Source organism: Sorex araneus, chromosome 5 (assembly GCF_027595985.1).
Source record: "Sorex araneus isolate mSorAra2 chromosome 5, mSorAra2.pri, whole genome shotgun sequence".
Lineage (NCBI taxonomy): Eukaryota > Metazoa > Chordata > Mammalia > Eulipotyphla > Soricidae > Sorex > Sorex araneus.
This window is the reverse complement of record NC_073306.1, coordinates 195,975,074-196,103,735: the sequence shown is the minus strand read 5'-3', so window position 1 is coordinate 196,103,735 and position 128,662 is coordinate 195,975,074. Positions and strand designations below refer to the sequence as shown.

Below are 128,662 nucleotides of genomic sequence, written 5' to 3'. Positions count from 1 at the left end.
TTAAATAGTTTGTGGTTAAATGGTTAATCAATTCTTGATTTCTCTTCATCAGACCCTTGTGACTCAGCAGATAATTATTTTAATACAAAATTTTACAGCTAGAGATGTCATTAGTGCTTTGTGTTAAAGAGATTTTTGCTGTCCTTACACACAAACATGTGAATATATATTTATGTGTAAATGTTATGTTTAAATATATTAATAAATGAATTTTAAAATATTTATGACATAAAATATGTTGTATTAATTCTAGGTTATTTGCTCTTGCTAGATTTTCCTTGAAGATGACTCTTATTTATTCTTTTTTGAATTTATATTAGACTTTTACAGTCTATATAAAGCCTAGTAATGTGTATTGCTGGTGTTCAGTAATGAGCTAATATTATCTGTGATCGCAATCACAGAGGAGGAAAGATTTGCTTTATTAAAAAGCTGTTAAATAGCTACATGCACTTTTACCTTGAGCACTATAATGTGTTGTTCAATTTAGCTAGTCCCATGGTTCCCGGCATTCTTTTATATTTGGCTGCTTGCCCAAATTATGTGAAATTTCTTAGAAAGCAGAGTCAATGCAACAGAAATCAACTCCAGTATTTTAAAAACTATTCTCTCTGTAGAAGGAATGTGTGTGAGTGTGTGAGTGTGTAAAGATTTTAAATCATAGACATCAAGTTCAACATCTAAACTTATATTACAAAAATAGAGTTGGGAAAAGCACTCAACTTATGGTAAGTGAATTCTAACATGGTCATATAAAGTTTTAGTGAAATGCTTACATTGCTTAAGTTCATATAACCAAAGTTTCAAATTATAAATAAAGGGTTGAAAATACTATAGACATTGGGAAAATGTCCCTTTTTATATTATTATCATTATTATTATTATTATTATTATTATTATTGGGCTGATGCAGAGGAAATTCTCTGGGGGAGATAAATTCAGGACTGGGGCAATAGAACAGCAAGTAGGGCATTTGCCGTGCACATGGCCGACCTGGGTTTGATTCCTCCTTTTGTCTTGGAGAGCTTGGCAAGCTACTGAGAGCACCCAGCCCGCATTGCAGAACTTGGTAAGCTACCCATGGTATATTCGATATGTCAAAAGCAGTAACAAGTCTCACAATGGAGACTTTACTGTGCCTGCTCCAGCAAAGTAATGAACAATGGGACGGCAGTATTATTATTATTAATATTATGCCCCATCCACAGGCTTTCATGGGTCATTCCTGGCCATGCACTCAGGGATAATTCCTGGTGGGCAGGGGAAACCATATGGGATGCTGAGATCAAAACCAGGTCGTCCCTATATAAGATAGGTGCCTGACCTTCTGTACCATCTCTCTGGTCCCCAAATATCTTATTTGTAAGAGTGGAAGGAACATAAAAGCATTTAGGGAAATATGTTAAAACTGAAAAAAGCAGTTCTTAGCATTTCTAGAACTTTAATATCCCCAGAATTTAATTAAATGTATGGGGTTACCTCTTCAGTTTTTGCTGGTTTTTTTTGGGGGGCAGGGGTTTTATTGAATCACTGTGAGATACAGTTACAAAGCTTTCATAATTGAGTTTCAGTCACATGATGATTCAACACCTATCCCTCCAACCAGTATGCATTTTCTACCACAAATGTCCCCAGTATCCCTCCCATCACCCTCATCCCTTCCCACCCCCTGCCTCCACAGCAAACAATTTCCTTCTTACTCTCTCTCTACTTTGGGGCCTATGATTTGAAATACAGATACTGAGAGGCCATCATGTTTGGTCCTCCATCTACCTTCAGCACACATCTCCCATCCTGAGTGATCCCTCCAACTGTCATTGACTTAGTGATCTCTTCTCTATCCCATGTGCTTCTTCTCCAGCTGATGAGGCAGGCTTCCAAACATGGAGCAATCCTCCTAGCCCTTGTTTCTACTATCTTTGTGTATCAGTCTCATATTATGTTATTTTATATTCCACAAATGAATGCAGTCATTCTATGTCTCTTTCTGACTCATTTTTCTTAGCATGATACTCTCCATGTCCATTCATTTGTAAGCAAATTTCATGGCTTCATTTTTCCCAGGAGTATGTTCTTTCCAGATAAACATATTCCTGGACTGCACGGCCACAAAGCAGCCATGTGACATATCATCATGCAGGGAAATATATATATGCCTCTTGGAGAGCCTGGCAAGCTACCGAGAGTATCCCGCCTGCACGTCAGATCCTGGCAAGCTCCCTGTGGCATATTCGATATGTCAAATACAATAACAATAACAGGTCTCATTCCCTTGACCCTGAAATAGCCTCCAATTGTTGGGACAGACGAGCAAGGAGAGGCTGCTAAAATCTCAAGGCTGGGGCCAATGGAGACATTACTGGCACTTGCTCAAGTAAATCGATAAACAATGGGATGACAGTGATACAGTGATATAGTGATACATCTTTCCTAATAGCTGCATAGCATTCCATTGTGTAGCTATACTATGGCTTCTTTAACCAGTAATCTGTTCTTGGGCAAAAATATAGGTTTTTAAAGTTCTATTAGAAAGTGATATATTTTTCCAAAAAATTTTATCAAAAATTTTTGCAGAATTTTTATGTGGCACAAAGTTTTTATTTTATTTATTTTTCCCCTTCCTCCTTTTCTTTCCCTTTCCCTTTTACTCATCTACAAACAGAAGTATGGTTAACTAGCACTGATTTTTGTCACTTTGATGGATCATCTAAGGATAGATCCAAGTTTTTGAAGTTAGGTTAAAATATTACCCATTAATTTAAGCTGAAGACATGGCAATAATGTTTGCATTTTTCAGTTGCCCTAATAATATATAGTATAAAAAGAACAAAGCAATTTAGGATTATTTACTTTTTCTCCATATGTGTTAAAAGCACTATCTAGTAATCGTCTCTTTTATCGCCTGCTTTATTCTTCAGATAAATCACATAACTTTGTCTTTTCCTCTTTGTTTTCCACTTGATTTATAGATGGGTCAAATGAATTTATTAAATGGAGAGATTAGAGAAACATCCAAATTACTATGATTTTTTTTTGTGTGAGAGATTATCCGTGTGGCACACTAGTAGCCCTCTAGCGCTGACTCTTGGTCCAACCTTCGATTATTCTTTATCTGCCAGTTGCTTTCAAATAAACCCATCCTCATCACTTCTTTAGACTGAAATGTCCCACAGAGGTAGATACCTCAGTATGGATGGTTTCTCATCACTGAAGTCTATTTCACTGTTTGCTGTGGGTCTTGTTAATGAAAAATGAAGCATCAATGTCTTCTTTTCCTGACTTCAGATTATTCAGGACAAAGGACTTTTAGTATAAATCCATTCTCTTCACTTCCAGAATCCTATTTGTGGAAAAATTCTATTTGCTAATAGTCGACACTTTTTCTAATGGAAACTAAAGGAGCTCTGAGAAAATTTTGGTTGATAATGCATCCTTATAGTGGACTTACAGATCTGGTGAACTGCTCTATGGAGAGTATGAATCAGCAAGGCCATGCTGTTTTATTCCCTCTAGGCTAATTTATGAAAATTTTGACAAAGGCACAAAATAAAAATATAGTATTTCCCTTGGTCTTATGGTTACATTATAACAAAATTCTTTTTTTGCTTGCCATTTTTATGCTCTACTAGAAAAATAGCCTCTATTTAACATAGCCTCTATGTTAAAAATGAGAAAGGAGAACTGATCTTGGAGTCCATCATGATCAATCACCTTATATAAAGAAGGAAGCAGGGTATTTCTGGAGAGTACGAGTGACTGAACAGGATTCTATAAGTGGAGGACCACCATATTACTCTGCTCCTCCTAAAAATGATCTGGAATGAGTAGTTTGAGTCTTAAATCTCTACCAGATAGTTCAAGATGTCGACACTAGGATAACATTCTTACCATAAAGAAAAGAGTGTACTTTTTCGTGGCTGCAGGAGCATGATCCCAGAGGCAGCTAAATTACTTTGGGCAACAGTAGCTTCTTGCAGAAATGTCTCTAGACTGTGAACTGAGCCACTGCCCCATGCTGCACCAGGAGGGGAAGGGTTTTTCCCTCTTGGCTCTTCCTTTCTGGGCACAGCATGGCGACCACCATTTTATGAACACAAAAAGGAGGTAAAAGCCTGCAGCAATGGGACGTGCGGGAGATCCTGGGATGGGGGTGGTACCGGCCCCACCCTCCCCCGATATTTAAGCACAGCAGACACACATGTGCAGCCTTTCTGTGGCTGTACGAGCATGATCCCAGAGGCCAGCTAAACTACTTTGGGCAACAACAGCTTCTTGCAGGAATGTCTCTAGACTGTGAACTGAGCCACTGCCCCATGATGCACAAGGAGGGGAAAGGTTTTTCTTTCTCGGCATTTCCATTTTATGAGTACCACAAAAAGGAAGTAAAAGCTTGCAGAGATGCAATTTCTGGCAGAAATTTCCCTGGACTTAGTTACTAAAATACAGAAATCCAAAACTGCGTGGCCACAATTGCAGCCGCGCGACCTCATATCTCTTCATTGTCAGCAATGGAAAACATTATCAAATGGTTCCTTTTCAACAGGTCTGACTTTGAGGGGGAAACTCCAAACAACAATAGTGATTTTTTGTTGAAATATTGAATGTAATCAAAGTAAAGTGAAATCTATCAGCTACACAGCTGGGTTGGGTGGGGGTGGGAGAGGGGTATACTGGGGCTCCTGATGGTGGAATATGTGCACTGCTGAAGGGATGGGTATTGAGCATTGTATAACTGAGACTTAAGCCTGAAAGCTCTGTAACTTTCCACGTGGTGATTCAATTGAAAAAAAAAAGAAAAATAAAAAGTGTATATAATCACTAATTTTTTGTTGTTAGAAAATTCAGGAACTGTACTGAAAAACAATACTGACTGTGTTTCTTATTGTTTTATTTTTAGAAATCTTTTGTTGTTTGATCTGAAAATAAAAAATATTCACAGTAATTGGTAAAATAAAACCTTCAGGTCATTTCTCAAAACTGTTTTTTCCCTCCTCTCTATAAGAATATGGTAAGTTTTGTCATAATTGTCCTTATTCTCTCAAGCAACAAATTTCACTTCTTAATAAGAATGAGGTTGTTCCCATTCTAATATGTCTAATGATTTTTGTCTTCTGACAGAATTGCCTCAGAATTTGCATTTGCTGGGAATTTATATTTTTAGCGTTAGTAACCCAAGCTACCTCTAAGCCAAAGGCTTTTCTCTTTGTTTCCATCATCCTATGAGATCTGATGTACAGCATAGAGAGATCTTTGTTGGACGATTGGGACTCCTGAACACTTCTACTTGTTTTGAAATGTACTGCACCCCCCTGATTTATAAAAGAACAATAAGGGCTGTAGTCGGCATAACTAAATGCAAAGAAATCCTGTTAGATTCATGTGACCCAATTTGAAAATAAGTAGATTGACAAATCGATTCTAAGTATAAACATTGTTATAGATTTTACAAAGCACTGTTTTTTACTCAGACATCTATAATCAGCATTATTATCTGTTCCCTCCACTCTACAGCTGTATTTTAAACTAAATTGTGGCATATTGACTGATCCTTTGTAGCTGTCATATTTCACAAAGAACTATGAAAATGAATAAGAACCTATATACTTAAATAATGTGACCATACTGAGAACAAGATGTGTGTTGCCAGAGTTTATGTTGTATTTAAAATTATTTTCTAAATGGCTCTTAAACTTGAATGTCCTATCGAACTCTAAATTAGCTTGAAGTGCTAAAATACATTTGAGAGGATCTTGGTGCTTCAGGGACCCTGAGATCCTTCAGAAATAACTGTGGCAGTCCCCAATATAGCCCAAGAATCCCTGCATTATAGGAACCGAGAACAGATTTCACACTGCCAGTTGAAGTATCACTGGCCCCCTAATCCTCAAGCACTATTAGGGCAGGTCTTCTAACAATCAAAGAATGTAATAAAAGAGAAATGTTAGCAGCAAAATGGACGAAGCATTAGAATCGAATTGAATACAGTGCAATTTTATGTCTTTATAATCCTTAAAAACCTTAAATATAAAAATCACATTTGGTTATTTTGAAACCTTAAATATTTAAAAAACCTTAAGTATGAAAATTCAATAGGCCTCTTATTATTGAGCGCCAATTATCAGTCATTGTTCTGGATACTGAAAAAAGTCTAGCATAATTTGGCAGCTGGAAAATTGAAAAGATCTTTCTTATTTTCAAATTTCTTTAGATAATGTATTGAAATAGCATTTAAAAGATAAATAAGAAAGATATGAAAAGTGTGATTTCTTATGGTCAGATTTACTATGAATGACGGATTGAATTTTAAGAAATTCAAATTAATAATAAAAAATTATAACATAGAAAATAAAGCCCTTTCTCTCTTACTCCCGTTCAGAGAAAAGCATTAGTAAGAACCAGGGCTAATATTATCAGACAGGGAGAATCCATCCAATACTCATCGTCACTGAAAATATTTGCAGTGATAAGTGAATTCAATGTAAAATTTTGCCTGAAGTCCAATAGAAAAAGGTCACTAAGTCAGGCATCTTCACACCCTCATTCTCCAGAAGAACTCAAATCTGTAGTAGGAGCCCAGGAAACCAAGGAGCTTGGACCAGTATGAGTGCTCAGGCAAGCAGATAAAAGGTTTATGGGATTGAATTTTAAAAAAGTGGGGGGGGGGGAACAGCATTCACATCGGAGGAATTTAGAAAAAGAGGAGAAAAAGCAAAAGAATTGTTGCCGCAAGAAATAGCCAAGAATTTTCCCATTCTGAGAGTTATATACTCTCAGATCCAATAAACTCAAAGATTTCCAAATAAAACTAAAAAGGACAGAAAGATTCTTAAAAGAAATAAGAGAATGGACTGATATAAAGAAACCTTATAGGAGGTCCCAGTGCAGCAGGTCAGGTGCTTATCTTGCACATATTTCATTCCTGGCATCCCATATGGTCCCCTGAGCACCACCAGAAGTGATCCTTGAGGGCAGAACCTTGAGTGCAGAACCAGGAGTAATCACTGACCATTTTTTGTTGTTGTTCAGGCAAAACCAAAAAAAAACTTTATAGGACTCACAGTAGATTGCTTAATAGAAAAATCAAAAGGCCAGAAAGGAATGGTATGTTATACATAGTGTCTTAAATTAAGAGAACTCCAAATAAAAATTCTGTTTCGGGGAAGGTTATCAAACAGATTTAAAGTACTGATAAAATGTTTTTGACAATAGTAAAACAATTCATTGACTTTAAGTCAGCTCTATGAAATGTTAGTTTAAATATTTTTAATATTAAATAATTTTCTATAAAAGGCAAGCAATCCTCACTGGGAAAGTAAGCTACCTGAAAAAGTAGGAAAGTATAACAAGAATTCTGAGAATGAACTCAGAACATATATTTTTTTTAATTTACATGAAATATGAGCTGGAGAGATAGCACAGTGGGTAGGGCATTTGCCTTGCATGCGGCTGACCAGCGTTCCATTCCTCCGTCCCTCTCAGAGAGTCCTGCAAGCTACCCAGAGTATCCCGCCACACATCAGAGCCCGGCAAGCTACCTGTGGCATATTTGATATGCCAAAAACAGTAACAAGTCTCACAGTGGAGATATTACTGGTGCCCACTCGAGTAAATCGATGAACAACGGGGACAGTGCTACAGTGCTACATAAAATATTTAGATCTTTAGTTGCAAACAGCATGGAACTTCAAAGTCTTACCCGCTGTGCTATCGCTCCAGCCTTCTAATGTTATACAATAAAAAATATTGACCTTAATTTAGTATACTTGTCAAAATTATTCAGACATCTATTAATGAAGTGTTTTCAGACCAACCCAGAATGAAAACACATTTTATAAGAGAATTGACATGGGTATTCTAAAATGCTCAATCTTATGTAAACCAAACCAAACCTAAACTTTAACTCTGACGTTTTTATTCTTAGTGACTATGTGATATATCACAAGGATTCTTAAACCTTTTCCACTCATAACCACCCCACCTTTATTTGCCTGAGAAATATAGCCAAGCAAACAGTGCGACAAGCACCTTGGATTCATTGCATGGTAGTTTTGAATCAAATTTTTGACTCCTGTGTGCTTAGAATTATTTTACTGTTGCCAAAATATTTTTTACCCGACCCTTGATGCCAAAGTTTATGTCATTCCCACATTGCGTTCTGCAACTCCATAAGGCTCAGGATCCACAGTTTAAGCAACTAAGATATAGGATACCCAACAGTTGGCAGGAACTTTGGAGTTTTATGGATCTTACAATTTATAGCATGGAAGTAAACATAGGAATAAATGACCACATAACTACTAAAATATATATCTTGTACATTTGAGAAATTTAAAATATGATAATGTGTCATATTTTATATTAATTTTCTTGGCTTAATTTAGAATTTTTATACTTTTGCTTAATGAATGTTGAAGAGGAAGCATGACAATATTAGAAGGTTCAAGCACAAGTTTTATCTGCATATGCTTATGTAGAAAAGATAAGAATGTGTCAAGAATTGATCATCTATGAGTTAGTTTTTGGAAGAACATGTAGGTTTTCTTTGTGTTTTTAAATTTTTCTTTATATTGTAAAATTAGCAATACAGTAGTGCAACAATTATCTATTCCTTAAAAGAGCATTACATTAATCTTTAATTCATCCACATGCTATGCAACATTTTTTCTTTCCTTTAAAAATCACCTTGAACTTTTATGTTTCACAGAAAGAAAAATAGTCTTATGGTTATTCAATTCATGACAGTATAACTATGAAATTTGTATTTCTGATTGTGTCTAAAATTGAAAAAGTACCAAAAGAATTTCAAAATAATATGCCTTGGGTGTCTAAGATTATTCATTTGTACTACTACTTAACAAGAAAAAGTGAACTATTAGAAATGTCACTGTTCCTATTAGATCTAATTTGAAAGCATGACTGATGCTATTTAAAAAAAAACATAATCACTGTGAGACACACAGTTACAAAACTGTTAATGATCAGGTTTCAGTCACACTATCTTCAAGCACTCATATTTCCACCTGTGTACATATCCCACCACCAATGTCCCCAGTTTTCTCCCACGCTCTCCTACTACCGACTGTCTCTATGATGGCCACTTTACTTTCTCTCTCTCTCTCTTACATATACATGTATACACATATGTATATATGTATACACACATATACATACATTATGTATACTATATATGATGGAATGTTTTATTTTTTATTTTTTTTAATTTATTCTTTTATTGAACCACCATGTGGAAAGTTACAAAGCTTTCAGGTTTAATTCTCAGTTATACAATGCTCGAACACCCATCCCTTCACCAGTGCACATATTCCACCACCAAGAATCACAGTATACCTCCCCCCACCCCCCAATGGTGGAATGTTAGTCTCACAGTTCTTATAAAACCAAATCAAGTAACTGGCAAGAGTCCCAGCTACAGGTCTCATATACTGCTAGCATAGTCTTAAGAAATCTTGAGAAAATAGAGACAATGTAAGGGCTGTCATAAACTGGTTAAGAGGAATCAAAAGTCTCAGACATGTGAACATACATTACAGGAGGCTACTCAGTGAATATGGCTGCTGATGACCTTAATGGAACCTTCTCATTCATCTCACTGAATGGGATAAGCTGGATCCAAACCCTGTCCGACAAACTCACTGTCAGTGTATAATTTATAATTCAAACTCCCTGAACGTCACTTAAATGAGAATGGCAATAAACTAAATTGATAAACATTATCAGGTCGTGTTTAAGATTATATTCTTACTATAGCTGAAAGCTAACAATTGTGTGACTGTTAACCAATTATTGGTTTGGAATTAAGTATCTCCTTATCTAGCAATTTCTGGCTCTTTTTGAATCTTGTCTCTTAATCATTCGTTTATAAATTTTAAAAAGTATTTATCCAGTATTTATTGTGCACTAAACATAGGAATTTGCACTGAGGACAGAGACAACTTCTGAATATCAAATAGCTCGTAAAGCTGACTTTCAAGAAAATATTTGAAAACCAACAACCTTGCTTTTATGGATCACAGAGCAAAACTATCCTGGAGGGCAATGTGCTTATCTGTTGAATGATAAAATGCTTATCTACTTATGCTAAGGAATGTTTATCAAGGAGGGCAGCTGGCTCTTCAGTCAGGCATCAGAGATTACCTTGGTAAATTTGCAACAGTTTATGTGACAGGTTTCAACTTCATAAACTGATAAAGACAAAACAGTGCACTAAGCCTTAATTCATCTCAAGGATACCAAGTCTATGGACTGAAACCTAAACTTTAATCACAGCAATAAGTTTTTAGGAATAGACAGAACACTTTTGACAGCTGACACATACTTTGGAAAGTTTCATTCTCATAAGGATGAGTTGATAAGCAGTCAGTTGACATCTCTTTATAAATCATTGAAAACATTGTACTCCTATCTTACCATTTTCTAGTACTTTTGCCACTGAACAGCACTCCTTCTTTTTTTTTCTTTTGGGGGGGAATCTCACAGCCAGCAATGCTCAGGGCTTACTCCTGGGTAAGCCAGCAATGCTCAGGGCTTACTCAGAAATTACTTTTGGCGGGAGACCATATGGGATGCTGGTGATCTAATCCAGGTCAGCTGCATACAAGGCAAATGCCCTACTTGCTGTACTACCACTTCAGCCACAGCATTTCTTATTTTCAGACTTTTATCCAGAAATATTGACACTATCAGTGAGGTTATATTCCAGTCCAAACTGGCCAGAAATCTTTGAAGAGAGTAAATACATCTCATAATCCTGAGAATGATTTAGTTCCTTGTTTCTCTGACTTTCTTCTCAGTATTTTGTCTATCAAGAAAATCCTAGTAATCACTATTTTAGAAACACTTAGGACATAATAAAAAGGAAGAAATACATATCATCCACTTGAATTAAGATTGATTAAAATTTCACATAAATATTATACAAAAAACAAAAGGTCAATGAAGCCAAGAACTGGCTTGGAAAAAGCATAATCAATTATGCTTTTTTTAATAATTGAGGAACCTCTTGCTAGGCACAATAAGAAAAAGAGAAAACTCAAATATAAATAAAAGAGGTGCTATTGCAACTAACTCTCTTGAAATACAAAGGATCACAGAAGCTATTTAGAACATAAATATATTTGGTAAACAAACTGAACAACTTAGAAGAAATGGATTCTTTTTTTGGAATCACACAAACTTTCAAGACTGAACCAGAATCACAAACAAAATTACAAGTACAGAAATAGTAATCACAGGGACTGGAGCGATAGCACAGCGGGTAGGGCATTTGCCTTGCACGAGGCTGACCGGGGTTCTATTCCCAGCATCCCCTATGGTCCTCTGAGCACCGCCAGGGGTGATTCCTGAGTGCAGAGCCAGGAGTAACCCTTGAGCATTGCCAGGTGTAACTCAAAAATAAAGCAAAAAAAAAACCAAAAATAATAATTGCAAATGAAAAGTCTCCCCAAGAACAAAAGTCCAGAGCTAAATGGTTTTGTAATTTTTTTTTAAATGGTCAATGAGGAAATAACAGCATTGTTCAAATTAATCCAAATAATCGAACACCTTTATCACCATAATTCCCAATCCATAATCTGATATCTACAATGAATATACACAAAAATTCCCAACACATAAAGAGAATTGCTCATTAGTGGGATTCATCCCATGTATACAATAATGGTTCAACATAAGCAAATAAAATTGATATCTCAATAGAGATAAAAATCATATGATCATATTAATGGATGCTAGACAAGCATTTCAGAATAGTCTATATATAAATGATTATATATAGATGATCAAATGCTCAATAGATTCAGAGTAGAAGATGTCTTAACATAACAAAGGGTATGTATGATAAACCACAGTAAACATCGTATTCAAATGGAAAGTTTTTCTCTTAAGAACTGGAAGTAGACAAGATAATCTATTCTGTTGGTAAAATAAGCAAGTGTGCTACCATAAGCAAAATCTTTAAGATTTTTCAGAGCTGGAGCTGGAGTGGTGGTACAGTGGTTAGTTACTTGTCTTGCATGTGGTTGACCTAAGTTGGATCCCTAGTACCCTATAAGGTTCCCTGAGCACTGGCAGGAGTGATCCCTGAAAGCAGAGCCAGAAGCAAGCCTGAGCATTTTGATGTGGTGCAAAATATAAGGAAACAAAGATTTCCAGAGCTAACAGATATTTTCACCCTAAGTAAACTCTCAAGATAAAAAGAACTGGATGAAAAGATCCTCCCCTGATATGAGAACTCAAAGACAACCTCCAGATAAATATCTCTAGATATTTTACTCTTCTTTTTTTTAATCAAATGCAGTTTGCTTATTGTAGTTTGGGTCCCATGCTTACAGAAGTCTTTGGTCTGTGGTTTAGATATATAAATATGCCACAGCTCTATATAAGCTAACACCAGTGTGCCCAAGGTCCTTGACACCTACCCCTCTTACCTCTCAGCTACCTCTTCTTACTTCCTCTATAAATTTCTTTCCTGTTCTGTCCTAATTTCTCTAATCTGGGGTCAAGACCTTGCCCCAGTAGTTCCACCTATAGGAGGTCAGTTGATTTTGTCAACTAACAAACAATAAAAGATGAATTTCCCCATTTCTTCATTTCCTTATAAAAAGTTACAGTGACATTTTACAAAGCTTTAGCTTGAACTGTCTTGCTCTGGTGTTTTTTAAACCATGGTTTTCTTTTATTATCAAGAGAAAAAGAAAATTAAATTAAAATATCAGGGGAAGAAATAAAATATTTATTTAAACTAAATCTTGGTGAACAGATTAGAGTGATGGCAATAAGATTGTGGAATATCAGACTAGAGCTCATAGGCAAATATAACAGAGAATAAAATAATACATTAAGAGAAATTATCTTCATAAAGCTTTTATGTAAGGAATATATTTCCTCCGATTACTAGATCAGTAATGAACTTAAAAACCAAAGAAATCTAACAGAGTAACACAAGCAAATCTCTGAGAATAGCATATTTAACATAGCAGCTTCTAGAATATCCAAGCAGCATCCAGAATCAAAATTAAAATAAAAAGTACCTTCTAAAAGTAACAAATGGAGCCCATAGCAATAGTTCTAAGTGTATCATTCTATGAAGTGTAAGAAAGTTTTATAAAACAGTCATCTTGCTAAAGGGAGAACAAAGAATGTTAGTAGAATAAATTCAAGGTAATATTACATTAATTATTTTAGTCATGAAATAAATATGAATAGAATTTATGTCTTATCTATGTATCATTCTTAAATTCAAGATTTATATCAAATTGACTACTTACATTTTCCCTTTAATATCAAACTTGGCACCCCAATTTAACCTGTTCTAAGAAGAAATAGATCACATCTAAACCTACAATCTCATCATGGCTTCATCATTGTTAATTTGTCGGTCAGCAAAACTAATCATATTGAGCCTTAGCTCTCTCACTTAATACCCTTGTATTTAGTTCACTAGTAAGACCTATTGACTATGTCTTTATTATGTGTCCAGAATCTAGCCACTCCTTCCCTCTCCATGGTTGCCATCCTGATAAACATCTGAATTTCTGCAACTGTTAGCTAACTTCTCTTCCTACTTCCACCTTTGCATCCACCAAAATATTCATTCCCAAGAAAATAGCCAGACTGAAACTCTGAAAGCGAGTGATATTCCTCTGTCTCAAATCCTCCAATTACTATGGCAGTTCTCACACAAATTCAGTAGGAAGCATAAGATTTTGAAATAATTTTAATGATTTTTTAGTAATATCTACAAGAGATAAAAAATAATCTGCACATTTTGGGGGCCAGAGAGGCAGCAGAGAGCTAAAAGTGTATGTCTTACACTATACCCATTTCTATACCCAGCACCACCTGATCCCCTGAGTGATGATCACCCTATGGAGGGCACTGAAGATTGTCCCTTGCCGCCTCTGGCACTGAAGTGCTCAAGCAACACTGCATTTTTCACCTTAGCATTTAAACGTTTGACCTACTGGACAGACATAGAAAGATTGCACTCATCTGTGGAATATAGAATAACAGAGTAGGAGACTAATACCCAAGAATAGTAAAAATAAGTACCAGGAGGTTGACTCCATGGCTTGGAAGCTGGCCTCACATGCTGGGGAGAGGGCAGCTCAGATAGAGAAGGGAACACCAAGTAAAATGTGGTTGGAGGCCATGCGGGGGAAGGGTGATGAGTGCTGAATGTAGACTAGAGACTGAACACAATGGCCACTCAACACCTTTATTGCAAACCACAACACCTTATTAGAGAGAGAGAACAAAAGGGAATACCCTGCCACAGTGGCAGGGTGGGGTGGGGGGAGATGGGATTGGGGAGGGTAGGAGGGATGCTGGGTTTATTTGTGGTGGAGAATGGGCACTGGTGAAGGGATGGGCTCTCGAACTTTGTATGAGGGAAACATGAGCATAGAAATGTATAAATCTGTAACTGTACTCTCAAAAAAAATTAAATAAAAAAATTAAAAAAAAACACATTTGACTTAAAATTATCATCAGGTGTTTTGGATCTCCTGAGCACAAACTGTGAGCCACACTACCCAAGAAAAATTGCTAAAATGGAAAATAAAACCAATGGCTATACTCACAGCTGCTCTCCACACACTCTGACTGAGCCTCACCCATGAGTGAATCCCCCAAGGTAGAAGGTAGAAGAGGTATGAAGGACTTTGTGACTGAGAACTCTGGATTCAATGGGATATGGAACAGAGATCCTAGCCCATATGTCCCCCCCCTTCCCCACTTCTCCCCCCTTTCTTGTCTCCTGCAACTCAGCAGTCAGACCCATAAGCCACCTCTGGCTGGCACCAGATAATCTCATCATCGGCCACCATCCAGCTCACATGTCCTTCTCTCCCAGAAGGGAGCATAACATGGCGCTCACCATAACCATGCCACTGGATACCACGCCAGGCTGTTTTACTCTGGGTGCCACAGAGGGAGATGGGTGAGAGCCCTCCCTGCCCCAAGGGACCTAGCCCCAGCAGCTGAAAACCTCCAGAACTCAACTGCTGCCATGCTCACAGCTGCTCTCCACACACTCGGGCTGAGTGTCACCCACGAGTGAACCTATTTCTGGACAACACTTCATACCACACACCCTACCCATACTCCAGGAGTACCGCACCACAGTTGATGGGGTTCAAAGTAGGAGGCAGTCAATCTTCGAGGAAAATATTTATACATATATATATATATATATATGTGTATATGTAAAAGCTCAACCTTTAACAACATGTTAGTGATCTCTTATAGAAGATCTTAATGGTCCCTTGGTGAAATACAACAATCATTACACTCTTTCCTCTAAGGATACTTTTTTGTAGCACCTTCAGCAGTTTTTCAAAACAAACAGTACAAAATATATTATTTCAATTCTGCTTTGGGACACTGGGGTTCGGGATGGAAATACCCGAAATATGGTGGGGAGAAGGTGTAATGGTGGTGGGATTGGTGTTTGACTATTAAATGTAACCAAATATTGTGAACTATTTTATAAAATAAAAAGTTTAAAAAGATATACAAATATAGAGTGAATATATAAGAATATACATATATGTACATATGTGTATATATGCATACAATATATAAGAATATCATATATGTATGTGTATATAAGCACATATAAAATATATAGTATATACAAGAATATACATATATACATGTATATATGCATTAATAGAATAGGAGATGTATATATGTGTAGCACTGTAGCACTGTAGCACTGTTGTCCCATTGTTCATCGATTTGCTTGAGCGGGCACCAGTAGCGTCTCCATTGTAAGACTTGTTGTTACTGTTTTTGGCATATCAAATATACTTGATATGTATATTTCAAGTAGCTTGCCAGGCTCTGCCTTGTGGGCGGGATTCTCGGTAGCTCGTCAGGCTCTCTGAGAGGGATGGAAGAATCGAATCCGGGTTGGCTGCGTGAAGGCAAATGCCCTACCCGCTGTGCTATCACTCCAGTCCATATATATGTATATATACATTTTTATATATGCATATTCTACATATATTCTATACATGTATTCTACATTTATAAAGCATATATATACATATACTATATATGTATATTCTTATAATTTCTTTGAAGGTGTTTGAGGAAAATAAGAACTTGAGAAGCAAATCCAAATATTAAAAACTCAACTAGACCTTTTCAGAACAATGAGGGAATACCAAAAGAAAACAAATAAACTAAAAAAAACATGGACTAAACTAGTGCAGAAAATGGACATCAGATAGAATGGAAGCCCAAGACCTGGCATATAAGAATATGGTAGAGTTATCAGTGCTTAGCAGGCATGAAGGATTCAGACTCCTCAATGGAGCTATAGCTCAGGGTTCTGGGAAGTTTAACATCTACAGCTGAGAAGAATATGGGAGCAGGAGAAATTTCAGAGGAGCAGACTTCCCAAGTCTAAGTAAGTACAAGTACAAGAGGACTCAATTATACTACCATATGGGAGGGCACAAGATATCCAGAAAACTATGGCACTTTTAGCACTTAGTGGAGACCATTAGAATAGGTTGGTACTTAGTGTGAAATGAGTAAAAATGGGGTGGAGTGGGGTGGGGAAGAGATTCCAATAAGATCTGGTTACCAAGGAGGCCACCACTGAACTGGTGGTGTTTAAATGTTTAAATGTCAATAAAGAAGGCAATGTTTTCTAAGAGAAGAGTTTTCACATGACCTTTCCCTCTACATCTGTTAAGTTTTTGATAAAAAAAAAAAACCGACAACATCACCTCCTCTGAGTTATTTACTAAGGAGTACAAATTCACTCCAGAAATTGGCCAAGAATGAAGAGATTTTCTAATTTATTTTTATGTTCATCTTACTAGTACATAAGTAAAATCATCAGCCATAAATATAAAATTGATCCTGTGATGGTGCCAAGGAACAGGCTACTTGTATATTTCAGGTGAAAACACTAAGATACCACTAAATCATAACTTGCACTGCTATACCAGAAATAAAGGAAGATGAATAAACAATGCAGTAGCTTAGGAATCATTATATGCTCCTCATCTGCCATGAAGAATAAACATCTGCCTTTTAGGAACTAAACACATGCTAAAGTGAGACTGTGACAAACCCAATACTCTGTTGTCATAGTGATATCATACAGAAATTGTCACATGAGTGTAGCTTCCTTTTATGCTTTATTTTTATACACGCAATTAGTTTTTCCATTTTCAGAACTAGATTACTATACAAATGAATATGTAAATTTTAGTGGATCATTTGAATATTTATTTGGAATTTAATGGTAAAATAAATGAATTGTACAATCAGCAAACTAATTTTTACTATATATCCTGAAAATGAGTAAAACTTATCATAATGTTTTACTACTAAAAAATTATGAACATTTATTTTCTTATTCAAACGTTAATTTGCACATAGATCCTTGTTACCAATTTGTTTCGCATATACAAATTCATATTAATTTCAGGAATGAACCTCTAAGAGACTGATCTTCACATCCAAAGTAAACTTGTATTTATTTAATATATACCAATAAAACAGACATATCTATTTTAAGCTTACTGATAAGTTTCTATTATTTCTATTATTATTATTCTATTATTATTTTTATTCTATTATTACTATTGTTCTATTATTATTATCTATTATTTCTATTATTATTATTTCTGTTATAACAAGGAATAATTTGATGATATAACATTATATGAATTTATAACTCTGCCTTAAAGCTTACAGGGACGAAATACTTGCTAATTTCTCCACACTGATAACAGCATTTTAATACGATTCTTATAATGAGAAAATTCCTTACTTAGAAATTATTTCTGAAAAACATCACTGTATCACTGTCATCCCATTGCTCATCGATTTGCTCCAGTGGGCATCAGTAACATCTCTATTGTAGAATTGTTACTGTTTTTGGCATATCAAATATGCCACGAGTAGCTTGCCAGGCTTTGCCCTGAGGTCGAGATACTCTCGGTAGCTTGCCGGGCTCTCCAAGAAGGATGGAGGAATCGAACCCAGGTTGGCTATGTGCAAAGCAAACACCCTAGCCGCTAGGCTATCGCTCCAGCCCTTCTGAAAAACATACATCTATATTCTGTTCCTATCATCTGGAGTAAGAGATATTAGACCTGCTTCATCCATTACAAATACTTTGCATTTCTACAAAAGCAAATACCTTAATCCTGGAATTATGAGACAAAGTTAAATTTGCTAATCCCTTTTAAAGTGCAACCGTCATGGGAGGTAAGTTTTCATATGCAGACTGACCAGTGAAGAGTTCAATAGACCTATTCTTTAATTCCCTGAACCAAAATAATAACTTTTAAAAACTGACAATTGCACCAATAAATTAATTTAGCCAAACTCAGGATGTAAAATCAACTATGAGACACTGGTGAGTGCCTAAATTGATCCGCCAAAGGGAACAATAACAACAAACACTCAAAACTCTTGTTCTGTTTTTTTGTTATTATTGTTATGTTTGGGGGCCCACTCAGCTGTGTTCAAGCTTTACTCCAGGCTCTGAACTTAGGAATCACTCTTGGTGGGTTCCAGAGACCATATGGGGGTGTCTAAGATGAAATGGAGGTGTGTCAGATGTAAGGTAAGCCGCTTACCCACTGTACTACCTGGCCCTGTTCTGTTGATCTTTTAGCAGAAGTAAAACAAAAAATTCTACTATGAGCAATATATAAAAGTTTCTCTAAAGACAAAATCAGTAAAATGCCTTACCAAGTCATTTACAGCTTTGAGGCAAAGGAAAATTTGGTTAATTTTGCTCCAGGGTTATCATTTTTCCCCTCTTGGAGAGCCCCGCAAGCTACCAAGAGTATCCCGCCCGCACGGCAGAACCTGGCAAGCTACTCATGGCGTATTTGATATGCCAAAAACAGTAACAACAAGTCTTAAAATGGACTTTTTAAAAATCTACTAAAGCTTTCCCAGTTTACCTTAACAACTGTGCTTGCAACTACAACCTGCCCGCCCGCTCAAGCAAATCGACGAACAATGGGACGACAGTGCTACAGTGCAAAGTTGTTCACAATAATTTATTACATTCAACATTTCAACACCAATACCACCACCATTATTTCAAATTTTTCCACCACCACCCAAGCCTGCTCCAAAAACATCCCTAAGTAATTTATTTTGTATTGCTCGTCATCATCCACTAAAAATTATCCCAAAAATTTTCCTTAGAGGAAAGTGTGTGAAGATTGTTATACAACCTGGAGTCATGAAGCCCTTGTATAAGATATGACTAACATGTTGTTACAGGTTGAGTCTTGTGTGCTAATATATAGTTTTTTTTTCCTAGTGCCATATAAACTCAGTAACAGCCATGATCTAGAGATTCAGAAATAAATCTCGGAAGAGAAAGACAAGCTACAGAGATGCCTCTGGACCCCAAAGTCACTATCCAGTTAAAAATTTAGCTCCAATTCTATTACCCCATTTAAAATTTTAGAACTCCTGAAGTGGCCTCGTGAGGTCTCAAACTCTACAGCACTGATATACTGGGAGTAGCACACATTAGATGAGGTATAAAGTAGAAAGCAACTCATCTAGACAATATATATACATATATATGTATATATATATATACATATACATACAAGGCTCAACAAATAACAATTTCAGCCAGTCATGCCTTTGCTGCTGCAGTTTAATTTTGGAAATTTCCCTTCTTTTTTCTTTTTTGAGCCACACTCAGCAGTGCACAAGGGTTACTCCTGGCTTATGCACTCAGGAATTACTCTTGGTGGTGCTCAGGGGACCATATGGGATGCTGGGAATTGAACCCAGGTATGCAAAGCAAAGGCCCTACCCGTCATGCTATTGCTCCAGCCCTGAAATCTCCCTTTGGTCTACACACACAAATATATTAACCAGTTTCCCATATCTAATCACTTCTTCCATGAAATCTTCCAGCGACAAATAAAGTGAGAAGTAATCTAGCTACTTTTCTATAAATACGGACTATTCCAGTCATGTGTGATTGAAACACTTGATTTTGATTATTATTCCCAACAAGGATTATTTATAAATGTTTATAATATTTTATTAGTTTAAGCATTTAAGCCCCCAGAAACCAAGGTTTATTATTTACTTTCAAAAAGAGGAACAATGTTGAAACTGTGTGTGTGTGTGTGTGTGTGTGTGTGTGTGTGTGTGTGTGTGTTTAGGCAAACAATCACTCTGAATCTCCTTATCTGGTAATTCCACCACATTATAGATTGTATCACACTAGTCACTTAAATGTTGTTGGGCCTGAGGAAAAAACAGAACGAAGTTCGTGAAACTTCACATCTAAAATGTGTCCCTTGGGAACTGAACATTTTTTATTTGCTTACAAGTTAGAAAGCTGAAATGTTTTAAAACGTTCAACATGTTCCCAGCCCAAGGGAAGCACAAGAGTGCAGCCAATACATTAACACTGCCACCTTCAAATCTAGTGCATATTTTTTTAAGCTTAGTCTGACAATTATCTCAAATTGCTTCTAAGGAAACTAGAACATTTCTACATTAGTCAAACTCAATGGTAATCAACTAAAATTATTTATAAAGGCTATTAACAGAGAATATACATATTTATATCTATGCAAAACAAAAAATACTTTCATATTCCATGGTGATACATGGGAATATGGAAGCTGAGAAAGTAACTTTTTAATTTCCCCAATATTCCGGGAAAGAAAATACCAATATAAGACATCCAGAATTCTTGAAGCAGTATAATTAAACGGTAAGTTATTTGACAAGCATTTGTTGAGTACTTCTTCCTGAGCACGTTGCCAGCTTTGAAAGGCATGTACAGTGAGAAATAATTCCACCTATTTTCAAGAGACTGTTTTAGATGAGCCAAAACATTATCAAGTTTACTAAACAAAACTGTAAGATAAAGCATAATCTTGTGCTGAAACAATTTATTCAGAATGTAACTTTCCTTAGCAATCAAATGAAGATGAAACTTACATAGGGTTGTGGTAGTTAGGAAGGTCTTCACAGCAGGGATTCAAAGAAAAAAGAGTATCATTCATAAATAATTTCACCCAACTGGACAAGTCTAGAAAAAGAAGGGCAGTAACAGCAGAAGTGGGTGCTTGAGTCGAGCAGCATTATCCTGGAAAACTAATACTGACCGTCTGAGCCTTCACTGACTTCTTGAAAACTGATGTAACTGGCAATTTTTAAAATAAAACCATGAAATTTTTCCATTCCAATTGATTCTGCATTTCATACATACCAAGTGTCTTTGTAGCATGCAATAATGTTTTATAGCATTTGACTCTCAGTAGAACTTAATACAAAGTTGGAGGATGAAAAATAACTTTTTCTAAACTCTTGTCAATGATCATATTTTGCCTTCTTTATGACTAGCAAATGTATTTATAATGACATCTAGAAGAGCAAATGTCTCCCTGAATGTTTTCATGTGAGTTTGCTATTCTTCCTTTTTTCGGTTTTGTTTTGCGGGGGCCATCCTCAGCAGTGCTTAGGGGCTATACTCGGAGCTCAGGTCACTGCTGATGATACTCTGGAGACTATCTGATGCTGAGGATTGAACACAGGTCTCATGTATGCAAGCCATATACACCAATCCATTAACTCTCTTCTATCTACTATGTATTGAATGTTAAAACAACTCCTTGATCCATCAGCTACAAAATATGTATTGTATTGGCAGGCAGGAAACAATATGAATTTCTTTTATTTCTGCACCATAGCCTTAAGTGATCTGGTGCATTGTTGATGAGAAGTAATACTTGGAAGAGAATCTTTTTTTCTTTTGAGCAAATATTCTCAATAGTGGGCTTAAATATTCAGTAAACGATCATTGAGATTGTTTTCTGTCACCCAGATATTTTTTTGATACACTTAAGAAACACAAAGTAGATTGAGCATTGTGATATGTAAAGGTTAAATTGCAGTTTTTGCTTCACTCTCCCTGTACCCTATGAATTAGAAAATGCCTTCTTACCTTGATGTATTGTTATAGTGATGGAAAAGTTAGGCACATGAGCAGAGTATGGGTATTCAGGAAGACAGTCATTGGCAGAGGCTCTGTGTGACCCATTCTGGAGACTGAGAAAAGTTCCGTTGTGGTCAGCCCCTCCTGCCTCGGTGTACCTGGGTGTTTGTGCTTGTGAAGTTACTAATTGAAAAACTCCATTCTTGTGCCCTTGTCCTCTTTGTCCCACAGAGGTTACATTGCCAGAAAAAAGAAAATCCATTAAGAAGTCCTCAAAACCCCTGCTCTGGGCAATAATCAAGTGATTTAGTCTAATTGGAGTCTGTCTTGACATTAAATAATTAAATATCCTTACTTTCTCACCTAAATAAGTTGTTATGATTCATTAATCAAATTTTGTTATGGCAGCATGATTATTAAGAATTGCAATATTTTTAGAACATTAGCTTTAATGTTAACATTAGCTTTAATGTTTAGAGCATTAGCTTCCACTTTAAAATTCCAGTTGCATTCCTTTAGGTAATAAAACCTCTTTGAAGATTTGATGTAGGACATAGACTTTGCCTCTCTAGCTATGAAAGCCCTAGTCATAGGTGCCCAAATGTTCTACTATTCCTATTTAATGAAAAAAATATACTCAGTTCTCCCACCACCAGGAAATGAATTTATCCTTTTTATGAAAAAACAAAAAATACTCTGATAGCACCGAAGACTTTTACCTCCCTCCACTGGTTGTCCACCATACCCCCAAGTTGGGAAACACTGTGGACCTCAAAAATACCTCCTTCCTCCAATAGGAGTTTGATTCAGCTACACTCAGAATATGCTATATAAGTATAGCCACTTTCATCAATAATCTTAGCAATATCTGAATAACTTGCTTGAAGCTTCTACATTAGCTATTGTTATTTCATCTTGGCACTTTTATGTTCTAGAGAACTGGCTTCCTTCCTTATACCTCATAAGCCAACCTCTGCTACCTTCCAACTTTTCTTTTAAAACCTCCACACACCACTCAGCCTTCAAAAAATTTACTATAGATTAGGCTTCCGTTTAAGGGGAAGGTGTGGCTAATTAGAACTCTCTAGACCACTAAAGTAGTCAATGTATCAGCAATAAATCTGTTTCACCTTATCATGGGTGTACTTACTGGAATATTACTTTCCATTTTCTTAAATTCCTTTTTCATTTGGCACAAGTGGTCTGGTTTTATCCATGTAAGCTTTGCCATGCCTTTCTTATTAAATTTAATCATGCAAGCTTTTTATTAAAAAGTAAGAGACCACTCTTTTTTTCACTTAACCTGTGAGGCCATTGTAAGGTTATTATTTGGCCTATTTTCAAAATTATGTATCTCAGAAAACAGAAATGATTGAGAAGAGGAAGAAACAAAGCAATACTCAGAACAGTTACAGGATATAGACAACTGGGGCCAGAAGATAGTACTGTGGGTAAGGCTTGCCTTGCATGTGGCCAACCTGGGTTGGATTCCCAGCATCCTATAAGGTCCCCAATCACTGCCAGGAGTGGTTCCTGAGTGCAGAGCCAGGAGTAGCCCCTGAGTGTTGCCATATGTGACCCCCCGCCAAAAAACAGCAAAAACAAATATATACACAACTTTTATTTATTAAATTTGCTCTCTTTTATGGACGTGGCTCTTGGCATGCCTCAATTATAGTAGTAGCATCAATGATCACTGATGACAGATTATATAAACATAATAATAATAATAATAATAATAATAATAATAATGAAAATCTGAAGCATTGAAAAACTAACAAAATATTAATACTGAGACTGGAAGTGAACACTGGTTGACAAATAGTGCCAATGTGCTCATGGCAGGATTGGTAGAAAACTTCAGTTTGTAGGGGAAAAAGCAACGCAGTACCTGCCAATGAGGCATCTGCAATAAAGCAAAGTGCAATAAACCTGTAAATAAAATCTCAAAGCAGTTTCAAATTTTCTTAATTCTTTTCGTAATTTGCAAATCTCGTCAGCAACCTAACCCACATAAAAGCTTTAATCCACTGTTTAGCACTTTCTCCTCAATTATTCGAGTGCTCAAAACAAAACAGTCAGAATCAAATATAACAAAACTTTTCCTTCCTTCTATAGTACCAATGTGATAAGGCAATGTGTTTCTCATGCTTTTTTCAAAGTACATATTATCTCAGCTGAAGTGGTAAACCATTAAACTTGTCTTTTCCCTTGCAACTGAGTGCTATCTCCAGAGATAAAATTTGCTGTTACAGAACTATAGTTGAATTCTAAGAAAACAGCACAAAAGTTAAAATAAAGATAAACCTACATTGAAGTACTGCCAAGGGAAATTATAGATATTGCGTATATTCAAAACACCTATACTGGTGAAGGGATGGGTGTTAGAGCATTATGTAACTGAGACTTAAGCCTGAAAGCTTTGTAACTTTCCACATGGTGATTCAATAGAAAAAAAAAAAGAATCAAAATATAAAGCATGCAATCAAAGACAGAATTTACACAAATAGTGATATTGCTATTTAAAAAAGACATTATGACATTATGACATGACACTGCACAAAAGTAAAATTCATTTTGAATTTAAGTTGCTATTCAATAAATCTTACATTTAACTGTGCCTGCAATTATTAATGAAAATAGTCTTTGTGCTTCCTTTATTTACTTCATTTCTTTCCAGTACTGTTGAAAGTGTTCTTGAATAATTTAGATTAAAAATTGGCTAGCAACTGATCTAGAGATGATGTGATCGTTTTTTTTAAGTAGAGTTTATAAAGTCAAAGTTTACAGCCAAGAAATGCTTTTTAAGTTTGATATTTTTTATATTTATCAATACTTGTGATTATTTTTACTTAATTATTGCACAGACAAATAATGTGACATTATATTTTAATAGATTCTTTGAACGAAAGAATTTTTTAAAGGCACTATGTAAACAGATTTATACTACTTCAATATTCCCAAAGAAACTCACAATTTCTTATAAAGTAAATCTATTCATTTAAGTATTGTTTCAAAAATGCATTTCTTTACAAAGATCAACTTTCAAATACAAAATCTGAAAACAATGTTTTACATAACATTGAGTTTGCTTTAAATCATTGGTTTGACAAACTATCATGTTTGCATTTAATAATTTTTCTCATTTTTAGAGGAAATTTATAGTGAACATAGAAAACACAGATAAGGTGAGAACTTGATTCAATTACAACATATTAATAATTTAACTGCTTTAGAAATTGGGATAGGGGGCTGGTGCAATGAAACAGTAGATGGCCGACCTGGATTTGGTCCCTGGCACTCATGATCCCCTGAGTTCTGCCTGGAGTGACCCCTAAGTACAGACGAGGAGTAAGCCCTGAGCACTAGGTATGGCCCAAACAACAACAGTGAACAAAACAAAACAAGAAGATTTTGGAATTTTGAGTAGTACTTACTCCATGTGTTCTGGTTAAGTTTACATGGCAATTTTATAAGACCTCAATATTTGACCCAGCTTTATTCTGGGTGTGTCTATATAAGTTTAGATTATTATTTTTTTCTGTAGGATTAACATGTGAATCAATAATTGAGTGAGTAAGGCAGAATGCCCTCAGTTTCATAGGTGGACCTCATTCAACCTCATTTGGTTTTATCTTTATTTTATTTTATTTTTATTTTATCTTCCATAAAGATAAAATGGAAGATAAAATAAACAAAATTCTTGTTTATCTTTATGGAAGATAAAATAAAACAAAAACTTGAAGTCAGACAGTGCTACTGCCTGACAGTTTGAATGAGAACCTCAATCTCTGTAAGCCATTAATCCACATATAAAACATTGACCCTTTGGGTGACTCTAGTCGGCCCAGGGTCACACTGGAACAAGACAGTATGATTTTTTTTGATGCTCAAGCCATGAATCTCATACTGGAACTACACCTTGTATCTCCCATGTCTCCTGGATCTTGCCAAGTACAAATCTTGGAACTTTTCAACCTACATAACTAATAAGTCAGTTCTTTATTGTAAATGTGCATTACTTTTGATTCTATGTATTTTTTTTTCCTCTGAAGAACCTAGATTAATTGATTACATAATAAAAGAAGTATATATTTCAAATGTGAGGACTGGACCGATAGCACAGCAGGTAGGGCGTTTGCCTTGCACGCTGCTGACCTCGGTTTGATTCTTCCATCCCTCTCAGAGAGCCTGGCAAGCTACCAAGAGTATCCTGCCCACACGGCAGAGCCTGGCAAGCTACCTGTGGTGTATTCAATATGCCAAAAACAGTAACAACCAGTCTCATAATGAAACGTTACTGGTGCCCACTCGAGCAAATCGATGAGCAACGGGATGACAACAACAGTGGCCTAAACTATAACAAACATAATTTATAGGGTATGTGTTGGGAGGAGGGATTAAAGGTAGATTTCCAAAGAGTTCTGAGTGATATTTTTCGGAAAGTGTATGGCAAGTGAAAGTCTGGGAACCTCTGCAATAAAATGTGAATATTATTTTCCTGAGAAATATGTTCTATAAATCTATATTGTCTAATATGGTAGCCACAATTCGCTTGTGGTTATTAATCACTTGAATTAGTGTTAATGCAGATTAATTTTAAATTTTAATTTATTCTTAACTGGGCATATGCATTATTGGCCACTCGATTGGAAACTCCTTTCCAGATCATCCCATTTTTTTGTAAGAATCTTAATGCTGGAGAGATAGTGCAGTGGATAAGGCAGTTGCCTGGCATATGTCGACTGAGGCTGGATCTCCAATAGTCCATGTTATCCCCCAAGCACAGCCAGGAGAGATCCCTATGCACAGAACCAGAAATAGGCCCTGAATACTGCCAAGGGTGGTCCAAAAACAAAAAAAAAATGTTAATTACTAAACTAAAGTTACTTTCTATTGAAGAAATTAGCAGCAGTTTTCATTATTTGCAATTGGAAACTGCCTAATATGTGAAAACTGCTAATTTTTTACGATTTTCACATATTCACCACAGCTTTGCTCGTTATTTATTCTTATTTTTCAAATAAAACTATGGGACCATCCATTTCTGAGCAATACTGAGCATTTATTTTGGACACAATGTTGTAGGCAGATAGATGGAGACCTCCTTGACAATGTGTTTTTCCATCTAAGGAAACCAAAATGTGATTAAAAGAAGTGACCAGGTAACTGCTCTGAAATAGCCTTAAGATCACATTTCTTTGAGATGCAAATACTGAGCTCCTCCAAAAGGGAGAAACCAGAGAAGGGTGGATCCCTTCAGGAATTGAGGAGTTTCAAGGGAAACTAAAAGTTCATGATAATATCCAGGATCCAAGTTGTTGTTTTTTTTTTATCTTGATAAGAAGCTCATAACCTGCTCTTCTCTGTTCCGTATCTTAACTTTAAACTCAATGAAAAATGCTCACATACACACTGGAGTGGTAGCATAGCCGGTAGGACGTTTGCCTTGCACGAGGCCGACTCAGGTTCTGTTTCTCCATCCCCCTCGGAGAGCCCAGCAAGCTACCGAGAGTATCCCACCTGCCGCACGGCAGAGCCTGGCAAGCTCCCCATGGCATATTTGATATGCCAAAAACAGTAACAACAAGTCTCCCAAAGGAGACGTTGCTGGTGCCCGCTGGAGCATTGATGAACAACAGGATGACAGTGACAGTGCTACAGTGCTACACACCTCTGGTTAAAGGATATAAAAGCAGATAGATAGGGGGTTCTGGTAATAAGATTTAGGAAATAATGAAACAAAAGAACTTTCCTAGATCTGATGGAGTCTATAAGGGAGGAGGAATACATTCTTAGAGATACAAATCCTGAGCTCTTTAGAAATGAAACGGAGACCCATCCAGAGAAGGATGAACTCCTCAGAAAAGGAAAGTAACAGGAGAATTTAAGGTCATGATAAGAATATAAAGAGAATATAAAGACAAGAGTCCTAGTCTTTCCCTGTGACAACATCCAAATGGTGCAGAGAATTCCAGGTCAAGTCAATTTGGAGAAATTATATAGGACCTTCTCCCAAAAGCCATATTCTGCCTTTTCCACTCTAGAGAAGCTTCTATGATCATGTATCACTTGCCTACCTCTCCCCTTACACTTCTCAAAATACATTTCTATCAATAAAATTGTTTTATTACACACATACGCACAGACTGGGTTACACCTGCCCCTGCGATCCTAAACTTGAAAATCCCTAACTCAACTGGTAGCTTCCCTGTCTATTCTTCCCCTTCTTTTCCCTTCTCTTAAATAAAATCTCTGAATTTAGCCATCCTGTCTCCTGGCCTTTGCTTTCAATTTTCACTTCTTGAGAACAAGACTCTGTGAGCCTGAGCCCTTCTCTACAGTAAGTGCCCACCTGTGTCTGCTCTTACAGAGACTGCAAAAGCTTTGCCTAAAAGTTACTCATGGCATCACAGAGTCCAATGGACAGAATGGGAAAATGATCATAAAATTTGTTTTTGTGGGGAAAGGGGAGGCACACCCAGCTGTGCTCAGGGCTTAATCCTGACTCTGCCCTCAAGGATCACTCCTGGTAGTGTTTGGGGCACCTTATGGGGTGCCAGGGATCCAACCCACAGGTTGGCCACATGCAAGGCACATGCTCTACTCACTGCGCATGTCTCCTGCCCTAAAGAATTTTCTTGGATGTCAACCATATTATGGGCATCTAAATAATCTAAATTTTCCTCTTGAATACCAGCAGGTTTTTTTTTTTAATGAAGGAAGAAGCTGGTCGTAGAAATTATAAAGGAGTGGAAATTCACATATGCTAAAAACTCTTTCAAATACAATTTTTTGGTTAATATGGCAATACTGCAATACAGAGTTGATTCTTATCAAATACATAATGAAGTTAAGACTCAGAGAATTAGTGCTCTGCCCAAGATTTTTACTTTAGTGAATGTTTCAGCGAGAATTTGAACTGGAACAATGAAAAGAAGCTAGAAATTGGCTCTAAAATTGAGTATGGGTAAAACTGTGAAGTCTCACTTCCATGATCCACTTACCAGCCAATCAGAAGAGGAACACGGTGGTATCCAGACGGAGCTTTCTTGGCAATACTCTGGCAGGTTCCTGTCCTCGAAGAACCATCTTTTCTGCAGAGACATGAGAAGGAAGTTTTATAGAGAAGAAAACAGGAAAGCCTATATTTTAGGAAGGCGGGTGACAGGCTAGTGACTGCTGGAGTGATGAATAAATTGGGGCTGGTATCTTGAGATACACTTGCAATGTGGTGTAAATAACAATGCTTGATTAAGCTTTCTGCCCTCTTATCATATAGGGAAAGGTAAGGGGCACATTCTTGACTTCTCCACCCCTAACTGCTAGGAGCTGCCTGCCCATGCAGGGTCCTTAAGTGGACATAGATAGTCCTGGGAGCTGCCTCAAACGAGGGCCAGGAATACTTGGCATAGCTCTCTGTCCCGCCACCCCTTACCCCTCATATGTGGAGTGGCCATTGTGTCACCAAACTAAGCCTGTAGTTCTCTTTAAGAGTTCACCATTCCTAGTCTGCAAGAAAGTTAATAAGAAATAGATGTATTTTGATTCTGAGGAAATTACACCTCTTGCAATTATGGGAAAGTACAGGAATAATTAGATTGTTTTTCTATGTATTATTGACTTAGGAACAAGTCATTTTCCACTCTACTATGTTCCTCACCTTTGTTATAATCAAAAACATGTGCTTTTTGTAATGATTATGAATAACTATGAATGATTTTACCTGCCAAGTTCCTGATAGAGATGTATCAAAGGCTGCCTGAAATAAAGATCAATGCTGCTGTCCCATGAGAACTCAGCCCTCTCAACCACTTGTGTTGTCTCTTTAAGATCCTCACCTTCCCTCTCCGCCAGTTCAGACCAGTTCAGACTGTAGACTGTAGGCTGGCTGGCCCCCGAACACAGGGCTTGAGGTACCAAAGTGTGTGAGTCACCTGGAGAAGATAAGGCAACCGTGGATTAAGGTAGAGAAGTCCGAAGCAGGACGGATTTTGTGGAGAGTAAGCGGAATCTATGGGTCAACATTCAAGTAAGCAAATTTTTGTCCAGAGGTTGAAAACTATCTTGAGAGATAGAGGAATAAAAATTAGTACTAAGCAATTACATATATTTTAAAATTTTATTAACGAAATATATCCCGCCTTCCCTGCGGATGGAACTATTAATGGTGAAACTTGGAAACAGGTAGGGAACAGGCCCCAGGAATATTTGGATACCCTGGGACCTGGAAAAATGCCTATTTTTGCTGTCTCACTTTGGTCAGTCATAAAGGATAATCTGGGTCCGCCTCAGGAGGAACTTGGTAGGGAGTCGCTGCCACTAATAGCGACTGCTCCAGAGAATCCTTACCACTCATTATGTATAGAATCGGCAGCCTTGAAGGAAGAAAGTGAGGAATCGGATAATGAGGTGTTAGATCCTTTAGATCAAGAAGAATTAGAACAGGAGGCTGCGCGATATCATAATTCTAATAATTCTAATGCACGGTCCTAGAAAGTTTTCATGAATTCGGCAGTGAAAGAAGGAAGGTACTCAAAAGTCAGACAGTACTCAAAAGTCAGAGACTGATATGCAGGATACAGAGATGTTTCTAAAAGAGGGCTTAGCTAATCTAGAAAAAACTTTTTGTAAATTATTAAATACTGTTGAACAGCCTGTTGTTTTAAAATCTAATTTTTCTCCTCCTTACGTAGAGGAACCTGGCAAGAATCTTTTGCCACCGCCACCGTCTCCCTCAGTTGTAGCAGGCTTGGATCCAATTATTGATCCCCTGGAACCAACACTAATTAATTTCGCCCAGCCAGCTTCTGAACAGCAATTGAGCCCTATGCAGAGAGGGACATTAAAAGCGAAAGAACAAGGAGAGAATGTTCAGGAAGTTCACAACTTTCCCATCTTCACTCCTCAGGCCACGGGTCAAAGATATCATGATATGATTCCTTTCAAGCAACTCAAGGAATTCAAGCAGGCTCGCGCTCAGTAGGGGCCCACTACCCCACTCACAGTCCCAATGCTGGAAGGAATCCTGTCTCAGGCTTTCATGTCAAATGACTGCAAGCAGCTGGCGAAGGCATGTTTGTCTGGGGGAGATTATTTGTTATGGAAATCGGATTACATTGAGATTTGTGCAGGATATGCTCAGCAAAATAGAGTTCAAAATATAGGGGTTTCTTATGATATGTTGATTGGCGAAGGGCAATATATTGATAATCGAGCGCCGTTAAATTATCCTCCAGCGGCTTATCCTCAAATCGCGGAGGCAGCGTGCAGAGCGTGGAAGAAATTGCCCTGCCCTAACAGGAAATCAGAAGGATTATCTAAAGTCAGACAGGGTCCTGATGAGCCTCCTTCTCGACGCGGCAGGTAGGTTATTCCTGATGAGCATGCAGCTACAGTGTCAGTTAAACAATTGGCTTAGGAGAATGCTAACAGCGCGTGCAGAGCAGCATTGGGTCCTTATAGGAAAAAAAGGAAATTTGGCCGACTATATACGCAGATGTGCAGATATTGGACCTGCTTATGTCCAGGGTCTGGGCATGACTGCTGCTGTGCAAGGAAAAAACAGTTAAATAAGTACTATTTCAGCAGCAAAGGGGACGTGGAAAGGATATGGGCCGCAGACGAGTGTCAGGTGCACCAGGTTCCTGCTTTACTTGCTGGGAAAGCGTGTCACACTGCTGCCTGATGTCCTCAAAGATATCCTGAGGACCCCGGAGGCAAACAGATAAACAAGGACCAGGACTTTGCCCTCGATGCCTTAGAGGCCACTACTGGGCGAGAGGCTGTATCTACTACAGATATCCATAGCAACCCGCTGCCGCCTCCGGGAAACCCTGGAAGGAGGGGCCAGCCCCAGGCCCTGCAGGCTGGGACCTCAGTGTCCGTCCCTACACAGTTTTAACTCCCGAAATGGGACCCCAGGCTCTGCCTACGGGAGTGGACGGACCTTTGCCTCCTGGTACAGTCGGTCTTTTGATTGGATGTGGTAGCTCTGCTTTCAAAGGTCTTTCTATTATTCCTGGAATTATTGATTCAGATTACCAAAGGGAAATAACAATTTTGACGAATTCTCCCTCATCTGTCCATGTAATTAATGCAGGCCAGAGAATTGCACCGTTGGGACTGCTACCCTGTCTCACGGGAGGAGGAGTCGTGTCTACTCAAGACAGAGGGAGAGCTGGCGTTGGGTCTTCGGCCGTATATTGGATTCAGAATGTTCGAGAAGAGCGCCCCGAGCTTCATTTGAACATTCAAGGCAAACGTTTTAAGGGACTCTTAGACGCGGGTGCTGATATTTCAGTAATAGCCCTCGAGCCTTTGCTTGACTCCTGGCCTAAACAAGTTGCCTTTTCAAGCTCACAGGGCCTAGGCTGGCATCCTTCCCTGAACAGAGCTCTGGTCTTTTCCCTTGGGAAGATGATGAGGGATGTAAGGGCTATTTTCAACCTTATGTACTTCCCAACCTTCCCGTCAACCTATGGGGCCGAGACATTATGAAAGATATGGACTTGTTCTTATATGTTCCCCAAGCACCCTGACCTAAAAAAATTGCCTTTTTAGGGGGGACCTTGGATCGTCCTGCAATCATGCTGCTGCTATTAAGTGGAAGGCTGATGTGCCCGTGTGGGTTGCTCAGTGGCCCCTCTCACAAGAAAAGATTATTGCTGCCCAACAGCTGGTGTACTAACAGCTGCAATTAGGACATATTGAACCTTCTAACTCACCTTGGAATTCTCCTATATTTGTTATTAAGGGAAAACGGAAATTGCTGCAAGATTTGAGAAAAGTTAATGAAACTATGGAGCAGATGGGCGCTTTACAGCCTGGTTTACCTGTGCCTTCTGCTATTCCAGCTAATACTTATAAAATTATTATAGATTTAAAAGATCGTTTCTATACTATTCCTTTATTTCCCAAGGATTGTCCTCGCTTTGCTTTTAGTGTCCCTGCAACACATTTTAAATAGTCTATGAAAAATATCATGGAAAAGTCTTGCCTCAGGGAATGACTAATTGTTTCACCTTGTGTCAAAAGTTTGTAGCATAAGTTATTCAGTTAGAAAGCAACATCCAGCTGGCTATATTATTCATTATACGGATGATATACTAATTGCTCATACTGATGAAAATCAATTATTAGCTATTTTTGGAAAATTAACAGTTTGTTTAACTCAAGCTGGACTTTCTGTTGCTCCCGAGAAAGTACAACGCAAGGAGTGTTATTCTTATTTAGGTTATCAGCTATTTACAGATAGGGTTAAAATGCAAAAATTAAGTCTTAGAAAAGATAATTTATGTACTTTGAATGATTTTCAAAAGCTTCTCGGAGATATGAACTGGATTAGGCCTTCTTTGTGTTTAATTACTGGCTTGCTTAAGCCACTGTTTGATATTCTTAAAGGAAATTCGGATCCTAATTCTTCTCAGACATAACTCCTAAAGGCTGAGAGGCATTAAAATTAGTTGAACAAGCAATTGTGACTCAATCCATTGGATGTTGTGATTACACTCGATTACACTCGTCCATGGACCTTATATGTCCTACCGACTTCCCATACTCCTACAGCAGTACTATATCAGGATAAGCTTTTTTGTGTGGATTCATTTACAAGCCTCTCCTCAGAAAGTTTTAACTCCTTACTATGAAATGGTTATTGCTTTAATTGCTTTGGGTAAAAAACAATCTCGTTTATATTTTGGAAAAGACCCAGGAACAATTGGAATTCCCTTTAATGAAGACAAGGAATATTGGTTGAATCAGTTTTTAGATTCATGGGCCATTGCCTTAGCAAATTATCTAGGTATTATTACTAATCATTTGCCACAGGACAAAATTTTACATTTTATGGTGACTCATTCCCTTATATTTCCTCATGATACAGTTCAACAGCCTATTATTAATGCTTGCTTAATTTTCACTGATGGGTCTTCTAATGGCGGTGCCATGGCTTGAACAAACCCTGGCACTAAAGTTTGGCAGATAGATTGCACTTCTGCCCAAGAAACTGAACTTTATGCTGTACTTCAGGCTCCTAAATTATTTAATAAAGTGCCCTTTAATCTTTATTCTGATAGTCAGTATGTGGTGCAAGCCTTACTTGTTATTGCAACTGTTCCATATATTGGAAGTTCTAGTCATCTTGTACAGGATTTCTTTAAATTCAGACTGTCATTAGTCAGCGATCTTATCCGTGTTATTTTGGATATTTTCACGCACATACTGGCCTTCCTGAACCTCTTTTGGAAGGAAATGCTTTGGCTGATAAGGCAACTCAAATATTCTTTTCTCAAGCTCAAGCTGCTTTGTGCTCCCATAAACTTCACCATCAAAATAGCAGGAGCCTTTGTCAGCAGTTTCATACTCCTAGAGAAGTTGCCAGACAAATTGTTAAACAATGTTCAGAATGTCCTTTACTACCTTTATTGCCTCATTATGGGATTAATCCTAGAGGTATTTTACCCAATGTATTGTGGCAAATGGATGTCACTCATATTCATACTTTTGGCAATCTTTGCAATGTTCATATCACCATAAGTACTTATTCAGGATTTTTACATGCTACTTTAAAAACAGGTGAAGCTGGTAAACATTGAATAGCACATTGTTTGGCTTGTTTTGCAGTTATGAATACTCCAAGACAAATAAAAACAGATAATGGCCCTGGTTATACCAGAAAAAGTTGTCAATCTTTTTGTGCACATGAATGTTGCCCATAAAACGGGTATTCTGTGCAATCCTCAAGGACAAGGTATTGTTGAGAGTGCACATCAAACTCTTACAAATCAGTTGCAAAGAATAGAAAAGGGGGAGTGATATCCCCAACAACCTAGGAATTTACTAAATCATTCACCTTTTGTTTTACATTTTTTGACTTTTGATAAATATAGATATACCCCAGCACAGAAGCTGTGGGCAAAAAAACATAGAAAATAAAAAAAAAGCCATCCTCTTGTAAAATGGAAAGATCCATTGGATGGGAATTGGCATGGGCCAGATCCAGCACTAATGTGGGAACAAGGGCATGTTTATGTTTTTCCACAGGATGCTGAAGTGCCGTGCTGGCTGCTGGAATGGTTGGTGCCCCAGACAGAAGAAGAACTTGATCAACCAGCTTGCACAGATGGCGTTGACGGATCTGGGCATCCCTGCCGAGACTCCAGTGACCATGGAGCAGATACAACAAGCATACTTTCAAGTTAAGAGAAATCAATCATCTGTGGCCACGACTGCCCTCCTACACAGCTGATGTTTCTTTGCTCAGCAAGGGCAGGTGCATTTCGGACTTACATTCCAGATCCTCCAGTGTTGCAGTTAGCTATTTGGAGAGGAGAGCAGGTTCAGTTTTATAATCATGCTACTCAGTATGCTGGGGGAATGAGAGCTACACATATTGCTTGGCACCAATCAAATATTTCTTTCTCTGGAATATCTTGAGGAATTTCTATCTGTTTAGAGAGGAATTCTTCTGCTAGTGGAAGTGTGGGATGTTTAAGTTTACAGGATCATGTAACATATTGAAAGAATTTAACTACTATTGTTACTCTTAGTGGAACAGGATTTTCTAGGTGGTCTCGCTCTCAGGATGAACTTCCCCCATCTTTAGATTTGGAAATATGTTCCTCAACAGTTGTACCATATTTGTTCGCTTTATGGTCCCCTTGCAGAAGTTTAAAGGGCAACTATTGGACAATGCACAATCTTACATGGGTTTGTTAGCATCCCCACGTGCCAGATAACAATATTTACAGAGAATGGAAGATCTCAGATGTGCCGTGGGTTTGCTGAATGAAGGACATCAAATGGGAATCTGAAGAATGGCTTTGGCCATGGGCAAGAACAATGAATAATGTGGAACAATTCAGGTCATCTGCTAGTGGCCAGGACAAACAAAATGTGGACTTTCCTTTAGGCTATGGTGCCACTCAAACTGAAGGATCCATTCAGGTGTGCGTGCCACTTCCTTGGGCATTTATGTTTGGGCACACTAATATTACCTTACAACAAGGAATTTGGAATGTGACTTGTGATAATTGTGCAATTATTAATTGTATAATGGGTAATAGTGCTGGGAAATAGGTCTTTATTGTTAAACAACTTCCCTTTTTGTTGGTCCCCACTAATATTACTGATAATTGGGCTGAAGAAGAATCCTTAGTTATATTACAAAGTGTATATGAGTTAATTAGGCCTAAAAGAGTAGTGGGATGGCTGATAGCAGAATTATTGGCTTTGATTAGTATTATTGCCATTGCAGCTACTGCAGGCATTGCTTTATCGCATTCTATTCAGACCGCTCGTGTAGTTAATGCATTATCTCAAAATGTTAGTGTTGCCTTAAATTTGCAATAATCTATAGATCAGAAAATGGATGAAAAATTAAATGCTTTGTGGGATGTAGATAAAATCATTGGAAATGAAGTACAAAGCTCAATCCAAGTTGCGATGTCATTATAATTTTACCTGGATTTGTGTGACTAATATGAAATATAATGAGACTAAACATCCATGGGAATGGGTGAAGAAATGTGTTACAGGGCTTTGGCATGATGCCAATGAAAGTTTGAATCTTTTGATCCTACATCAGGAAATTGTTAATATACAACAGGCATCTAAGATTACTGACTTAAGCATTGATCCTATTAAATTTTTGAAACATCTTTCTTCCTATTTTACACCTGGAAATTTGTTTAAATTACTTTGTGGTGTTATTGGATTTGTGATATTACTGTTTTTTGTGATTTTTCTTCTACTTGTATTACTGCCTTGCTTATTCAAAAGACTAATGAAGAGCATTTTGCAGATGAAGGCTCTTTGGCATCATAATGAGCTGCAAAAATTACACCAACATTATTAAAATTAAAAAGAAGGAGAGGCGGGGAGCTGCCTGCCTAAATGGACATAGTCCTGGGAGCTGCCTCAAACGAGGTCAAGAATACTTGGCATAGCTCTCTGTCCCGCCACCCCTCGTATGTGGAGTGGCCATTGTGTCGCCAAACTAAGCCTGTAGAGAAATTAATAGTTCACCATTCCTAGTCTGCAAGGAAGTTAATAAGAAATAGATGTATTTTGATTCTGCAGAAATTACATATTTTGCAATTATGGGAAAGTACAGGAATAATTAGATTATTTTTCTATGTATTATTGACTTAGGAACAAGTTGTTTTTCACTCTACTATGTTCCTCACCTTGTTATAATAAAAAACATGTGCTTTTTGTAATAATCATGAATAACTATGAATAATGATTTTACCTGCCAAGTTCCTAATAGAGATGTATAAAAGGCTGCCTGAAATAAAGATCAATGCTGCTGTCCCATGAGAACTCAGCCCTCTCAACCACTTGTGCTATATCTTTAAGATTGTCACCTTCCCTCTCGACCAGTTCGACTGTCGGCTGGCCCATCACCTCACCAGACAAGTTTTCTGGTTCCTTACATTGAATTAAACTCCTAATTTCTTGGGGACAGTGAGAGGAAGAGTAGGAATAAGTGACATAGTAGTTTAAAGCAAATAGTCCTTTCAGTCTCCTAATCTAGATAACTAAATTGTAATTTTCTCATTTTTTCTTTGTTAGATAATGAGATAATTAAGAAAAAAGTCAAGAGGACCAGAAAACTACTATAGTAAGCTGGGCTTTTGCCTTGTACTTGATGACCTGGGTTCGATCTCCTGTACCCATTATGCTACCCAAAGGCTGTCAGGAGTGATCTCTGATACAGAGACAGCAATAAGCCCTAAGTACCACCAGTTATGACCAAAATGTAAACAAAAAACAAGATCATAATAATTTTTATATTTTTATTTGACTCAATTCTGCTTAGTTAATAGGAAGGATAATGTTTACAATAGTTAACCATTCATAAACTCTTTCAAAGCAACCACTTGAAAGAGATAATATTTCTGAAGGCCAATCTTCAGACACAATTCTATTCTATAATAGTATAGTATTTATATGCATAATTGAGATGCAGCATCATGCTTTCAAGACCCCCGTATATAAGAAATTCACATATATTGCCCAAAGATAACAAGGTTTATTGTTTAACTTTATATTTACTATATAGAGTAGTCACATTTTATGCATAGAATTTATCCAATGATTCACTTTTTAGAAATCGCTGATGGTAAAATTCTAAATTTTTTTACCAAGATAAAAATGGTGTATTTTTCTCAGTTTCAATTCTCCACATGACACAAAAATTATAAAAGTCATCACATTTTGTATTACAAAAAGAATTATATCCACATCTCTAAGAGCTTCTTATACCCAGGGTTTTAATACACCTAAGCCATAGTAGTCAAGAAGATGTATCTAATATTCCCTGTAATTCTGCATTTTCTAGTAGAAGTCCCAGAGGTATTTTGAATTGCTTCATGTACTAGTGAATATTTTATTGAACTATTTGTGCAAATGAATCAAGAATAAACAAAAAAATACCCTTGCCATAAATAAGTTCACAGCATGGCTATAGCTGTTGGCACAATTCAAAATGAGGTGCAATATAGTAAAATTACTGTAAGCTATGTGAATAAAAGAGAGGAAGAGAGAAAAGAGAGCTACAAACCTGATAGAAAATTTAAGAGCTTCCAAATGGGGAAAAAAATCAAACTAAGTCTTAAGGGAGAAATTAAATGACAGACATAATACATGATATAAAAATATTCCAATCAATCAAAATATGATCAGAATACCAAAAGGCAGAAAGACATGGTGAGGAAGACCATTAAAGTAGGTCTTATCTACTTGTCACATAAGATATTCATCTCATTTTGAGCCTCCATTAAATACACATATACGCAAAGCCATAGAGGTGAAGATATCAGGGCCATCCTATACCCACTATAATGCATAGAGACAAAATAGAAATGACATCGGCAAATAGGTATGTTTGATGAATTAGAGGTTACTGGAAACTGCACTGCTTATGCATGACCTACTTCTCTCCTATGGGTCTGTCCCTTCCACGACAAAGTAGTACAAATAATCCAACATGAGTTTATCAATGAGAAAAGACATTTCTGATGAGGTCAAAATTGCACAGTACATCCTGATGTGCATAGACCTTCAATTCATTTAATATACTAGTATGTTTCAGAAACTGTGTGCAGCTCAAGAGACCTGGACTTTGGAAGTATGGATAGGACATTAGGAGGTACAGATAACAAAAAGAAAACTTCACAGATCAAAATAAGTCAAGTACTAGAGGAATTATGAGAAGTCAGAAGTACTCTCATAGAAAGTTCAACATAAAATGGGACCTGGGAAACACAGTGATAGATCAGCTAGACAAAATTATTTGTAGAGGGAAAACGGACATGAAATAATGCAATCACACCAACTAGAAAATTTTCAAACCATTTATTTCACATTCAAAAAAACAAGTTGTCCAACTACTGCTTGTTTTAGTTTGTATTTTTTTTTTTCTTTTTGGGTCACACCTGGCGATGCACAAGGGTCACTCCTGGCTCTGCACTCAGGAATTACCCCTGGCGGTGCTCAGGGGACCATATGGGATGCTGGGAATCGAACCCGGGTCGGCCGCGTGCAAGGCAAACGCCCTACCCGCTGTGCTATCACTCCAGCCCCATTGTTTTAGTTTGTAAATAGACAACTTTCAGTTTGCAACAAATAAAGAACTAGTGGAGGACACCGACTCTCAAAAGAACTTGCACTATATTAAAAAATTAAATGCAGATTGTGGAGTAACAGCACCAAGAAATGTATGTAACAGTATCTTCAGATGCAAGTTAACTTACCTATTGAATATAATTAAAACTTTTTCTTATTTATTTGTGTGTGGGTTCTTGGGTTGCATAAAACTCTTTGTTTCGGTTTTGGTTTTTGGACCACAATAAGCTGTGGGCTTTCTCCTGGCCCTGCTCAGTGGATAATATATGGTGACAAGAATTAATCAGGGTCAACTACATGCAAGGCAAATACCTTAACCCCTGCAATATCTGCCTGGACTTTTGTTTGTGTTTTTTATATATCCTATAAGAGAGAAAAAAAGAGCACTAATGTGTACACATACTGTTTTGTCAGTAAATGGTGTTCAGAAATATAAATTGGTATTTTGAAAGTTGCATTTTTAGCGGAATTCTGAATTATTCCCTATGTAACAGAGAAGTAGGATGATAACATAATTTGTCACCTAAACTATCACGATGCTGTGAGTTCTCAGTTAATAAATGGGGCTATAAAAATGGGAAGACAATGGAAAAATCCCACACAAATCAGGCCACAAGGAGCTCTATACAAAATTTATTTTCAATATATAATTAGCAAAGACATTAGATTCCACTGATAATGTTAAACTAGAATATTTTATGCAATTATATACTTTAAAACTTTTTCTAAACTATATTAATTACTTCCCCTAGACAATATCTAAGTTTCACCGCAAATATATCAATGTCAAAAGTCCAATGAAGTGTACCAATGTACTTCAGTTCCCTATCTTGTCAGCGAAAAACGGTTATTATCACTTATCTTCAATCAAAGTAAAATTACTGTGTTCAAATAAATCTTGCAAGTCATTGGCAATTAATTATATTTCTCAATTCTTGGGCTGGAGCGATAGCACAGTGGTTGGGTGTTTGCCTTTCACACGGCCGACCTGAGTTCGATTCCTCCGCCCCTCTCAGAGAGCCCGGCAAGCTACTGAGAGTATCTAGCCCGCGCGGCAGAGCCTGGCAAGCTACCCGTGTGTATTGGATATGCCAAAAACAGTAACAATAAGTCTCTCAATGAGAGACGTTACTGGTGCCCGCTCAATTCTTACTGATGCTCCTCTGTATAAAATCAGATCCCATATTTTAACTCATAATATTTCATTTATTCACATGGTTTATATGTATAAAATATAATCAAAAGTAATATGTATGCTTACAAATTAATAAAATCTTTAAAACATCATATTCAACTTGTTTCTATGCAACATTGTAAACTATTGTAGGTTAAAATTCCACTTGTGTTTTTAATTCTGGCTTACAGAAAACAAAGCTAAACAGGTCTCTGTTTTAGCAGAACTCATGTTTTAAGTATGTTTGTTATTTAGTTTCATTTCTATCAACATATTGGATAAGCCAAAAACAGTAACAAGTCTCTCAATGAGAGACGTTACTGGTGCCCACTTGAACAAATTGATGAGCAATGGGATGACAGTAACAGTGACAGTGATTACTATCAACTGCTTAGGATTTTTCCCACAGATTTTAAAAATTTTATTTAATTTTTTCCTTAATCAATAAGCAAATGCAGACTGTATTTAGAGACATGAAAGCATTTCTTGGCTTATAAAGATAACTCTAGGTAATATCCCATACCTTTCCATTTTCCAGTCCTTTAGCTGAAAGAAGATATGGTAGGCATCATTCTGCAATTAGCATTGTATTTTTATAAGGTTCAAGATATTTTTCCATTTCAACTTGATTATTATTTATTGACCTGCATCAAAAGGAAATTCCTTCTTCGATGTTACCACTAGCATGCTTACATTTGTTTTATTCTCATTCCTCCAATCCCAATAAGCTTAATTATAGTCAGATTGAACATGAGGTCTAGCATATGGACTATGGAAATATGGTTTCTCAGAAATGCAGCAAGTTTACTATAATTGCATTTTTTTGTTGTTGGAATTTTTTTCCTACCCAGCTAATAATATGTTTTGCTGTATTTTAGTTTTTCTATTAATCTATTATCTTTCTTCCTAATACTCCAGCCAAAGTCTAAAATGTCTCTCCAAATAAAGTCAAATATCTTTCCTAGTTTTGAGAAATATTGCTTGAACTTTTCATATCTGTGTATATAAGACACCTCACACCCTATTTTAATCAGGACTAATTACTCTCTAGAGCTACAGCACAGATATTATCCTGAGATTTCTCCATACCAATATGTTGGTGATTATCATAATCTCCCCTTGAGATTTTTAGTTTTCATGTGCCTAGCCTTCATTTCCTGCACCTTCATTTCAGTAGAGCATATGCTACAGTGGCTTTTTTGGAAAAAAAAATTCAGCATTTTCTTTCGTTTTGGGGGCCAAGTCTAGCAGTGCTCAGGTTTTGCTCCTGGCCCTGTGCTGAGAAATCACTCATGGTGGGATTTGGGAAACTATATGAAGTACTGGGGATAGAACTAGGGCCTGTTCTATGCGAGAAAAGTGCCCTACTTACTAGATAATCATCACTCTAGCCCCAGGATGCATAGGCTTTTTTAAATTGCACATATAGAAATATAAACATTTTACCTATATACTATATTGAGTTTGTTTATAATTCATAGGTAGAACTCATTCCCCTCAACACTTACTCTTTAAAATTTTTTGTTGTTGAATCACTGTGAGACAGCCCCTTACAAAGCTGTTCATGATTAGGTTTCAGTCATACAGTGTTTCAAAACCCGTCCCTCCACCAGTGCACATTTCCCAGCATCAGTGCCAGTGTCCCCACTGTTCACTGTTTCCCTCATCACCTCCACACCCCAGCCTGCTTCTACAGTAGGTACTTTGCTTCTCTCTCTCTCTCTCTCTCTCTCTCTCTCTCTCTCTCTCTCTCTCTCTCTCTCTCCTCTCTCTCCCTCTCTTTCTCACTTTCTCTCTCTTTCTCCCTCTCTCCCCTCTTTCTGTATTGTGGTTCCCAATACAGGTACTGAAAGATTATCAGAAATATTATCTACTTTTAACACTCAGTTGTTGTCCAATGTGATCATTCCCAGCTAAGATTATCATACTGTTCTCTTCTCTATCTTACCTACCCTCTGCCCCACACGTACTTGTGGTTGATTCCAATCATTGGCCAGTCCTCCTAGTCCTTGTTTTCCCTGGGCTGTGGACATTAGTCTCTTAATACATATATATAGATATAGATAGATATAGATATAGATAGATATTTATATACCACAAATATATGCAGCCATTCTGTATTTATTCCTTTCCTTCTGACTTATTTCACTCAGTATGATACTCTCCATGTCCATACATTTATAGGCAAATTTCCCAAAAGTTGCATAGTATTCCATTATTTAGATGTGCCATAGTTTCTTTATCCAGTCATTTGTTCTTGAGTACTCAGGTTGTTTCCAGATTCTGGCTATGGTGAATAGTGCTGCAATGAACATACGAGTGCTGATGGAGTCTCTGCTGTGTGTTTTTGGGGCCCCAGTATATATTCCCAGAAGTGGCATTGATGGTTCAAATGGGAATTTAATTTCTACTTCTTTGAGGAATGTCCACATTGTTTTACAAAAAGGCTGGACCAGTCAGCATTCCCACCAGCAATGAATGAGTGTCCCTTTATCCCCACATCTGTGCCAGTACTGGTTCCTCTTATTCTTTTGGATGTGTGCCAGTCCATGTGGTATGAGATGATATCTCATTGTTGTTTTGATCTCCATCTCCCTGATGATTAGTGAGAAAGAGCATTTTTTTCATTCGCCTTTTGGCCATTCTAATTTCTTTTTTGAGAAAGTCTCTGTTCATTTCACCACCCCATTTTCTAATGGGGTTGGATGTTTTTTCCTTGTAGAGTTGAACCAGCCTCAGCACTTACTCTTGTAAGGGGCAGCATGCCCCTTCGTACCTCTCCAAGAAAATTAATTTAAGTCTTGCTCTACTTCCTGTAGAACCATAGACCTTGCGATGTAACCAAATGTTCTAGCTCCATTATGATTCATTTTTAAGTTAAAGATCTTTGTGATAACTTTTCTTTTTAAAAAAGTGTTTTTAACTTAAAAAATTATTAAAGATCCATGATCTACAAAGTTACTGATAGTTGTGTTTTAGGCCTACAATAATTCAGCACCATTCCCCCAACCGGTGTCAACTTCCCTCTGCCAATGTTCCCAGATTCCCGACCCATCCCAATCTTCATGTATAATTAATACTTAATGATAGCTTTTTATTAATACTAAAATGAAGCTCTAAGAATCTCAGTTCAAAAGTGTAATGTTTAGAGCTTATCAACTCTAGTGTGTCTGGAGTCAAGTTGACTGTTTTGTTAAAAGCCTCTTTCTTAAATGCCAGTATTTTGGGGTCCTTTTCTTGGGACAAATACAATCTTTCAGAAGAAAGTGTACTTCTGTATGGGTGACATGTTTCCTGCAATACAGAAGCCAAACCACGAACATTTTCATAGGACAGTTGAGCAGGGAAACTAGGATCCATAAAGAGTACAGAGAGATAGTGCAGTGGATAAGGTTCAATCCCTGATTCAATCCCTGGAACCACAAGTGGTCCCCTGAGCCCTATCAGGGAGTGATCTCTGAGCACTGAACTAGGAGGAACATAGTCAGGTGTGGCCCCCAAACCAAAAATAAACAAATAAATAAAAACTATAAATATCAGTACTATAACCATGTTACCTAAATTATGTTAATTTTTTAAAGAAATCATTACAATAGGAGCTCAGGACATGACTCAAAGATGTGGAGCATATACCTGCCATGTGCAGGGACCTAAGTTTGATCCCAGAACTGCATGGCTCCAGAGCACTGCTGGGTACAGCCCCAGTGGCTCTGAGAACTAACTAACAGTGCTCCACACTGTCAGCTGGGCCTATAGTCAGTAAGAAGTCATTGTCTCTGGTCATAAAGTCTTATCCCAATTCTGTCTTCAATATTTTTCTTCCATTTTTGTCTTTTGTTAAAATCATTGCTTTTCAGTTTTGTCCTACTTCAGATTGAACCAAAATTCTGTCTCCTATTTGTTATTGTTTGTCTTTATTTCATAGTTTCACACTGAAAATATAAGACCACATCTCATGGAGTGGACTAAATAAAAATTCAAAGAAGAATTTTACTTGTAAAAGTACAGAATCAATAAAACTCTGTGTAAGAGAAAAATATTATGTTTCATAAATAATACAAAAGATTTCTTTTCTTCAGTAGTTAACACCAACATTACAAAGACTATCAGTAAAAAATCTTATTGATGAAAAGATATTCAAAAGGTTGTGTTGTTATGGAACATTTTCTACATGAGTAGAAAGTATAATGCTCATGAATTTCATTCTCAGTCTGCAGATGTAGAAAAATATGCCACCTTTATGACCAGCCTCAAGGAGATTAAAATGCCAGATATACAATATTCTTGCAATTTATTCCTTCTCAGAGATTACAGCAAGGAGGTAGAGAGAAATGTTGAGGAAAGTAAGAGATTTTAAACTACAGATACCCCACATGTTTTAAGTCACAGTAATCTATGGAATGAGATTTCCCAATTCAAAACTACCCTGTGTAACCCTAAAGGTATCACCAAGGAATATGTGTTACATTTCCAATGGCAGGGAAAAAAACATTGCATCTCTATAGTGTTACATTTTTCAATGTGTAATTTTATTTGAAAAAAGCAAGCATAGACACTATAAAGGTGACATATATGATAAGTCTCTTAATCACTACCACAATCACAAGTTAAATAATACCCCTGCCTTTACTAGATAGTGATCTCTTTTTTTTTAAAACAAAAAGTCTCTACCAGAGCAATATCATAGTAGTTAGAGCCTTTGCCTTGCTCTCAACTGGCCAGTATCACAAATGCCTCTTTGACCCCCCTCCCACTACCACCACCACCAGGCCTAGCATGAGTAAATCCTGAGTACCATTGGGTAGGGTCCAAAAAATCCAGATTGTGGTTCTTTCTTTGGAGGTAGGTGCTTTGAGCATTTTTATTAAGAGATGCTTTAGTCTGGTTTTCTAACAAGGAGAAGTGTGGTTGAATCCATTCCCCATTCTTGTGCTATATCTGCTGGTTGGACAATGGGGAAAGGAAGTTTGATCGCTGAAAATGACTTGGGAAACCCGACTAGCACCGAGGCAGGGAACCACAAGGCCTCAACCTGCAACTAAACCAATCCCACTTTCAGCCTAAGCGGTGGTCTAAGGAGATCCTGGCAGGAGGCCCCCCACAAACAGCCCTGCTCCTCCTGCCTCATTCACGGAGCTCTTCATGATCTCTGCTCCCGTGCCTCACCTGGGCTTTTTTTCAGGGTTAATTGTATTGAACTCTTAGCTCCCATACTGGTGTCTGAGGGGAAAGCAATAACAAATTCTTTCAATCTCTCTAAGAAGGTTGTAATTATGATTGGGATCCAATGAAATGAAGAATGCAGTTGTAGGGGGGAAAAAAGCAAATGAGGGCACTGATTAAGAAGAGGAGAAAGAAATAGGAAGTATTGTGGCAGTAGCTGCTTATTTAACAGTCACAGCTTTGTGGAAAACAAACTGCTTACCTTACAGCAATGTCTAAATTGTATCACTTGGTGAAAGACATAAGGCCGCTTTATTTGAGACAGAGTAAGTAGAAGTAGAAATTGCTTTTCGGATTGCACCTAATAATAATTTTTTAAATTACCAATGCCAATTTGTTTGTTCATTTCTTTCACTTACAAACAATTCACTTTGTAATTAGTTATAGTAATCTTGAAATAGTTACTCTATTTTTTCTCTATTGTTTCTTCATTTATAAAAATAAGAATTACAGTGACATCTACTTTTCTAAGAGATAAAATATGTGGTATACATAAAGCACATGTTCTTAGTACATTTATATGTTGCATAAAGTCACCAATTGATTATCCACTAAACTTCCAGGGATAGAAAAGCAAAAAAAAGAGCAAGCTGTTAAAATCAAAGTTTGAACATTTCCTGGAAAAACACTATCAGTTGAATCACACAAGCAAACTCAATTTAGTTTCTTTGGATAGGCTAACTTATATTAGGTAATTTCTTATTTATGCCTCTGGATGTCAGACCCAAAACCAAAATGCATCCCTGGGTTGAGGTAAGGTAACTACTGACCAATTCCCTATGGTTTCAAAAATTATAATCAATTGCTTTTTAAAAGCATCACTTCTTTCTTATATAAGATGCTTCTAGCAATATATCCAAGAGCTTCATTCAGTGTTTTAGTTTGAGTAGTTCTGGTTTGGAAATTGTATTTTTGCTATATGCATCATAAATACATTAATTTTGTTGATGCTTCTGAAAAAAAACTATTCTTAAGATATGGAATTGAGTTTCCATATAACCAAATGATTTTGCTTCATGGTAACTATAACAAGGGCTCAAAAACTCTATTCCAAAAAGACATTTGTGCTCTATGTTCATTGGAACATTATTCACAGTACCAAAGCATCTGGAAACAACCCAACTGTCCAAGAACGGATGACTGGGTAAAAAAATGATGGTATACATACACAGAATATCACTTAGCTATAGTAAATGTCTAAATTATGCAATTCATTGCTATAAGGATGGTACTAAATATTGTGCCTAATTGTTAGTCAGAAGGAAAGAAACAGTACAGAATTATCTCTTTCTCATATGTGGGCTATAAAGAAACATGGTAAGGGAGTAACAAATGACCAAAGGCAACAGAAATTGAGTTTACTACAAGGTTTGGATGGATAGAGAAAGGTGGAATGCGTTGAATTGAGTGGTTGAGAGGAAGAATACTGAGACGATGGTAGAGAAGTGACACTGGTGAGGCGTAAGGCGTTGGAATGTTGTATGCATGAAACCTTATCATTAACAGTCTTGTAAATCATGGTACCTAAATATCCTCTTTTTAACTTAAGAATGATAATAGTAAAATTCAGTGAGGACATGGTGACATGATAGAGCAAGTGTTTGGGTCGTAAATATTGATCATGGCCAGAGCAGTGATCACGGTTAAACACAGGCTAAGCTGTATGCTTATGATATATGTACTATACTGTAGCACTGTCGCACTATCATACCATTGTTCATCGATTTGCTCTAGCGGGCACCAGTAATGTCTCCATTGTGAGACTTGTTGTTACTGTTTTTGGCATATCGAGTACTCCATGGGTAGTTTGCCAGGGTCCGCCATGCGGGCGGGATACTCTCGGTAGCTTGCTGGGCTCTCCGAGAGGGACAGAGGAATTGAACCCAGGTCGGCCACATGCAAGGCAAACACCCCACTTGCTGTGCTATTGCTCTAGTTTGTGTACTATACTATGTGGAAGTTACCTTAATGAACTGAATTCTAATTTAGAAATATAAATAAGACAAGCAAAAGGCTATATCAATAAAACTACATCCAGTGAAGATGAGCAAGTTATTGGAGTAAATACACATAAAAGCATCATTAAAAATGAAAGAAATTAGAATTCAGTATCATATTATAGAAATAAAATTTAAATATTGGCTAAATTTTTCAATGTAATGTTAAAAGTTACTTTTTTCTCAGATACAATATCAGGAAAAATAGATATATTCTACCATAGTAGATTGCTATGGCCTGTTCCTATGCTCTTTAGTCTTTCACTGGGTCTCCGAAGCTGCCTGCCAAGACCAGGAGCCCGGGTGCCTTTCAGAACTCGGCTTTCCTTCGTCCTCAGACCCTGTAGGTTGGAACTGCTGCTGTCGGCTCTTTCCAGCCATCTGGGCGAGGTCAAAGGTCAAAGAGAGGCTATAGTCCATCCAGACTGAAGTGTTGGAGCAAAAAGAGATTTTGTCTGCCTTGTGTTCTTTTAAGAGGAATTAATATTCCCATCCCCTAGTTGTTTCCATTACCTATTTGACTGTTTCTCATGTTGGCAAGTTTTAAAACCACCGACTGTTTTTTACTAAATTACCTGGTGCCCTTCCCCTCACACCTTCACCTCCACTATAACAAAAATACCATTGAGTCTTTTCCATCTGCAGTTTTATAGGTTTTCATATGTCATCTGGAACAAACAATTGGAACCAGCCAGTAAAACTCAGAAAAAATAAAAAGATAGAGACAAACCCTATCAAACACCAAAACCTTTCTTATAAAATAATGCCTTGAAACATAAATAGGCTAATAAAATGAAACAAAAACTTTAGAAATAGATTTAGTGCCAATCACATCTGTTTTTGTTTTTATTTTTGTTTTGGTTTTGGTTCTCTGTCTCCAGCTTTGCTAATGGAAGAACCTAATTTGAGTCTAGCTGTTCTCCTAGGCACAATTGTGTTTGATTTTAACATACTTGCTTGAATTCTCTGATATACATTCTCCGTCCCTCTTGAAGAGCCTGGCAAGCTTCCAGTGTCGTATTCAATATGCCTAATGCAGTAACAATAACAGGTCTTATTCCCTTGACCCTGGAAGAGCCTCCAATCACTGGGAAAGACGAGTAAGGAGAGGCTGCTAAAATCTCAGGGCTGGGATGAATGAAGACGTTACTGGTGCCTGCTCAAGCAAATCGATGAAGAACAGGATGACAGTTATACAGTGATACAGATTTTTAATAGAAAATAGAGGCAATATCTCACATCAGAGATAAGAAAGACTGGACTTTGCAATAGTGTTACATGATCTGATGGCCACAGGAGAAAAAAAACCAGATCAATTCTTTAGAGTACACAGTCCAAATTTCAAACAACTCAAAGAATACAGTGTAAATGTTTAGCTACAGCAAATAATTTCTTGAATTACTAACCTTATAAATAAAGTAAAGCAAACTCGCCTAATTTTGGTTCAAAAAAACCCCAAGAAATTTGAGGAAAAAGTAACCCATCTTTGTGCACAAAAGCTATGACTTTGCAACACAACATAAACTAAGCAAATTGTCAGGTTTGGGAAAAATTATGTATATTTCTGGAAGTAAAACTGTTCCTAGGTGTATGATTAAATGTCAAAAATGTAGAGAGAAAAAAAAACAGTGAGAAGTGGGGAAATTCATAAAACAGAAGTGCAGAAAGCACGTTAAAGGACAAGGGAGTTTAGGGGCCAGGGGAACGCTCTGCCGTTGGGAGACATAGGTTCCATCCTCAGCTCCACACAGTCCCTCCAGCATCTCCGGGAGTGACTCCCCCACCCAGACCACACTAGAAGTAGACCCTGAACACTGCTAGATGTGACTGCAAAAACAAGCCAAACCAAAAGACTGCATAAAGAAATACGCGAACGTACTCACAAAGACAAACTGCAAATTAAAACTACACCCCGCTCTCAGTTCGGCAATAAGTCTCAAGGTGGGTAATGCACTCTTAATAGGAGGACTTGGACGAAACTGAGTGGTGATGAAAAATGACATCGTTGACAGTACATTTCTAAAGACGTTTTTGTTTGATCTAACAGTCTTACTTGTTGGGAACTAACTTTTCCCAAGTTATACCTGTAAAATGTGAAGAATCATAGTTGGAAAGCTATTCTCTGCAACCCTATTATTCTGAGAACAAAGATTCAAATAGAGTAATTTGTAGTTGTCAGGGGAAACGAGAATCACCTCTATATTGGTAAGCGTTATTTCTAGGGTACAATGTTATGCCAAAATAATCAAAGAGAGAGAGAGAAAGGAGAAAGGGGAGTAAAACAAGTCAGACCAAAAAGAAAGAGAGCAGATTTGTAGAACATGCTTGGCTCTTTATTCAAACAAAACTATTTTTCAGTAATGAAATATTTGATAATTTTTGTGATATAAAAGAATCATATTTATGTATGAAAATAATATTGAAGCTATAGTGCTTTTTTAAAATGGCACCCGTGGTGGGTAAAGTTATAGTACAGGGGTTAAGATATTTGTCTTGCACGCAGAGAGCCATTGTTCCATTTTGGCATTGCATATGGTCCGCTGAGTACTACCGGGAGTGATCCTAAGGCACAGAATAATTCCTAAGTGTGACCCAGACCTTAGTGGACCATATCTTTTTTTTTGGGGGGGTCACACCTGGCAATGCACAGGGATTAATCCTGGCTTTGCACTCAGTAATTACCCCTGGCAGTGCTCAGGGAACCCTATGGGATGTTGGGAATTGAACCCTGATCGCCCATGTGCAAGGCAAACGCCCTACCGCTGTACTATGCTGTACTATTGCCCCAGCCCCTGGACCATATTTTTTATTTGGGGTAGCTACCCCCATCCCAAAGTCCTTAACTTTTTTTTTCTTTTTGGGTCACACCCAGATAGGAGTAACAGGGGTTACTCCTAGCTCTGCACTTAGCTCTGCACTCCTGGCAGTGCAGGGGGACCATATGGGATGCTGGGAACTGAACCTGGGTCGACTGTGTGCAAGGCAAACGCCCTACCCGCTGTGCTGTTGCTCCAGCCCCAGCCTTTAACTTTTTAAGATGTTTAGTGGAACACTTATAGATGAAATAAATGCATGTAAATATATGATTGACATCACTAAAGTTTCCGGTATGGCTTTTTTAAAAAAATAACACAGATTATTTATCATTTTGAACAAGGAGGCTTAAAAACCACTTTTTTCAGAGTTTTTAGATTTGTGTACATAATCTTCCATATTGTCAAAAGACAAAAAAAAATGTTGTTCCTTCTTTTTCAGCCAATGCCATATGTTTTGTTCTGACTCTTTGGACACTTGGAATGCTTTCTATAATTTATAATAATTTCACTTGATTATTCATTCAACCATAGCACTCTATTTTTGAGCTTTACTCAAAGATTATATATAACATTTAGGCCCTCATTTATTTATTTATGATGTATTTAGGGGGTCACTACTACTTTCCAGGCATTCTTCTGCACACTGGGAATAGAGCAGCAGTCACAGAAGACACCAACACCTTTTGTAAAATATATTTTGATGAGAGTGAGAAATCCCATAAACAAAATAAAATGTAAAATCATACAGTAACCAACAGGAAAAAAACAAATAAATGCTAATGATTTTTACATCATAAAATTTTAAAGGTTGTAGTCACAAAATTCCTCATTAAAAAGGTTACAGTTGAAAATTAAGACCTGAAATCATGAAGGAATGTTACATGAATATTTGGTGGAATTGTTTAATGGTAGGTAGAAATATGCTCCTCTGTCATTTGGAGAATAAAGACCATCAGTCTAGAGATTAAAAATGAAGAAATAAAAGAGAGTGAGGAGTGGCCCGAGCAACAGTTCAGCAGATAGGGCGTTTGCCTTGCACACGGCCGACCGGAGTTTAATCCCCGGCATCTCATATGGTCCCCCAAGCACCGCCAGGAGTAATTCCTGAGTGCAGAGCCAGAAACAACCACTGAACATCGCTGGATGTGACCAAAAAAAAAGAAGAAGAAGAAGATGGTGAGGATAGAAATTAACTTTGAGCCATGTGGAGTCTATTAGTGATTATTAGAATTTTTTGCTTTTACGCTACTAAAAAGGGAGCATCATTGAAGGTATATGAGCAAATAATGATATGACCTCACTGACACTGGAGAAAAAAATGTTCTGTGTGCTTTGCTAAAAATAGATTTGGGCATGTTTATGACTACTGCCTTTACTACTAAATAAATTAGGTTGCCAGTGCTTCAAGGGGAATAAATGTGGAAAAAGAGCGGAAAAATTCTGAACTTATCTTGGGACATATTAAGTATAAGGCACTTATTAGTTTGAGTATAGAATTTGTAGACATATGCAGACTGCAGTTTGGGAGTTATCAGTATTGAGAAAGCATTAAGTGGTTTTTTTTTTTTTTTTTGGCTTTTTGGGTCACACCTGGCTCTGCACAGGGGTTACTCCTGGCTCTGCACTCAGGAATTACCCCTGGCGGTGCTCAGGGGACCATATGAGATGCTGGGATTTGAACCTGGGTCCACCACGTGCAAGGCAAACGCCCTACCCGCTGTGCTATCTCTCCAGCCCCAAAGTGTTTTGGTACTACTTTGAGTTCATCAAGAAAGAACATAGAAAATGTTCAAGGACTAAACACTGAGCTAATAGAACACAAAGGTAAATTTATGCTACCTTTAATAAGTAAATAACATAAAAACAAATCATCCAAGGAGACTGAAAAGGAATAGATAATGAAGTAGAAACTTGATAAGAACAGTATACTGGGATATAAGTGGAAAAAAGTTCTAAGGAAGAGAGCTACTGATGGACAAGCAAAATGTTCAAGAAAAATTAAAATCCATACTATCTGCTAACTAGAGAAGTACAAAATCACTAATACCACTGGAAAGAGTAGTCTGAAATAGAAGCACTGTAGCACTGTCACTGTCATTTTCTTGCTCATTGATTTGCTCAAGCGGGGACCAGTAACGTCTCCATTGTGAAACTTGTAGTTACTGTTTTTGGCATATCAAATATGCCACAGGGGGCTTGCCAGGCTCTGCCATGCAAGCAGGATACTCTCGGTAGCTTGCCAAGCTCTCTGAGAGAGATGAAGGAATCAATCGAACTAGGGTCGGTCGAGGGAAAGGCAAATGCCCTACCCACTGGACTATCGCTCCAGTCCTGGAATGAAAGCAAAGTTTAAACTTCATCCAAAGTCCTACCCTTCTGCAGAACTCTCTTATAATGGACGGAAGAGGGATAATAACAGGAGAATAATGTAAGTAAGCTTATTTTTTTCTTAAATTTTTTTCTTTGTTTTTTGGGCCACACCCAGGGTTATGTAACTCTGGGCTCTGCACTCAGGGATCATTCCTGGTGGGCTCAGAGGGACGTATGGGATGCTGAGGATTAAACCTGAGTTTCATGCACAGCAAGAGCTCTACTCACTGTACTAACCTCAGGCACCTGTGAGTAAACTAATATGTAAATGTTTTTGAAGAAAAGGTAATATGCATATCAACTAATCAATGGAAAATTTTCAGGAAGTAAAATAAATAATGAAATAAGAGACAAGAGAAATTACTGTAGCTTTGTCCAAGTGGATAAGAGATGGAATAAGTAGGTGAGAAAAAATAGTCCATTCTTAGTAACAAATAGACTAATATAACAAAGGTAGCACTGTCCTCCCATTGTTCATCGATTTGCTCCAGCGGGCACTAGTAATGTCTCCTTTGTAAAACTTGTTGTTACTATTTTTGGCGTATTGAATATCATGGGTAGCTCGCCAGGCTCTGCTGTGTGGATGAGATACTCTTGATAGCTCGCTGGGTTTTCCGAGAGGGATGGAGGAATCGAACCCGGGTCTGCCACGTGCAAGGCAAATGCCCTACCCACTGTGCTATTGCTCCAGTCCAATATAACAAAGGTAGATAAAGAAAATGTGGGTGTATAACTTGTGGAAATTGTTATTTGCCTTTTCTTTTATATTCTTAATGAAAGAAGTTTCAGTTTCATCAACCGAAATGAAACAAGAATATTAGTGATATAAATAAAACAGAAATAGAAACATTTGGTGTGTACATAATTTCATACATAGAAACAGGCATATTATAATAATTACATAGAATATAAAACATAGAAACTATTCCATACCAGAAATGTATTCATAAAGATATATACAAGGTGAATATAAGAAAATTGTAATTTATATTAATAGCATTTAGACAACTAAAAATAGTAAAGAAAGCATAATCATATTACCAGGAAGCATTAAGCTAATTTGCAATTAATGACCATTAACTTAAATGTATGATAGCCTAGCTGGGTAGAGTATTCTTGCCAAGGTGTTGGCTTCATTGAGTTGTTTTTTGCTTTTATTATATTCCACCAACCTCTTCTTGTTCAGAGAGTCTAATGCGGTAGATCTGTTCATTGGAAGGGTCTTAACTGACTCGAGTGAAATCAATGAAAAGAAAGGCATTTAGTTTAGAAGAATAAGGGCTTAACTACTTGAAGAAGTTTAGGAAATCCACTTTAAAAGACAGTGCAAGATAAGTAAATAAACAATTTTCTGGAAAAGGTAGGAGTAGATAATCTCAGAGAGAAAAATTGGCCTTTAAAAATGCCTCCTCTCTATAGAAAACAACTAAGAAATGACTGGGGAAGTTATGGGTGTGTTTTGTTTTCTCAGTATTTGTAGATAAAGTGATATGAGGAGTTGAAAGGAAGTTGACTGGAATTGGAAAAGACTGTTCTCAGTAGTTCTGAGCTCTTGACCAAAACTGGGGGGTTGGGGGTTTTAAAAAATGTTTTAATAATGCAATTAGATAATTTATGTGATGTATTTATCAGAAGTAGCTGGGGAAATGAAAAAGAAAACTAATCCCTCTCTTTGGCCAAGAGATCTAAGCACTATCTTAAGAAGAAAAAGGTCGGGCTATCTTTAAAGATAAGGTATTAATAAAGGTCTATGAGGTTAGAGCATTTTATGGTGGATAAGGCACTTGCAAACCTCAATGTGGTTAACACAGGCTCAATCCCTGGTACTCAGTATGGTTCCCTGAGCACTACCAAAAGTGATTCCTGAGCACAAAGTCAGGAGTAAGCCCAGAGCACAGCCAGGCATGATCCCAGACAAACAAACAAAAAGCAATAAAAAAAACTATGAGTATTTTTCTCACTAATAGTGCTTCTTAATATGCTGATCACTTAATGTGGTGGATAGGTTATAGGTGATAAGCATGCGATATAACTAATCAAATCCTCTAGTATTAGTTTAATGTCCACTAAGATTCTTTTCTTTTTTTTTCTTTTTGGGTCACTCCCGGCGATGCACAGGGGTTACTCCTTGCTCTGCACTCGGGAACTATACCTGGCAGTGCTCAGGGGACCATATGGGATGCTGGGAATGGAACCTGGGTCAGCCGCATGCAAGGCAAACGCCCTACCCGCTGTGCTATTGCTCCAACCCCAAGATTCTTTTCTAATAAATGCTCAAATAAAAGTCTTTTTAAAATAAAATTCTTATAATTAAAGACCTGTTATCTCTATTTGTGTTTTGCTTTTCTCATTAGCCTGATAAATACACAGAATACTGTAGACACATAATACTGTAGACACATAATCACTTATGATATCAGTAGAGATCACTGTCACTGTCACTTCACTGTCATCCCATTGCTCATCGATTTGCTTCTAGACACTAGTAACGTCTCCATTGTGAGATTTGTTGTTACTGTTTTTGGCATATCGAATACGCCAGAGGTAGCTTGCCAGGCTCTGCTGTGGGGGCGAGATACTCTCGGTAGCTTGTCGGGCTCTCTGAGAGGGACAGAGGAATTGAAGAAGGGTTGGCCCGTGCAAGACAAATGCCCTACCCACTGTGCTATCACTCCAGCCCATTTATGATATGTCAATTCTAAATAGCTGACTAGTAATATTCATATACTCTGCTTTTAAAGTAATTTACAAGCTCAAATATTACATGAGATGATTTTACATAATTTCCTTGGGTTAACAAGGTACCCAGGGCTTTTAAGACAAACTTTGTGTTTTGTGCTTCTCCCTCCAAAATCTGATTGAGCTATTGTACCTTGCTATTGTACCTTTTTCATGGTATGGTAGAAGAAGGACTTGAGAACTTCACAGAATACAGAATCAATCCAGAAATTAAAAATAATTTCCTGGGGCTGGAGCGATAGCACAGCGGGTAGTGTTTGCCTTGCACACAGCTGACACGGGTTTGACTCCCAGCATCCCATAATCCCATATGGTCTCCCGAGCACCACCAGGAGTAATTCCTGAGTGCATGATCCAAGATTAACCCCTGTGCATCGCTGGGTGTGACCAAAAACCAGATAATAATAATAATAATAACAATAATTTTCTTAGACATTTACTTTCATTTTATTTTTATTTTGCCACTTATTTGTGACATGTTTTGGTTTTTCTATGAGACTCAGGATAGATCAATGTAATCACCATTATTGACTTTGAAATGAAATGAAGAAGAGTTGAAAAAAGATACCATGTATGAGAACCAAAAAGAAAAAGTGGCAGCAAATATTCAGAACAGTTATTATTCTTCTATAAGTGTATAAAAACTTTACAGATGTTCTTTTGTGGTATTTTCCGAGTAGTGAGCACCTAAATTTGAGCACATTTAAAGACATATACAGAGAGAGAGAAAGAGAAAGAGAGGGAGAGAGAGAGAGAGAGAGAGAGACAGAGTGAAATAAAAGAAATCCACAAAGTAAAAAAGGAGGAATTTGTACTCTGAAAGTCTTAGTGATCATATAGCAAAAGAAAAAATACATGGAAGAATGTTTTAAAAGGCAACTAAGAAAGTAATGGTTATATATATATACATATGTATATATATGTATATATGTCTTTTTATACATATATATACATATGTATATAAATATGTATATATATATATATGTCTTTTTTTAGTTTCACACTTGACAATGCTAAGGGATTACTTCTAGCTCTACACTCAGAAATCACTCCTGGCAGTGCTTCAAGGACCACTTGGGATGCTGGGGATCAAACCAGCAAGCTGCATGCAAGGCAAGTGTCCTACCCACTTTACTATGTCTCTCACCCCAGGAAGCAATATTTATGACAGAAATATTAAAGTCATAGTAAAATCTAAATTGTTTTAAGAACTGAAGATAATTTATTGGAATAAAATTCTATATAAGCAGCCAGAAATATTTTAAAACCTTGTACCAAGCAGTACACACATTACTATAGTAATACACATCAAGGAATATAAAAATAAGTGAAAAAAGCAAATAAGTACTTAATAAAAGCAAGTAAATGCTTAATAAATGAATAAAAAATTGTCCAAAGCAAAATATGGTCCAAAGCAAGCTTACAATGGCATAAAGGCTGGTGGAGAAACTGGGGTGGGAACAACTTGGAAAGGGGTTCCTAGTGGGATCCCCCGAGACAATAGTGGAGATAAATGGGCGCTCTAGTGGGGAATGTGGTGTTGGAAGATTGTGCGTATGAAACCCTATAATTAATATTGCAATATGACTAAAAAAATTTCTAAAAAAGAAATACTAGGACAGTAAATAATTAAAGTATAACACCGTAGCACTGTCATTGCATTGTCGTCCCGTTGTTCATCGATTTGCTCTAGCAGGCACCAGTAACATCTCCATTGTGAGACTTGTTGTTACTATTTTTGGCATATCCAATACGCCACAGGGAGCTTGCCAGGCCCTGCCATGTGGGTGCGATACCCTCGGTAGCTTTCCAGGCTCTTCGAGAGGGATGCAGGAATCGAACCCAGGTCAGCTGCATGCAAGGCAAGCGCCCTACCCACTTTGCTTGCACATTGGCCCTGGCATCATTGAACTCAGAAATTATTCATTAAAGTGCATCCCGCCTTGTAAAGCTGTTGTGACAGAGTTTGCTTTCATAGTCACTGGAAAACAGACCCTCACTCAGCTTCATCAGAAAGATGAAGTTTCAATCCTTGGTACCACCAGTGGTCCCTGGGGTAGCATCAGGAGTGATTCCTGAGCACAGATACAGGAGAAAGACTTGAGCACAGCTGGACATAACTCCTTGTCCTCCATTCCCTACCAAAAAGCTCAAATCTTTATCTCTTAGAGAAGCTTCAAAATAATTATGCTAAATCAGGTACACAGAACTTGATTCTCAGAAGTGTGAGGCACTATTCTGAGATCTTCTGCAATGATTTTTTAATGCTGCTGGAAATATTTCTAAAATATTCTTTGTGTTTTAATAATACAATACCATTTTTCATTGGTTAATTTACATAAATGCATAGGTTCTAGGAATATAATTTCCAATTTCTTCAAATATATGTTATTATATCACAGCCACCACCAAGCAAGTACCAATATTTCTCTATTACAGTCAATTGCATTTTCGCAAACCTACAAATTTTCGTGATTACGTTTCAATCAATGTTCGAGTACCTATCCCTCCATCAGTGCCCTTTTTCCACCAATGTTCCCAGTGTCCCTCCCGCCACCCCCACCCCTTCTCTCCCCCTGCCTCTGTGACAGACACATCCCCTCTTACTCTCTCTCTCTCCATTTGGGTGTTATGGTTTGCAATACAGTCAATTGTAAAATATCACTTAAATAGAGACAAGCTTTTTCACTTGTGCAAGCTCTTTCTCTCTACAACTACACACACACACACACACACACACACACACACTATGTATCATGTGCTAAAAACAGGAGTTTTGGAGGCAAACAAGTACTGAATGAATTTATCGCCTAGGAAGGTTAGGGCTTTTCTTTCAGTAATCATGAACTTGCAAAAAGAAAGAATATACACACATGCAAAAAAGACAATGCTTTGATTATCATAGGGTGAGAATAAAACTAGGAGGTTCATGTAATAGGGAATCTTCAAAGTGTTACAGCCTCAGTCAAAAAAGTGGTACAGGGGGCTGGAGTGATAGCACAGCGGGTAAGGCGTTTTCCTTGCACGCGGCCGACCCGGGTTCGAATCCCAGCATTCCATATGGTCCCCTGAGCACCGCCAGGGGTAATTCCTGAGTGCAGAGCCAGGAGTAACCCCTGTGCAGAGCCAGGTGTGACCCAAAAAGCAAAAAAAAAAAAAAAGTGGTACAGTAAAACACAGAGAGGATTTAAAAAAATTTGTGTCTATCTTGACCATGTCTTTGAAAAAAAAAAGGTGCTATATTTCTCTTGAGAATATGACTCATGGCCAAGTACATACAACTTTGAAAACTAAATAAATCATGTACTTTGCATGGTTTTAAAATATGCAAGTTGAATATTTTAATTCAAAGTAGAATTCTACGGCATTCAACCTGAATACTGGCAGAAGCAAATACAAATTCAGTCTGGAAGAATAATATTAACTTAAACCTTTAAGAATTTTTCTATTATAGTCCCAAGAATAATAGCTCACAAACCCAAACTATGCCACACAAAAAACTTCTAAAGGCAAGAAGAGACAGAAGGCAATTGCGAAGAAAACCCAAAACCAAGTTGATAAAATATTATTTAAACTATGGTTTAAGGCAACACTATTGCCAAATATGCATAAATTTTGGTGGACTAATAAAGTATTATTGATTGGAAATTTTAATAGTTAAGATACATGAACACCTTTAAATAATTTAGGTAAAACACAGTTGGAAAAGAGGTATGATAAATGATATCTACTTATTTCAAATTTACAATCATGTAATAGCAACTCTCATAATTCACACTTAAACCTCAAAAATTATAAATATTTGTCTTTGTTAATGAATAGGAAATCATAGACTGAGCATGGGAAGCCACAAAGTGGGTGTGTGCTGCCATGCCATAGTTTACTTTTTTAGTTTTTGCAATAAATTTAGCAAATTTATTAAATTTCTTTCACCATCTTACCATTAGGAACATTTTAAAAAAACAGTTTTTAGACTTGTGGCATTTTCTCTTTGAATCTAAGAGATCTGACATGAACAACAGCATCATCAACACCAATAATATAGGAGCTAGAGAGATAGTGCAGTAGGTAGGATGTTTGCCTTGCATATACCAACTCAAGTTACCCAGTACCCCATATGATCCCCTGAGCCCCACTAGGAGTGATTCCTGGGTGAAGAGCCAGAAGGAAGTCCTGAACACAGCTAAGAAGCTCCTCCAGCTGCGCGCGCGTGCAAACGCCCTACCCATAGCCGACCCGGGTTTGAATCCCAGCATCCCATATGGTCCCCTGAGCACCTCCAGGAGTAATTCCTGAATGTAGAACCAGAAGTAATCCCTGTGCTTCACCGGATGTGACGAAGCTCAAAGCTCCCGGAAGAGAGCAATTCAATTAATTCAATTAATTAATTAATTAATTCAATTAATCAATTCAATTTTTCCTGGAGTGCTCAATCGCATTTGCAGCTACACAACCACTTCATTTTTATTTATTTATTTATCTATCTATCTATCTATTTATTTATTTATTTATGTATTTATTTATTTATGTATTTTCCTGGCAGAGCCTGGCAAGCTACCGTAATGTGTTTGATATGCCAAAAACAGTAACAACGTGCTCTTTGTGTTCCTGGAGCGAGCAGATGCCACTGGGCTCCACTAGCACATGACAGGGACAAATGAAGACATTACTGGTGCCCACTTGAGCAAATCTATGAACAACAGAATGACAGTGATACAGTGATATAAACTACTTTATTACATTCTCAGGGAGCCCCTTAATAATTATTAGTATAACAGTCATTCTATCTAAACCCATATACTAGTAAGTGGAACAGAAAACCTTTGAATTTGGGACTATTTTACTCGAACTTAGTACATTTCACCAACTGATATGCCACCTTGCAGTAACATCATGAAGAGATAAAATTATCTGAAAACACAAACAAACCTCTCTGGAAGCAATGGACACCTTTAACATTAATTTAGAATCTATATAGACCTACTAGGTGAATTTGAGACCTAAATTGAAATTGACCTCATCATTTTATAAATAAGAGAACATATCTGGATTTCCTCCTTTAGGCACTGAAATCTATGACAACCCAATTATTAATTTATTTTCCAAGGAGAGCATAAGCTTGACATATAATGAAAACATATCTTAAATTGACATTAAACCTTGACATGTAAGTTTGTGTATCAACATTATAAATCAACATTATACTCTTGTAAATATGCCCTAGAGCTTATGCAGCTTACCATCTTTTTGCATATGTGTGCTGTTTTATAAAATGTCTGAAAAGATGCATGATAACACAGCATGAAATTTCAAATAAGGCAAATGGGCAAACTTTGCATTCACCAGATGCGCTCTTCAAATACCAGAGAATTGCTCATTAGCTCGTTCACCGAGCATATAAAACATTGGAGCTGGTATAAATGTTTTCCATAGAACTTTCTTATCTTACACTACTTAAAATCAGAGCTTAACTCATTACATTTTAATTTAAGATGAGGTTTGGCACAGATAATCTACAGTATTATGCAGATATCTTAGTGATTCTGAGCTTTTTTGCATGGTAGGGCTTTGGATATTGTTAAGTGATAAATGCCTGCTTATGGAAGGCTTAGAAAGGAGGAACCTAATTGCTCAAATTCAAAGAATTTATGAATTGTTCGTATCATTGATGAAAACTACTAAGTTATATTACTCATCAGAACTTTATGTAGGTAACCTTGTCTGTGAACAGATCTGATGTGCAGAGACAGTACAGATGAATATTTTTCAAAATGATGGTTTCCCCAGTCACCCCAAAGTCTAGTGCTCTATTTGGTTTGCCTTGGTAGGTTATTTTATGTGTTTAGTAACATTATTGCATTAATTTGGGGGGAAAAGTTTAATTACTCTCAGATACAGATAGCAGAGAGCAAGAATTTATAACTGCCAAAGTGTTCGCAGTTTTGTTAAGGGTATAATAAAAAGCAGGTGTATTCACTGGTGGGTTATTATGTTTCTGCACTCAAAATTGAGCCATAAGTATACAACTCTCATCAGTTTTGCATATTAGTTTTCAGTTTAGATGCGCCCAACAAAAACTTCAAAGCCACAACTCTCAATAATAAATACCATGTAATTAGGACATGTCAAAGGAATCCTTAGATTTGCTTCAAGTTGTCAAGTAAAGTTAGAAGTTAGGGAAGACAAGCATGGAATATTTCCTCAAAATATTTTTATATAAGATAAATATGAAAAATATTTAACTTAGAACTAATGATACTTAGCATCTATTTGTTAATTTTTCAAAATAAGTTGGGGTTATAAAAATAAAACAGTAACTATTCTTTGAGGATAAGTTGTGAGTGCTCCTCATCAATTGACAGACTCTTGGGCCACTCTATTTTACTATTTTCTTAATAGAGTGTGATAATTAGTGCCCATTTAACCTAAAAGTTTTGTGAAGAGTGTGGACATTCTAAATTCCTACCAAGAAAAACAAGTACCCTGGATGATTTAATCTGTCATTCATTTTTCTCCATGGAAAGATAAAAAACTTTCATATTATATATTTCATCTCGCAAGAAATCTAATATCTTAAAATAAAATATGCCTTGAAGAAAATAGATAATCACATTACATTTAATTTGCTTCTGTTTTTATATTTGCAGTAGTATAATATACTACTACTTTAATTTCCCAAGGCCGATAAGAAAAGAACAAAGGAAATTAACAGAGAAAATGTACGTGCTCCTCACCCACCATTGAAAGCAAAGTGGCCTTTACAGCTTAAATCCTAAACAAGTGGTAGAACTGAGACATCTCAAAGCACATATCAGAGCAGACATTGATGAACTCAAAGATGTGACAGCAAGCAGAGATTTACTTTCAGCAAAATAATATCATTGATTTCATCATATTGTAATCAATTTGCCATTTGTGCTTTTATAGATTTTTTATATTTAACTTCAAAATTTATTTTGATTCCAAATCAAATTTATGAATAATGTAATTTTAGTTTGTACAATATTGATGATTTTTTAAACAAATTATTTATGCTTTTTTTTTCTTTTTGGGTCTCTCCTGGTGATGCACAGGGGTCACTCCTGGCTCATGCACTCAGGAATACTCCTGGTGATGCTCAGGGGACTGTATGGGATGCTGGGAATCAAACCCAGGTCAGCCGCAAGGCAAATGCCCTACCCACTATGCTATCACTTCAGCCCCTCAACAAATTATTTTTTAAAAGCTCTATTTCTTTATAGGCCTAAATACCTCTAAATAAATGAATTAAATCTGAATTGAATTAAATTCAGAAAGACATTTTTTACAAAGAGGTTAAGTCACTGGTGAAGTTCTGAGAAACAGCTCTACAGAACTGAGCTTACTTAAGAGTGAGGTGAGAAGGAGAGAAGAGACATTGAAGTCCTTGGTAAACAAAAGCAGATACACTAGTGGGGGGCAGTGTTGCATGCTATATGCATGAAACTATCATTAACAGCACTGTGAATCGTAATACCTCAATAAAAATGAAGGGGGACTGGAAAAAAAAATATATATATATATTCTTTTTGGGTCACACCTGGCGATGCATAGGGGTTACTCCTGGCTCTGTACTCAGGAATCACTCCTGGCGGTATTCAGGGGACCATATGGGATGCTGGGAATCGAATCCAGGTTGGCCGAGTGCAAGGCAAACGCCCTACCTGCTGTGCTATTACTCCAGTCCCATGGAAAAAATATTTTATAGAGACATAAATACCATCACAGGTAGATATCTTCTCCTACAGATTAAAATGAGTCATTTTTTCTATAAATATAAGCTGAGTTTTATTCTCTAAATTCCATAATGTATAAAAATGAATGATCACATTAAACTATAAATTAGCAATTAATATATAACTGAATTGTTGGTGCATAAAAATGGTATAGAAAGCCTTGTCTTGTTATTTATTAAGTTAATAACGATTTACAAGAGTATAGATGTCTGTCTGGGGATGGTATGAAGTACCAGAATGTAACAATCACTGCCTGCAGGACCCTTTGAACTCACCCCCCACCCCTCACTTCTGTCACCTTTGACTTGCTTCAGTAATGTTAGAATCTAAGAGTTGTTTTCGTTGTTTTGTTTCTCTAGATTTGTCTATCCATGAGATCATTAGGTACTTCTCTTTTTCTTGAGACATTTTACTTAACCTAACACTACAGGAGTCAGAGATACTACAAAGACATAATACAGCTCAAGATTGACCTGAGCTCAATCTCCTTGGCACCGCGTATGGTCACTGGAGTACCCCCAGACATGAGCCCCAGAGCAGAGCTAGGAGTAGTTATGAGCACAGCAGGGTGTGACCCATTTCCTACCCCACCCCATAATTACCCTAATTCCATCTATACTCTAGAGAAATGCAAGATTCCAACTTATTAGAATTGAGTACTATTTCTGGGGGGGAGGGGGAGGCGGTTCAGAGAGATATGTGTGAGTGTGTGTATGTGTACTATATATAAAATATACAGTACATATAGCTACATATATTTATGTATAGATATATAAACTTCATAAAATAATAAAGCTACCATATGTTCCAGAAATACTTCGTAATGCTTATTTTGAGATTTTTGTGTAATGATGCTGTTCTTCATAGTAGCAACATGTTATGGACAATTTTGTTCTGTTAAAAAATAATTATTGAATACTTGTTGTGTTAGTAGAAATTCAACAATAAAAAAAGATCTAAATAAGGCTGGCATAATAGTGTGGAGGGGAGGGCTCTCGCTTGCATGTGGCTGACCAAGGTTTGATCCCCAGCATCCCACATGGTCCCAGGAGCACTGTTATGAGTGATCCCTGAGTGTAAACCCAGGAATTACTCCTGAGCACCATTAGGTGTGTCCCCTGTGCCCATAAATATCTAAATACTTTATTTTGGTTTTTTCCCGCCCCCAAGTAATTCTGTAAAGACCCAGGGGCCCCTCTGGGCATGCAGTTTAACACTAGAGCCCTGAGATGTGGCAACGCGACCCAAGCCCTGTACTTCTGCTGACCACAACAGCCACCCAAGTAGTGCTCAGGGCCTCTACTGTAATCAGGGGGTGTATCAGCTGTACTTAGGGGTCCTGCAATGCTGGGTATTAAACTCAAGGCCTTGCACAAGCAACATATGTGCCCCTGACCGCTGGTTCCCTCCCCAGACCTTAAACATATCAGAGAACAATAGCAGAATATTATAACCAGAGTAACCCGAAATACTATGCTGAGGGCATGTAAGACAAGAGTAATCACAAAGCTCAAGGTCTCCTGTCCAAAAATAATGAATCCATCAAGACGTCCCATAAAAGGGGACATCTTAATTGATTCTGAAACAAAAATGTAAAAATCAGCCAATCAAAGGAAATATCTTAATCAAACTCTTAAGAGAGGAAGAGGAAGTAGTCTGTGTACATGCTTAATACATAGCTAATAGATATGTTTTTTTTCTTTTTGGGTCACACCTAGCGATGCACAGGGGTTACTCCTGGCTTTGGACTCAGGAATTACCTGTGGCAGTGCTTAGGGGACCATATGGGATGCTGGGAATCGAACCCGGGTTGGCCACATGCAAGGCAAATGCCCTACCCACTGTGCTATCACTCCAGCCTCTAATATATATTTTTAATTATGATGAATTAATAATTTTAATTAAGATATATTTCAATAATTATCTGTTTAAAAATTGTGTCTTTATACAATTCCTATTTTTTCCAATTGTGGTTTTTATTTAATTTTTACTTTATTTTCTCATTCTGTCTTCTCAATTACAACCTTTCTTTTGTTTTGCCCACTACTGCTTAAATTTGCATCACTTTATTTTTGTTTTTGAGTCATACCCACAGGTGCACAGGTCTTACTCCTGGCTCGGTGCTCAGGAATCATTCCTGGAGGTGTTCTGAGACCATATGCAATGTTGGATATAGGACGACATTTGGCCCTTGCAAGGAAAGTGCCTTACCTCCTGGACGAGCTCTGACCAAATGACACTGTGTGTGATTTTCTTAGACCTATATCCCAACACACTCTTTCTTTCTTTAATTGTGCTTAATTTACTATATTCTCTGCCCACCATATATAAATGCCTTTTGAATTGTTAGCAAAATTGTTTATGCCTAAGTGTAGACATAGGTATTTAGGGGGACATCAAAGGGGAGGGGAGGGTTCGCCATACTCTGCAGTGCTCATGGCTGACTCCTGGCTCTGTTCAGGGGATCCCTCCTGGCTCCGAGGACGTATGGGGTGCCAGGAATCAAATCTGGGTGGGTCAGCCACATGCAAGGAAAATGCCCTCTCTGCTGTACTATGGCTCCAGCACCTAGATTTAGATTTTTATCAAGTAAATTTTTTCCAGAACTTAATATCCTTTACTTATTTTTATTTATTTATTTATTTAGTTAGTTAGTTAGTTAGTTAATTTTGCTCTTTTGGTCACACCTGGTAATGCACAGGGCTTACTCCTGGCTCTGCACTCAAAAATTACTCCTGGGGGTGCTCAGGGGACCATATGTGATGCTGGGAATCGAATCCGGGTCAGCCGCGTGTAAGGCAAACGTCCTACCCGCTGTGCTATCGCTCCAGCCCCTATCTTTTATTACAGCTTTCCGACTCACTATTACTATTTCAATAAATTTAAACATAATTATTGCATCATCACCACATACAAATGAGAAAAATAAAAGTATGCAAAGACCAGTTTGAACATTCTGAAAAATTATGTTTCAAGAAGACTCACATAAAACTATACTAAAAGGAAAATGTTTAAGCTATAAAAACTCACGGCATGATGGGGCTGGAGAGATAGTACATTTGACATTTACTTTGCATGTGGCAGCTTTGGTTAGATAACCAGCATCCCATATGGTCCCCTGAAAACGGCCAGGAGTAATTTCTGAGTGCAGAGCCAGGAAAGTAATCCCTGAGCACCACTGAGTGTGCTCCACCTCAAAGAAAAAGAAGAAAGAAAGAAAAGAAAGAAAGAAAGAAAGAAAGAAAGAAAGAAAGAAAGAAAGAAAGAAAGAAAGAAAGAAAGAAAGAAAGAAAGAAAGAAAGAAAGAAAGAAAGAAAGAAAGAAAGAAAGAAAGAAAGAAAGAAAGAGGGAGAAGGGAGGAAGGAAGGAAGGAAGGAAGGAAGGAAGGAAGGAAGGAAGGAAGGAAGGAAGGAAGGAAGGAAGGAAGGAAGGAAGGAAGAAGAAAAAGGAAGGAAGAAATTGTAGCATGAAAGCAGGAATTTTCCATTTAAATAAACACCTATTAGGCAGAATAAGATTTTTCAGTGTTTATAGAAGACCATATCCAAAATAGGTCAAAAATTCAATGAATTCCAAGAAAGTCCCCAAGCAAAAGGGTGAATACACTTTAAGTAACAGTTGCATTAGTAAAGATGGATGGCATTACTGATACAGGGAAGGAAGCCTATGTTCCCTGTCAGCAAGAGAAAAAGCCAGTTTAGAAATGTCAAGGGAAATAATTGAATGAAGATAAAGTCTAAGGGAAAGAAAATTTTTAGAAGTTATTTTAGAGACTTACACAAGAGAGGATAATAGGCTGAAGTAAGAGATTGCATATATGAGGGCTGGCGCGATAGCACAGTGGGTAGGGCCTTGCACGTGGCTGGCCCGGGTTTGATTTCCAGCATTTCATATGGTCCCCTGAGCACCTCCAGGAGTAATTCCTGAGTGCATGAGCCAGGAGTAACCCCTATGCATCGCCGGGTATGACCCAAAAAAGCAATAAATAAATAAATAAATAAAGAGATTGCATATATGCAGAGAAAATCCAAAATTCATTAAAGAGTTCACATCCATGGATCCTGATGACTAAATGCAGCAGAGGTGAATGCAAAACAGAAAAAAAATAACAAAGTTTAGGTTTATTTCAAAGTTTCTGTTTCAAACAGTGGAAGATAATAGTCACATTTACTGCAACAAAGAGTCTGAAAAGAAAATATTTGAGGGAGAAAATACAAATTTGGCATTTGATGGCACATTTATGGTCTTTAGAGCCAACCATGATAAGCACTTTTTAATGCTTCTGTCATTCCTCATTCAGGCCAAAACAATAGCAATCTGTAAAATGTATCAAGGAAGTAGGACTAGAAAAGTCATATGTACCTGAGATTTCAAGTGAGGAATCAACATTATTTTCTTATTCCATTTTTATTCTCAATAGACATTATCAGTTTTTGGTTTTTGTTCTTTTGGGGTGCTCAGAAGATACTCCAGATTTGCTTTCAAAGGTTTTTGCTTGAAGGTCACTCTTGAGTTATTCAGAGGACCTTATAGGGTGCAGAGGATTAAACCTGGGCCTCCTGCATGCAAAGTATACATTCTAACATGCTGAACTATTTCTCTGATCCTAGATTTTATCTTTGTCATTAAATGATCTTAAATGAGCCACCTAAAACCATAGTTTTACCACCACAAATAAATTTTTGAAAACTTATTTAGGAGAAATCTAATATTTTGGACTTGCTTTGTCAATCGTTTAACATTTGTGTGATAAAGTTTAACTTCAATATGACTTAAGACTAATTTTTCTAGTTGACTTTCATAGTGACTTAAAATTAAAATAAAACACCATCAAACACATTCTAAGCAACTGAATAAGTATAAAAGCATAAAAGAGTTCATGATGAGGCTATGATATTTATGGAATCTATTTATGTGTATGTGCAGTATTTATGAAGGCTTATACTTAACTGTAAAATAAAATGATGTCTGCAAGACCAAAGCACCTAATATATGTTATTTTTTTCATGTTTAGGTGTGTGAGTGTAATATTCTTAACAAGTTTGTTCATCTTTAGTAAACTATGCAGCAGAATTTTTGAGTCGAAATAAAACAAAAAACTGAATTCTTACTGTGGTTCTTGGTGGTGGAATATGTGTACTGGTGAAGGGATGGGTGTTTGAGCATTGTGTAACTGACACTTAAGCCTGAAAGCTTTGAAACTTTACACATGGTGATTCAATAATAAAAAAAAAACTGAATTCTGCCCTCATAGAAAATAATGAGTGATAATTGCAGCAGATTGGATGAGACTTAAAGTAATTTATATGGAGACTTAAAGTAATTTATCTGGAGCATTACAAGTCTAACAAGTCACTATCTAGTGTTTGCTATTTATTTGGTCTTTAATTTCTAACTCTTTTTTTCTGCTTTTGAGGTTTCTTTTTTTAACCTATCAAAGTCAAAGATAAGAAGAACAATGAGAGTGAATCACAATGTAGATATTCTGAACAGGAGAAGTGAACAGAATAAAACTGCTTAGGTAAATAATGAAAATTATCACTAGGATGAAATCACAAACACAATTGAAAGAAACTAATTGTTACTTATTATGGTGATAGCTCTATCCAGCAAAGAACTCATGTGTTCGTTCATAGAATTCTTATTATCTTCCTTTTTCAAACTGACAGAAATCGCATTCTAACTTAGATAAATTGAATCATTTGTGCTTTAAAATAAGAAACAAAATTAACTGATACTCTTACCAACAAACTCAACCAACACATTTATTATAGAAAGTTTTTTGATAGGCATATAGACAAGTAGGAAGTTTCTAAGCAAAATTATGAGCTATTTCTCTGATTAGCAGCTTGTAAAATAAGCCCTCCCCTTTAATTTCTGCTATCCTAATACTTCATAATCAAGGAAATAAAATTCTAAATAAATAGTTCTGTCTGAAGAGAATGAATTTTCAAAGAAAAAAAGAAAAAATGCTTCTTAAATTATGTTCTTCAAGCTATGCTATTTATATTATATGTCCATGCTTCATTTGAGGTTATATAATATGCCACATGCAATATCATATTGTGTATATTATCTGAGAGCTGCATTATGGATTCACCCCAGGATTTCACCATTCTACAAGGAAGTGATCACTGACGTAAAGAGAGGGGTTCGGCAGGGCAATACCATTTCACCGAAAATCTTCAGTGCCACCCTCAAAAACGTCATGTGATGACTGAAATGGGAAGGAATGAGAGTAAAGATTGACGATTGGCAACTACACCACCTCCACTTCACTGATGACATCGTTCTAATAATACCAAACATGAGCCAAGTGGCACGAATGCTGACCGACTTCAACGGTGAGTGTGGAAAGGTCGAACTGCAGCTGAATCTCACGAGGACAATGTTCATGAGAAATGGACAAGTTCCTGAAGTTGCATTTGCTCTCAACAGAACGAACATCTCCAAATGCAGCAGTTATGTGTATAGGTCCAGAACTCAGCATGACAAATGAGAGCTGAGCAGGAGGAAGAGAGCAGCGTGGAACACTATCAAGAGTCTCGAAGAAGTGGTTAAGAGGACAACGAACTTCTGGCTCCAGGCACATCCTTTCTACTCCACTGTTCTTCCTGCACTAACGTATGCCTCAGAGACGTGGGCCCTACAAAAACAGGATGAGAAGCTATTTGGGTATCTCAAAGAGGAATCGAAAGAGCTATGCTTGGAGAATCACGTTTCACTCAAGTGAGAGAAAGAATCCAAAGTTCTGACTCCCACTGATGAACGAGAATCAGGGACGCTATCTCGTTTGCCAAGGCGTCGAAAATCAGATGGGCCCAACATGTCATGTGATTTGGAGATGACCACTGGACTAGAGCTGTTAAAGACTGGATTCCACAGGACATCAAAAGAACGAGTGGCCACCCACTTAGGAGATGGTCAGACTTCTTTGTCAAGATCCTGAACGAACGGTTTGAGGCTCTTCGTGCTTCGTGGAGCAAGCAGACGCCATTGAGCACGCAACAGGAGTGAATGGAGATGTTACTGGCATCCGCTTGAGCCAATCGATGAGCAATAGGATGACAAGTGATATAAGTTATCTTTCACTGTTACTGTCATTCTGTTGCTCATCAATTTGCTCAAGCGGGCATGAGTAATGTCTCCATTGTGAGACTTGTTACTGTTTTTGGCATATAAAATATGCCACGGTAGCTTGCCAGACTGCCGTTCAGGCGGGATACTCCTGGTAGCTTGCCGGGCTCTCTGAGAGGGGCAGAGGAATCAAACCTAGGTTGGCCGCGTGCAAGGCAAATACCCTACCACTTTGCTATCACTCCAGTGCTGATACAAGTGACATAAGTGAAAATTAATATGAAGATAATAAATGCCATGAATAATATTTTAATTATTTTTGAGGTCCTGGCTTTGAAGTCCCAGAAAAAAAACCTAGACATTTATTATTTTTCTTTTTTTTAATGATAATTTTTTTTTGTTTCTTTGGGGACCACACCCAGTGATACTCCAGGCTCTTGGCACAGGAATTCCTCCTGTTACTGTTGCGGCCATATGGGATGCGGGAGATTGAACACACGTTAGCCACATGCAGGCAATCACCGGACCCGCTTCACTATCTCTCCAGCCCCAATATTCTGTTCTGATCATTGTTTGAAATCTATAGTCTATGACGAGAATTTTCTTGTTATCTAAACCTTGATTTACTGTGTCTTTATAGAATGTATCATATTTGGTCTCCTTTTAAGGTTTTCTCTCCAGGGGCAGGAAGTTGAAGGCCTGGCAGTGTTGATGCTGTGCCGGAGGCCACCAAGGACACAGGTGACAGGTGCCTCCAGACCTGTGCTTGGGAATTGAAGGGGGCTTGAATATACCAGGGTGCAAATGGGTAATGCAACCTTCAGCTATTTTCTGATCCTTAAGATTTTATTTAAATTGTTTTTATAGCATTGTAAGATGTGTCTAGGAAATTTTTACTTTATGTTTCTTTGGATTTATTGGGTTTTTTAATATGTTAATATGTCTTTAACAAATGTATGAAAATCTCAACCATTAATTCTTCAAGTATCTTATCCTGCCTCATTATTTCTCCTGTCTTGATTTTTTCATATGATAATTGATATGTCACTATGTTCCACGTCTCTGAAAGGTTTTTTTTCAATATTTTTACTTTTTCATATTATACAATTCTTATTGATCCATCTTTACTTTAGTTTAAAAACTGTATGTCATTAATCCCATCATTAATTTTTCAAAATTCTGTACTTTTATTGTATAATTTGTACTTAGTTCTTTCTTAAAGTTAATATTTCTTTGCTGGAATTTATTATTTATATTTGATTAGCATATTATTAGACATCTCCGGACATCTTTAGGTTTTAATATAATTAAATGTTTTAAAATGTTTGTATGTTAGGACCAATTAAAGAGTAGTTCTTTTTCTTGATAATTGTATACACTTTTCTGTTACATTTGCTTTTTAATCATTTTGGTTACTTTAAGTCACTTTTGAACATTATGGATGCTAGATTGTAGCAACTCAGAATTTTTTATAGTTCTCTCAAGAATTTCTTAGATGCCAATTTGACTATATTTATTCAAGCTGAAAATTTAGACAGTTGTTCGAGTCTCTTATTGTATTTTTAATTGGTCTGTTGAAAAATGTCCTGTGTGCATGAACTCAGCAAGAGACTTAACGAACCATCTTTCTCAGTCTCTCCTAAAATAACTCAGTGGGAGTTCTTGCCCTACATTGTGTCTTGAGTATTGAAACTTAAATACAATGCTTCCATCAATTTTAACCCTTCCATATAGCATCAGTTTTAGTCTGTCCTCAGACTGAAAATAATAAAAGTCATTTTGATTTTTAACATTTATTTTCGTTCAAAGAATCGATTTCTCTTCAGATGCTTCCAGATGTTTATGTCTTTGTATTTCCTCCAGAATTTATATTTCCTATATCTGGTAGAGGTCAAATTTGATAAGAGCTTATCATCATAGCAAATGAAGAACACAGGAAGTAATTATTTGCAAACATTTTGAAATACACGGTGATAACGTAAGATGAAACATTTTATATGCAATGAACTAGTTATCTACTTCACACGTAATGACACACTTTTTTGCATTATTATAATCCTGCCTTCAGAGAGTCTCTTGCCTCCATGCCTGGCTGTCTTCCCTGGGGCCCCTCGGAGAGGGTGGCTCCAGCTTCCCTCCGCCCCGATCAGAGCTCCCTCAGCCTAGCCACAGCCATGCTCAAGGCTCCTCTCCACACATTCAGACAAGCCTCTTGCATGAAGGACCCAGCAGAGTAACCCAGGTGTGTGGGACCCAGGGCTGAGACCTCCAAGCCTGCTCGGATGGGGACTGGGCCTCTTTTGCCCAGATTCCCCATTTTCCAGTAGCTAGGCGGTCACACCCAGGGACTGCCCCCCGTGCCGTGTAATCCCACTGCTGTGTCATCTGTCTCGGGCACTCAGGTTTTTTTCCAAATTCTAGCTATTGTAAATAGTGCTTCAATAAATATACAAGTTCAGATGTCATTTCTACTGTACTATTTTGCATCTTTGGCATATATTCCCAGAAGTGATATTGCTAGATCAAATGCGAGCTCAATTTCTAGCTTTTTGAGAAACATCCATATTGTTTTTCAAAAAGGCTGGACCAGTCATCATTCCCACCAGCAGTGAAGGAGAGTCCCTTTCTCCCCACATCCACACCAACACCAGTTGCTTTTGTTCTTTTGGATGTATACCAGTCTCTGTGCTGTGATATAAATTCTCATTGTTGTTTTGATCTGCATATCCCTGATTATTGCAATATAGAGTATTTTTTCATGCACCTTTTGGCCATTCAGATTTCTTCTTTGAGAATGTTTCTGTTCATTTCGCCGCCCCATTTTCTGATGGGATTGGATGTTTTCTTCTTGTAGAGTTCAACCAGTACCTTGTATATCCTTGATATCAACCCCTTATCAGAAGGGTATTGGGTGAATATCCTTCCCATTCTGTGAACTGTCTTTGTATTCTGGTCACTGTTTCTTTTGAGATGCAGCAGCTTCTTAGCTTAAGATAGTCCCATTTGTTTATCTCTGTTTCCACTTGCTTGGTCAGTGGCGTGTCATCTTTGAAGACACTTTTAGCTTCAATATTGTGGAAGGTTTTGCCAACCTTTTCTTCAATGTACCTTATGAATTAGTCTGATATTGAGGTGTTTAATCCATTTTGATCTGATTTTTGTGCATGGTGTTAGGTAGAGGTCTAAGCCCATTTTTTTGCATGTAGCTGTTCAGTTTTGCCAGCACCATTTGTTAAAGAAGCTTTCCTTGCTCCATATTATATTTCTTGCTCCCTTATCAAAAATTAGATGATAATATATTTGAGGGTGTGTGTAATGATATTCAACTCTATTCCATTGGTCTGCAGATCTGACTTTGTTCCAATATTATGCTGTTTTAATTATTACTGCTTTGTAGTACAGTTTGAGGTTGGGGGAGGTGATGCCTCCCATAGTTTTTTCCTGCAAGAATTGCTTTAGATATTCATGGAGACTTGTCATTCCATATAAATTTCAGGAATGTTTCATCTATTTCTTTCAAGAATGTTATGTGTAACCTGACAGCGACCACATTAAATCTGTATAGTGCTTTGGGGAGCATTGCCATTTTGAGCATGTTAATCCTCCCTATCCATGAGCAGGGGGTGTGTCTCCATGCCCTAGTGTCCTCTTTTATGTCTTGAAGTAGTGTTTTGTAATTTTCTTTCTATAGGTCCTTCACCTCTTTAGTTAAGCTGATTCCAAGGTGCTTGGTACTATTGTGAACAGGATTAATTTTTTAAATACCTCTTTCTTCTCTTTCATTATTAGTATATAGGAAAACCATGGACTTTTGGGTGTTGGTATTGTAGCCTGCCACTGTACTATACAAACCTATTGTTTCTAGGATCTTTTTTGTAGAGCCTTTAGGATTTTCTAAGTATAGTATCATATAGTCTGCAAATAGTCATAGCTTGACCTCTTCCTTTCCTATCTGTATGCCCTTGATATCGTTGTCTTGCCTAACTGCTATGGCAAGAACTTCCAGTACTATATTGAATAGAAGTGGTTAGAGTGGGCAACCTTGTCTTGTCCCCAATTGTAGAGGGAAGGCTGTTAGTCTCTCCTCATTGAGAATGATGCTTGCCTTGGGTTTGTGGTAGATGGCTTTGACTATATTGAGGAAAGTTACTTCAATTCCGATTTTGCTGGGAGTTTTCATGAACAGGTGCTGGATCTTGTCAAATGCTTTCTCTGTGTCTATTGATATGATCATATGATTTTTATCTTTTGTTTTATTGATATGATAGATTATGTTGATTGACTTACGAATGTTAAACCATCCTTGCATTTCTGGGATGAATCCTACTCAGTCACAGTGTATGATCTTTTTGTTGTTGTTGTTTTTGTTTTTTTGGGTCACACCTGGCAATGTATAGGGGTTACTCCTGGCTCTGCACTCAGGAATTACTCCTGGCAGTGCACAAGGGACCATATAGGATGCTGGGAATCGGACCGGGTCGGCTGTGTGCAAGGCAAATGCCCTACCCACTGTGCTATCACTCCAGCCTGTGTATGATCTTTTTTGATGAGTCATTGGATTCTGTTTGCTAGGATTTTGTTGAGTACTTTTTCATCTATGTTCATCAGTGATATTGACCTGTAATTTTCTTTTTTTTGTGGTGCTTCTGTCTGCTTTTGGTATTAGGGTGCTATGTGCCTCATAGAAACTATTTGGGAGCATTTCTGTTCCTTCAATTTCCTGGAAAAGCTTGAAAAGGACTGGCAATAAGTCCTCTTTAAAGGTTTGGAATAATTCGCTAGTGAATCCATCTAGACCTGGGCTTTTGTTTTTGGGAATACTTTTGATTACTGTTTCAATGTCCTTGATATTGAGAGTTCTAATCAGTTATTCTAAACCTTTGCTCAGCCTTGGGAGGTTATAGGAATCCAGGAATTTATCCATTTTTTCTAGGTTCTCTTGTTTTATGGCATACAGGCTTTCAAAGTAATCTTCACCGATCTTTTGAATTTCTTTGGTTTCTGTTGTGATGTCCCGTGAGTTCACAAAACAGTGTGGGGTGCTGCTGTGATGCGTGTGCATTCAGTGGCTGAGAGCTGCCTCCCTTCCTCCCCAGGGCTCCCCAGCAGAGAGACAGAGAGATGGGGTGCATAGCTTGATGGTGAAAATGGCCCGTTTAATGCAGAGCTGCTAGCATACTTATAGAGCATCTGAAGGGATCAGAGGAATAAGACTGAATGTCTCTGTTATTTAGAGGTAAAACATTGCAGCTATTCCAGGTAATTCTCTGGGGGGAGATAAACTCAAGGAGACACTTTTTCTCCCAGAGAAATCCACATTGTTTTTCTCCTTCCTTTTAGTAGTATATATCAAACAAGTCAAAGTTAGTCAAACAATTAATTCTTCTCCTTATCAATATTTGCAGTCATTTGGACAAACACAGGAAGGGATAAAAATCCCAAAACTTAGTTCTCTGGACTCTGAGAGCAAGCGAGGCTTTTACTGTAAATCCCTGACTAAGTCCTCAGGCCAGTTCAGCTTGTCCTTCCCCATGGGGATCCTGTCTCGTAAGTCATAACAGCTTGCATCAAGATCATGCATTAATGCTTTCTAGAATGTCCCTTTTCGATGCCTAAGCAGCTTTGCCACTTGCCCAGGGTCCATCCCAGCCCCATGGCAGGACCTCTTTTTGGGATGTTAGGATCTATAGAAACTGAAGCCTGAGTCAAGTAATTATGACCAAGTAATTATGACCAAGAGTAGATATATTTCAGAGTCAATCAACTCCCAAATATTAGGAGCATAACATTAAGGTCTTTCTGTGTTTAAGCAAAGAACATTGCTCTATAGTAAAATATGAAAAGGCTATAGGGGAAAGAGAAAAAGCAAGTAATTCACTACAACTACAAAATACAGAACTACCAGAAAATTTTGGCTTATAAATAATCAAGATTGACTTGGGGAACTGTGACAATGGGGTGTAAAAGACAAAGACAAAGGGAAGGTAAGAGATAAACTCAGAGGATTAGGAATGCTCACTGTAAGCTTCTCTGGGAGGAGGAAAAGGGGCAATTCACTGATGAAGTCTAAAAAATTTAGAGTTAATATTCAACAATATCCCCCTTTTCATTTTTGATTTGGTTTATTAGGGTCCTCTCTCTCTCTCTTTTTGAGTCTTGCTAGTGGTTTATCAATCCAAACAAAAAAAAAATTTTTAAGGTAATTGGTATAGTATACCAAAAGCACTAAATATTGACATTTCTGAGAATAATTTTGTACTCAGCATTTTAAGGTATTTTTATTCACTATTTTCAAAATATCATTCTGGACATGATAAAAGTTCGAAAACCTGGGAAATGTGAATCAGAGTTAGCCTAAGGAAGAAAATCAATATAACTTGCTTCAATCAAATGAGGAAAACAAAAAGAAAAAATATATCTCTGAAACAACAACAAAGATAAAACTTGAATATACAGAGGATTATAAGTAAAAAAGCATAAATCAATATTTTTTTTTGTAAAACAGACAGGGCAGATTTGTCTAGGTATAAACTCTACTCTATAAATCTTAGGGGAAAAGCCTGACAATTTTAGATGTATTAAGGTTTTAAAACTACAAATAAAATAGAAAGAAACCATCTAGAATTTATTAACATATCTGTAGGATAACATTGGGTTTGTCCTTTCAGCCTTGCCGCAGGAAACTTAGTTTACCTTAAAGCAATGTCCTTTCTGTATGAACACAGGAAGACAGTTAATATTATGCTTTGTAACTTGGGAGTTTATTGACTCCAATAATGTTTACTCTTGAGTATCTGCTTTCCCGACTCAGTTGCCCTTAGTTCCTAACACCCCAAAAGTAGGGTCCCGACGAGGGACTGAATGGACCCAGGGCAAGCTATGGCAACCCTGGCATCAAAACTGCTTTTGGCGGGGAGAAGGGAACTCATCAATGCTCAGGGGTCACTCCTGGCTCTGCACTCAAGAATTACTCCTGGCAGAGCTCAGGGGAGCATAAGGGATGCCAGGGGATGGCCCAGCCAGGAAAACATCTTAAGTCCCAACTATTTCTCCACTTACTATTTTTCTCTTAAAGTTATTGTTACATATATTTTAAAGTCATATTATTTGGATTATATAAAATCTAATATCTCATCAATAAAATTCTACTTTATATGTTACACTAGCTTTCTTTGCATAGATATTTTCCTATATTCTGTACTATGAGCATGTATTTAAAGGATATTTCTTATAAACAACATAAAGTTTAGTATGTTGTCTTCTTTTGCAAAGTTTACTTATACAACTTTTACAAAATTTAATTATAATGTGAAGCCATGTACATAAGATGCATATTCTTTTTAAGATTTGGGACTGTTTCATTATAATACATGTTATTTTGCATTTTTACTTTTTCTTTTTGACTTTTACTTTTTCAAAAATAAAAGGTTTTGTCCCTAACCTTTTTCTCCTTTTGCCAAAATCAAGTACATTCAAATATTTTCTTTATGTACCCTAAATAATTTTAGGTTATTTGAAATAACATCCTATCATTTGTATCACTTGTCATTCTGTTGATCTTCAACTTGCTCGAGCAGGTGCCAGTAATGTCTCCATTCATCTCTGTCATGTGCTAGTGTAGCCCAATGGTATCTGCTCGCAGCAGGACCTCTAGAACTTCTACTTTTAAAAGCAGATGAAAAGTACAACATTAACTGAAAAAGAAATTTTATTTTCAGTCAGAGTAAACACAGATTCAAAGTCAAAGGCTGGAAAAAAGGGGATTAGTATATATATATATATATATATATATATATATATATATATATATATATATATATATATATATATACTAATCACACACACACACACACACACACACACACATATATATATATATATAGGACACCTCATCCTCAACTCTTCATGTTCCTGGAGCGAGCACATATCATTGGGCTACACTAGCACGTGACAGGGACAAATGGAGATGTTACTGGCGCCCGCTCAAGCAAATGGGATGACAAGTGACAAGTGATACAAATTATCCTCAAAAAGCTGAATATACATTTTTCTCAAGTGTGCATGGGACATTCTCCAAGATAGACTGCATGCTGGACCACAAAACATAAAATTCAGAAGATACAGATTGCATCAACGATTTTCTCAGACCATGATGAACTGAAAATAGAAGTGATGAGGCTGGAGCAACAGCACAGCGGGTAGGACATTCGCCTTGCATGCGGGAGACCCAGGTTCATTTCCCAGCATCCCATATGGTCCCCTGAGCACCCCCAGGGGTAATTCCTGAGTGCAGAGCCAGGAGTAACCCCTGTGCATCGCCAGGTGTGACCCAAAAAGAAAAAAAGAAAAAGAAAGAAATAGAAGTGAATCACATACACCAACAGAAAATCAAATCAAACACCTGGAAATCAAACAGCTCACCACCTGAACAAGTGACTTAGAAAGGAAATCAAAGAGGAAATCAAAAGATTTCTGGAAATAAATGAAAATGAAGACACAAGTTACCAGAATTTATGAGACACAGCAAAAGCTGTTTGAAGAGGAAATTTTATAGCTCTACAAGCACACCTCAGGAAAAAGAGCGGGCCTACATAAGTAACCTAATCTCACAGCTTAAGATCTTGGAGAATGATCAACAAAAGGAGCCCAGCCCAGGCAGGAGGAAGGAAATAATAAAATTTAGAGCAGAAATTAATTAAATGAAAGCCAAAAAAAATCCAAAAAATCAATGAAACCAAGAGCTGATTCCTGGAGAAAATAAACAAGATGGATAAATCTTTAGCAAGACTCACAAAGAAAGGATGAGAGAAAACCCTAATTAACCGAATCAGAAATGAAAAGGGGGACACCACAACAGAAGCTATGGAAATTCAAATGATCAGAGATTTTTGAGAATCTCAATGCCAGGAAACAAGAAAACCTTGAGGAAATGAATAAATTCTTGCATTCCCATAGCCCTCCTTAGGCTGAACCAAGAAGGCCTGAAGTATCTGAACAGAACTATCACAAACAAGGAGATGAAATGATAATAAAAAGTCTCCCCAAAAACAAAAGTCCTGGCCCAGATGGATTCACAAGTGAATTATTCCAAATCATTAAAGAGGACTTACTCTCAATCCTTTTTAAGCTTTTCCTGGAAACTGAAGAACCAGAAACACTTCCAAACAGTTTTTATGAAGCAAATATCACCCTGATACCAAAAGCAGACATAGATAACACAAAGAAAGAGAATTACAGGCCAATATCCCTGATAAAAACAGATACAAAGATCCTCAACAAAATCCTAGCAAACAGAATCCAACAACTCATCAAAAAGATCATACACCATGACCAAGTAGGATTCATCCCAGGGATGTGAGGATGGTTTATCATTAGCAAGCCAATCAACACAATTTATCATATAAATAAAAGAAAATATAAAAAACCATGTGATCATATCAATAGACGCAGAGAAAGCATTTGACAAGGTCCAGCACCTGTTTATGATGAAAACTCTCAGCAAAATCGGAATTGAAGTAACGTTCCTCAAACCCAAGGCAAGCATCATTCTCAATGAGGAGAGACTAAAAGCCTTCCCTCTACAATTGGGGACAAGACAAGGTTGCCCACTCTAACCACTTCTATTCAATATAGTACTGGAAGTTCTTGCCATAGCAGTTAGGCAAGACAACGATATCAAGGGCATACAGATAGAAAAGGAAGAGGTCAAGCTATGACTATTTGCAGGCTATATGATACTATACTTAGAAAATCCTAAAGGCTCTACAAAAAAGATCCTAGAAACAATAGGTTTGTATAGTACAGTGGCAGGCTACAATACCAACACCCAAAAGTCCATGGTTTTCCTATATACAAATAATGAAAGAGAAGAAAGAGGTATTTAAAAAATTAATCCTGTTCACAATAGTACCTCAGAAAACCAAGCACTGTGGAATCAGCTTAACTAAAGAGGTGAAGGACCTGTAGAAAGAAAATTACAAAACACTACTTCAAGACATAAAAGAGGATACTAGGGCATGGAGACACACCCCCTGCTCATGGATAGGGAGGATTAACATGCTCAAAATGGCAATGCTCCCCAAAGCACCATACAGATTTAATGTGGTCTCTGTTAGGATACGCATAACATTCTTGAAAGATATAAACAAAACACTCCTGAAATTCATATAAAACAATGTAGCACTGTAGCACTGTTGTCCAGTTGTTCATTGATTTGCTCGAGCAAGCACCAGTAATGTCTCCATTGTGAGACTTGTTGTTACTGTTTTGGCATATCAAATCTGCCACGAGGAGGTTTCCAGGTTCTGCTGTGCAGGTGAGATGCTCTCGGTAGCTTGCCCGGTTCTCCAAGAGGGACGGAGGAATTGAACTCGGGTCAGCCGCATGCAAGGCAAATGCCCTACCCGTTGTGCTATCGATCCAGCCCTGAAATAACAATAAACACCCACAAATAGCTAAAGCAATATTTGGGAAGAAGAAGATGGGTGGCATCATGTTCCCCAACTTCGAACTGTACTACGAAGCAATAGTAATTAAACCAGCATGGTATTGGACTAGAAACAGACAAGAAACTGGAACAGACTTGAATATTTTGTCACAGACTCAAATATATGATCACTTAAGCTGTAATAAAGGAGCAGGAAATGTGAAGTGGAACAAGAAAGCCTCTTCAACAAGAGGTTCTGGGAAAACTGGATAGCCACTTGCAAAAAATGAATTCTGACTAACATCTCTGTCTAACACCAGGCACAAAAGTCAGATCAAAGTGGATTAAAGACCTCGTCATCAGACATGACTCCATAAGGTACATGGAGGAAAATTAGGCAGAACCCTCCATGATATTGAAGCTAAAAGCATCTTTAAGGACAAAACACCACTGACCAAGCAAGTGGAAACAAACATAAACTAATGTAACTACATTAAACTAAGAAGCTTCTCACCTCAAAAGAAACAGTGACCAAAATACAGAGAGCCCACAGAGTGGAAAAGAATATTTACCCAATACCCATCTGATAAGAGTTTAATATCCAGGATTTCCAAGACACTAGTAGAATTGTACAAGAAAAAATCCTCCAACACCATCAAAAAACAGGGAGAAGAAATGAACCAAAGCTTCCTCAGAAAAGAAATATAAATGGCCAAAAAGGCACATGAAAAAGTGCTCTACATTGCTAATCATTAGGGAGATGAAAATAAAAACAACAATGAGATATTGTCTCATACCACAGAGACTGGCACACATCAAAAAGAACAAGAACAACCAGTGCTGGCACAGATGTGGGGAGTAAGGAACTCTTTAATTGTTTGTGGGAATGTCGACTGTCCAGCCTTTTGGGAAAACAATGATGGGCATTCCTTCAAAATCTAGAAATTGAGCTTCCATATGATCCCACAATGCCACTTCTTGGAATATATCCCAAGGGTACAAAAAAGCACAGTAGAATGACATCTGTATGTTCATTGCAGCCACTGTTCACAATAGCCAGAATCAGGAAACAACCCAAGTGACCGAGAGCAGAACAGGTTAAAGAAACTTTAGTATATCTATACAATGGAATACTATGCAGTTGTTAGGAAAGAAGAAGTCACAAAATTTGCTTACAAGTGGATAGACATAGAGACTATCATGCTAAGTGAAATGAGTCAGAAAGAGAGGGACAGAAATAGAATGACTAAGCTCATTGTGGAATATAAAATAATATAATATGAGATTGACACCCAAGGACACAGAGTAGTCACAAAGGCCAGGAATATTGCTCCATAGTTGGAAGCCTGCCTCAGGAACTGATAGAGAAGGCAGCTGGAATAGACACGGGGTCTCTAAGTCAATGACAGTTGGAGGGATCGTTCGGGATGGGAGATGTTTGCTGAAAGTAGATAAAGGACCAAACGTGATGGCCTCTCAGTATCAATATTACAAACCATAATGCTCAAAATTAGGGAGAGAGTAAGGGGGATAATTGCCATTGAGGCAGAAGGAGGGTTGGGATGAGGGTGGAACTGGGGACATTGGTGGTAGAAAATGTGCACTGGTGGAAAGATGGGTGTTCGATCATTTTATGATTGAAATTCCAACATGAACGTTTTGTAATTGTATCTCACAGTGATGCAATAAAAATAAATAAATAAAACTTTTTTAAAAGAAATTTTGTTTTCAAGATCCCTAATGCAATTTAATTACTAAAAAAAATAGTATAGTTCATTGAGTCTGGTTTTTGTTCTCAGGCCATTCATTTGGAGGTAGGGTGGGGACACCTGGTGCTCACAGATTACTCCTGGCAGTGCTCAAGGGACCATATGGCATGCTGGGGGTCATACCCAGGTCATCTGCGTGCAAGACAAGTGTCCTACTCACTATATTACCTACTCAGCCCTTGTTCATTTTTTTCAACTATTTTTAATGATCACTTTGTAAACTAATTGATTCAAAATAGCATCAAACTCTTTACTTTGAAGGAATATGTTGACTGGTATATACAAGAAAAAATGGCTACATTTTTATATGCCTACTATTTCCAAGATCAACACAACTGGAAAATAATGGTTGATGCAATGCAATCAGCTTAATCAATGGCTGAACAAATAGCAGTGCTCCTACATTATTAAAAAAAAAAAGAAAAGAAAGAAAATAATGGTTGAACATGTTATCAATAAATCAATCACAATATCCTGTTAATAACCGATTTCTCGGGTGGGCTCAGTAACATCTCATTTCGTCCTTTCCCTGAGATCTTAGAAGTCTATCTTGACTTGGCCCTCCTAACGATGTTGCACTGGGGGCTCTTCAGGGTCAGGGGAATGAGATCCAGCTTGTTACTGGATTTTGCACATGAATACACCATGGGAAGCTTGCAAGGCTGTCCCATGTGGGCAGAAAACTCTCAGAAGATTGCCAATTTCTCCCAGAGGGAGAAGTAGGCTAAAGATATCGCTTCTGGGAGCTTGCTTTTAAGTCTCTGGATGTTGGCCGTTGATGGGATTACACACACCTGGGTTCCTCTGTCCGTACCTTCATGCATGAGGCCTGTCTGAAAGTGTGGAGAGGAGCCTCCAGCATGGCTGCAGGTAGGTTCCGATGGTCTTCGGCTGCCAGGAGCTCTGTTTGGGGTGGGGAGGGAAGCTGGAGCCCATCTCCTCCGAGGGGCCCCAGGGAATATATTATAATTTGAATATTTCAGATATAATATTCAACTAATTTTCTATGCTTTGGATATATAATATATTTCTTCATTTTTTCTCTACAGTAAAATAATCCATGAACTCGGACCCTCTGGCTAGCAAATAATGCAAAGTGATTTGTGTTTGTATTTACAGAGGTAAAATACAATAATCAATTTAGCATTTATTATTTGCTCTCATAGAGTAATTAGTTATCTGCTTCTGCAGAGAAAGAACAAGAAAAATAAAAAAAACAATGAGTTGGGACAATTTATATATATATATATGTATTCATATATAGGCATATATATGTATATGTATATATACATACATACAAATCAGTAATTTTGCTGTGAAATGGAGCCAGGTTGTCACATGGTATATTGTAGGATAACATTGCTTTGCCCTTACTTCTTTGCCACAAGGAGCTTAGGTTTATCGGGTACACCCATCACAGTGCTTCCGAGTCACTCCCATTCCTTTGTTTATCTGTAACCTCTTCTCTATGCTTTCTTCCCCAACCAATCTATCACCTTTCCCCCCTAATCAGACTCTGTTAATTTGTAAGGTCAGATTCCTTGGATATTTATGATTTTATATGTATGAGTGAAATATTATCTTTTTCATCTCCTTACGCCTTTTGAATAGTTTACTTTAAAGTAATATCCTTTTTATATGGACAAAGGAAGACAGTTAATATTATGCTTTTGTAACTTGGGAGTTAAGACTCCAAATAATATTCCCTCCCAGGCATCTGCTTTCTCGACCTAAGCCTCAGTTGCACTTAGTTCCTAGCACCTCAAAAGCAGGGTCCTGACGACGGAGTGAATGGACCCAGGGCAAGCTGTGAGCTATCCTGGCATCAAAATGGGCCAGGCCAAAGCACCATGATCTCTAACTATACCTTAAGAGCTTGATCAAGGATAAATGCTGCCATGATCCACGATGAGACTAGGACCCTCCTAAGGAGAGGAAGACTAATCTGGCCTGAGCACTGTAGTCTGAGATGGAGATGACCCCAGGAGAGCAATTTTAGAAGTTTAATGTATCTCTTACTGTGTCCATACAAAATGACTAATATTATGAATGTATGCTTGTTGGACTAAGGAAAGGAGAAACGCACCCCTAGATGGTATTTTGCCCTTAGGCAAGACATCTTGCTGTATGAGAATCTGTCCTGGAAGCAGCATCCCCTGAGGGAAAGAACTTTACCCTATTGACTGTGACCACACCTATGTGTAAGCCCCAACCCCTCATGCGTGGGGATTTAACTAGGCTGCAAAAGTGGGCTGGGGGGATCCAGATCCAGAGCCAGGAGAAGAAGGAGAGAATGAGGGAGACAGGAGGAGATTGATGAGAGATAGAGAAGGAGAATGAAGTAGCATGGGGGAGGGAGAAGCAGGAGGAGAATCAGAGGAGAATGGAGATGGGAATAGAATAAACTGCAACTGAGACCAACCAGCCTGGCCCTCGTGCCTTCTTCCTTCGCCTGCCTCATCATCGCCATCAGCCTCCCCGGGGTGGGGGAAATGGCTCGAGACTACCGAACGCAAGCGGTGGGAGAGATAGAGTGCCGCTGTGCTCTTTTTGTGTTTACACAGTATATGTATCAGAAATAATCAAAATTTAACTTTGTATAGCAAATTTTAGTAACAATTTATATTTCTGATGACTAGATTAGCCAGACAAGCCAAGTTTTAAAACTGGAGTTTCACCTAAAACCTTAACCAAATCAATATAGAAAAATCAATCAATATAGAAAAATTAATATAGATATTGCTATGCTTTCCATCTATCAAAAGATGATAAAACAATGCATTTGTTAAAGCAAGCATTTCCTCGTTACTAATAAGATAGCCATTAACCATATATGTGGCTACACAAATCTAAGTTTAAAAGAATAAAGATCAAATAGATTTAACAATTAATGTTATAGTCATAGTAGTCATGATTTAGTATTCAATAGCTCCGGATGCTAAATATTGGACAGTGTATAATTTAGGACATCATCCATATAAATTTGTTTTGAGCAGCATTTCCCTGAAATCAAGATTTAGCAAACAAAATTAAACTAAGAAAAATCAGCTACATTCGTTCCTTCTACCTGTGACCATAATTTTCTATATCAATTTATTTTACTAAAAATATTTATTGGTTGGGGCTGGAATGATAGTATAGAGTGTAAGTTGCTTGCCTTGGACATGGCCAAACTGGGTTCATTATTTGGCACCCAATTTGCCAATTTGATTCTCCTGTTCTCCTGGCCCTGCTAGGAGTGATCCCTTAGCATCGACCTGGGAGTAAGCTCTGACCACCGCTCAGTGTGGCCCCAAAACTGTGTAAAAACACAAAAATAAAAAGAAAAGGCAAAGGCAACACCACACCGGGGAGGTTGATGGCGATGAAGAGGCAGGTGAAGGAAGGAACGGAGCCAGGCTGCTTAGTCTCAGTTGCAGTTTATTCCATTCCCATCTCCATTCTCCTCTGATTCTCCTCCTGCTTCTTTCTCCCCCATCCTACTTCATTCTCCTTCTCTGCATCTACTGGAACTCCCCAGCCCCCTCTCACAGCCTCATTAAATCCCCCTGTATCCGGGCCCTGGCTTACACAATTGGTGTGGTTACAGTCAATAGGGGGTAAAGTTCTATCCCTTAGGGGATGCTTTCACTAGGAATCTCTCTCAGCAGGACATCCGCGCAAGAGTGGAATTCCATGGATGTGTTTCTCCTCTCTTTGTCCAACTAACATATAAGTATTCATATTATAAATCATTTTGTATGGACATAGCAAGAGACACATTAAGCTTATAGAATTGCTCTCCTGGGGTCACCTCGATCTCAGACTACAGTGCCCAGGCCAGATTAGTCTTTCCTAGCCCTAGCAGGGCCCTAGTCTCATCATTGCTTTTGAATCATGACATGACATGCCCATGACCAAGCTCTTAACATATAGTTAAGCATTAGGCGCTTTGGCCAGGCCCATCTCGATGCCAGGGTAGCACGTAACTCACCACTTGCCCTGGGTCCATTCCGTCCCTCGTTGGGACCCTGCTTTTGGGGGTGCTAGGAAGCAAAGGCAGCTGAGGCTTAAGTCGAGAAAGCAGATACCCGGGAGTGAATAATATTTGAAGCCAATTAAATCCCCCGTTACCAAAGCATATTAATAAATGTCTTTTTTTGTCCATACAAAAAGGGTATTGTTTTAAAGTAAACTATTCAAAAGACATAAGAGAGGAGAAAGACAATATTAACTTACAATACAAGTACACTGTCCTAGCAAGGTCTGACCTTACAAATTAACAGAGTTTGATTAGAGGAAGAGCAGATAAACTGGTAGAAGTGGTTACAGATAAACAAAGAAATGGGAGTGACTCGGGAGCACTTTGATGGGTGTGACTAATAAACCTAAGCTCCTAGTGGCAAGGGGAGCAGGACAAACCAATGATATCCAACACAAAACTACACACACACATATGCACATATATACATGTATATGTATATATATGTATGTGTGTACATATATATATGTATGTATATATATATAAAGTACCAGATACTATTCTAATATGGGACATAAAGGGGTAAATTTTATATAAATTCTTTATATCCTCTGCCTTTAGCATTAAGCCAGAATATAAGCAATATAAGCAGCCAAAAAACCCAGGATCTTGTTAGTGAGTATAACCAATGCAACAAATAGAAGAGACTGATATTATATCTAATGATCAGGGAAGCAATTGGGTAGGGTTGTGGAAGGATGCTATTCTCAATGTTAGAAGGCTAAGGTGCCTTGAAGAGTTTTCAATCTGGACGAAATCTGAATGACAAAAGACAGCTCACCATAGAAGACTTTGAAAAGAAGTCTCCAGGAAAGGCAATAGTAACTCCAAAGGATCAAACTTAAGAATCAGCCCATTCTTAATTGTCAAAAGGCTCCTTCTTAAGGCCAAAGGGCAATAAAACTAGAAAAGAACAGAATAACTGATGAAAAAGCAATCAAGCCACCCACCTTTTAAGATAATATTTAAAAAGACATACATATTTTAAAGGCAAAAGGAAGTCACTGGAGCTTTTCCAGAAAGCTCAGGACTTTATTTTATATGACTATTACTTATATACATATTATCCTTTCACTAAAGAACATAGTTGTGCAGATATCTATTTAAACCTCTTCTCTTGAACTGTGACCAAACTGTGACCATTAAGCCAACTTCAAAGTAGTTCCGGGTTGTCTTTCATATCCTCTGACCAACAGAAATAATCATTGAAAAGTCAGAGTATCCCTCCAACAACAATGCAACAAAACACTGCCTTCTACTCTACTTGCTACTTATATAGTGATGAATTAAGACATAAAACATGCACAAACCACATTTATTCGTAGTAAATTGGAAAATAAAATCACAATAATTATCAGTATTTTAAAAAATGACATCCTATGTGGTCCCCCAAGCACCACCAGGAGGGATCCCTGAGCACAGAGCCAGGAATAAGCCCAGAGCGCTGGTAGGGGTGGCTTCAAAACAGGAAAATCTTAGGAAAAGGAATATAGAATAAAATGAGCTGTGTGTATTCTGAGATTAAAACTTTTACATAGTCATTCACATTATTATCATATCACAGTTTATGTTCTGTAATGTTTGGAATATTAAAATACTTCCAAATTTTAAATATATGGATATATCAATTCTTACCAGTATAAATTAATGTAACTATAATACAAATAAGCCTACCCAAAAGATATGTACCAAAATCTTCCAAAATAAAAAACTTACAGAAAAATACATCTATCATACTAATATAAATCTCTGAAACAGTGGAATGAAATTTACATTAAAATGTCATAATAAAAAAACAAAATGTCATTATGTTTTATCCTGAGAAATATACAATTTAACTCTGATAATTTGTTTGTATGATTGAACATTCTCTGAACTGAAGCAAGAATAAATAAATATGTAGAATTTAAGTGTTTGACATGAAGTTTAAGTTTTCTTTTAAATTCATACCATATTCAATTTCAATGAAATTTCTTTCATTTGATAATTACACAACCAGAAACATTTGCTTTCAGATTTTCCTTTGTTGTCTCTATTTACAAACAGAAATGAAAACAACTTTTGAATGTCAGGAAGGTGAAGTGTGTTTCCAGATGAATTACAGATTTTATTTTACACTATGGCTACAGCATCTAGGAGACTTTAAATAAGTTCAAATATATACATGTTCTACCATCAGTTAAGGTCAAGTAATGTATTTCTATTCTGATCTCTGAAAGTTGTAAGAAAATACTTTCCTACATCATTCTACTGATGTTTTCCAAATTCTCGTAAATGTACTGAAACAAATAGGTTTTCCCAGTTCCACCAAAATAAAATAATTTTGTTTAGATGATTACATAGCTAATTTTGTGGTTCTAAGAAGGCTCAAAAGTTTTCCATATGAATTAATTACTATAGCATTCTCATACCCCAAAATGACCTAACCCAAAGTTATTTACTTTAATGTTAAATAAGTTAACATTTAAAACCACTTGAACCTATGTTCTAACTATAGAGGTTTAGATATTATCCCTGTTTTATTATTGAAAAGAAAAATTGAAAAAAGTAGAGGTCAAGCAATTTGCCAAAGGATAAAGAGGCAGTAAGTGACACAAATGAGCTCAGTATCTTTAACAACTCCACTAAAATATTCTTTAATTGATAAAAGCATTGAATATTATTAAACCAAAGTAAATATAAAAAATAAGGAGTAGCAAAACTAACCTAAGTCTGTTTAACCATGCATTGAAGTTAATTTTTTTTTTTGGCAACTATCCATATTTAAAGGTAAGTGACAGTTTAGATCACCTAATAGTCTACATACCAGATTACACAGAGAGTAAGTTTAATACAAACTATACCACATTAATAAAAAACAGAGCCATTCACAATGAAATATTTTTTTCATAATAAAATAAAAATATTTCCCCTATCCATGGTTTACATAAAGACTCCTGCAGAGCCAGGAGTCATGAATGTCTTCCCTGAAGTTTTACATCCTAATAGCCAAAATACTCCTGGACCAGAGTAGTAAGCCAAGGATGCTTACCTAGATTACTTGCATCAAAACTTTCCTATGTGTCCTTTCAGAACTTAAAGAACAAGATCAAATGATGTCTTCCTGTATTATACTGCACTCCAAAGTAATCCAGGAATAAAACAGTTGGTTCCACTCTTTATTTTAAATTTATAAAAGAAAAATACTAAATTATAAATCAGCAATTCTTTTATTTGTACTGTTCTTCACTGATAACTGGCTGCCTAAACCTTAGGTGTTTTCTTTTAATCACATAAATAATTGGCATTTAGTTTTATTCACTAGAACTTTCTTTATACAAAATCACAGTTTCCATATACTATTAGCAATGAAATGATTTATAATATTTTTTGGAAAAATCATATATCCTTTTGCTACTTTTATATAACTTAATATATTTCATCTTTGTTAGATGACGTCCATAATTTCATTATGCCATGTTTTGGTGGGAATCTGTTATTGATAAAAAGGTAAATTTGTTTTTTTTTAAACAAAAATATGACATTTCTAGGAAATAAATATGTAAATATCAGTTGGAATACTCCCTTACAAACTAAGTAATATATGTCTGTTATCAACTTTTAGACACTAGAATACCCAATGCTAAGATTACTGCATCAAGTTCATCCAATTCTTCTAAGACTTTAGGCCATTTTTTATAAAGGAACTTCCAATTAGATAATTAATCATTTTTATTTATTTTCAAAGTAAATAATAAAAAGTTAGGATGGGTTTTGGGGCTGGAGCAATTAGTACAGCTGGTAGGGCATTTGCCTTGCACACGGCTGACCCAGGTTCGATTCCCGGCATCCCAGATGGTTCCCCAAGCACCACCAGGAGTAATTCCTGAGTGCAGAGCCAGAAGTAACCCCTGTGCATCACTGGGTGTGACCCAAAAAGAAAAAAAAAAAAAAAAAAAAGAAAAAACTTAGGAAGGGTTTTGTGTGCTCTCCAGAAAACTATTTGATTGCTTATGTATATATATTTGTCATCTAGCAAAAAGATTGATTATCCATAGAGAAATTCAGCTTAGATGTTGAGACTAATATTACCTTACCTGTATCATGAAGGTAAAAAGGTTTACCATTTACATAACAAGATTTTTTTCTGGGAAGAATGTGTTAGGCTCCAAAGCCTGTCCAAAGCTGTGTTGAGAGAGCAGGAAAAAAAAAAAAAACCCGGACTTGAATAGTTTATGCTGGTTAGAGGAGGGGCTGGGTATTGGGTTATCACAAGTGTGGGCTGTTGAGATTTTTTTCTCTAATTCAGGTAAGGAACCAAAAAAAGGGAAGGTAATAAGCTTCAAAACTCTCAGCAAACAGCCATTAAAAACCAAGGTAGATGGGGCAGGATTGATAGTACAGGGGATAGGAGGCTTGCTTTGTACACAGCTAACCAGGGTTCAATCCCACACAACATATGATCCCCCCAGTCCCATCAGGAGTAAGCCCTTACACTACTGGATATGGCCCCAAAACTGAAATGGAAAAAAAAAATTGAACTAGATGCTCAGATAGTACAGGGGCTAAGTATCTTTCGTTGCACAAGGTCAACATGTGTTCAATCCCAACACTCCATATGGTGCCCTGGGTGCTGCCAAGAGTAAACCCTAAGCACACACTCTCTGCTGCCCCCACCTCAATCCCACTCATAGATTACCCGTTGCAACTCCCTTTGAATGAACTTAAAGCATGTGGCATTCCCTGAGACCTATAGCTTGATGACACAAAGGATGAAGGTTCTTTTGGATAAACTTGTCTACGAGCACAGCAGGGCTTATCTTCAGAGGTAGAATAAATGCCTGGGTCACTTACAATAATGTCTGGACTTTCTTGGATAAAGGAGTAAAATGGTGAGACTTCCCATTTTATGACTTCAACTGTCTAGAGATATGTGTGACCTAGATGCATATTCTGTTATCTGTGAGATAAGAAATCCCCACTGTTATTTATTCTAAAATAGGCAACCTTAGATAGGAATTACTGTATACTGTTGGCAAATCTAGCATATCTTAACTTGTGGGTACCCAGCATATTCTAAGAAAGGCAAAGGTAAAAATTAGGGAAATTGGAGACCATAGCACAATATTAGGGGGACAATCAGTAAACAAGGGTAGGCCACAGAAAGAAAACAAGGTCAGAAGTAGGCCACAGCCAGAACTCGGTTGAGAAACACTGAGTTAGACCCTAGACAATGACTCATGAGTCTGTAATGGTACAGATGGGGCTGACTGTTAGTCAAGGATTCCAAGGCAAAGATTAATGTTTGAAGTTCAGCCACTGTACAAATGTTGGAAATCCATCCTTTATTAGGGATGTCTCAGTTAAGAATGAAGAGTATTTATCACTCCACCAAGTTCCTTCAAATGTGATTGATCCAACAATAAATCTATTCAGGTTTACAGTAGTATGATGACACCATCAACAAAAGAAATAATAAAAGTCATATAATTTTATCAAAAGATGCTGAGAAAGTCTTTGACAAATTCAATATCTGTGTAATAAAAAAGTTTAATGAAACAGAAGTAGCTTATCTCAATATAGAAAATGATATATAGATTTTTTTAATTTAAGAAAATGATACATATTACAGCACACGTACTTAACAACAACAAATTCTTTTTCAACCAAATCAAAAAATATTTGAGCCAGAGAGAATGTACAAGGGGCTAAGTCACTTGTTTTGCACACAGCAGACCCTACTTTGATCCTTGCCACCCTGGAGCCCTTCAGTGAGTTTTTTAGCTAAACTGCTACATTCTTTAGGACAGTAATCTTTATCTGAATCTTATGCTGTGTGAGTCATTGTTGATATTCTTTTCCCTTTATTTTTCTCTATTCAGTTAACATCTTAAGAATCATTGGTTTAAAGTCTTCCTCTGGGAGCTTAGAAAGCTCAGATGACCTTGAGTTTCCTTCCTAAGCTTTGACCGTCATATGGTTGAATCACTCCATTTCTTCACTGTGCCTTGCACTACAAAAGGGTTGAGGGTAATGATCTGAGTTTTTTTGCAGTACTGAAGGGTCGCTAATTCTAGATAGATCTTTATCTCTGAGTTTGTGTAGATCTGGACAACGACAGGAAACTTTCAGTCATAAATACATTGCAGCAGTTACAACACTGGTATCCAGCAAAACTGAGCTGTTTACAACAACTGCTTGACAGCTGCTGTCGGATGAAACCCAGCAAGTCTGGGCAGCAAATTGTGGCTCCTGGTCAAAAGCGCAAATTAGAAACTGAAGCACCAAGCTGGACTCTGTAGCTACCAAGGTATTTGTGCTTCACAGCAGCTCATAGCAACTCGAGTGCCGAGCTCAGACAGTCCCAGAATTCATCCTGTGGTCTGATTCTGATAACATACAAAATTATTAAAAAATCTGGAGCATTGGTGTGAAGAAAACTGTAGAGAAAATAGGTATAAAGGAAGGAAATAGGTATAAAGAAAGAATACAAGAGAAATCAGCAAGATGGCAATACTAGTATAGATAGCATCTGTCCATTGTAAGAGTGGTCAAATGAGAAATAGGTTATAAATAAGGTGTCTTGTGAAGATATACTATCAAAATTTTCTGATTGTTGTGGTTATATACAACACAAAAAAAGAGACAGGAAAATTGAAGGGGTTAAGAGCTGAGAAGGAAAGTTTAGCACACAGGAGAGAGTTCTAAAATGAAATATAGAAGCTTGGACTTCAAGTCTATCCTAGCTATTTTATGTTATATTCACAGACTAATGTTTAAATGTAAAAATTGTGAGACTCCCTATATAACTCTGTCATAAACATAATTGTCTAATTGCATCAGTTCCCTAAAGTCGCAGTCACAGTTCCTTAGATTTGAAGGTCCAGTTTCAATCCTCAGAAATTTTATCAATCTGTTGTTTTAGGTTCAAGGATACAGTTCAAGTACTTGGAGTATATGTTAGACATTTCAAAGCCCCCAGTTCAATCTCTGACATGCATGGCCTGCCCCAGAATCAGTAGGCATGCTCCAGGTTAGCCTAGAGCACGGTCAGGGTGGCTGCTGTGTGGCCACTGACCGCAGTGCATAGCACAGAGTCCAGGTAGCAAGACAACAGGGGCTCAAGAATTGAACGGTCCAGTTCATAGAGCCAGACCTACTGTTGGCAGGAGTGGCCCTGGACCGGTGAGCACAACTGAGAGGTTGCCCCACAAACACCTGAAGTATTAAGACTGAAGTCTTGCCTGATGGGTATTTCTCAGCTATCTATCTATTTAAACCAATCTTGATTTGAAAAAAAAAAGTTTTCATTTTATAAAGTAGTTCACAATATTTCAATACATTTAATATTCAAACACCAATTCCACCACCTTGGCACCTTCCCACCACCATATTTCAGATGTTTTCATGCTAAACCCCAATCCCTGCCCCAAAGCAGAATCGAAATAATCTATTTTGTATTGTCTGTTATGAAAAACAGCTGAAAAATGCTACAAAAAAAGCTTTCTAGAGAAAAGAGTGTGAAGATTGTTTTATTTTACTGAGGGGCCATTAAGTCCTTCTATAAGAGATCACTAACATGTTAAAAGTTGAGCCTTGGGGGCTGGAGCAATAGCACAGCGGGTAGGGCGTTTGCCTTGCATGCGGCCGACCCGGGTTCGATTCCCAGCATCCCATATGGTCCCCTGAGCACCGCCAGGGGTAATTCCTGAGTGCAGAGCCAGGAGTAACCCCTGTGCATCGCCAGGTGTGACCCAAAAAGCAAAAAAAAAAAAAAGTTGAGCCTTGTGTGCATATATACACATGAGCCTTGAGCTTTCGACTTTTAGTCCATAAGAAGTATATTGTAACACACTAACTATAATTAATCTTCTCAAGGAAATGTAAGTATCAGCCAAAATCAATCATAGCACTGTACCACTATTGTTCTGTTGTTCATGGATTTGCTCTAGCGGGCACCAGTTACGTCTCCATTGTGAGACTTGTTGTTACTGTTTTGGCATATCAAATACGCCATGGGTAGCTTGCCAGGCTCTGCCATATGGGCAGGATACTCTCGGTAGCTTGCTGGGCTCTCTGAGAGAGGCAAAGGAATCGAACCCAGGTCAGCTGCTTGCAAGACAAACGCCCTACTCGCTGTGCTATCACTCCAGCCTATTAATAAAATATAAGTATAAATAAAAAATCAGTATATTAAGGAGCATAAAGGAAAAATTGTGTAGAATAACCAAGCAATACAAATAAATGGAGTGAAAAATTAATGAGTGTTAAAAGTCTGTTTTTCAAATGTTCCTGAGGATTGCTTAAACTACCTAAAAGGATAATTTGGAAATATGTAGAATCTTAATTATAAAAGAAATTAAAAAAATAAATCTATAAAAGATGTTTTTAAAAGTCTCTTTGTAGCAGTTAAATCTAATATTTCAGGATATTTTAGTATAATCACAGTGCCAGATTCTTCTCTGAAACTTACAGATTATTTTGTATCTCTTCGTTTTTAAAATCCTTATATAAGATGTCGGTCTATTTTATTTATGGGGGAAAAGATAGTCTTTTGCCATATGCATTTTGTCTTTTTTTCCAATAGTCGTTGCAAAAAATGAATCAACATGAAATGCTATCAGCATTACATATCGCATTAAGTTTTGTTACATATTCAATCAAGAGGCCTACTTGTTACCATTCCTTCTAGCTGGCAAGGCTCAGATGAGCTGGAATCAGTATTCTAAGTTCAACTGCCTCAAATACATAGAGTCATTGAACAGCAAAATTAAATTCAAATGTGTTGATTAAGTTCAATTGACATCTTCAAGATGAAAAAAAAAGATATTGAACTTTATTCTGCTCACCTCTTACACAGTACACCGTAACAAGTATTTCAAAATATGAGGCATAGTCATGAAAGCATACATTGAAAATGACCAAAGTTGTCAGTCAGTCATGAGAGAGATCAGTATTTTTGCTTTTGGGGATAAAAGTTCACAACACTTCATATATATATATATATATATATATATATATATATATGTTCATAAGTGAACATATTCCTGGACTGCACAGCCGTGAATCATAAGATATCCTCTAATCATAAGATATCCTCTACCCATTTTCTATAAAATCATAGAGGGAAATATATATCTACACAGACATGTATATTTATATATATGTATATATACATATATATATGCCTTTAGGAGAGCCTGGCAAGCTACTAAGAGTATCCCACCCACAAAGCAGAGCCAGGCAAGCTCCTCATGCCAAAAACAGTGACAATAACAGGTCTCATTCCCCTGACCCTGAAAAAGCCTCCAGTCCTTGGAAAAGATGAGTAGGAGAGGCTACTAAAATCTCAGGGCTGAGACTAATGGAAGTGTTACTGGTGCCCACTCGAGTAAATCGATGAACAACAGATGACAGTGATACAGTGATATATATGAATTTATATATAGGAGTTCACAACTCTTCAAATATGTCTTATCACACCATAACCGTTACCAAGTATCAATGACCCTTCACAACAGTGCCGCTTCCTCTTTTTTCTACCACTCACTCCACTTCATAACTTCAGGTCATCAGGTATAATTCAAAGTTTGTTAGTTAGGGGGTAAGGAAGTGATGACACTCAAGGTCTATTCCTGCTCTGTGCTCAGGTGTGACCCCTAGGGGTGTTGGAGGAATCATATGCAAGTGCTGGGGCAGAACCCGGGTCAGCTGCAAACCAGGCAAGTGCCTTGCAACCTGCACTATCTTTCTTGCATCATTTTATATTCTTTGGTCATATTCCTATTGGAGGCATAGGGGTGGTGAGAGTAGTCACAGATTACTCGGCTGAACAGTGTTCTCAGGAACATGCAAAGCAGGTCTCATCGTCATGGTCTTGTGATATCACTCACAGCGCACCTACTCCCTGAGTTTCCTTTGAAAAATAGACGCGTTGGCTAACACAGCATTTTTAAGAATTGTTTATTTATTTATTCATGTATTTATGTGTATTTATTTATTTATTTATTATTTTTACTGAATCACCATGAGATATACAGTTACAAGGCTGTTCATATTTGGGTTTCAGTCATAAAATGTTCCAACACCCATCCTTCCACCAGTGCATATTTCCCACCACCAATGTGCCCCCCTTTCCTGTCCTGTTACCCACCCCAGCCTGTCTCTATAATAGACACTTCCTTCTCTCTCTTTCTCTTTCTCTCTTTCTCTTTCTGTCTTTGTGTGTGTCTCTTCTCTTTCTCCCTGTGTCTCTCTTCTCTGTCTCTGTATCTCTCTCTTTCTCTCTTTCTCTCCTCTCTTTTTGGGTATTATGGTTTGCAATGCAGATGCTGAGAAGTTATCATGTTTGGTCCTTTACGTACTTTCAGTACACAGTTCTTATTCAGAGTCATCATTTTCAACTATCTTTGTCATAGTGGTCCCTTCTCTATCCTAACTGCCTTTACCACAATCACTTGAAGTAGGCTTTCAATCATGGACCAATCCTCCTGGCCCTTGATTCTGCTGTCAGGAATTGTTTTTAGTTTTTTTTCTCTTTCTTCACATGGTCCCTTCCCTTGGCCTTTGTCTCTGCTCAATGAATGATTTTTGGGCCAAGGAGCAGTAACTCACTCTCAAATGCTGCTCTCCAATGACCCAATTTGCAGAAATTAATATATGCTGTGAATGATTGAATCACAGCAGATACCTAGAGTAGAATTGCTGCAGCATATTGTGGATCTATTTATTTTTTTGTTTGGGGGCACATCCAGCAATGCTTAGAAATTACTCCTGGCTTGCAGTCAAGAATTACTCCTGACGGTGTTCAGGAGACCATACGGGATGCCAGAGATCGAACCCGTGTCAGCTCTGTGCAAGGCAGTAGCCCTACTCACTGTTTTATCTCCCTAGTCCTGATGTATCTATTTTTAATACCATAATCTTTTCCATAGATAATGTACCAACTTAGAGTTCCACCAACAGCATATAAAGGATTGCTTTATATCAGAAAGAGTTGTTACCCTTGCCAACAATTACTGCTTCTAGTATTTTTGAAACATACCATTCACAGTCCTGAGATAATATCTTATTATAGATTCTATTTGCATTTTCTAATAACAAGTGATAATGAGCATTTTTTCATATGCTTGTCGTCCATATTCTTCTTTGGAGATATCTAAAATAACATTTTGAATTATTTTGTTCCAAAGCCCACTTGAATTATTTTGTTTTGTTGTTGTATCATACAATTTCTTTATTTAATTTTTCTATCAACCCTCTGTTAGATGTACAAAGTAAAGAAAAAATCTTTATTAATACTAGTTGCTTTCTCTGCTCAGAAACTTTTAATTTGATGTAGTCCTATTTGAATTTTTGTTAATTTGCTTGTTTTATTCTTGGTATTTGTGTCAAATCCCCAAGGTCATCACTGACGTCAATATCATGTGGTATATTATAATTTATTCATATTATAAAGTTTCAGGTACAACATCTAAATTTTCATTTAATGTTGTGTCTATTTTTGTCTACAGTATAAGATAGTGATTTAGTTTATTTTTCTTCCATGTGGCTGCCCTGTTTTCCTAGTACCATTTTTTGGAGTGACTTTTCTTTATCTACCATATGGGAAACAGTATTAGAGTAGTATGTATAATAGTACCACACACTCACTACACAAAAAGAATTCAGAATATTATATAACTTAAGGGAAAGATGACACAAATTCAATTGAAGTTTGGAATCTATCCTAGGACATCCTGAATCTGAAAAAATTAGTTCTAAGTCCTAAAAATTCTGTGCTGTCACAGCCTTTCCTTTCAGCAGCGGTGGCAAAGGCATGGCAGCTGCCATCTTTTCGGCACCCTGTGGCTTCTTGCAGAAATGCCTCTAGACTGTGAACTAAGCTACGGCCGGCCCCATGCTGCCCCGGGAGGGGAAAGGTTTTTCTCCCTCGGCCTTTCCTTTTGGCAGTGGTGGCGAGAGCAGTGGCGTGATGACCACCCTCTTTTAAAGCTTAGTGGTAAGCAGAGGTATGAGCGTGCAGTGACATGAATTCTGGCAGAAATTTCTCGGGACTTAATTATTAAAATCCCTGAAGTCCAAAACCACGCAACCTCGTGTGCTCTTCATTCTCAGCAATGGGAAACAAATTATCAAATGATGCCTTTTCAGCAGGTCTGATTGTTGGGGCAAGTTACAAATAATAATAATGAGTTTTCTGTTGAAATATTGAATGTAATCAAAGTAAAGAGAGAGAAAAGTGAAAATCATCAGCCACACGGGTGGGACAGTGGGGGGATGGGAGGTATATTGGGGTTCTTGGTGATGGAACATGTGCACTGGTGAAGGGATCATTGTATGACTGAGACTTAAACCTGAAAGCTTTGTAACTTTTCTCATGGTGATTCAATAAAAAAAAATCTGTGCTATCAAATAATAGACACTATTATTATTGCAGAGCTAGTATTACAGGTGATAGAAATCACCCCTAAAACTAAAATCAAATTGGTGAAACCTTATCTACTACACATTGAATATGCATAAGCATTGTATGAATATGTGCCTAATTTTGTCTATACAGTAGCACTGTAGCATTGTCATCCCATTGTTCATTGATTTGCTCGAGTGGGCACCAGTAAGGCTCCATTGTGAGACTTGTTACTATTTTTGGCATATCGGGTAGCTTACCAGGCTCTTTCAAGCAGGAAAGATACTCGCAGTAGCTTGCCAGGCTCTCCGAGGGGGACAGAATATTTGAACCTGGGTTGGCCGTGTGCAAGGCAAACACCCTACCCACAGTGCTATGGTTCCAGTCCTATACACAAGTATTAAAAAGTGCAATATTAAGAAGCTGTCTAAAGTCCAGATGACGCACCAGGCTATCTTCACCAGGGCAATTCGGAGGGTAGTAGGTGAGATTCCCTCCCCACCCAACAGAACCCTAATAGCCAAAAACCTCCAGAACCCAACCACCGACATGCTCATAGTCGCTCTCCTCAGGCTCAAATGAGCCTCACTTATGCAAAAATCTGCAGAAAAATCCAGGTATGCAGGACCCGTTAATTGAAATGTCCAAACTTTCTCAGAGTGGGAATGGGCCTCCTCCCCCCATCTTCCAAGTTTACCAGTAGCTTGGCAGTCATACCCACAAACTGCCCCTGGCACCATGTAACAGCCATGACCAGAGACTCAGAAATAAAGCTCCCAGAAGAGAGCAACATAGGCCTCATGAGAGAAATTGCTATATACTATTATTCTTAATTGACCCTTCATACTCTACATCACTATTGACCCCTCATACTCTACATTACTATTGTACCAAAAATAGCACACATTTGATTGGGTTTAACAAACATGTTAGTAATATCTTATACAAGGGCTTAATGGCTCCAGGATGAAATACAACAATCTTCACACACTTTCTTCTAAGGAAACTTTATTGAACCATTTTTAGCAGATTATTCATAATAAGCAATACAAAATTAATTGTTTTGGTTCTGCTTTAGGGGACACAGTTTGGGATTTGAGGTGGAAATGTTCAAAATATGGTGATGGGAAGGTGCAATGGTGGTGGGATTGGTGTTTGAATATTAAATGCAATGACTTATTGTGAACAATTTTATAAAAATGAAGTAAAATTTTAAAAAAGATAATCTACTAACTTTTGTCATTGAAGCTTCTATCCAACTTTGTATAGTGGAAATACCTTAACAATTCTTGCAATGAATAACAATAAAGTGTTCAACAAATGAAAAAAATTGTCTGAGAATCGTATCATTTTTATGGCTGATCTTTCCAAATATCAATTTCTATAAAAAAGAGAAATGTTACCTAATGCATTATAGCTCTGTAGCACTTGTCACCCTGTTGTTCATTGATTTGCTCTAGAAGGCACCAGTAACATCTCCATTGTGAGACTTGTTCTTACTTTTTTTGGCACATTGAATACGCCATGGGTAGCTTGCCATGCTCTGCTGTGCAGGTGGGATACTCTTGGTAGCTTGCTGGGCTCTCTGAGTGGGACGGAGGAATTGAACCAGGTCAGCCACATGCAAGGCAAACGCCCTACCTGCTGTGCTATCACTCTGGTCCCACTACCTAATGCATTGTAAATTCACAAATGCATAAGAAAAGATTTTAGAGAACCTACATTTAATTTTTGTTTAAACCAAAATTCTCTAAACATTGAATCCCAGAGTACTTTGTCCATATAATAACTCGTATTTATAGAACACACCTTGAGAAAGCATTTAAAATTTCTATCTGAATTTGGGTTGATTGCTATCATAATCATATCACTTCTTATCTTTATAACAATGCTTGATGTAATTGACTCTGGCACATTATTCCTATGTCTCTTTGGGAGCACAATCTGGACTAAGGAGAGAGTAAAATGAACGAAACCATGGGAAATAGATAATGGGCATTTAATGGGTACAAAAGAATACAGCTAATGGAATCTTTAATAATATTTCATTCTTAGAAGACTAATTCAACTGCACTCAGTTTCAATGTCTTATTCTAATTAGCAAGTACTGTTAACTCTAAATATTTATTAGAAAAAATAGTCCAACAATACCTTTTAATATTCTCTTAGTTGAGCAGGCATAATCTATAATGCATTCTGCGCTAGATTATGTATTTTAGTCTTATTTGCATTGTGGGTATAACTAAATGATCTTTCAAATTTTATTGAAAATGTTACTGAGAGATGGAGCTTTCATTTTCAAATATAATTTGCCACTCTATTACAATATTGTCTTGGCTCTCTCAATTTTCCCTCTGTCAACTCTTCCTAAAGAAAATCCAGACAAGATTCCTCACAAAAAAATTAGTTTTTCTACTCCAAGAAAAATAATATTTGTCCATAGTAAGTAGAAGTCCAGGGAAATAGCCATTGAATTCATAAGGTCTATTTTAAGGTTCTGTAATTTGTTTGTTAAATTTTTAGCACATATTTTGGATGCCCACTTAAAAATATTAAGAACTGCATGAAGAAGACAGGGAGAAAGTCTGGAACTGGAAAAGAAATCAAATATACAGAGTCACCTGGTAAGGCTGGCCTGGTGGGAAAAAGTCAACCAAAAAGTCTCTATAGACTGATACTGCCGTCAAGAATTATTCTTGGAGATGCTTAGAGGATACCATATGGGATGCTGGGGATCAAACCCACATCTACCATGTGCAAGGCAAACACCCTACCCATTGTACGATTTCTATCAATGTTTGAAAAGATTTGAATAGCCCCGGAAACTTCTGGCTTCTCCTTCTTGCCTCTCAAGGCCCTGGGTCTGGATACCAGACCATACCATGCTTAGCTTCTCTCTCCTACCCCTTCCCTTCAACATGCCGCTCTAGCTGGTAACCACTAGAACACTCCTGGCACCTCCTTCCTGCCCCTAGCATCTTGGACCTGGATTCAGCCCTCATTGTATGCCTGCTTGCCTCTGGTTACTTCCTCTCCTCCTAACTCCTAGCATCTCCATATCCCTGCTTTGAGCCTGCAAGGTCTTGCGGTTCCCCCAGCCACTGCCAGTACCTGTCTGGTTAGGGCGTGGCTCCCAGTTCCACCCTCACCAGTCCTGCAGAGAATCTTCAGAATGTGGTTGTGGGCAACAGAAATAAGTGGATTCACAGCAGTAGCCCAGTATGAAAATGAAATCACTATTTAGATAACCTGGAACTCAGAGCTCCATCCTTAACCCCCAAGAAGCACAAGGAGGATGGGGAAAATGAAGGAATTTTACCACTTCAACAGATGAGGCCAGAGGCCAATCAGTGCTCGCATACATCAGAGCTTTCAATACTGCTCAAGGACGACCTAAGAGCAACAGTCCTTTCCATGTTCATTGAACTGAGGAAATTGTTAGAAGAAAGACAATAAAACTGAAGAGCAAATTGAAGGGGAGCAGGAAAGTACTCATTGAAATGGAATTGAAGGAATTAAAGAATATAGTAAGAGCTTTGCCACTAGAACACCTCTGAGAATGTAGAAAGTTCCCCTCTTAAAAATGTACACCCCTTCTAGGCCCAGTTGCTTCCCTTTCTTTGGTATTTGTCCACATCTGTGTGTGTTCTAATCAACTTAATTCTGACTTTAGCAAATTATTTTAGCAACCTGCATGTGGCAGCTGTACCATAAATCCTCAATCTAAAGTGCAGCTGCGGTCAGTTTCAGAAAGCAAAGGAATCTGCCAGGAGTAATTCAAAAGGGAACGTTTATATAGGCAGAAATAGGGTGAGGCAAAAGAAAAGACTAGTTCAGGCCAAGACATCTTTCCTTGAGGAAAGACAGAGAGTGCTTATGTAGATCACCTCGCTCTGCTGGTCCAGAACTCCAGCTGGACCAGTTTACAATGACACTTCACTTTGAGAGATTATCAAACAATTAGGTTAGGGAAAGATTGCTTATGGGATTGAAAGCCATAGCAACAGCTAACTCTCCCATCAAAAAGCATTGTTCCTTCCATAAATGCCTGACTTTCATTGTGTTTAGGTTTAAATAAGATCGAGTGTGCTTCAGGCGACCAAAGGACCAGGGAATTTATTTATCCTAGCTACATCCCTATGGGTTGCAATCCACCCTATCAAAAAATGTGCTTTCCTGTTCTTTCTCTATAAAAAATATTTCTTGTTACTGAACAGAAAAGATGGTTGCTTAGAGAACATGAATTTACTTCTTCCAATCTACCGCTTGCTGTCAATAAAGTGCTTTTCACCATTGCTCCGACTGCAGTAAAACTGGACTTTTGCAGTTACAGATCCCTGTACACAAGGAAATATTACTGAACTACAGAAACCAACAAAAAAAATCACAATCTTGCCATTTGTAACAAAAGGGTGAAACTTGAGCTGATTATGACTTGGGAAGCAAGTCAGAGAAGAGAGAAAATTACAGGATGATTTCACTCATATGCATGGAATATGAAGTCCAAAATAAATATGGTCACCAAGAAATGTCACTAGTATTCTGTTGGAATATGCCCACAAGCTTTTTTGCTTAGAAAATAGTTAAATATCCAATTTCATACAGTCAGAAGTAGAATTTGTTGATTTGTACCAATCACAAGTTCTGAGAAAAAGCAATTTATATAACTAGAAAGTATCTTGAACATTTTTGTTTGTTTGGGGACACATCCAACTATGCTCAGGGCTTACTCCTCACTCTAAGCTCAGGGATGATTCTATACAGGCTTTGGAGGACCATAGGGAATGGAACCTGGGTGGCTGCATGCAAAGCAAGCATCCTACCCTTTGTACTATTACTCCAGCTTCAGATTATTTTGTTTTTCTGAACACTATGCTTTTGTCCAGAAGTCTAGGTTATACTCCAAGAGACTCTAAAGTTGGATATTGTTTTATAACCCCTGATAGTTAATAACATTTTGTTTAATATTTTGCAGTTTTGTCTTATTTTGGTTGACACAGTTAAAAGGGTTGATGGCTTTAGGCAGCTTTATAATACTTTAATGTTATTAAAAACCAAATTAGTATTTGAAATTTGCTCAGAAAAGAAATCTCACAGATATGAAACATAATGCATATTTGTACATGTTCTGCTTTTTCCCTTCAAACTTGATAATTAGATTTCCTGTGCAGTTGATTCAGATTCAGTTCCTGTTTTAGGCAGAACATAACAGTTTTTGTAACCTTTATTATTTCTAAAATCTATAAGAAATAGAACATAAGATATTCGGATAAAAAGCAAGTAGAATAGAGTACAATGTCTGTATTTGTTATTCAGAGTGAATTGTCTAGTTTTGCTTCTTATGTAGTATGCTATGTTCTATTATTTTCTTATTCTACCTAGTTTTTATGAGTCCCCTTGAAAGTTCCTTGAGGCTTTAGTTTAAAACGGAGAATGGTTTTTATCCAATGTTTTCTCAATATCATCATATTGTTATGCTTTGTTTCATAGACTCTTTAAGTTATGAAGATTCATGAATATTTTTCCAACAGAAACACTTTGGGGCTCTGTATCGAGTAGGGTGTTTGCCTTACACTCAGCCCACCTGGGTTCAATCCCCTGCACTCTGTACATTCCCCCAAGCCCTTACTGTGTTCCGGGATCATTCAGGAGTAATCCCTAAACATACTCAGGAATAATCCCTCAGCACTACTTGGTGCGACTCAAGAACCAAAAACAAACAAAAAAACAGAAATATTTTCATTTCTGTCTGTTCTCAAACTTTATTTAAATTCTTCCTCTTCAGGTAGAAGCTTGCAGTGATGGGATGTGTGGGAAATCTCGTGACGCGGCGGGGGGTTGGGGAGGCACAGAACCAGCCCTGCTCCCTGCCCAAACGAGACTCCAAGCGGCCACCCACAAACAGCTCCTCCGCTCCTAACAGCCATGATCCCAGAGGCACACAAACCAATTTCGAAATGCAGTGGCTACTGGCAGAAATACCTCTGGACTTAATTACTAAAATACCAGAATTCCAAAACTGCCCAGCCGCTTTCGAGGCCCTGCAACATCATATTCTCTTCATAATCAACAATAGAACAGAAATGATCTAATGATGCCTTTTCAGCAGGTCTGATTGTCTGGGGAAAATTCCAAATAATAATAGTGGGTTTTCTTTCTGAAAATTGAATGCAATCAAAGTAAAGAGAGAGTAAAATGAAAATCATCTGCCACACAGGCAGGGTGGGGGGTGGGAGGGAGGGGTATACTGGGGTTCTTGGTGGTGGAACATGTGCACTGGTGAAGGGATGGGGGTTTGATCACTGTATGACTGAGACTTAGTCCTGAAAGCTTTGTAACTGTTCTCACGGTGACTCAATACAAATATAAATAAATAAATAAGTTCCTCCTCTTCATATTTGCTCTAGGTACACATCAATCTTTTTTCTTACTCTACATGCTTCTGCATGCAATTGTATATTAAACTCTGGGGTGAATTTTAACAGATCCGAGGAGGGAAAATAAAAAGAAACAATACTATATGAAGGATAAACTGGTATGATAAATGTGTTCTCAAATCCACTTACCTCAAGGCTAGTTACTGTCTCTTTAAATGCAGTGAGTTGTATTTGCTTGAACTGAATGAGGGGGGGAAGTTTCTTTGTCTTCTTAATCACAGTGGTATATTGCCTGTGATATAAATCACTTTCAGACTTAACATTTACTCAATAACAAACTGTTATTTTCTTTGTATCTTTGTGAAGAGATTTGGGGGGCTGAAATAAGCTTTTTTCCTTGTTCAATTTACTACCATGAGTGTGAAAGATGCTGGACCTTGATTATTGCACCTCAGGCTCCCAAATATCAGGAATAATCCACATGGCCTGAAAGCAGAAGTTTCCAAACGCTTTTTGGTTTACCACCTCCTTTTCAAAAGAGAAAGAAAAATCACTCAGCTCCCCGCAGGAAGACTACCTTCATTAAGCAAACAGGAAGGGACCCTCAATTTGACACAAATCTACTATACCTCTCAGGATCAGACTAGTGTCCCCAAAGCAGTTATCAGCCACTTTAGGAAACATTACCCTAAAGTAAAGGACTGATTGAAAATAGTAAGATGATGAATGCACTTAGAAAAAGAAATAGTAACTTTCACCTATTTTGCAGAAAGTGCTTTACAAAGGCAACAGCTATGTTAACAGCTGGTTGGTAGTAAGAATAAAAAACTCACACAGTGATTCCTTGCCTGCTTGCTTTTACTTTCAAAATAGCCAGAGGAATCGAAGACTTGTCAGAGAAGATGAGCAGGGAAAATTCTTCAACATCCTGCTGGTCCTGAAACTGATTTGGGTTTTTCTTCAAAAAAAAAAAAAAGTTCATTTTGTTTTTCTCAAAACTCACTTCCAATTTTTCAAGAAACAGATAAGATGGAAGTTTCAAGCCCCTCGTTCAATGTGGATAACTATTCCCTGAAACAAAGGAACAGGAAGATAAATTTGCACATTGGCCCTGCCATCAGTGAACCCGGAAATTATTCAATAAAGTGCGTCCTGCCTTGCAAAGCTGTTGTGACAGGGTTTGCTTTCATAGTCACTGGGTAACAGACCCTCACACAGCTTCATCAGGAAGAGATGTCAGGGAGAGCAGAGTAAGGAGACAGAAGGAATGGAGGCCCGGTGCAATGGGCCTTCCTCTACAAAGTCAATTCTATGAGGTAGATAAGACTTTTAAGGAGGTAAATAAATATTAGCTGAAGTTTTCTGTGAATTGATGATGAATTCACGGAAACTGGTCTTAAACCAATTGGGAAGATAAACTGGGGAATAGTGTGTGCAAAGTTCTTAAGGCAATGTTTCCGAAATCAAAAGACAGGATTTGCTGGCAATTAGCAAGGGAGGAAAGAATACTGCTAGGCTAGAAACCTGCCAGAAACCAGGCCTGACTCTACATGCAAGAGAGAGAGAGGAGCTTTATTGAAAGGAAAGGGCTACCCAGTGAACACCTTTAGAGAAAAATGCCTGCCAACGAGGCAGAGTGAAGGAGCAAGGGAAGGTTGGCGGGAAGGAAGTTGGGGACGTTGGTGGTAGGAAATGTACTCTGGTGAAGGGACAGGTATTGGAACATTGTATGACTGAAACCCAATCAGGCACAACTTTGCAACTGTGTATCTCACAGTGATTCAATTTTTTGAAAAAGTTATTGCAGTAACTGCAGCAAAAAAATCAGCTAGGCCCTGATAAGGCAAAGAATAAAAAGGGAAGCTAATAGATTAGAGATGAGCAAGTTTCTTTCAGAATCTCAATTATTTTCTTCAGCAATATTGATATATAAATTGACTTTTCTCATAACACTGTTAGTATTAAATGAGATAACATATGTGAGATAACATTCACTGCACTGTAGCACTGTCATCCTGTTGTTCATCAATTTGCTCGAGCGGGCACCAGTAATGTCTCCATTGTTAGACTTGTTATTACTGTTTTTGGCATATTGAATACGCAGAATATAGCAGGTAGTTTGCCAGGCTCTGCTGTGCAGGTGGGATACTCTCAGTAGCTTGCTGTGCTCTCTGAGAGGGACAGAGGAATCGAACCCAGGTTGGCTGCGTGCAAGGCAAACACCCTACCAATTGTGCTATCACTCCAGTCCATGGGATAACATATGGAAAGTAATTATAAGCATCCCTAATTGAAAAAGTTAAAGGTGATCTTATATCATCATTGTTATAATGAACATCTTAGAAGTAGTAGTTAGACCTTCTAATATACATATATTTTTAATATCTTAAAATATGTGACCTTTGAGCACAATTCTAAGAGGGTAATGTCAGATTGATGAGCTGTATAGAATTGAGTGGATTTAAAGCATTGGTTTTACTTAGGTCATTGAGTGCATACCTCTTTATTGATGTTTTTACTGAATTGCTTTTTCAAATATAGCAGGTATGAAATTTATTCCTCAGAAACATAGATTTCTTATTTATTTCTCTAAATTAAATTAAGTCTGTTTTGAATCCCCAATATCTTGACCGGCAAGAAATTCAATCTTCTGGAAATTTGAAGGGCATTTTTCTAAGGTTATATAAAAACTCCAGAGTCTTATTTATTCCAAAATATTCGTAATAGCTTTGCATCAGTTCATACCTAATAAACCTACTGGTCACTGTCAAAAAGGAATATTGAGCTGGAGATACAGTACCAAGGTTAAGGCACTTGTCCTTGCATGCAGATGATCCTGGTGGGATTACTGGCACCAGCTCTGGTCCCTTGCACACAACCAGGAGTGAGTCCTGAACACGAAGCCAGGAGCAAGCCCCAAGTACCACTAGGTATGGCCCAAATAACAAGGACAGAAAAACCAATAGAAAAGATACAACAAAAATACTGCTTTTGTGTGGGTCTCTTGAGCACAACATCCTTCTAAGTCAGATAGTTAGACCCTTGATAAGCAAGGACCGGAAGTCTCATCTTTGTTAAGTCACATCATATTGGAATATTGTTAGGTTTTCTCCTTTGTCAGTTATATAACCAAACAAGTGTCCCTATAAGAAAAAGAAAAGATGTCATATCTCATCCAGGCTGATGTAATTATAAAAGAAGAAGCGTTGTCATTTCTTCAGAAGAACTGAACAAGCTGTGAACGAGTTTGATAAACTACAGAACTTTTGAATATGTTTCTATTTTTTCATTCTAAGAATAGGAAAGGGGTATGTATCCATTTCCACTGATACGATTTCCAATTTTTCAAGTCATTGAAATGATTCAAAGAAACCTTAATACGAAATCCTGACAAGTAATATTGGATGATTATTTAATACCATATTGAATGGGAAATAAACACAATTACAAACCCACTTGAAGGATGACTCTTAGAATTCCAAAACTCTTTTAAAAATATTGTGTCTAGAGCCAGAGAGATAATATAGTGGACAGGACACTTGCCTTACCCAAATTTTTCGTGAGATTTTTTCCCAAAATGACCCCAGACTCTGCCAGGACTGCTCCCTGAACACAGGGCCAAAAGTAAGTCCTTAGCACCACTGGGTCTGGCCCCAAAACCAATATATACATATATGTAGTCTCTGGGTCTATGTCTTGTGAAAACAGTAAATATAAAATAGCTTCCTCTGATGTTTGAGCAAGGATTCTTCTGAAACTTACATGTTTTTTACAAATCCTACAAACCAGTTAACTCAAAATCTTAATGGTTTCATCAGTCCCTCCTTTCTTCCCTGAATTCTGCTCCCTCTAACCCTAATAACAGTCTGTTTTCTGCCCTAAAAGTTTGAGAAAGCTGCTCTCACAATGGTAATAATGGTAATAATGGTAAATAATTTAATCTTCCCTAATGGATACAAACCACAAAACTCCTTGTTTCCCCATGGGGAAGAAAGATATAAGTACAAGTCAAATCTTGTCTTATTTGAACACCATAGTACTCTAGTGTCTACAGAAGAGTGATAAATAAATATATATATCATATCTATGTAATTAAGTTTTATATTGTGTGGAAATGAATGAAATAGCTACTGATTACAATCTTAGAGAATCACAAAGTCAATTATTTTGAAAAGAATAAAACAGAAAGCCTAAGTGTTGATAGCATTTATGTCAAGTGTAAAAGCATGCTGGAGAGCATTAGCTATAGCTTAATAAATTATTTATTTAAAATAATATCTAGACATTTATTGGAACGAAATATTTTTAATTTATGATGCCTGTTATCTCAGAAATGAAGGAAAAATACTATGGAGGCCTGAATTTCAATTGTACTGGCAGGGGGTGAAGAGGTAAGACGCATGTGGGTCTTCTCAGGGCTTACCCCTGGGTCTGTGCCCAGGGCTCAGTCCTGCCAGAGCTCAGGGGGCATATGTGTACTGGAGATTAGCCTGGACGTGCCACATAAAAAGCTAGCATCCCCCCTGTGTTCTCTGTACTGGCCCTCAGGCCCTTTCAATTGCATTTTTATGTGACATACAAGAATTTCTATTTCAAAGATTCTTTGTGCCCCTATGTTCATAATAACTCAAAGGAAAATTAAAGAAAAATGTGTATCTTTCCTTGGGGTGAAAATAGTTTGAACCATTTCTTTTTTTTCCATCTGGACTTTATTGATCTAATAAAATTACATTAAGAATTGAAATGAATTATACATTATTGTGCTCATGTTCCCCCATACAAAGTTCAAGAACCCATCCCTTCACCAGTGCCCATCCTCTACCACCAGTAAACCCAGCATCTCTCCCACCCTCCCCAGTCCCATCTCCCCACCCCACCCCACACTGCCACTGTGGCAGGGTATTCCCTTTTGTTCTCTCTCTCTGATTAGGTGTTGTGGTTTGCAACAAAGGTGTTGAGTGGCCATTGTGTTCAGTCTCTAGTCTACATTCGGCACATGTCACCCCTCCCCCGCATGACCTCCGACCACATTTTACTTGGTGTTCCCTTCTCTGAGTTGCCCAGAATGAGAGACCAGACTCCAAGCCATAGAGTCAACCTCCTGGTACTTATTTCTACTATTCTTGGGTGTTAGTCTCCTAGTCTACTATTCTATATTCCACAGATGAGTGCAATCTTTCTATGTCTGTCTCTCTCTTTCTGACTCATTTCACTTAGCATGATACTTTCCATGCTGATCCACTTATATGCAAACTTCATGACCTCATTTTTCCTAACAGCTGCGTAGTATTCCATTGTTATAGATGTACCAAAGTTTCTTCAACCAGTCATCTGTTCTAGGGCACTCAGGTTTTTTCCAGATTCTGGCTATTGTAAACAGTGCTGCGATGAACATACATGTGCAGATGTCATTTCGACTATACTTTTTTGCTTCTCTGGGATATATTCCCAGCAATGGTATTGCTGGGTCAAATGGGAGTTCAACATCTAGTTTTTTGAGAATCGTCCATATTGTTTTCCAAAAGGGCTGAACTAGTCGGCATTCCCACCAGCAGTGTAGAAGGGTCCCTTTCTCCCCACATCCTCTCCAACAGTGGTTGCTTTTGTTTTTTTGAACCTTTACTTTAAAGCAGGTATTGTACTGCATTTCCCTGATGATTAGTGATGTGGAACATTTTCTCATGTGCCTCTTAGCCATTCGGATTTCTTCTTTGGGAAAGTTTCTGTTCATTTCATCAGCCCATTTTTTGATCGGGTTGGCAGTTTTCTTCTTGTGGAGTTCAACCAGTGCATTGTATATCCTTGTTATCAACCCTTTATCGGATGGGTACTGCATAAATATCCTTTCCCATTCTGTAGACTGTCTTTGTATTTTGGTCACTGTTTCTTTTGAGTTGCAGAAGCTTCTTAGTTTGAGATAGTCCCATTTATTTATCTTTGTTTTCACTAGCTTAGCCAGTGGCGTGTCAGCTTTGAAGATACCTTTGGCTTCAATGTCGTGGAGGGTTTTGCCGACCTTATCTTCGATGTACCTTAGGGATTCTGGTCTGATGTTGAGGTCTTTAATCCAGTTTGATCTGATTTTTGTACATGGTGATAGATGGAGGTCTAAGCCCATTTTTTGCATGTAGCCGTCCAGTTTTGCCAGCACAATTTGTTAAACATGCTTTCCTTGCTCCACTTCACAGTTCTTGCTCCCTTATCAAAGATTAGATGATCATATATTTGGGGGTGTATGTCAGAGTATTCAACCCTGTTCCATTGGTCTGCCGCTCTGCCTTTGTTCCAGTACCATGCTGTTTTAATGACTACCGCTTTGTAGTAGAGTTGGAAGTTGGGGAGGTTGATTCCTCCCATTTTCTTTTTCCCAAGGATTGCTTTAGCTATTCGTGGGGGCTTATTGTTCCATATGAATTTCAGGAGCGCTTGCTCCATTTCTTTGAAGAATGTCAAGGGTATCCCTATAGGGATCGCATTGAATTTGTACAATGCTTTGGGGAGAATTGCCATTTTGACAATATTAATTCTTCCAATCCATGAGCAGGGGATGTCTTTCCATTTCCTCGTGTCCTCTTTTATTTCCTGAAGTAGTGTTTTATAGTTTTCATTATACAAGTCTTTTACCTCCTTTGTTAAGCTGATTCCGAGGTATTTGATTTTTTGAGGCGCAATTGTGAATGGGATTGCTTTTCTCAGGTCACTTTCTTCTCTCTCATTATTTGCATATAGGAAAGCCAATGAGATATCATCTCACACCACAGAGACTGGCCCACATCCCCAAAAACAAAAGCAACCGGTGTTGGCGTGGATGTGGGGAGAAAGGGACTCTCCTTCACTGCTGGTGGGAATGCCGACTGGTTCAGCCCTTTTGGAAAACAATATGGACGATTCTCAAAAAGTTAGAAATTGAGCTCCCATTTGACCCAGCAATACCACTCCTGGGAATATATCCCGGAGAGGCAAAAAGGTATAGTAGAGATGACATCTGCATTTCCATGTTCATTGCCGCTCTGTTCACAATAGCCACAATATGGAAAAAACCAGAGTGCCCGAAAACAGATGATTGGCTAAAGAAACTCTGGTATATTTACACAATGGAATACTATGTAGCTGTCAGGAAACATGAAGTCATGAGATTTGCATACAAGTGGATCAACATGGAAAGTATCATGTTGAGTGAAATGAGTCAGAAAGAAAGAGACAGACATAGAAAGATTGCACTCATATGTGGAATATAATGTAACTGAGAAGTACAAGTTGGCAACGATGCAACTTCTGGCAGATATCTCTCTGGACTTAGTTACTAAAATACTAAATTACAGAAACCCAAAACTGAGAGGCCGCTAAGTGTGGTCACTCGACCTCACACTTCTTCATCCTCAGCAATGGAAAACAAATTATCTATTGCTTCCTTTTCAGCAGGTCTGACTTTAGGGGAGAGACTCTCCAAACAATAATAGTGAGTTTTGTTGAAATATTGTATGCAATCAAAGTGAAAGTAAAGTGAAATTTATTAGTTACACAGGCGGGGGGGGGCTTAGGGTGGGGGGCTAGGGGCGTGGGGGGATTTGGGGTGTGAGGGGGCGGGGTGGAGCTATACTGGGATTCTTGGTGGTGGAATATGAGCACTGGTGAAGGGATGGGTATTCGAGCATTGTATAACTGAGATTTAAACCTGAAAACTTTGTAACTTTGTAACTTTCCACAATAAAAAAAAAATAAATAAAAAATAAAATAAAATAAAATAAATAAATAAATAAAAAAAAATAAAGCAGGTATTGTATTCTGAAGTAAGATTTTTTAAAACTACTACCGTACAGGTAAGTTGACTCCAAAGTTCTCTTTTGTTCTGGTCCATATTTTACCAAAATCAACTTTGAAGACACTACTCTTTTGTTCTGGTCCATATTTTACCAAAATCAACTTTGAGGACACTAATAAATGATCAGAGAAATATAGCCAAATGCATTATATGCCAACTCCAAAACCCAATGAGGCTTATCAAGTACAGGTTTTTTTTCTTTTAGTGACTTCTGAATAATTTACCTATATATTATGTCTCAAATCTCTCTGGAGTTTCTCTCTCACCCTCTGTCACTCATCATTACTAATGAGATACTTAGGTACATTTGAAAATTACTGTTTTCAGACCACATAGAACAAGATAATTTTTATTTCCTGGAAATATAGTACTAACTATTCTAGCTGGGAATTTCTCTGTATGCAGAGACTGAGGAAGCATTATTTGCAAACATAAATCCCACTTTTGGACATACAAATCTTCTAGAGTGGATCCCCAAAAGGAACATTTAAAACCTCTAACCATTCTCCCTATGTATGGAAAAGAGTATTATTTTTTATACCAAGCAATATTCTGCCTAGATTTGTCTCATAATATGGTAACTCTCCCATTGTTCCAACTTTTATGACCAATCAGAACTAAAAGGTTGTTGCAGGGATACAATATAGATATGGAAGAGATTCTAAAAAAGAAAACACGGTATTTCCCTCAACCCATAATGAGAAAAAAATGAGATGCTATCAGTTACACTGTCCCCAGCAAATTCTGACAGAAATGTGTGGAAGGGAAAAAATAATAATCAAGAGGGAGTGAGTTAAGGTGGAAATAGCATTCAGTACCTACCACGTTTGGGGAAGGAAAAAATCTGAAAATCTTTGTTAACACTCATCAGGTATATCATAGATACTATAATACATAGTATATAGCTCATAATCTCTGTACACTCTGTGAGATCAAGTATACTATATGTTTTATTTAATCAGGGTAAGTGTTCACCAAATCGGAGATCCTGGCAAGCTACCGAGAGTATACCACTTGCATAGCAGAGCCTGGCAAGCTACCCATGGTGTGTTCGATATGCCAAAAACAGTAAAAAGTCTCACAATGGAGACATTACTGGTGTCCGCTCAGCAAATCGATGAACAATGGGATGACAGTGCTACAGTGCATAGAAAAACATGGAAAATAACCAGGTGATTACTCTTTAAACCAAGAAAGCAATAAAGATACATTAAAAATGAAACAGTTTTTAATATTTTTTTATTAATGAATTACTGTGAGGTACAGTTATAGACTTACAAACTTTCATGCTTGTGTTTTAGTCATACAATGATCGAGTACCCATCCCTCCACCAATGCCCATTCTTCACCACCAATGATCCCAGTATCCCTCTCACCACCCTTATCCATCCCTACCCCACTGTGCCTCTGTGGCAGGGCATTCCCTTCTCTTTTCCCTCTCCTTTTGGGTGTTGTGGTTTGCAATAGAGGTATTAAGTGGTCATCATGTTCGGTCTATAGTCTATTTTCAGCACGCATCTCCCATCCTGAGCAGGCCCTCCTAGCACCCTTTACTTGGTGGTCCCTTCTCTTTCTGAGCTGCCTTTTGCCCCAGCATGTGAAGCTGGCTTCGAAGCCATGGAGCAATCCTCCTGGTACTTATCTCTATTATTCTTGGGTGTTAGTAAAATGAAGCACAGTTTTAAGCTGTTTTAAAGAGTTATGTGGTTGTAGTTAGATATTTTAGATCTTGATTTAAAAAAAATATGTTCAGCTCTGCCCAATTCTCAAAAGCAAAATGATACTCTGAAAGAATACAGGGTCTTATTCCAGGAATACAGTATTTCTACTAATTAGATTAGTGCATATATCCCCATTGATAAGGTACATGACTTTCTCCTGGCACAGTAAGCAATTTCTTAGCACATGAAAAGCTCTGGTTATAGACAAAGATTTATATGTGCATTTTACCTATTAACTGTGATTAGTATAATCTTATGAATCTAATGGAAAATTTTACTTAAAGCATCTAGCCAAATAGAAATATTAAAAATAAAAATATGCAATCTGACTTGTAAAATATGTAATTAATTTTAATCATTGTTAATTTATATTCAAATGGAATCTAAACTTTTTAGCTTATTAACTTTATTAATATGTAAAGTCAGAGAAGGGGGAAAAGTTTATATTTAAAACATATACAGATAAATTATATGGTTCATATTATGAGAAACTTGAAAAGTGTCTATTCTTCTAAATTGTTTATGGTGTATCCATTCTGCTATTCTTGGATCTCTAGCAGATGCAATAAGATAACTATACAATTTTAAAGATAACTGAATCACTATGCCTAGATTTTTTAAAAATTTTGTACCTGTTTTATTTATTTTTTACATAAAAATACCCAAACTTTTCATAAATAGAACTAATGTAAGTCATTGCTTTTTTAAATGTAGGAGTACTGCTCTTTATTCAGCCATTGATTAAGCTGATTGAATTGGGCATGAATTCCACATTACTTTTAAAAATTTATTTTTAATTGGATATCTGTGAGATAGACCATTCCAAAGCTGTTTATAATTGGGTTTCAGTCGTACAATGATCCAGAACCCATCCCCCCACCCATATACATTTCCCTCCACTGATGTTCCCTATTTCCCTATCTCTATCTCCCACTTCCTACCCATCCTCCCTTTATGGGAGGTACTTTCCTTCTTGGTCTCTCTCCTTTTCCTTTTATGCATCATGGTTTGCAATACAGGTGCTAAGAGGTCATGGTGTTTGTTCAGGGCATTTGGTATTTTTATCAGGATGGTAAGGCTGGAGTATCTTTTCAACTGGGTGGACACTTTAGGGTTTAGATGTGACTGCTAAGGCTTCCAGAAGTATGAGGACACAGTGGGAGGTAGCCCACCCTGACCCCGAGAAAGCCTGGACACTTCAGTCACAGAACCCGCATACCAGAATTTTCAACAGATTATATCTTGGTATCCCACCTGCACAGCAGAGCCTGGCAAGCTACCCATGGCATATTTGATATGCCAAAAACAGTAACAACAAGTCTCAGAATGGAGACATTACTGGTGCCAACTCGAGCAAATTGATGAACAACGGGACGACAGTGTACAGTGATATATCTTGGTGAGGTCCATCCTAAGATGGTGCAGTCAGGCCAGGAGTATGGCAGCTCTTTTGGATTGTGGAAGCAAGCGGCTGCTGGGGGCTCTGCTTGGGCAGGCCACCAGGCCAACCTGCTCCCCTCTGATTTACCCATTTGTTCAGCCATGCGCAGGTCCAGGCTTGACTGCAGATTTTTATCTCTTTCAAGATTTATTTATGGGTCTCTGAAGCAAGGCCAGTAGCAGAGCTTATATGGTGGCACTGGAGTTGGTTTGTGGGGGTGACTGCCAGTGGTTCCATGAGTATTGGGAGGTAGGGGGAGGTAGCCTACCCCAATTCCAAGAAAGTCTGGAGCTGTCAATCACAAAACCTGCATACCAGAATTTTCAATGGATTATATCTTGGTGAGGTCCATCCTGAAATGGTGGAGTCAGCCTGGGGGTATGGCAGTGATTTTGGATTGTGGAAGCAAGTGGCTGCTAGGGGCTCTGCTTGGGCAGGCAACCAGACCACCCCACTCCCCTCTGATTTACACTGGTCTCTTCAGCCATGTGCGGGTCCAAGATTAACTGCAGCTTTTGATCGCTTTCAAGATTTATCTATGGGTCTCTGAAAGAAGGCCAATAAATGAGCTTGAATAGCCGAGCCAGAGGTGGTTTGTGAGCTTGGCTCCCACATACCCACCTTTTGGCCATTTAATTTATTGGTAAACTTGGTCCCAAGTTGTGGGGTCCAGCCAAAGACGCAGTGGCAATTTGGGGGTATCAGGAAGCCTGAAGGCACTATCAGTCTGCTGATGCACTCGCCCCACAGGTACAGGTTGACCTGCTGGTGGCACCATATCCCCTTAAGAGTTCTACCTGCAGAATAGGCAAATTCCTCCTCTGGATTATTCTACCAGCAGCCTTCTGAGAATCAGACAAGAACAACCAATTTCTATCTTTTGTGTATGGAGCATCAACTAACACCTTGTCAAATGTTTCTGGATGAGTATCTCCCATTTTTCTACCATCCAATTTAGACTCTTTAATTACATCTATCAGAGGGTTGGGGATGATAGATTCTAAGGTCTGTCTCAACGAGCTCCATCTCAGACTGTCGTATTCATTACAGTGAAGAAAACCTGGACAAGCACACAGCAGCAGACCTGTAGATTTGCCTCCAGGAGCAGTACACATATCTGGAAAGTTCTCCCCATCTCTTAGTTCCAGAGCCATTACTAGAAGAAGAGAGGCGGCATTCAGGAGATAGTATCTCTTGAGTTGTTCCATTCGGTATCTTTCCGAAGTTATTAGCTCAGAGTTCTGCTAAGGTAACACTTCACTGGTTTCGGATAGTAGGGTAAGGTGCCTTGAAAGAGGACATGATAGCCCTCCAAATGTAGATGCTTTTCCAGTTCACAGGAATAGTTGAATTGGTTAAAAATGACAGCATATTGCCAACATGAGGGAGATGTTAGTATATCCCTTGCTATATTCCAGCCATCTACAAGTTCTTTGGAATTGTTGCTTTTCAAAATGATCCAACACAACTTTGCAAATCAGTTTTTCAAACTTCCTCTCAGAGATTTTATTTAACTGGACTAACATGATCCCAGTTGGATACACCCAAACCAGAGTCTACAGCACACTCTAGGCAGGACATTCTTGGCCAAACCAAGACACAATCACAACTTCCGGCCCCTGTTTTATTTTTAAAAGTTACTGAATAATAAGAAAGAGTTAGTCTTGTGATTCTCTTATACTCATTTTCATTCTTCTAGTCAATAAATATTTTTTATTTAATCACAAAACAAGAAGTTAGAATAGCTCTGGGCAACAAAAAATAATAAAAGTACAAATGAACTTAGCAGCATAGAGAATAGGGAATAACCACATGAAAAGTATAACATTAGATGAAACAATAATTATTTTCAATGTGGAGTGACAGAAAAAGTTATCATTTTCCTACTTTCACATTTTCCTCTTTATTTCTTATATTAACTTCAAAATGTATTACCTGGTATATGTATATTTGCTTAGGAATATATTGCAAACCATAATTCCCAAAAGGAGAAACAGACAGAAAGAAGAAAAGTGTCTGCCATAGGGGAAGGCTGGGTGTGAGGGTGGCAGGAGGAAAACTGGGGACAGTGGTGGTGGGAAATGTACACTGGTAGAGGGGTGGGTCTTGGAACATTGTCTGACTGAGACCCAACCATGATGAACAGTTTTCTAATGGTGTATCTCACAGTGATTCAATTTTATAAAAATTAATTAGATGGCGAGAGCAATAGTACAGCAGATAGGGCTATGGTCTTACATGTGGCCAACCTGGGTTCAATTCCCAGCATTGCAGATAGTCCCCCAAGTCCCGTCAAGATTGATCCTGATTGCAGAGCCAGGCGTAAGTCCTGAGCACTGATAGGTGTGGCCAAAACCACCCCCACAGCTGCATAAAAATAATTCAAATTAGGTTTGACAAGGTTTCAATAAAAGGATTGCTGTTTATCACATACATTTGTAGACAAAATATTATCAGTCACAAATAAGGATTCTGGAATTCTTGCTAAAATTATTAATGATTGATCTGTATTATAATTGATTGAGATGTAAGTCATTCACAAAGGGAAATTTTGCATCAATATAGCTTGTGTGAGCGAATGATAATTGCTGGAAATTTTCTTTCATGAGTGCTTTGCATCAGTGACAGAGTTGAGGTCTAGGGGGCCAGTGATTAGAACACAGGTACCCAGTTGTTGGTGCTTGGCAGTGATTAGTATTAAAGTGCTGCAGGCCAGGGGCCTGGGATATAGCTTGGTAATGGAGTCCATGCCTTGGATGTTCGAGAGCTTGGATTCAACATCTGATAACAGAGAGGGAAAAACAGAGGACCTTTCTAGAGATGTGATTTAGCACATGCCTCACAGGTCTTAGGACATTAGTTAGAACTAAAGTACCATCAAAAAGGGTCATAAAATAAAAGTTCCACAGGTCATTATAGTGATCAAGGGTTTGCAAAGTGCCCTGAAGCAAAGCTAGCAGTCATGAGAATTGTACAGTACCAGATATTTGAGTTTGCCAGTGTCTGTTAGCAACTGTAGTGCCAATGTCAAGTGGATCTGGACGTCTCCTATGATGCGACATCTCAGAATAACTTTGTGATGTGAGCCAGTCTCACTGCTGTGAAGTGATATTACACTTTTGTTTTGATTTGCCTGTTCCTGATGATCAGTGATGTCATAGACTAATTGGCCATCTATATGTCTTCTTCAGGGAAGATTCTGTTTATCTTTTCCCACAATTTTTAATGGGTCAATTTCCTTTTTCTTTTAAGTTTTATAATTGCTTTGCATATCTTAAGTGAGTCGTGTGTAAATCTAGTCTCCCAATCTGTGAGGTATCTTTTCATTCTGGTCATCATTTCTTTTGCAGTGCAAAATCTTCTTAGTCTGATGTAGTTTCATTTGTTTACCATTGCTTCTCTTTGCTTGATCAATAGCTCTGTAGCACTGTCTCCTGTTGCTCATCGATTTGTTCAAATGGGCACCAGTAACGTCTCCATTGTGAGACTTGTTGTTACTGTTTTTGGCATATCAAATACGCCACGGGGAGCTTGCCAGATTCTGCCATGCAGGCAGGATGCTCTCGGTAGCTTGCCAGGCTCTCTGAGAGGGAGATTGATCAATGGCATTTGATAATTGTAGATACCACTAGATTCAATGTCATGAAGTATTCTGACTGCATTTCTCTCAATATAATTACAGATTTACGTGTGATGTCAAGTTCTTTAATTCATTTTTTGTGGACTTTTGTGCATAATGTGAGGTGGGGTTTGAGTTCATTTTTTTACATATGACCAACCAGTTTTCCCAGTACCATTTTTTGTTGTTTTGGGGACTAGATGCGGTGATGCTTAGGGTGCTCTCCTAGCTCTGCACTTAGGGATCACTCCTGGCATGCTCAGAGGACCATAAGAAATGCTGAGGATCAAATCTGGGTTGACCTCATGCAAAGCAAGTGCCCTACCCACTGTAATATTGATCCAGCTTCAACACCAATTTTTGAAGAAACTTTTTTAAAATCAACGTAATACTCTCCTCCTTTGTCAAAGAGTAGTTGTTCATTTGCCTGATGATGCATTTTTGGCTCTCAATTCTCTGCCTCTGGTCTGAGGTGTCCTTATTCCAGTACCACCTGGTGGCTTCATATTATAATTTAAAACTGAAGAAAGGGAAGTCTCCCATCTTTTTTTTCTCTGGAGCTATAGCATGGTAGGTAGGGCGTTTGCCTTGCATGTGGCTCATCTGGGTTAGATTCCTCTATCCCTCTCAGAGAGCCTGACAAGCTACCAAGAGTATCCTGCCCACACGGCAGAATCTGGCAAGCTACCAGTGGCGTATTCGATATGCCAAAAACAGTAACAACAAGTCTCACAATGGAGATGATGAACAATGGGACGACAGTGCAACAGTGCTACAGTGCTATATTATTGCATTGTATATCCTGGGGTTTTATTACTCTATACAGATTTCAGTAGCATTTTATCTGTCTATAAAAAAATGTCCTGGGTATTTTATTTTTTTTTTATTATTTTTTTTTTTTTTAATTTTATTGAATCACCATGTGGAGGGTTACATAGTTCTCAGGATTATGTCGGTTATACAGTTCTCAAACACCCTTCACTTCACCAGTGCCCATCTTCCATCACCAACCCCCCCAGTATACCTGCCGCCCCCTCCCACCTCCCCAGTCCCAACCCTTGCACATGATATGTTTCACTTCGTTTACGCCTTATTTCGATTACATTCCATGTTTCAACATACAACTCACTACCGTTGTTGGGGTTTCCCCCAAAAAAGAAAAGCAGTCCTATTGCCAAGGAGGCATTTGATAGTTCTCCATTGCTAAGAATATAGAGATATTAAGTCCCGCTGTTTGTTACATAGTTTTTCTTTTTCCCCCTTGCCCCGCGCCACCGAGTTCACGCCTGTTTTAGTAATCGCCACGCTGCCTGACAAGGGAAAAAAAAACCGAAAAGGATGGTTATTTCCCGTCATCAGCAGGCGTGGGGCTCTGGCTTAGTTGATAGACTTGTAGAGTATCTGCAAGCAGTCTCTGGAACCGACGGTCTTGCGCTGGTGTCGGCTCCGGCTCGAGATTCCACCAGCGTCCCGCTGTTCCTTGTACATAATTTTTCCCCTTATATCCCATTCCCACGCCACCAGGTCTGTTTGCTTAATGGACATCACACTGTAGTTGATGACACACCGCGTTTCTTCCCGAGAAAGAAGAAAATTTCTTCTCAGCCGGCGTGGGGATATAGCTTAGTTCAGTCTAGTGAGATGGCTACCACTTTGATTGCCTTCAATATTTCAGCAACAGACTTACTATTAGGATCTCCCACAAAAATCCGCCCCATTAGAAAGGAACCATTACATATTGCTCATACTAAGATGACATTAAGTCGCGCGGCCGCGGCAGCGGCCGCGCGGTTTTGGGTTTCTGTATAAAGTCCAGGGAAAGTACAACCAGAAATAACATCACTATAAACTTTTACCCTTTTATGGTGCTCATAAGATGGAGAAACCTAGAGAGAGGCTCAGCGTCTCCGTTTTGCGCTCAGGAAAACCGCGGCCCCTGCGCTGTGTTCAGGAGGGAGGAGTTGAGAGAGAGACAGGTTAAAAGAATTGGGGGATGCCCGGGTCCCACAGCTTCAGCACGCCGTGGGGTCTCTGGTCCCATGCCGGAATTAGTTCAGTGGGCTGCTTGGGGTCCGAGGGCGCTCCCTCGGGCCCCTCCATCATGCTCCTTCCACAGCCGGGTCCAAAAGGAAGCACACGTGGGGGAGGTGGGTTTAAGTATCTAACTGCGGTGGGCGGGGGTCGCCGCCCCCGCCCCCTGGGGACTCCCGCAAGCGCGCTCACGTCCTGTTTTGGCTGAATCGGCGACTCCGTTTTGCGCTCCGGAAAACCGCGGCCCCTGCGCTGTGTTCAGGAGGGAGGAGTTGAGAGAGAGACAGGTTAAAAGAATTGGGGGATGCCCGGGTCCCACAGCTTCAGCACGCCGTGGGGTCTCTGGTCCCATGCCGGAATTAGTTCAGTGGGCTGCTTGGGGTCCGAGGGCGCTCCCTCGGGCCCCTCCATCATGCTCCTTCCACAGCCGGGTCCAAAAGGAAGCACACGTGGGGGAGGTGGGTTTAAGTATCTAACTGCGGTGGGCGGGGGTCGCCGCCCCCGCCCCCTGGGGACTCCCGCAAGCGCGCTCACGTCCTGTTTTGGCTGAATCGGCGACTCCGTTTTGCGCTCAGGAAAACCGGTCCTGGGTATTTTATAGGGATTGCATTGAGTCTTTGTAGTGCTTTAGATAGAGCATCATTTTGACAATATTAATCCTTACAGTTCATGAACAGGTATGTGTCTCCATTTTCTTGTGTCTTCTTTTATTTTCCTTAGTAGTGAGTCATAGTTTTTTGTGTGTAAATCTTTCACCTCTTCTCTTAAGCTGATTCCCAGATGCTTGAGTTTTGTTTATTGAAATACTTTTTTTTTTTGAGGTATGATTGTGGTTGTGATTTTTTTTAAACTTCTCTATATTGAATTTCATTGTTTGCATAAAGAAATGTCATGGATTTCAGTGCATTGATTTTTGTAGCCTGAGACTTACTATACAAGTTTATTGTTTCTAGGGGAGTCTTAAGTAGAAACTTTATTGCTTTCTAAGTATAGTGTCATGTCACCTTTAAACAATGATAGTTGACTTCTTTTCCAATCTAGATTCTCTTAATATCTCTTTCTAACCTAATGTTATGCAAGGACTCCCAGTATTGAATAGTAGTGGTAAGAGCCTTACAACCTAGTCTTGTGCTGATCTCAGAAGAAAATCTTTAAATTTTTCATCATTGAGTTCGATATTTACTAAGGGTTTGTGGTAAATGGCTTGCTTCAATACCCATTTATTGAAAGAGTTTTTTGTCATGAATATGTGTTGGATCTAATCCAATGCAATCTCTGTGTCTGTTGATATGATCACATGATTTTAATTTTTCCTGGTCTTTATATAATAGCACGTTGATGGTATGGTGTGGTGAAAGAAGTGACAGTCTACTCGGCAGAGCACAATGTGTTCCCAGGGAACTGAGACCATGCCCGAGCACAGTCTCATTGTCTGTGGCCTTGAGATGACACCCATAGCATGCATACTCCCTGGGTCTCCTCTAAAAATAGCCCCCTAATACGTACATATTACTCTTAGGAATTGTTTGGGGTTTCACTGTTTTTCTGTTCCCTTGACACACAACCACCTTTGACCTTGCTCAATAAATGTTCTCTGGGCCAAGGAGCAGTGGATCACTCCCAAAACAGTAGCCTCCCCAGTGGCCCAATTTGTAGAAATTAACGTGTGCCGTATCTGACTGATCTGTGGCAATAGCATTTTCAAATTAAATTGTTTTTATCAATGACCTATAAGAGGTTTTTTTATATAATATAGAGATTTTTATCACCACATATTTGTAAAAAATAAGCTCTCTTAAAAGTATTCTCTGAATTACATGTTTATTAATGGACTTCAATGAAGTCCATTTATCTCTACTTTGAATTTTTAATTTATGCACTGCTATTTGTTTATAATATAATACCGTTAATGACAGGGTTTTGTACATATGACATTCTAACCCTCGAAAGTGTCTGCTTCCCTCCACCACACCTAACTGGCCCCTTCTCGCCACCATGGTAAACTCAGATCCATACATGTTCTCAAGTTCTATTGCCTTTGGCTATTTTTTTTACAATTTTTTTAAATATGGCACACAAGAGAGATTTCTTTTTATCTGCCCCTCTCTTTCTGGATGACTTCAGAAGACAAGATTACTTTCCATATCCTTCCACAAGGTGGAAAATTCCACTTTGTTCCTCCTTTTGATATATGTCTAAGGACTATGGCCAAATTTTTTCTGCTGAAGTGATAGCACAGCGGGTAGGGCGTTTGCCTTGCACACAGCCAACCTGAGTTTGATTCCTCTGCCCCTCTCAGAGGGCCCGGCAAGCTACAGAGTATCTCGCCTGCACAGCAGAACCTGGCAAGCTACCCGTGGCATATTCAATACGCCAAAAACAGTAACAACAAGTCTCACAATGGAGATGTTACTGGTGCCCGCTCAAGCAAATTGATGAGCAAGGGGATGACAGTGACAGTGATGGCCAAATTTGAGGCTGTGCAGATTTCTCCCATGGGTTTTCCTTAAGAAATTAATAGCTGGGATGGAGAGATAATACTAGCTTTTTCTGAAGCTGACCTGGGCTCAGCTGATGGCAATACATTGTAAGTTACTCCAAGAGTGATAACTGAGTACAGAGCCAGCAGTAAGTCATAAGCACTAATTGTGAGTTCCCCAAAATAAAAAAAATAGTGAACACAAAAATTAAAGTGTCCCCTGAGATGAGCATTTAGTGAAGAACGCTGGTCTCAACTCTAGGCCTTCTAACAGGACTTCTCTGTTCTGGATTCCCAGCCGTGATTGTAACCAAGCAAAAACAACTTGGCACCAAGAATTCCCAGTAAGGCATTGGCATGAGTTGAAAATAGGTGGAAAATGGCATATACTTTTGGGCACATTTTTTCTGGAAATTTGGTTAAACAACATGCAGGTAAAGGTATGAGAAAGAATGCAGAAAATAGTTCTTGAGAACATAGCTCTCCAAATGGGAGAGGAGGGGAAACGATTAAATTCCTTCATACTTAGTTATACTTGCTCAGGGGAGAGTGGGGAATGAGCGACTGGGTGAGCTCAGATGACAGAGTTTCACTTTTCTAACTAAGATTAGGTTTTCTTGAAGCAGCTTATCTTCATTTGCTTTAGTTGCATAGAACTATTTCCAGAGGTTCTAAATGATAAGTTAAACTAATTTTCACTTGGGAGCAAGTCTTTCGTCCTCCACATTATTATGCCAAGATAAAAACTACTAGACTTAAAAAGGAGAGACAGAGACAGAGACAGAGAGACAGAGAGAGGAAAAGCGCCTACCATAGAGGCAGGCATGGGTGGGGGGTGAGGGGTGATGAGAGGGAACCTGGAGACACTGGTGCTGGGCAATGTACACTGGCGGAGGGATGGGTGTTGGAACACTGTAGGACTAAAATCTAATCATGAACAGCTTTGCAAGGGTCTATCTCACAGTGAGCCAATAAAAAAGTATTTTTAAAAAAGAAAAGAAATAGTTTGACTTATTTTTGGAATAATAAAAAAAATGTTATAAATTAGATGAACTGCCCAACTCTGTAAGTTTGCCTAAAAATAATGGGTGTTTACAACTTCCATGAATGCAATTTTAAATTTATATCAGTAATTTTGCTTTTAAAATATCTATATTAAGTTTACACAAAAGTGACTAGTAAGGTTGAGGAAGGAAGAGACTATAAGTTCTGCTGTGCTCAGTGACTTTGGAGATCTCACAGGGCTAGAGCGGAGGAAACTCATTTTTTGATACCCAAACATCTGGTAAGATACTGAAAAGATTGCACTTGGAAACAGAGACCTCATTTAGTTTCTTTCTTTTGTTTACAGCCCAGTCTAGACTATCTTTTATAGAGGGCAAAACTCAAGATACTTAAAGAATAATAAGAGACAGAGGTCAGTCCTTGCAAGTTAAGAGACTCAAATACTCTGTGCTCTCCACAGATCCACTGTAATGACAGGTAAAACTAAAAATTAGGTTTATCTTTACAAAATTTTACAAAATTTCAAAAAGATTTGCCAGTAACTGAAGAACCAAGTGGAATAAAATCTTCATAGTAATATAATGAAAAATAGTTTCTGAGACATGTATTATGTTCAATGCATAATTTAAAAAATTACCTTTGTAAAGATATAAAAATTTTAAAACACAATCCTAATAAAAATTAATTTAAAAAACCCTTAAATGTCCCAAATCCGTATTTAGCAGAGAAATATCACAAGGTAAGCTGGTTTTGTTAGTTTTAGAAACAATCATGTAAAAAATCAACATTGAAGCTAAGGGACTTACAGACATAGAGAAAAGGTTCATCTACTTAGTCACTAGCACGAGAATACCAAATTTCAGTTAGAAAAAGATAAAAGATAAGCTCAGGCAAACGAATGTACTTGGTGTTTTGTGTAGAGATTTCTCAAGAGGGTACCTAAATGAGCTGTTGCAATATTTGCTGCATTTAGTTTATCATTAAACAAAAGTGGCAATGTTATTGTAAAAGCAGATATAAACTCAGAATATTTTCTTATTGATTAAAAACCGCTGGGTCTTCAGTTTTGTAACAAAAGGCATAGAAACAAATGTATCTTTGAATAATTATTCAGAACATAAAATACTGTAAAACTACAAATAGTTTATAAAACTACAAAAGCACATAGATGGCATTATTTGAAATATAGAAAATAACTTTTTGCAGTTACTCTCTACATTATTTCTCTTTTGCACTGCTCTGATATTTTTAACTTTCAAATAATTTACTGTAAAACTAAAATACATTTTCTAATTTATCTGCAAAGTCAACTAGGAGTTTAACCAAAGGAAAAGTTCAGTAGACTTTTAACATGAAGAATTTGATCCTTGAAATACACAGAGTTTGTCCAAAAATTCTGAGTAGCTTCCAATTAAAAATTATAGTACAAATTCATTAATTTCCCTTAGTTGGGGATTTCCATCTACTTTACATAGATTCTCTGCTTTGATGTTAAATTTATATATTTTTTCCAACTAGCTAGAATAATTTATTTAATTATTTTCAATTTTGAGTCACACCTGGTAGTGTTCAGAAACTACTTCTGGCTTATTGCTCAGGGTTTACTCCTGGCAGTGCTCAGGGAATCGTACAGTGCAGAGGATCAAACACTGGAGCTCATAGATCTTTCTCTTCAATTCTAATAAATATTTTTTACAGTGAACACTCATCTAAATTTTAATATAGATATCTAGATAAAATATACTTGATCAGTACACTTTAAGATTTTGATGGACTCTGAGCATGAGTCAATCCTTTGTCACTGGATTGATACTGAAATTCCATATCATTTACCTGTGATTCACTGTCACTGTCTTTTTGTTGTTCTTTGATTTCCTCGACCAGGCACCAGTAATGTCTCCATTGTGAGACTTGTTACTGTTTTTGGTATACCGAATACGCCACGGGAAGCTTGCCAGGCTCTGCTGTGCGGACGGGATACTCTCGGTAGCTTGCCGGGCTCTCTGAAATGGGCGGAGGAATAGAACCCGGGTCGGCCAGGCCACATGCAAGGCAAATGCCCTACCTGTTGTGCTATCACTCCAGTCCTCACCTGTGATAGGCCTTACTAATTTTTTTCAGAACCCTCATTAATTACCTTCTCATATATTATGTTTTAAAGGTCCATGCATGAAGAGATAAGTCAATCTGAATAATCGGAATCACTAAAATATGATAGGATAGTACTTTATATCCATCCTTCTCAAAGAGACCAAAAGGGCTACTGAGGGTATCCCACCTGCATAGTGCTTTTGAAGCACCCATATGAAAATATCTAACATTATTATTATTACTGAACATGGAATTACTGAACTCTGCACTTGGATTAAATTGACAACGGTCTTGTGACAGAGGCACTAGTAATTAACATCTCTGTGTAAATGAGAGAAGTGAGCACATTCATTTCCAAAGGTACATACCCAGTGATAGTTGAGGATGGTTTTATTTTAGAGCTACATAAACAACCCTAACCTCACTCTGTTGCCAGAAAGGAGGGTCACTGCCAAACTTGGTTATGGTGAACGAGAGTCACTGGTACACTTTGAACACTTACAATCTGGGACTCAGTGCCCACTGAAGTTGGGCACAGGGAAGTTGGGCCCAACCTGGTCGTGCTTGGAGCTGCTCCAAGCTCTGCTGGGAATTATGTTGGCTAGGGGTTGAACCTGAGCCTCTTGCAGGCCACAGACAATGCAGATGCTCAGTCTTTGAGCTATCTTTTTGGCCCTTAGTGCTATTTTTTAAATGAAATGTTGGA

At 37.9% G+C, this 128,662-nt stretch overlaps 1 pseudogene; it reads right to left on the bottom strand.

The window, feature by feature from the left end:
* Positions 1–34,159: 34,159 nt before the first annotated feature.
* On the bottom strand, positions 34,160–118,257 carry LOC101548431 (tRNA (cytosine(34)-C(5))-methyltransferase, mitochondrial-like; annotated as a pseudogene).
* Between the last annotated feature and the right edge of the window lie 10,405 nt (positions 118,258–128,662).